This window comes from Dryobates pubescens, chromosome 24 (genome assembly GCF_014839835.1).
Source record: "Dryobates pubescens isolate bDryPub1 chromosome 24, bDryPub1.pri, whole genome shotgun sequence".
In the NCBI taxonomy this organism is placed as follows: domain Eukaryota; kingdom Metazoa; phylum Chordata; class Aves; order Piciformes; family Picidae; genus Dryobates; species Dryobates pubescens.
Window position 1 is genome coordinate 5,514,237 of NC_071635.1, and position 144,179 is coordinate 5,658,415.

The window sequence follows — 144,179 nt, forward strand, 5'->3', positions numbered from 1 at the left end:
ATGGCCTCTAACTCCCACAAAGATTGGACAAGAATCAACTGCCTCAGAGGGTATTCATTTCCTGCCTTGGAGTGCTGGTAAAGTTTGCTGGCATAGCTACAAAGCAAAAAGTAGTATTTAGGGAAGAAAAAATATGTGAATGAAAGAGTGATGCTATTATTTGCCAAGGAGAGACACTCCTGCCTGAAAGCCAAGATCCTGATTTCTTGTGTAGGTTGTTCCCTATTAGGTAGAACCACTTTCCCTGAAATTCATTAAAAATAAATTATTATAAAATATTCTATGATCCACAAGTGGTTAAGTTCTCTGCAAGTTATGCATCACAAAAGCGAATACACTTCATAAAGCTGAGCAGGGCTGCTTTCTTTACATAAGCCTTATGGCTAGTTCAAGCCTCCGAATTTTTCAGTATCTGCATACTGTGAGGCTCCTCTGCTCGCTCTCACCGATTGTTGCTATTTTGGTTTTCTAATTAAATCAACATTCTGGCAACTCGATCTGGAACATTTACTGGAGACAGATACGGTGTTCTGAGAAATCCTCTGTGATGTTTCAGTTGGGGAATTTCAATTATCTTTTAAAATTAATTTAGTACTGTCTGAGATGCATGAGAGTTGAAGATTGCATTACCAGTTCTTATAGAAAAGAACCCTGGACTTGATTACCCTGCCATAATTGCTACATAACAAACTGTAACACAAAAACACAGATGAGAACTCATTACAGACTGATGAATAATGTATAATATATAAAGTACTGGGAACAAACATGAAATCATCAGTCTGAGAAAGGACAGCAGAAAGTTACACAATCCTATCCATACTTGCTTGCTGAATGCATGAAATTTCTCATACTTAGATATATTTCGCTTTTACATTCTAAAGCATCTGAAGTAGCTTTAGAGTCATTAGCTTTTGTTTTATGTTTCCTGCCTGCATATAAAATTTCTGATGCATTAGCAGAGTCTTGCTGAACTAAAGTACTCAAATATGCTTCCCAGCATTTTAAAGAAGTAACTGCTTGAGAGAACTCTTCATAACAAACCAGCTACTTGACTGACTTACTCAGTTTTCTCATTGGAAGTCAGAGGATGAATTTACAGTGTTTTTTCCATTTGTCTATGTCTGCATTTAGCTAATACCCAAGGCCAAACTTCAGCAGTTGCTCTGTCACCCAGCAACCCCTCCCCAGCAGAGAAAGGAAATCAGGAAAAGGAGCCAAACTAATACCAATGCCAATATAAACATACAAAGTTATACTCAGCCCAACAAGTGTACAGCGACCACACAATATAGGAAAGCAGTTTGCAAGAGAAGAGGAAGAGCAAAAGCCCGAGCAAAAGACACCAACATCCATCCCCACCGAATGTGATGTTCATGGTCTGGGACATACCTGTAGCCAGCTCCTGTCAGCTGCAGTCCTGAAGAGCAGAAGGAAGAAGAAGAGCAGAAGCTCAAGCAAATGACACCCACACCCCAAGTGTGATATTCATAGTCTGGGACACACCTGTAGCCAACACCTGTCAGTTGCCCTAGCTGACTCCAAACTGCTAATGGCCTGCAGAATATGACTGGCCTAGGATTCTGTCCTAGTGAAGCCAGGACAGCCCTGTTAATGATGCAGTTGTATTTCAGCCAGTGCTAGTGATTATTCAGCATACTGTGAGTATAATCCTACTATTAATAAGTCCATATAATTCATTGTTCTGTATAATTGTTTACTACAACTCTTATAGTACTATTTCCTTTCTCTGATCAGTTGATATCACAAACAGGGTAAGTTGGTTTCAATTTGTTACTACTGACAAATACTCATAACATTTGAATTAATTTGTGGCATAAGAAAAACAGCTCTTACAAGTAGTTGCATCTTAAGTAGCTTCAGAGTGACTTTGAAGTTCATTTGCACTCACACTCACTGTGCTGCTGCTTTACACACTGAAGTAAAATATCTTCTACCTGAGCATGGAAAAATAATAGAGGCACTATGGTTTTGTGGCACCATCATCAACAAAAATATACACCAGAACTAAACAAAGTAAACCCAGTATTACATTAAAAAAATATCCATCACATTATTTGTATAAGTACAGAAGATGCAGCTGGCATGAAAATAACAGGAGCAAAATTCTACATCACGCTCAGTGTCACAGCACTCATACTACATTTGTTCTGCAGAGGCATGAAACCTACTTGTTCAGGATCTGCAGACACTAGCAGTTGTCTGGAAATCTAGCAGATCCATGCCAGCACCATCTAAACAGTGGATCACCACCAGCAGCAGAAGCCTGTACCAGAGACAGAAGGAGCTGAGAAGGCTGGAAACTGGCAGGAAGATGCAGCACAACAGGAGAGGATGTAGGGTCAGCAGGGGTTAAACATCAAGGTGTTTTTGGAGGGCAGGCTTTTCTAATATAATCTGTTCCATTTGGAAAAGAATTAATTATTAAAGCAGGGAGTTGGAATTCCTGTTTCTATAGTCAGGAATGAAGATAACTGAATTGCTTCTTAATTTATTGCAGTTATTTGCATGTGGGAGTAAGATTTCAGGCAGGGAGGTCCTTGTATCTTCTTTGTTGTTACTCTTTCTCTGGTTAAAATCTAAACAGAAACATCCAGATACAAAGAGCAAGCAACTCCTTTAGCTTTTTGCATACGTAACTTGATGCCATAGCAACTTTTTATGCACTGCCCTTTTGGTAGATGCTATAGTTCAAACCACCAACATCAGACTTGCTGGGGCAGACGCTGAACAAAATGCTTTACTGTGTTTGTGAAGTGAATGTTAGAAACTGCTTTACAAATCTTGAGGCTTTTGCAGGGCAGAGGGAAGACCGGGGTACTACACAAGGATTCAAACTATCAAATTACAATCAGATTTTTCAGTTCAAGCAGATTTGCCTAGGTTACACTGTGTAGTGGCTGCTTTCCCCATTTCACAGGCCCAGATCAAAAATTAAATGTGAATTTGCAAGTGTAAAAATGGAAGGCAAACTACCCAGGACGTACTGTATTATAAGTTACCCTGCTTCTCCCATTCTTGTTTTCAGGTATTAATAAATACAATCTCATGAGCCTTCCAAGTGACAAACAATACCTGCTTTAAACTGCAAAGCAAAAATTGGTGTTTTTTATGTTGGACTGCTGCCATGCATGTAATCAGTCACCGAGCTCTTTAAAAGCAACCAGTCGAAGGGAGTTAATCACTTTTATGGTAGTTAACAGGAAACAACATTTAAAAGATGAAACCTGATGCAGATCATAAGGCTAGAGTTAAAACTTCAAGATCTCTACAATCTTCAGTTCTGCATTAAACCACTATTTCCAATAATGCTAGTTAACAGGAAACCATTATTTCCAAATTTAGTAGACAGTTTGGGCCTAATTCATAGTTCAGCTATGATAAAAGAACGTTTTCTAACTGAATACGATATGGTTACTCTTGACTCATTTCACTGTGGTATGACAGAGAAGAGTCTTTCATGGTGTATTTGTCTAGCCCAATAAGAGGAGATGAAATGTTTGCACTAGGTTCTTTCACTAGGAATAGGGAAGATCATAAAAACGGACTAAGGTGAACAGGTAGACAAAAAGGGTGCTGTGCTACTTAACCATCACTCTAAACTGACAATTCAAAGAGCACAGTGAGGAACACAGAACTACTTACATGCACATTCCATTCAAGTAAACACAGGAGTGCTGTGACACCTGGCAACATGAACTCTATCCCAAACCCTTACTTCAAGATTAAAAAGAAAACAAGTAGTTTTTCCAGGGTCACAAACATTTCTCCATGTTCACAAATTTTACAGTGAATGTGGTTTACTTTTTCCTCACAACAAAATTTTAGGGGTCCCTTGGTAGCTATTTTGCATATTGATTCTTGGGCACATTCTGAAATCCTTGTCATTTCATATATGGCTGGCCCCTTTTCCAGGACCCCTTGGGTGCTTTCAGACTACTTGCACTTCCAAAGCACTTGGCCCATACAAAGGAGTGGGAGAAAGAAAGGTGCTCTTGTAGACCGCATCTGGGACGTGGTGGGGTCATGTAGGCACATCTGGAATCTCAAAAGACTTTGAGAGTCCAAGAAGCAAAAAAGTCTACTTATCTTCAGCCAGTAGTTCAGAAAGGTCTTTTCTGAGTATTTGGGATTGGCTGTGGTAGAAACAAGTAGGATAAACACCAAGGAAATATCTGAGTTCCCCAAACCCTTGGCTCCTTGCTTGAGTTCTCCATACATTTTTACTCTCTGCATTTAATGGTGACAGGTCTTTAGATACAGAGGGCTGGGAACATGTTTCCTTCTAGGCACATGTTTAGAGAGCAGATCTTCATTAACCTGCATCCTGACATCGTGAATTGTAGAGTTACAGGGGAACTTGCACCACATCAATTTCTGTTTATTGTGTTATCAGTTAGTAATGCTCAAGAATATAAACTTTCTTTCTATGTTTTGGAGGAAAGTGGTTTCTTTCACCTATTGGGATTTTTCCCCCCGCCATAGACCCTAAACCATAACAATAAAGCCATTACAAGCATCTAGGATGACACCCACTAACATAAGTGCTGAGAAATAGGTAAGTGACATGGCAAACTTTACCTTTTCAGCTGACTTAAGATTGTTGTCTTAGTGAACCACGTAAGTGCTGTGTGATCCGACTAACGCTCTTGTCAAGCAACAATGCCTGTTTGTAAACTGCATATGCAATCAGTGCAGGACTCACAGAAAGTCTTTCACTTTGTAACAAAAGGTATGATTGTGACCATTGCTAAGTCTGCCATTAAAGTACCATTTTCAGTACCTTTAACACTCCATGTCTGTATTTCCAGTCAGCAGACCCTCTTTAGCTGGCAGTGCATAGCAAAGTTCCCCCTGCAATCAAAACATCTGGATTCTATTAATTTCTCTTGTCCTACAAGAGAAATTAGATGGGAAAATATGAAGAGCAATCAGCTTTAATGAATGTTAGCTGGAGCCATGCATTTGGAACTCCCATCAATATACTTCATTAATTTTGTCTGTCATTTTATACCTTTTTTGAAAATTAAATCCATTCCATGTGGCTCTGTTCCTTTTTGCTCCTAAAGTCAGAATAAAAAAATTCAAGAGTATGGAATTAAGCAGAAATGTATTTTTCTACTTCTGTAAGGTTTGGGAGAAAATATGTTTGGCTTTGCCATCAAAATTTTCTTTTACCTTATACAACTACTGAGTTCTACTACTACAAATCAAGGAATGTTATTAGGGAATGATTTTGGACAATAACATGTGCAATGTTGCCTTACATTACCCAGCTTGCAAAAGCCACTTAAAAAAAAAATCAATCTAATTTGAAGGGATATATTAGAAGAGGTAATTTTCACTTCATTTGGAAGAGATTGTATGTCATGTTTCCTTAAGTGGTATGACTGTGATTTTATCTTCTTTCCCATTAAACTATCTATGTATTTACAAGTAGGTTTTTTTTCCATGTTATTAATAAACAAACAAAAAAGCACTGCCAATTTTTTTCCCTTTTTTCCCTCCCACTTCTGATTCACCCATTTGGCTAAAATCACATCCTACAATAAATTGGGTAGTTTATTAAATTGTTTACAGATGATACTGTTAGAATCTACCAGGAAGCTGTTAAACCAGGCATTTTAAGAGAACTAGACTATGTTGACTTCATGTGAACAAAAATCAGATAGGAAAAGAAAATGCAATGCATAAAAAGGAGGAAATCAGACCATACAGGTATTTACAGCAGTAGAATGCTGCCCATAAATTAGAGATCATGATATCCCCTTTCCCTCTCTCTCTTCCTCATTACTAAGGAATGGGTGGAAAGGTTTGCATTTTTAAAGAATCCACAGACCTAGGATACTACTGTAGAAAACTGTAGGTGAAATAACAGCTTTGCTTTAATTGCTGGGTGAAAGACAAACATATGTCTAACTTCTTCTCACAGTTGTAGAACGTCTTCCGTGCTCACATGATATAAATTAGATTTTAGATAAACACCCTTATAGTAAAACTGTGCAGAATCATGAATGATTATTACAATAAGAAAAGAAAATATATGGACAAGTGACAGTAGATGAGGCAAATTATTTTAAGTATTCACCAAGACCCCACAGATCTTTAAAGGAATTCAAGGCTGGAGTAGCTGACTCTCACCTACAACTGTTACCTGAGATTACAGAGTGCCATTTTTTAACAGAAGTATGCCAAGAGAGGTTCAGAAACAACAAGCCAGTCAGCCTAGTATATACAAAAAACAAATAGAGGGAAACTATAATAAGGAGCAGTGGACATCTGGATAAATATGACTTCTCTGGGAAGAGTTAAAAAGGTTTTCATAAAAGGAAGTTCTGCCTCACAAACATAAGGCAGGCCTCTGAGGGGATCAAAAAACACATGGATACGGGTGATCTGATTGATCTTGGATTTAGAAAAGGCTTTCAACAAATTCCTTCACCAGAGGCTTTTAAAAATAACTAAGCAGCCATACCATAACATGGCTTAGAAGTATAAGGTGATACACATTAGGGAAAACCCCATTAATTCACCTATAAAACAATGAGCTTTGAAGTGACTTTTGTCAGACAAGATTTTAAGATTTTAAAAGATAATTCCATGAAAACATCAGCTCAGCCGTGCCTGATAAAGCAAATCAGGTGTTAGCAATGCTTGGATTAGCAACTAGAAAACACAACAGATGATATCATGTTATTGTACAAATCCCAACTTTATCTGCAATCTATTTAGCCAGCTGCTTGAGGACTGTGCAGTGCTCTCTCTAGTCCTCCAGGTTAGAAAAGTTGTAGAACTATAGAGGTAACAAGGATACTGAAAGGCACGAGACAGCTTCTGTAGAAAATGTGACTAATGATTGTGTTCTTCTTCCCTTGAAAAAAGATGACTAAGATGACTGCCTGGAAATTGTGGTTGAGAATCACATGGTCACAGTTCCTTCTGATCCAAGAAGCAGGGGACATGAAATAAGTCTGTAAGATCCAGATTCAAAGAAGAAAACATGATTCTTTGTGTCACAGTGTAGCTAGGAGTGACTTCCTATGGTAAGTTATAGATACCAAAAGGAACGTGAGATCAAGAGAAAACCACATGGAAAGTTCATGGAAGAGGAGTTCATAACTCTTACTAAGTCTAAGAGAACTGCATCCAGCTTAGGAATTTTTTGAATGGAAGTCACTGAAGGCTGCCTGAGGAAAGTAGTATGCATTTTCTATTATTATTTCTTATTCTTATCTTCTATTTCTTATTCTTTCTCCTAAGCAACCACTTCCCACCTACTACCACAGACAACATTTTAGGGCAGATATCCTCACTTTGGTCCAAGTATGGCTGCTCTTAGTTTATGACAGCTCATCAAAGCTCATGTGTTGGATTTTTTGACTGGCAGTTCTTGAAAGCAAATGAGCAGGTAGGGGTTTGACCTGGCATTTTTTTCATACATGTCTCAACACAAAGATCAGGTTCAAGCCACAGTTTTACCTGCATTTGGGCACAGCTAGATGCTGGGTGAGTTCTGGCATTTGTCAGTTGCTGAGTGTATAATGTTATTTTTTGTGACACAGCATTTTTATCAGTTGCTGCCTAGAACAGGATCCTTAGGTTTTAGTGAAATGATGGAGATGGTGGCAGTGGTTAAGTGGCTGTGGCTGCCATTATCTTTAAGTTGTTCAGTGGATTAAAAAAAAATTATCTCAGAATTTATGCCATTTATTTACGCTAAGGAGACCGCAGAGACCAAAATCTCATAAACTCTGTGGATGACTCCACTTTTATCATGATAACCAGTTTCTGGCCATCATTTAGAAATCCCAAAGGATGCATAGAATGTACAACAAGATAAGACTAGTACTAAAAAGCAAGATATGCTGTAGCATAAGCATTAAAGGAAGCTATATAAAGCAAATGGGAGTTGTTAATGTCCATAGAGTATTATTTGTTAGATTAGGACATAGGAAGCTTTGGGTCTCTGCATGATGGAAATAGTTTAGTTGCAGACTTAAATGTTTTTCTTACTACAGAGCAAGCAAGAAATTATCTTTCAAAATTAAAAAAACAGTAATTGGTTTTTGAATTGTTGTTATAAATCCCCCTCAACACAGGGACTAGAAAAAGAGTTGGGTTTCCTACTTTCATTCTCCTGTCAGGACCACAATTCAAACAGAGGCTCAAACAGAGTACTACATGAGTTGAAAGGTACCAGCTTTAAATGTCCCCAAAGCTTTGAGCTTTGCTGTTATACTGGGCTACTCAAAGGTTTGGGATTTGGAGGGGGATGGGGTATTGTTGTTTCACCACTTGTTCTGGAGTAATTAGTACTAAACATAGATATATACAAACACAGAAGAAAATAAAAATATTTTTTTCCTTTGGAGAGCATAGATCGTACAGCACCAACCATGTTATCTGTTACTACCATTACTTCCATGTGATGATTTAACTTCTAGAGAACCATGTAACTTCCACAGATTAGAGGCCTGTAGAATATTAAAAGCCTGTTTACTTTTTCTAGCCATAATATTTCAGTTTAACAGAAGACCCTGTCTCTACCTTGATAGTTTCCCTAATGGTCTTTAAAAAACATTGTAGTGTAAGGAAGTTTCCCTCCAGGGACACTTAATTGACAGACATGTGGGCTTCAGTTTAAAGCCTCACTGGTTACCAACTACATAGATACAAAGTTTTAAATTCAATGCTGAGAGTCGGCTGTTGACCTGACATCTCTGAAGACCTAGAACCAGCCACCCAAAACCACTTCATACAGGAACCTCAGTGGAATTTAGGCTGATCTGACATCAACCCCCAGCAACCTGGATCTCAAAGCAAGAGGTGTTTGTTTCCGAAACTAGTCTGTTTGTTAAAGATATTTCTGCCCACCTGCTGAACACTCTCCTTTAGAACAGTTTAGTTCAAAATGCAATGTGATTTATGCCAAGCAGACTGACTTTGGGCTGAGGTGAGTAGGAACACTTACAGTGTCAGTTGCTAATGCTCATCTATGGGAATATTCAACCCTTGATGAATAGTCTTAAACCACTCCAACTAGACACGAAGGAGCTCAGCTGTTTACAGTCTGCATTAACACTAGTCAGCAAAGGGGAACAGAACTGAACCCAGGTCTTAGAAGGCACTGGTAAAATAACTTCCTAATGAATCTTTTTTACATGCTTATAGAAAGGTTCCCCTTTAATGACAAAATGCAAATCATCCATTGATAGCATCAGTAGAGAGATCCGATACTTCATTCCACTAATTCCTTCCTCTTTTCTGAGAGGATAGGCAACAAGCTGCATAAGAACAGGTATTATTAGAGTCCAATAATAATTCAGGTCATTGATAAATAGCAGTGCACATTAAGCTATACTGTGGTCAGAGAGAAACAAAAAAAGAAGCAATTCCATGATGTGAAAACTGCAAAACTTTCCTTTTTTTTAGATTTTTTTTTTTTCATACCTGCAGTGCTGCAGAAAATGCATGTGGGGTAGAGATGAAAATCATAACCCTAGATTAGTCAAAGTGTATCAGTTACCCAGAAGATGTACATGATGTTTCACTCAAGATTATGCTTTCTTCTTTGTTTGGAGTAGGAAGGCAAAAAAAAAAAAAGGGTAAATTAGAGTTTAAAACGTCTGGCACCATTTACTAAAGTAAACTTACATGCTAAATTGTCACTGGGAAATGTACACTTCTTTTTGCTGTTGTTTTGACTTAGCTGTCATGAGAGCCATGTTTAAATACAGCCTTTTCTGCCTCATGGTGAAGGCTCTTTGTGAGCATTTCCTCAACGTTACTTACTCTACTTTGAAGGTGGGCTGAGCGTAGAAATCTGACGAAAGAGTGGGCTGTGCCCTTGGAGGGAGTGCTTCTGAATGACTACATTTGCTAGTGCAGTACACAGCAGCAGCAACAGTGTGGTGCTCTGGGTCTCCAGCTCTGCCTGGCAGACAAATCTTCAGCTCGCTGAACATCTGCAAGACAAAGTGTTACATGTTCTTCTGTAAATGAATGCTGCCTAACTGCACCAGGAAAATGGGCACGGGGGATTATCTCTGCATTGCTATGAGCGGAGGGGCACCTTGGGGCTTTAGATTGCAAGGTGGCAAGGAGCAAAAGCAGCCTTTGCAAATCGCCAAGGTAGGATCATGAGAGAAAGATGTTATTGATGTTTTGTGGACATGAGAGAAGACAACAGTTTGTTTAAACATATACTGCTTCCAGGGAAATGCTTAGAGTGGGTCTTACTGTGATGCCTCTTTGAATTTGCTAAGAATCTCTGGTTTTGCTAAAAATCTCTGATTTGCAGAAATTCTCCAAGTGTTGATTAGGTCTGTTTCAGTAAAAAGGAATGATTTTTTTTTTGGTAGCTTGTGAGTATTGCATACATTGTCTTAAATGTTAGAGGTTTGGAGTTGTGAGATGGTGTTTGTCTTTCTGCTCCTCTTTTATTCACTGTATGTTTTTGAATGCAGTCAGCATATTGCAAAACTGAATCTCATATTAGGAAATGCTGTTTCAGTCACTTAGTTATGATACTTTTTCTGCTCTAGGCATAGAATAAATACAGATTTATCATGAGAAAATGTTCTTACTATTTTGAGAATTCTGGAAAGCATTACACTGAGTTATCTTTGGTTTTGGAAAGTTATCCAGCCTTAGAAGCAACATTAATAGATGCCAAAAATTCCCTCTTATATTTAATAAGCAACACTAAAAATTACTGTGAGGGCAAAACAAATAGTATGAATTCAGAATTAAAAAAAAAAAAAAGGAGAGAGAGAGGGAAAAGAATTGCCATCCTCAAATTGCAAAAACAATACTTAAAAGTAGTTTTGTTAGAAATCCATTCTCACCCTTTTGCAGCAGCTTCTCCACTGCTACAACAATGAAGATTTGTCAGAGTTGTTGAGGCTTATGTAACTGTATGGAGATGCATTCTGTTCCCATAGACAAGAGGGACAAATTTTGTCCAGCACCCTGAGGTCAGCAAAATAGCACTGGCTGAAATGATACTGGGACTGATCATCATACAAGGATTTCTGCCTTGTTAAGTTGAGACAGAGAGGTTAAAATATATCTTATTGCCTTTTAGCATCTTGGTAATGCAGCACATTGAGTGTTACATTTTTTGTACTTTGATACAGTATTTTAGATCAGTAGTTTAGTTATTTAAGTTCTAACTTTCCTAAGCAATGCATTTGTTAATTAGTTAAACTTAATTTACTGTGTCAGGTAACTTTTCCATGACTACCAGAAGCAGAAAGTCTACCTCATTTTATAAAAGAAGTTTTTTTTAGTTCTTCTGTCAGAACATCTTTCACTGTTACTTTTAGTGATTTCCAGCCAATAATATTAATCTTATTCAGTAACAGAGCTATGATTTACTGAGTGCCTGTATAATTTTTTTTCTCATCACTGTTAATTTTTTGTTTGTTTTTTGTACTTTGCAAAACATGAACATGCTTACGTTTTTTTCCTACCGATGTGCAACTGTTGCTTTGGAAGTTAAGCCCCTGATGATAGCTGCCAGTGGAATCCTGCCATCTAGTGAAAACTCCTAGCTAGAACTGAAAATATTATTAGTAAAGATAAAAGGCAAATGGCCTTGATTAGGTAAAGCCAAAAGTTAAAAAGCACAGTAGCTTGAACACAAGATTCTGGTTAAGCTTTAGCCTTCCTCATGACAATAGGCTATACCTTTATTTATTTATTTATTTTCATATTCACACTATAGGCTGTGACACTCAAGTCTGGTTCTGGTTCACCACTACAATTTGAGACATGAAAACTAGACACATGTTAACAGTTGTACCTTACTGTTAATGGGAAAATCCACTAGTGAAATATATTTAAGTTTAGAAAAATAACAATACATATTTTTAGGAAAAAAAATCAAAGAAGTGTGAGTTTGTTTTCTGGCAAATGAACCCAAGCAAATGGCCATGTAATACAATACTTCAGAACACCCTTTGTAAGGGTATATGTATATCAGTGTATATGTCTTTGAAACGTGGTGGGTTGGATGCTTTATGACTTCCAGATCATTCCTTTCTCCACACTTAAGAGCTGGTAAAGATCAGCGGGATTTGAAAATTGACAGGAATATCTGGCTGAAAACCTGAAGCTCAGACTTGACAGGCCACAGCTTGCTTTGAGACTCACACTGTCAGCAGGCTTCACTGTCCTCCCTGGGGGTCTCAGCTCTGGCAGAGATGTGCAGATGTGGGTCTCTAGGTCAGGCACCACCAGCAGGTCAAGGCGTGGCGAGGTGGGGGGTCTGCAGCTACACTGTGTGTGACCTTTTTGGGGGGAAAGGAAATGTTTTCATCTTTTAGTCTGTTATCTGTGAAAAATGAATCTAATAACTCCCAGAAGAAAAGGAATCACCATAATAATTTAAGTTTAGTGATTTTAGTTTTAATAATGCATAGTAATTCTCCTACTGGCTCCAAAATCCAAAGGTTGTTTCAAAAATACAATAAAATTGGTTTGGAATTTCCAGGGTTTTGTTTGTTTGGGTTTTTTGTTTGCTTGTTTTGTTTTTGTTGTTGTTTCCCAAATACATGGTTCAGCTTCTCCACTGGTGCATACCAACATATCTCCATGAGGTCATTGCCAATACACAACACCCACAATTTTGTCAGAGATGTCTTTTTCTGGGAAAGCTGCAGAGGTTTTGCTCACCTGGTTGCTGACACAACCTGAGCACAATATACCCCTGGACTGGTGCAGTGCACTCTAGCCATGGTGATGAGCAGAGCAGAAATTGTAACACAGATCTAAAGGGAGAGAGGTGGAAAATGGTGGGAAATGAGATAATCCAAGAAAATATGGCAGGATACAAAAATCCCAAATTCCTTTTGATAAAGGAAACACACTGTTTTTAAAGCTAATGAAATATGTCACTGCAGCTCACTACCAGAAGCAAGTTTTACTAGTTCATTTTATGCTTTTAAAATACTGTTTTATTACATCATTGGGGTTTTATTAAACCTTCTCATTGTTCCTTGCCTAGCTCTAAAACCATATATGCAAGCAGCGTTTCCACTAAAATCAACGAGAGTTTTGCCTGTAGCATGAACTATTGTTTTCCATCTTCATGCAAAGTATTAACAGAGAGATAGAGAGAGATTTGCTGCCTTCCTAAGAAATATCTCTGTAATTTTTCTCACCAGCACAAAATACAGGAATTTTTCATCAGCACATAATTTTACAACCGTTGAATTAGATTCAAGGCACTTCATTAATTTGTTAGATGTGAGACTGCAACAAAAGGATTGGTGGTTTTTTTAGATGTATATCAAAGTATCATTTTGTTTGTCTATATTTTACTCTTATTCAGTAAGTAAATTTTGAAAATATTTGACTTGTTTTCTGCAGTCATTTAACTGCTTAACACTATTCCTCCTTCCAACCCGGGCTCCGTACCTCAATTTACTTTATGATGTCTACTAATATTGTAAATACTCCATAGAAATTTATTTTCAGTTGAAATACATCTGCATATGCTGTATTCTGTCCACACACATTGTACTGACTTTAAAAAAGATCTGTTTTAAATATCATTCAAATGATATGTGGTGCTAAGAAGGATGTATAATAAATGAATGTAACTGGCAAAAAAAAAATATATATTCAGGAGTATAAAGCTAAGGAAAATGAGTGTGCTGTAAGAAAATTAGTTGTGCTGTGTTTGCACCAAGACACTAAACCATGTCACTATTGTGCTGTAGGATAGTTTCCCAAAGCTGGAGATGGTCAGGAAATCACAACAGTGACCCTAGATGGCTAAGAATTCAAGGTATATAAGAACAAAGTGATATGTGATGTCCTTTCTGTTTCCACTGTGAGATGTATGAAAGAATGGGGTTTTTACAACTATCACAGATATTTTTTTACTTGTAAAAGTCTTTGCTGGTTTTAATTTAAAAAAACATTAAACCTGTAAGTACAAAATAACAGATGGGTTTCTGGAGTAGCATTTGAAAGAAAGTCCTATGAGTTTTTCTACTAACATTTAACACTACCAGCTATGTTATATACATTAAGAAGCATTTCTTATGCAAAAGATAATTTAATGGAGCAGTCCTATAGAGGATTTACATTAATAATTCAACCATGATGTAAGTACATTAAATTATCTGGTTGCAGTGGAGGTTTGTTATTCACAGCATATTCGTTACCTAAACCAAACAGTAATTTGATGAACTCATTGTTTGTATCTGTCAAAGTCCTGTTAATTTGAGAACTTAACAAATAGTTCTAGTATTCAAGGATTGTAAGTTCCATGACTCAGACCTCTAAGCATTTCAAACGAAATTCAGTCCTCTCTTTCTGATCAGTAAAAATGAAGAGATGTTTAAGAATCCATCCTTAAGAATCTATCTGAGCTTTTGTGCTGGAGGTTTCCGTATTTGAGACACTGGGCAAATGAATGTTATTGCAACAGGGTGCCTTAGTTGTTACTGAATTCAGATCACACCAGTTCTGGAAGTACTCTGGTCTGTATGTAGTATACACAAAGAAATTTCTACACACATACCCCTCAGCAAGAAAGGTATCTTCAAAGGGAATCATGTTGTCTTACTTTATACCTACAAGAGCATTCATCCTGATCTCCCCCTGATTCAGCAGCAGCAGCAGAACAGTATGTAGATGTATGAGGAGAAACACAGAGGATATTTTTCTAAGTGCTGACAGATCTTCTGTACTTTTTCAATTAATTTTTTTTTCAAGTCAATTTTTAGAAAAATGAAAGGGCAACATTTGCCTTCCTTTAATTTCTACCATGCCAGTTTTCTAGTGCACAGCTACAGGTATAATGCCTATGCTCTCACATGTTAAGTTACTTACAAGGACTTAATGGATATTTTAAAACTCTTACCAACGTGATTTTGCAGCCTGAAATTTTTCGCTATGCTATGAACATTGTCTTACATCCAAACATGCCAAATATCATGCAGTTTTCTATTGTCTAGTAAATGTTAACTATAGTCCTAACTAATCCTACAAAGTATTTCAATAATTCAGGATTCAAAGCTAACAACCTCGAGGAGGCTTCATGCAAAACTTCTACAGTTTGTGACCATTTTGCCAGTTTCTGCAATACATTTCTGCTGCTGCTGTGCAAACAGTACTTCTACCTTTGGCTCAGTAATGACATGTGCCAACTGACTGCCTGGTCATTTTAGACTTGTGCAGTTGTCCATCAAAATGCTCAGATTTCAGTTTAAGTCTCAGTTTCATCATTTTGGATTCATTGGAACCTGAAACTGAAAGTGAAACTCAAAGACTTGGTAACAATATGAACCAACAGCATAAAAAGTTGATGTCTGAACAAGATTACTTAATGCTGGATGCACACAGATGTGGGCTCTGTTGTGGTTTGGCTTTCTCCCTGCATTTGTCTGAAATACTGGACATGTGCAGAGCAAACCTAAGTGGCTTCCACCAAGTTGACCTTTACACTTTGTGTAGTAGGGAAAAAATGGGGGGGTAGGATGTGTTGGCACAGTTATAGCATTGATCCTCAGGTAAGGCAAAGCATGTTATTGTCACATACATGGGAGGTACGTGGAGCAGACAGTTGACCTATCTACCAAGTACATCAAAGCTGCTGGATTTAAGGAGTATTTTCCAAGTTCCTGTTTTTCTCTTACATTGTCACTACTGGCAAATGCTCACATTTTCAGGCATAAACCTAGGTTAGTAAAAGCTGCAATTCTAGTCACCACATTCTTGTTCAGACCTGACCAGTACAGCTATGTTATACTCATGGTCTTGGCTCACTTCACTTGCAAAGTCACACAGAGGAGCATAACCCATGGTTGCTAAAGCAGTGGGGTTTTTCTCCCCTGCTTGCTTCTGCACTGATGGCATAGGAATCATCCTTGTAGTAAGATGAAGCGACTGGTGTTTCAGATAATTTCCAGATGACATTAGAAGTCATCCTGGAGTTGAGTTGATGCATTCTTGTCATCTGCTTCTGAAAATATGTTTGTTAATGCATAGTCAAGTAGGATCCTACTATCGGTCACTGTATTTGAAATTAAGATGCTCAGCATGCTGAGTAAAGGCTCAGTACTGAGCTAACATGACCCTGCTGATATTTCCTTATTTGTATCAATTAACATTTTAAACAGAATTTGAATACAACTTCATGCATAACAGTAGACAGAACAAGCCATGTTTAAAACATGCTGGTTGAACTCTGGCAGCACAAGGAGAGGAGTTTAGAGTTCACCTACATGATTTTAAACACAACTTGCCTTACTTGGACTGTATTTAAAACTGTTTGTTTAAATTTGCTGGCTAATACATTTCCAAACATAGTTTGTTTTTGCAGCCCGGACAAACTCTTATTCTCAAATTCACTCTTCAGGCTGTCTGACACAGCTGGTATTTGCTGATATTCAGAAAACCCTGTAAGGCATATTTACATATTTTTTCACATAAGGAGTTATGCAGAAAACTGGGGGCTTATCTATTCTATTTTTTTTTCCTGGAGGGGATTTTTACTGCATTATGAGCTTTGACCTGTTTTAAAACCAATACATTTTTGCACATGTTTAGATGACTTAGTGAAGTTTCCACATAAGCAAATGATAAAACTTTCATTGACAAACTGGGAAGAGGTTGAGCTTTATGGATGTCAGGTTAATTTATTTTGCAAAACAAAGGAACATACTGAAGTTTCTGAAACCTAAAGAAAATGTTCTATTTATACTGAAAATCTGCCATTGCTAGTTAGGAAAATAAGGGGGGAAAATATTCATACACCTTTAGCAGCAAAGGTTTATATGTACTTCCACAGGCTGGTTTCAAATTTTGCATTCCAGCTATTGTGCCAGTGGAAATGCTTAGTATTGAAGTCCCATCTAGTTGTTTAGAAACTGCAGGCTGAATTAGTACATGATTGTATATCCTGTTTTGGATATACAGAACTACTTACCAAGCTGGTTTTGGCACGCTTTGCACAGTATTTAGGCAAATACAAGCAAGCTTTGGATACATGGTAGCATTCATTTGTACTTGTTTCCAACAGATACCTTTCCAGCTCTCATGGCAGGAGAATTTTCAATGAAATAGAATGAACAACAGAATTCACACTGATTGAAACTAAACAAATGAAAAATCCCCAGTGTATTCCTACTAAATTATATTGGCTGCTTTGTATACAGCTTTGCTGCTGCTTCTTTTTTTTTTTTTTTTTTTTTTTTTTAATTTCTTGGCTGAGAACATTTAAAATACACTGCATGGCATTATTCTGTTTAATTGTTCTGTGTTTTCTGCCGTTGCATTCTTATTGTGAATGTGAATGTAACAGCAAGACTTTTGGCCTAGTCGACATTAAAATATCACAACAGGAAATGTTGTTTACAAAGCCCTTTAGGCTTGTGTCAGATTGTTTGAGAGAAGACAGAGATTTTTGCATATCATGGAAGGGCTTTCTTGCAACTACAGAACTCAGTGTTCTTCATATGTACAGCAGAAATATTTAGCACAGAAAATACTTTAAGGGGCCATATTTCATGCTTAGCACTCTATAAAACAAGACTGATTTGCGGAGATAGCTTTAAGTTTGAAAGGAACAATTCTCTGCATGGAATTAACCCTGGACAAAAATGATAACATTTAGATTGCAACCAGCACTTATGAGCACTGTTCACTGTCTGGAATGAAATTGGCAGTAAAAAAAACAACCTTGGATATCAGCTTGAAGGTTTTAAATTTCAGACCTAATGTACACAAGTTACACAGTGGATTTCTTTTTCCTTTTCTGTAATTTTTCCCATCTGTCCCATTTCATTAGAATCTATAGTCCCTACTCAGTGTGGGTGTTAGGATGAGTCTAATGCATGTTTAGACTGAAACACTTCAGTGTGCACCAAAATCAAAGTGCTCTTTTTTGGTTACCTGCCAATAAACATGGTGTTGAGCATGAAAGCAAAAAAAAAATCTTCAAAACACCTCAGCACCTTGCTCTCAGTGGGGTGCTAAGAACAGTGAAGAAGTGGCTGCTTTATTTATTGCTTATGTGGAAAGTAAATTATAATGAAAACCTGGCTCTAAGCTCAGGGCCAATGGGCTTGTTCCCTGAGCTCCCTATCATGTGCAGCAGCCCTGGGCACAGCACAGAATATTCTTTTCTTGTTTAGCAGGGAAACACAGCCTACAAGCCCTCTTTCTACTTCCACAGAAATGTATTTTGAATCCTTTGAGTCTTTGATATCTCCTCCTGCATCTGGGATGGGACATCAAATGCGCCAAAAGAGTTAGGTCATCTTGGACTACATAGCTGTAGAATCATTATTTTATAAACTTGCCTTTTTGTAAGTGTATTTTAGAAATATGGTCCCAGTTAAGAAGCTGGGTGCTTTGGGTTTTGTAAACATGTTTTAAATTACAATTCATTAGCAGATGAACTGGTGATGGGTCAAAACTATGAAGAAAGTAGGTAAGCTATAGTTTTCTATACTGCTGTTTTCATTTTGTCTGTTCTCTATAGAATAAACATGCCATGTATGGTATAAATTGCTACAAGATTGAATGTCAAGAAAGTTTCTAAAATAAAGATAATGTAACACAATTGCATGTCCATTGTTGCCCATTACAGTAACAGAAAGAAAAACAAATGGCATGACAGGGGAACATAATTTAGTAAGACCGAATTTCCCCTTTGTAGTACTCTCTGCCTAATACAAGGAGCATCAGAAACTGCTTGCTGTCTCAATATTTGTTTTAAAAACCGAAGAGCTGAAATTACTATAAGGGAAATCTTAACAAAGGAGTTCTCACATTTTTTCCCATGAACTCAATGGGAGCTTTGCCATTGGCTTTAAAGGGGAAAGGACTGGGTCTTAGTATGCATAATATAGTGGAGTTATTTAATTAGAAGCAGATATCATGAATAAAAATCCTCACTGGGAAGGGTGTAGCAGTTTTTGCTAGGGATCTACTTACTACAATTTCAGTGTCTAACAGAAGTCATTCCCCTCAAAAGAATAAAATCCCCTCAGACTTCAGGGTATGCTGATAACACTATTGTGCAATGTAACTTTTTTCCAAGTTATTTGGTAACTGTACATTTAATTTCCAACCTCTCTTGGAAATTTTTGCAAGAACAAAGATATTCAATTGAGTTTAAGGCATTTCAGTTTGCATATAAGAGAGTGAAATGATTGCTAACAATAGGTACTAGAGTGACATTGCTAGGAACTAGATACCATTTATTAAAAGACTGATAACATATAAGCTGAGGAGAAAATTTAGACTGTGGACGTATCTCCCAGCTGTTCACTGGTTGAGGGGACTAGTTGTAACTGCCCTCTTGCTTTCTTCAACTCTGCAAATAGACAGGTTTGTATTGTTGCAATGTGCAGGTTATTTCTTAAACAATAGAAACCTCTAGGTCAGGATAGGGAGAAGGAAAGAAAGTGTAGAACAGCTGTGGGTGGTGACACCTTCAGCAGGCACAGGTGTGGCCTGACAAGTCAGACAGTAACTCCTCATGTTGGCACATTCATCATGTTGTAGATGTATCTTAACAGCTTAACTGACATCACATTGGAAAGGCTCTAAGGGTCCTGCAAGAAAAGCCAGCAGAAGAAAAGCATCCACGTGGAGATTTGTGCAATGTATTATGGTTGCCTACACCTGTGTAATGTGAAGTGTTTCTAAGACCAAGGGACCGATGTCATGAGTTTTGTTAGCTTTACTAAACCACTACCACTAATGCTCCAGAAGAGACCATCTCTCTGTTTTCTTCTCTAAATCCCTGTCTTCTCTGACAGAAATTCTTAATCTGCTTCCTCTTACCATTCTCTTGGTAGTACTTATTTAAATACACAAGTACAGATACTTGCTTACATATCACTTTCAGTGAAATCCACTGGAAAGTGTGGGCAAACAATGCCTCAGACATCAAACCTTGTTACTTGCTTAGAATACTGCCCATCACCCCCAGTGAACTTCCTTTGTACTGAAAGAAATGTAGGAAACTTTCTGCTTTACGTGAAATTTCATGACAGAAATCTCTGAACTACTAGAGCTTAGCAGATGTGGCTGATGAGCATTCTGTTCCACAAACTGCATTTTCCTATTTTGCAGAGATCACTACAAAGACTAGCTGCCATAAGCCACTGATTTAATTACAGAGGATGCATATTAAAATAATCTGAATGGAAAAAATAACTTAATATATTATCACATATGCATAAGAATCTTCCTGCACATGGAAATAATGCTTGCAGAATGGGTAGTGTAAGACCTGCTTATGAAATTCTTAGAATTAGAAAAACAACTATCACTACACATGGAGGCTTTAAGAAAATTCCAACATCTAATACTACTCAGTGCTTAAGGTTCTTACAGAGGAGCAGCTGTTTGACATATTTACTGAAAGATTCCCAAGTTTCAGAATTATTTGCTTTCCAAAAAACTTGGTACCTTGGAAATTAGAATGGTTTTACCTAATTTCTCAGTCAGTGGAGTAAGTCTGATAATGCTGATCAATATAAAATAAGCCACTCACAAAGGTGGAGGAATTTGTTACAATAATATATAACAAAATTACATCATTGGTTTATGCAGCAAAATGTTAACGTGTTATCATGTGGTATCCATACTCTCAGCCAAAGTCAGTTTTAAGACGTGTTGTGCATGTTTAGGAGTGTCTAGGGGAAGATAGTAGCCATTAAACTGAAGTGGAAATCACAACTAGAACACTGTTTCCTTTCAAGCCCCCAAATCCCCTTGTTAAGTGAATTAGCAGTGTGTTTTTTATGTCCAGACTGAATAATCACCTTTTAATGACACAGGCATATTATTTCTTATTCACGCTCCCCAAAAATCAGAGGTAACTGAATGGAAAGACAGATACATTTTGGAGAATTTGGTCTGCTAGTTTTAACATTTTCTTACTGAAGCTGCTAAGTATTGCTGAGCTTAGTACCTCCTGGATCAGACAAATGTCTTATATGCAAATCCTCCTGGATTTCAAGACAAATTACAGAATCACAAAACATTAGGGGTGCGAGGGGACCTCAAAAGACCACCTAGTCCAAAGCCCTGCCAGAGCAGGATCTCCTAGAGTAGGTCACATGGGAAAAAAGTATCTAAACCACATTGGGAATCAACGAATGAATAAAATCATATTATTAATCATTCCATATCTTTCTTTCACTTCTACTTGTTATTCTCTGCATATGAATAGAATGTGATCCCCTTAAGGAAGGCTCCATACATTTGTATCAGGGTTTGATTGTAGTTTCACAACATTATAATTAGGACATATTTTTGATCTTTTAAAATCTAACTAAAAGGGAGTATTTCAGAAGGTCTTCAGAATGAGACAGTCACAGTCCTTTAAAGAGGAAACAAAAAAAATATTTCTGCACCTATTTTACACATTATTATGAACATTCAGTAGTAATATCACACCTGGCTATTGAATAGACTGTCAGGCATATCTTCAGTCTGTAATATTAGCTTTTTGAAAATAAGGTTATTTTGCTAGTCTGATGAAGAATAAACTCCTACAAAGTACACCAAAACCAAATCCAAGAATGCATCCTTGAACATCTAAGGTGTTGGAAATATACCCATGTTTTGCAGCTTAAACCCATTTTTAGACAATGGCTTTGAATTAACAGATCAGTACAGGTGTTATCCAACTCACTTTTCCATAACCAAATCTGTACTTGAAAGTCCCTGATTCTGCTCCAAGTGTGCTACATTTTAAAGCCATTTTCCAGATCACCAGGATAATGTTCCCAAGATTTCTGATTTCGTAACACAATTTGTGACTACAAAAGGAATTTGACTTTAAAACCTCATCAATCAACAAAAGCAGAATTTTTTTTAACTCTTAGGGTTACACTTTTCTTTCTCTGTATTCACAGAAACAAAGAAAAACAATCCAGTGAATCTAAATGTAGTGAGAGGACCATGAATGCCTCTCTCTCTGGCAAACAGCACTAGCAACAACTGTATGAAGGGTGCAATAATTAAGCCTGAGGAGATAGTTATCTTTGTGGCCTGTCATTTTTATTTGAGGGTTACTACATGAACAAATGGATCACTGAAATGCACAGCCTGAGAACAATGGTTCCCAGCCTTGGACCAGCCTTCTGGGTCATTTGCTTGTTGTTTGCTTCCAGGCCTGATTTGCATAAGAGGCCTAGAAAAGTTGCAGAGACTGGGAATTAGCCCAAATACATATTGGGTGCTAACTGAGTCAAGCAATAACTAAAGATGCATTGGCCTGTTCAAATCAGGCTTGAATTCAGGCCTTCTGGATTCCTGCATCATCTGGCTCTCAAGAATTAAACCCTGGCATGATTCATCAGCTGCTGAATCCTGGGATAAAAATAGAGAAGCATAAATGGGATAATGTTTTAGGACAGTCTTAGATGAAATTGAAAAGGGTGGGAAAGAACCCTTCCTCTAACAAAGAATATTTTCTTTCCAGGCAACAGCATGGCAAATCTTTCTCTAAAACCCTTTACTGTTCTGAAACCAACCTTGGTGGTTTGGTGGTTTTAGTTTTTTTGGGTGTTTTGTGGGTTTTTTTGGTTTGCTGGTTGTTTTTTGGGGGTTTTTTTTGGTTGTTTGGTGGGGGTTTTTTTGTGACTGTAGTTTCACTTAAAAACTTCCTTGAACTTTTTTGATTTCTTTGGTTTTATATTTGTAAGACACTCTCAGGCAAGATGATACTTATGTGTGCTCAAATTTCATTCTGGCTATTTCACTTGGCTCCCTTGTGTACCTCTAATTCCTCCATCATTTCAATATATCAAGTCACAACCTGAAGCAGTAACTCAACTGCAGATCCTACCACAACTGTGCTTTACTGGTCAGAAATGTATCTTTGCTGTAGCTTTGGACCGAGCACACAGCTAAGGAGTCTTTAAGGCAAAATCCTCTTAGCATCCTTCAGGTAGTACTGTGAAGCAAGTATGTGTCTGTCAAACCTGCTGAGGTTGTGTGGAATATGGGGTGGGGTGCAAGAGGTGAGGTTGAATTCATTCTTCTCTTTCTTCTCACAAACTGCAGTAATCTCTGGCATCAAGGCTTCTTTCTTCAGTCACAGAGGATGAGATAAAGTCTACTTCAGTGTACGTATTTCTGGTTTCTTCCATGCAGAAAAAGAACTGGAAAGCAATCCCTGTTGATATGCAGCTCTTGGTGCATGTTTTCTTTAAATTAATAAGAAAAAGTTAAGTTTCAGGGCAAAATAATAAAATGAAAAGGAAACTGGACACTGATGCTGACGCTGAATTTAATTTATGAAGGTGCTGACCTGTGACAGATGTTTAAAGACTACGCAATGTTTAAAAAGCGTGTTTCCCAGAGAAACTTGAGAAGATGCTAGGAGTCCATGTAACAGCACCTTTCCCTCAAAATTATCTTAGTAAGAGAAGTATCAGAAAAGTTCTATCTTCTGAGGCAATCCAAGGCAGATTATCTTCTTCCAGGTGAAAAAGAGCACTGTACATTTCTACATTCCTATTCAGTTGCTTAAAATGTCACTCTTGATCTTCGGCTGATTTTTAAATGACTTCTTACATCACCAGTATGCTGAAATTTGTATCTGACTGTAAAGGGCTTTTAAACAGACAGGTATAAACAGTGCCAGGAGCTAAGGAGTGTACATCACCCATCAATTTCCAATGAATATAGTGATGTGAATCATAAGGAAGTACTTGCTCAGGAAACAAGTACAAAATTACACAACGGACCCTTACAAATTGCCTTTTCTGTTTCTAACTGCTCTTTCACAAGTCCCTTCTAGCCTCTACTTCCTTTATTCAGTGTTTGGCATTCAGAAGAGTGCCACAGATCAGGGCTGCCTTTTGATTTTGCCTTTACCACAGGTTTCAATCACTCATGAATATCATGCTGTCATATTGTCAGATATTCCTTCAGATTATATTTCCTTTCAAGCATAAACTCTGAAAGCAGCATCATGCATACCATTTTTTATTTTCTTTTTCTGTTTTAGTCCCATACCATTTTGCAACTTTCTTAATCCTTATTTGTATTTATAGTTTTGGAAGAAGAGACAAAAGAACGGAAACTTAGCATGATTTCTGCTTCTAACATTGATTTCATTAACACTGTATAGAGTGACATAACTCTCCAGAAACTGATGGGGCTATGTTAGAAGGACTGCAGTGCATTTTCAACAAAGCTCAGGGGTAATAAAAATGGTTCCATGGGAAAATATAACTCAAATTTGAGACAACACAGTATTCTTCAGAACTATCAAACTCTTGTACCATGTTTCAGATCTTTAAGTTTTCAAAATATGAATGTTTGATAGCAGTAAAATCATAGAATCATAGAAAGGCTTAGGTAGGAAGGGATCTTAGAGATCATCTACTCCAACCTCCTTGCCATGGGCAGGGATGCCTCCCAACTAGACTTGGCTGCTCAAGGTGTCATCCATCCTGGCCCTGAACACCCCCAGGGAGCAGGCATCCACAGCCTCCCTGGGTTGGACTTTACTTAAACTAATTATCCAGGACTTTATTTAAACTAATTAAGCAAGTAGGTTTTTCTCTTAGGTTTTGTCCCCACTAATTGACTTTAATATGTACCTGGAAGTTTAGTGAAGTTATAAGGCACAGGAAATATGATGGATTTCAAAACCACAAAGCTTTTTATATGTGCTCCTCTATTATTAAAAAATCTAAGCTACTGACAATTTCACACTTCAGTTCCCTGTCTTCAGGAAATGGAGCCATACCCATGTACCTCCTATGTGTGACTAAATCAGTGCTCGGCCACAGCTGACTGATATGCCACACTTGTGTGTCAAGCAGGACAGTGAGCTACACATCACTTAATGGAATTAGCAACAGTGGTGATAGCTGTTTGTCATATTTAGTAGCATGAATTTATAAAAACTCTGCCTATGCTAAAAGTGTGCATCAAATATAAAATAATGCTGCTTAAAATTGTGATTTTGTTTATCAAGGCCCACCCTTCTTGTCATAAGCAGAGTGTTGCAGAAAGTTAATGCTGTGCATTAAGTATGTGGCTGTGGCACTGCTGAGTAATTTCCTGAGTGATCCTAGCAAGAAATGTGTACCTGTGGTTCTGACCACTGGCAGTGATTTCAGTTTACAGGAGAGAGACTACTTTCCAGCTTGTGCCCATGCTTTGATTACATTATTTACTCTTATCCCTTTCCTCTTTGCAATTTTTGTCAGGAAAAAATTACTTTACCTCCTACAAGAGAGAGACAGTAGTCCTCTTGCTATAGCATTTCTGTATTTGATGACTCTGTGGGCTGCAGCCTTCTATGTATAGAACTGCATCCTTGACTTAGCCAACATGTCTTAAGACTGGCACACATTTGGGCCAAAGGTCATTAAAATACTCCAGAATCTGTTTAGGACAAGAGATGCCATATTATGCTTGGGTTAATACATAATAATAAATAAAATAATTGAAAATACATGCCAAAGATATGTTTGAAACAATACCCAGTTTCTTATATTAAGAATTGTTAAAAATGGCAGCATTAAAAACCAACTGGCTCTTTCCCAAGCTACATGTCTTCTGAATTTCCTTAAAAATTGAGTCTTTACAGTTTCTGAATAATGCAACCATTGTAATTCAAGGACGCTTCCCTGCTGGTTTTGATTAATTTATTTTAACAACACAGAAGAAGTCTGCTGTAGCTCCTCTGGTAATATAAATCTGTGCTACAAAGAATTCTGTTGTCTCCATCTCTCTAATAAACGATGGTGTCAGGGGTTCAGGGCTAAATGGATGGCAGTACAACTTAGACAATTCATCTCTGCTTTTGCATCTGCATTTAATATCAGGGCTTTTTCCCCTTCAATCCTTAGCTAGTTTATAACTCTATTCTTATTTCATATCTAAGTAACACATCCAGTGAAATATTTTTAGTTGTATGCAGTAACACTCATTTAAAATTAATATATTGAAAAATTTTAACCTGTAGTCCAGCATCTTAGAAAAGATAAATAAAGTAACTGTGGCTAGCTGGCCAACTTTTAAAAATTTATTGGGAGTCTCTTGACATGTGCTATTTTCCTTACAGTACCAGATATTGAAATCTGGTTCTTACCTAAGTTCACTAAAATCAGAATACATTTCTGGACATTCTGAGTTGCAAAATGATCCCACCCACAAAAGGAAAAACCCTGAAACAAACAAAAAACCCAACCCAACCAGCCAACCACCACCACCACCAACCATACACCCCCCCCCCCCCCCCCCCCCCCCCCCCCAAATAAAACCCAACAAGTAATCCCAAGTTTTTAATGTTTAAACTTTTTTTTTTTTTTCATGTGGTACTATTATTATTACACTATTTACTAGTGCAGGGCTAATGGAAGAAGCTTGGAAGGACCTCAGCCTGAGAGGGAAATGCACAATGAGGTACCTAAGTACCTATTAGAGTTTCTGTGGGCAGAAATTGAGTGGATATATAACATAGCTGTTATAATTACAGTGGCTCTCAGAGGTTACAGAAGTTGTTACAGCCATGTGTGAGACACAGATCTTTCTCCCATTTGTAAGAATATGTGAATAGTATTCAAGCAGTATGCTAAGTTGTGGGACTCATGCAACACTTCAGTAGAAATTGCTAGCTTACTTATACAATTACACACTCTTGGGTTGTTTTCATCCCACATCAATATTAGGTAATTTTGTTTAAACTCATTTATTTAAAATATTAAATAATTTGAAATTAAACAACTTCCAAGATGTTTCTTGTAGATTTCTGGTAAACTAGCTGCTCGTTTGACAAGTCCCATGTGTAATTTCAACAGTACTCCAATGTGTGGCTGTATATACAGATGCTTTAGGCTAACATTAAACAATGTTCTATAGCTATGAATGTTTTTGTAATCCAAATAAAGTAGTTAGTGTTTTTACAGCTATCAGTTCTTGGGTTATGGAGAATGTCTTCAAATAGAAATGGAAAGAGGTTTATCATTACAAACAGGTCTCATTCCCTTAAAAGGAAGTTGTTTCTTTTTTCATCTGCTTCTTTGGAGAACTGGCTACAAACTAGGAATGGTTATTGTATGACTCATTTGAGAAGAATAGCTACAGTGTAAAAAGTTCAGAAAGGATTTTAATAAAACCAAACCAAATTATCTTCTGCTTTGGGCATGGTAAAGATAGTTTTCAAAAGTAAATATAAAAATTTTCATAATGCTGTCAATTAACCTAATACTGTAGTATTTTAAAGGGAAGGGGGGAAAGGTCAGGAAAGAATAAAACATTTACCCTCAGTTTCAGTTCTGTAGATAAGACAGAAATAACTTTTCATAAGCAAACTTTACATTTACTGTATTCTGGTCTGGCCTAGAATCAAGCTCCTGCACTCACCAGTGCAAAGCACTGACTGCCAAAAACACAACCCCAAACTTGGGAATCATCACTCACTTAGCTATGCACAGATAACATTACCTTTCTAATGCACCCCACGTACTTCAGCTACTTGGAAATTACTTAAAACACTAGTCAGACTGTTCATAATAATACTTTTTTTTTTTTTCAAATAAACCAACATCAATGACATAAGCAACTATGCTGTAAGCATTAGATCTGCAAATGCTGTAAGTAAATATTATTCCTTTGTTGATCTCCCCTCAATGGCTTAAAGAGTACAGTAATAAAGTTAGGACAGAAAAGGGCTCTTTAAATCTTAAACTTCTCTTCTTGTTTAAGATTCAGCATTTGAAACTTTTGTCATGGGACAAAATGGGTAGGCCCATATATTTGAGCTTTTGCTCACTGTGCCATTCATAGGCAGTGGTGATCAGAAAGCAGGAAGCAGTATTCAAATAATCCTTGTATCCTTTTGATACAACACCTGTCTTAGCTAGTTACGTCTCCCACATGCCACTTAAAATTCTGCGTTTCTGTGTGCTGCAACACTCAATTATCCAATCTTTCATCTACAAAAGGGAAACAGGTCTCCAAAGCTAGGTTTTAGTAGAGCCCAGGATTGTTAATGTCAGAAATATGCATAGAAAAAGTGCACACTAGCTGGTGTATGTATATTCAAGATGCGGAGTGAGAGAGATGCTGTCTCTTTAACAAATGTAAGATAGCACTGGCTGTTTACATACTGCTACTCTAGCAAGAGTATGAACCATATAACCCTCTCTTTAAATAGCTATGTGCTTAGAGGATTTTATCTAACCCCCAAGCAATAAGGTCAGGATATTCTATTTATTGTGATAATCAAAGACAGTTTGATAGTCAAAGATCTGCTGAATGGTCTGTGATAGTTTGGGAAGAATATGTTTTGTCTGTGTAAAGTGTGTGAGATTAAAAGGGCAACCATACTAATCATTGCATGTTGTTGCCAAAATTCTGTAGAAACCATCTGGAGGGAAATAAAATTTACTCAAAAACATTATTTTGCTTTACAGTTATAGGCCACCCTAAAGGAATAAAACTACAGTCAAGACATGTCTTACTGTGCAGTCCAAAGAATACCATGAATAAATAATTTACAATAATTCACTTGAACTCGTCAGTCACAACACAAAGGTGTTAGTATTTTGCAAGATTTTTATTTTTGACCTTATTTTAAAGGAATTGGCTGCATGCATCACTTGTAGCCAAGGCATATTCTGTGTCTCCTTAAATATCAAACCACCATTGTGTGGCTTCATTTTAAGGTGAAAATATTTGTCCAGTATTGGCCATTTATATAAATTAAAGTTTCCAAATGTGCTAGTAGAATTCCATTTATTATTTTTAAACTTTCTCTTGCCTGTAGCACTATGGAACTTTACCCTGAGTGTTCCTCTTAAAATTGCTCCAACTGAGGCTGAAGTTAATAGAAAGTGACCAAGTGATTTCAGTGGGAGTTTCACATTTAGAAAACAAAACCAGGGCAGTACTTTGCCAAGACTGCATGTATCGGAATTCCCGTTCCTAGGAAGTTTGCAGGAAAACCCTGAACATTTAAAATTGTCATGAGACTGACTGCATTTGAATCTTCTGAATATATGTAGAATAACCTGCAGTCTTCAAAGGCAAATTTTAAAAGAAGAAATTCTTCAAAGCCCTCTCCATTCCCCTTCCACCTGTCTAATCTTTCATCAGTTGAGAATGTTCTCGCCAGACAAGGTTCATGAACGTACCACAAGCACTCAGGTTTTTGCAAACCCAAGTATCTTGCGTAATTTCAGATGACTCTATGCCTTAGAGTATGGCTTAAGCTATACTACGCTCTGTGAGTTACTTTTGATGCTGAGAGATCTACAGTTGCAGCCACAATTAACCATTGCAGTAGATTGTGGATAGAAAAAGAAATAGAATTTGGATATTTTTAATGCATTTAAAAATACATGTATGAGTGAAAATCTTGCTGCTACTGCCACACAGCACTGCTCAGTATGGGGACCTGCAAGGGAGGCCAGGTGGAACAAGATCTTCTTTGCTTATCTAGTGCTCTGCCTGCTAGCAAGGGAACTGACACTGCACAAGAATGCAGAAGATGTTCTGTGCTTCTTTTAAAGGCTTTTCCTGGATATGGTTGCCAGAAAGCTGTAGGAGGGAGAAGGCTAGCAGCAGACAGGGAAATAATTCAGTTGAATTCAATTAGAATGCATCAGTAGAACTAAGGGAACTATTAAAATAAACAGGCCCCCTAAATCACAACTGGATATGATTGCAGACATCAGAGTCTTCACAGACTTGCTTTGTGGTATATTGACAAGTCAGACAGTTATTAGTGCTGTCTAGCGTGAGACAGTGCATAGCACAGTCGCAAATGTGCTCAGGATGTGATTATGTTCAGCATTGCAAACGTGGCATTGGCCCATCCTGGCCCTGCTGACATTGGTCATTTTTCAGGATCCATAGCAATAGCCCACATTCTGAGGACCTGCTGCCTTAGTTTGTGGATGAAAGGAAAACGGAAGCAACAGCATCAGAGAGCAGGACTGAGAGCAAACTCTTCCTTCCCTCTTCTGCTGAGGGCTCCTGCTGAACACCTGCAGAGACGGCTCTAGAAAAACAACTCCAGATTTAAAAAATATCCTGACCAAAGCACTAACCCCAATCCAGTAAAAATCACCCAACAATACACTAATACCTTCAGATACAATACCCAGCAATATACTAATACCTTCAGATAACCCGAGTTAAATGAAGGGAACTGAAGGAAACAAGCGTCTCAAAAAGGTTTGTGCAGGAAGGAGTATGTATTTTGTATCTGGAGAAAAATACTTCAAAGAAAGTGTGGTGATAGTCTATTAAAAAATGTTACCTGAGACTGTTCTTGCATTTGTGGTTAAGTTCCCCTTTCCTTCCAAGGTTCAAAATGGCAAGTTTTTGCAAAATAGATTTCTCAAAGTTTGCAAAAAGGCAATGGTTTCATTTATATTTTCCCCAGTGCAAAGCAAATGACTGACAGAGGTCAAACATACAATTTGAAAGTTAAGCCCTATTCCCTAGTCCCTTTCCTGTTGCTGTCTCCTCTTAGTGAGCCATTCCACAGCTTTCTGAGTTCCCTTACACATTACTTAGCAGCTCATAGCAATATAAAATTACACACAGCACCAGCAGAAATCCAACTTGGTGGATTTTGGAGGCCTAAACACTTCAATCTAGAAGAGCAATAAAACTGGTCCCAGGCTTTCAGTGTGTATTTCAGTATGTGTGAGAACAGGTGAGAATAGTTCTGTTAGTTCAAATTAATGAGTATAAATGTGCTCTTAAACAGGTTCCATTACATAATGTGAATTTCTATATAAAGGTTAACTTTTCAAGCACTGGGATTTAAACCAATTATTACGAAAAACTAACAGCTTATTTTACTGGAGGAAAATTTCCATGCTCACAATTTAAAATGTTCTTTTGCTCTCTTTATTTTTGCAATCATCAGCAGAAACCGAAAATGGTTCAAAGATTTTTTTTTTTCCCCTCCGAGTAATACCTTTTTTGGTTATGCACCAATGGTGCTGACAAATGCCTAATTGTTGCCAGGAGCTACACGGCAATCTAGTCTGGTTTTGACAGTACACAAGCAAGATATAACTACATCTGTAAACCACCACTCTTTTAGCATGCTCCAAGAGAAAGCATGGCTAATTTCGAACCTTCTGCACTCTGGGTGAGAAGGTTGTAAAATTTTGCACTTAAAAATTCTGAGATATTTGGATGCCAGGACCAAATTTTTAGCTTGGGCCCAGGACTGTTCCAGCAGACTCTTTTTATAAAGACGCTTAGCACTTGCATGGATGTGATCAGCAGGACATGACAATGGAATAATGCTGAACAGCTCCAGTAGAAGAGCTGGTTCCAGTGATTATTGCAGCAGACAGAAAGAGCTGATGAGGGATAGGGATGAGTTAAGAGTCTACATAGAATAGTCTCATTAGAACAGAATAGAATTAACCACGTTGGAAAAGACCTTTGAGATCATCGAGTCCAACCTATCACCCAACACTATCTAATCAACTAAACCATGGCCAGATACAGCTTTTTCTGGGACTATTTAAGACTTCTGATTTCCAACTACTGCTCTTTATCTGCAAATCTGCCTTTCATCACATTTGAACACATCTTACAGTCAGAGCCTCAAGCAGTCTCTCACTTTTTCCTCATCCCTTCTCAGGCTCTAACACCTGTACTGTGCTGCTCTTGTTTCCTTCTGACACAGAGACATAAGCATACAACCTCTGTCCTCACATAACCCACTTCTAAATAAAATTTGTCTAAAAATATGTCTTCAAACGTCTTACATTGCTTAGTGCCAGCTACATCCTAAAATGGGTCTTCCTCTACTTTTTTCTACTCTCCCCTTGTCTTTTCAGTCCTTTTCCTCTATTCTTCCTCATATATCTCATGACACTGTGGTGTTAGGGTCCTTTTTTTGGAAATTTCTACCATGTGAAACAGCTTTATTGTGCTTCCCTCCTGTTCACTGGCACATATACATCTCTCCTTACATTTCTTATTCCAGTCTCTCAGGCTTTTAAAGAAAGGAATTAGAAAAGCATATTTGAAAGAAAATGCTCTGGGTAGAGCTACTGGGAAACCATGTTGGGCAATGAAGATTACAGAGGTGCCTGGGACTGTGAGTGCTATAAAATATGGAAGACCAGCGATTTAAATGCATTAGCTGCTTTGCTACAAATACTGTGCACAAGAAGATATAAATGATAATGACAGTAGATTAAACTTGGTTCACAAGCCTTCAAGCATACTCAGTATGACATTCTTTTTCATTTATGCAGCTGAGCAAGTTTACTTCAGCCAGCGAGTGGGGGGTCTAAGAAAACTATTTGGACTGCATAACAAGAACACATCTGTACAGTTGAGACAGCTTTGAAGATGTGCCAAATTTGTTTGGGGATTTTTGTGGTTCGTTGGTCTTTTTTAATAAGCTTAAGGCTTTTCTAAAAGAATCCTAATATCACTTCTACCCCTGACACCAAAAATAAACCCCAAATGTGAACAGCATTGGGAATAGTCACATAAGCATTTTTATGGCCCAATACACAAACTGCTTAACTATTTCAGTCACAAAATAGCACAGTACACACACACAAAAATGGATTACTTTATGTATTATACATCCAAACAACCATCCATCAAACACACCTTTGAAAGCATTGATAGGAAATACAGAAGTTGCCAATTCCCAGCAAAAATCACCTATAGATGTTTGCAAACAGCAATGTCCAATTACAGCATGCATCAGTATTTAAGTAGGCTTGGAAGGGAGAAGTAAAACAAAAATATACTAATATCCTGACAAACTACAGCATGCTGAATCCTACAGCATTAACTGATATAAGCCTCTTGTCCTATTTAGGACATTTTTTTGCCTAGATGACTTTGTTTGGGTTCAATAACGTAACTGCAAATCGGCAGCTACCTTTCAGACATAATTTGCTAGCATTACTGGTTTACTACATCTGTACACAAAATTGTAATGTACATAAATTTCAAGACAATGGAACAAATTCTCATACAACACAAATGTTCTAAGCATTCAGTTTGGAAGGGCTGGATAATATCCAATGCACTGGAAAATAATATATTAAAACATTACAGTTCCTCCTGTGCAGCTAACTTTGGAAAGCAAGAGACCTCATGTGTGCTCTGCAGTGTTTTATGTGCATGTATCAAGATCATTACACTACTCAGTAGAAGTCAGGTCAATGCTGTCCCATGGCATAAGACACTGGCTTTCATATGCCCAGGGCATTCATGGTGCTTGCTGAAGTGACCACAGTTTGAACAAGTTGCCTGACACTAGCACTGGTGTCATCATTCCTTGCCAAGAACATCCAGACACGGCTGGGGCTTCCTCAGCAGTCTGCATGAGAGCTCCCTTACAGTGCTTAGTAAGTGGAGACACTTGGAAAATAGTTGTTAGTTTCATTCTATCTTCTCTGTTTCACACATAATTGTAAATTTTGATGTTTGATTTTAAATTGTTAGATATTCATATTTCCATATGAAGCCTGCCTTACTGGTAGCTGTGCTGTTAGTTTTCCTGTGGCCACTGTGAGGAAGATTGCTCCCATCCTCACAGAAAAATCCAACAACCCTCTTCCACAAGTAAATGGGCACTGCAGAGTTTGGTGGAAAAGTTACACAGAGGTCTGTCATATGTTATTGCAGTCTTATCTTTAAGCTTTTTCCCTTGGATGGGTTCATTTTTTTAATGCTAACATAATTTTGATATAAATTTTGGCCACAACCCAAGGCTAGTTCTATGCCAGAACAGCCCAGTATAATGTGTCAGAACCTATTTTCATCTGCTTATTTAAGTCTTCCAGAACAAGATTTTAGCTCTTCCCACCACAGAGAATTATTCCTACCTTGGATGGTTTGTTTATTTGCACTCAGGATAGCTAGGCAACAAATGGGCAACAATTACTCACGACCCAATAAAACTGCACTGTATGAAGCTGTACATGTCCAGCATTCATTTATTTCAGAAGATGAAAGCAAAATCTAGAACAAACCTATGAATTTTGTGATTCTGATGTTATCTTCACCTCTTTATCCAGCACCACTGACAGAAACAATGGTAACTTGAACTTTTGATCCAAATCCTGCAGACCCTAACTCATACCTGTCTCACCTAACTCCCCTATGCTTCTTTTATCATCAACTGAAGATCCAATTTTTTTGTCAACCTTTATCTACTCCTCATTAGAATACACGGAGAGCAATGCACCATGACCTATTAGCCACCTAAAATGAGCCCTTGCCAGAGGAAGTTTGTGGTACCTGATGAGCTGTGGCTCTGCACAGAGCGTCTAGCATCATCAGGCACACCATGGAGATGTCATGTCATTCACTTCATAAGGTTGATTCAGCTGTCCTTGTATCACAGTCCTGAAAAAGGGAGAACTGGGGAGCACAATGAATGGATACAGGAGCCACTCCTTCACGGTCAGTCAGGTGTAACCAGATTTATTAGCCCAAGCTCAGTGCTATTGCTGCACTCAGCAGAGGCAAGGAGGATACTACAGCCAACTTTGGGAGCAGGGTGAAGTAGATATAATAGAGAACACATCCTGCCAGGTTTTTCTTTTCAAGTATGGCTTGGCTACAGAACTGTTGAGAATCATTACTGTATAATATATTAGATGTGCTTGAACAAGTCACATTTATTGTTTTCTTGGACAATGAAACCATCTTCCTTCTTTAATGTACTGTAAATTATTGTCAAATACAAATTGAGATATTCTGTTGATATGTGGGTTTTCTCCCTGGTTTGTTTGGTTTGGTTGTTATGCCTGGTTTCTAACAAAGCATAACTTTCAGTCCACATTCATGTCAGCAATGGCCTTATTTGAAACAGCAATTCTTCTCAAGGTGCCTTGCAGGGTGGTGACCCTTAATTCCAAACATCCCAGATTTGATTAAAACCACATGAAACAAGTTCATCTTTGTAACCCTGCACTAGTGTATTGGCTGCTCTCCTGAAATACACAAAAAGCCTTTACTAAGACTACATTAACATCTTTATGTCAGTCATATTTTTGTAAAGTTTGTCTATCACAATTCAGTCCCCAAACCAGTTACAGAACTGTGAAGTACACTAGCAGCTAGATCGTAGAATCGCAGAATCAGCAAGGCTGGAAAAGACCTTGGAGATCATCAAGTCCAACCTATCACCCAACATCTCATGACTAACTAAACCCTGGCTTCTAGTGCCACGTCCAATCCCTTTTTGAACACCTCCAGGGATGGTGACTCCACCACCTCCCTGAACAGTCCATTCCAATGACAAATAACTTTCTCCTCACCTCGAGCCTAAACTTCCCCTGGTGCAGCTTGAGACTGTGTCCTCTTGTTCTGGTGCTGGTTGTCTGGGAGAAGAGACCAACCTCCACCTGGCTACAACCTCTTCCTGTCTTTTCCCTGTGGGTGATTGTTACCTTCATCACTGATACTTTTTTGTTTAGAGGTCCCCTCTGCAAAAGCTGTCAGACACGGAGGCTTTTTGTTTATGAAAAAGGTACAGACAGAAGATTCAACTGATAGAACTTAAGCAAAATGGGTTTTCTGATTTCTCTTCTGTCCAGAAGCATGTGTATGTTTTCTCAACATGTGAAGTGCTAATTAGCCCCCAGGCTAAAACCAAATTCTTCGTATAATAAATCCTTAGCATTATGTGCCCACTACAGTTACAACACAGTGCATAAATTCAGTTGATCTCTAACAGTTCAGATTCTAGCTGAAAAAATAGTTCTGCTTGTTGAATTATGAGACAGGAACCCATTACAAGCCCTGGAAAGCAATTCAATCTTACTAATTTTCCATCAGTGGAGAGCTTGTAACCTTGCCTGAAGATACATTTTAAAAAGTAAAAAACACTTCAAAAACAGAAAAGTAATTTAATATCAGTTTTTAAACTGTGGTTTCTCTTTTTGTAGGAAGCAAATTTTCCTGTGGGGATCCCCTGAAGGAATGCCAAACAACCCAAGTAGACTTGAGTACAAACCCTTCCACAAATAAGCAAGCTAGGAGAACCTTAGCTCAGTTTCAAATGTGCCTGAAAATGCTTTGTTGTTTCTTCAGTTTTCATGTGGAACCAAGTGAAACAGAGCAATTTTAATTGAGTTTTACAGGGAGATTTGGTTTAGTTAATTCAAATTCAACGTGACTTTCTAAACATATAAGCCAATGTCTGTGTCCAAACATGGACATATACACAGGAGGCAAAACTCAAGTTTTCACAGCCATGCCTGTGACTTTGAAATGTGAAACTATAAAAGCTACATACTTAATAGTTCATATTTAAATGAAGTTCATAATTAAATTTCCACGGTCATATACACAGGAGGCAAAACTCAAGTTTTTGCAGTTGTGTTTATGACTTTGAAACATGAAGGTGTAAAATGTGCATACTTAAGAGTTCATAATTAAATGAAGGACAAGTAGCCTATCTGCCTTCCTCTTCTAAACTTCCACAAAATATAAAGCTACTAGTATCAGTTTAACACAATACTTGTTTTCTTAAACATTAGCATTAGTTATGTTTCTAGAACAAGCATCTTTGCACAGGCTACATGACAGTGATTGTAGAATATCCATACAACAATACATGTGCAGCTAACCAACAAAGCATACAGTGTTACCTCTTGTATATGCATTTGAGAGCCCAGCTTTCTTACTAAATGGTTGGAGTTTTGGTTTTCATATCTTTTGGGGATCAGTCTACAACTCATAAAGACTGATTCCTATCTATCTTCTCAGCCAGAAGTAGCCTATGACAGGCCTTAATAGTCATAGCCCAGCAGAGTGCTCAAGCACATAATTTGTATAAACATACTAGCATTAATTAAGACAAAGGCTATCTGTTTATAATTAGATTCCTACTGCGATAGTTGGCTAAACCACAGCACATATAACTGTCAGCCAGTACACATTCACATTCCTGTGAACATAATGAAATATAAAATAGAGCCAACAGAAGTAAAAATGTCTTAATATGGGTTCTATTGCCACAAAACTGAATGATTTCATATGATCATATGAGATGCTCAACTTAATGGTTGTGATATTTGTTATACCAGTTCAAAAAGCACATCCTCTCAGCACCAAAAACACTCAGACCTTTTTTTTACCTTCTGCAAGAGAATCATAAATCAAGTTCTAAATTGAATCTGCTAAAACGATTCAAGTGTCTAACTTCTATACAAATTAGAGAAAGAATAGGACAGAATAAAAGGTACACAGACCACTAGGGAAATGCTGAGACCCACTGCCAACAGCAACAGGAGAGGTAGGTTTCTGCAGCTAAGATCTGGAGCCAGCCAGGTACATGTGCTGTGTTACCAGTGCCATGAATTTAGGTTTCCAGTCACAGGATTTAGAAATGGAGATGTGGAAAAAAATAAACTGTAAAGAATGACAACAGTCATTTCACATAGACTGCTCATCAGAACAGTAATAGGAAGGTTGTATCATCTCTCTTTAATGTTCAGAGATGGAATCATGTACAGAGCTCTATGCCATGTATCAATATATTTCTTTATCAGAATGTAAAACTTAAAAGAACCTTAAGGTACCCACATAAAAGATAAGCATGGAAAAGTGGAAAATAGAGCTGAGTGAAGCAGGAGACTCTAGTAAGTAAAATTATATAATGGTGCTAAAATAGTAAGAGTTAATAACCTTAGCCTTGCACAAGGAACACTGGTTCATGATCAGAGAAAAAGAGAGATAAAAACTCTGAGTCTTGTTAAACTTTAGAAGTGTAATGTAGATGTAAAGCATTAAAAATTATTGCCTTAATCTTATGCATGTATCACTTTGCACAGAGTTCATCTGGTGAGTTTTACATCAAAGAGAACTAGAATCAGGCCTGGTGTCTGGCAGCCTTCTGTGTGGCTGAGCCTTGGTTCCTTGTGGATTTACATGAGTGCTGCATCCCAGATCTGGGCTGGCATGATCTGGCTGCCAATCATAAGTTGATCTTTTACAGTAATGGTGATGGGAGCTCAAAGGCCTGGAGCTTGAGCTGAATTGAAGCTCAGAATTCCTGTGCACACACAAACCATTGAGCAATGCTGAGGATATAACTCAGGGTACTCCTTTCAGAGGATGTTACAGCAATGCTGTTTCTAATGCTGAGTACCAAAAGGGCAGTGACATATGAAAACACAGGCAACATGGTCTGTTAACTGCAGTTGGTCTAGCACTGACAATTATCAGAGTGGAAGCTTATACAAAAGTTTGGAAAGAAGAGTTTACAGTCTCTGAACAGAATGTGAAACAGCTGTATACAGCATGGTTTCTGTTCTCATGGTAGCCACTGCAAGCTTGATCCCATATTGCACATTTATTTATATCTGATTGATCTAGAGAGAAAAGAAAAAAGAAAAAAAAAACAATAAAAAAGCACAACAAAAACTCACTAGTGAGCTAATGAGGACTTCTGTACACTGTGACTTTACAGTTTTCCAACTTTACTTCTTGGCATGATTTACAGATTGGCATGCTTTACTCCTTGGCATGCTGTACAGATTCACCTCCTGTTGTTTAGCTTTAGTGCACCCATCATGAACAAGGCTTCCAAACAAACTGAATACTACTTGTTTGCAACATATTTAGACAACAGTTTTCTGGGGGTCTTCTTTCTTTTGTTCAAGTTCCCATTTCACTAAACGTTGTTCAAGGGCTACTGAGATGCATTGAGTGCAATTTTCCTACTGAAAGAGATATTTCTTTAATCAATTTGCACAGCTGTTTTCACCTTTTTGTGGAGAGTATTATGGATAATAAACTAAGTTCCACTCTCTCACAGTAGAATATGAGCAATTCTGACTCCCATTGGTATCTTTTTTCCCCTTCCTTCCTTCCTTCCTTCCTCCCTTCCTTCCTTCCTTCCTAGTATCCTTTGGAGGACTCAGCAGTGAGTCAGGTCCAATTATCAGTAGCTGGAGGCATTTTCTTTTCAGCAACCATTGTAGTCATCTGAAAATGTGTGTGGGTGTCTACACATAGATTTTTTTTCCCCCTATCCTTCAGAGAGGAACTCTCCCTGACGGCTTCAAGCAGTGATAAATAGGCCAAAAATATCAATAAATATCTTGATCATCAGGGTAAGTCACATATTTGAGCCTAGAGAGATCCAAGTGTGTTCCCTGATAACAGAATTACAAAGGACAGCCATCACTGCTAGGACCATGCTCTGTAATTATAGAATATTAAAGCATGTATTCAATACCTCATCTATTTACCTGAAGAACACATTAAAAAAAAAGGTATTAAATGGCAAAATACAGTGTAGGACTAGTCTAATATCACCATTAAATAAAAACAACAATCTAACCTGTTTAAAACAGCCCACATAGGTTCACCTCAAAGTTGGTATCTCCATTCTTTGTGGAAAAAGGAAGAATTAGAAAAACAATCTCTTAAGTGTGTTTCATTTGGAGATTCCAGGAAATGAAGAAATTTGTATTAGTAACATGTTTTGTGAAAAAAAAAAGAAAAAAGACAAGCCATGAGTCACATGGGATTGAAGTGGCTGGAAGTTTACATGCTAGGCTAATGCTCTCCAAAGACTTTCTGAATACTTCCTTGCTTGGCTTTTGTACAGTAAGTAGGCTGTGAGATTTCAGGATGACCTTTAGCATTTGGAAATGCTGGAGTCTGTGCTTGCAGAAGAAGCCTGCACATTTGGCTAAACAGAAGAAGGAAAACCAGTGAGGAATGTTTTGTTATGGGGTTGACTAATTTCTTTTAAACAAAGCAAATACTGCTGATTCAACAAACTAGAGCTAGAGATGTCTTAAGTGGAAAGTAGGGCAGATGTTTGATCTGGCAAGCAAAATCTATGTAAAGGGACATTTTCCTACAGATGGTTGACAGTGATGGCCATTACCTAGATGCTAAGTGAAAAGAGATTTCTTTTGCCTAGCCTTTTTGTGGGTATCTGCATTACATTTAGCTTCTACAGCCAATGCCTCTTCCAACTGCATGGAAAATCCAGATTACTATCCTTTACATTCTAACACTCTAACATAAATTCCTGATGATGGAATGGAGTAGGAGGGCTCATGTACTTATTGGGTGCAATCTGTTGTGGAGGAGCACATAACATGCAAAGAAACTGCCTGTAGCATCATCATTATGGTTGTCAAACTCCCTGCTAGAACTGCACTTGCAGCTGCTCTCACTTAGGCCATACTGAGGACTAGAAGGAATGATACCTGCCTTTTGCAGACCGCCTTTGGTCATTTCCTTATCTGCTGATATGATAGTGGGGTATGTATCAATGTCAATATCCATTGAATCTAAGGGAAAAAATCAACTAACGATCACTTCCATATGAGTAAGCAAGCTCAATCCTCCTTTGAGTTCTCACAAGTCTACTTAAAACTCTACTAAAATTAGAATGTTACCCTTTTTAATTCACCACAACCCCAAAAGGTTAGGCTGAGAAAACGCCAGTGGTTTTCAGACCCACTTTTCCCAGTAGACTGCTTTAAGGGACTTTCATACTGGGAAATACAACTAATGTCTTGTTTGTTCTCATATCTGGCTTGGGACAGCAGAGTTCCAAAAGAAATACAAGAGTTATTTGTTTATGTTAAGATATAGCCTTGCTCTAAGATGTCATCTCATTTATGATTTCCCTCATAAATTTACTTCACTCAGAACCAGATGCTTCTTATTCAGTGATTAATTGCAAGAAAACACATTAATATGTGTGTTTAAGATTGTATGTAGCAAGTTCTCCCTGTCTCTTGCTGTTATATAATATACTTTTGAATACATAGAATCATAGAATCAACCAGGTTGGAAAATACCTCAGAGATCATCAAGTCCAACCTATTACCTAACACCTCCTGACAACTAAACCATGGATTCTGTCACCTTTCCTTAACAGGAGTTTAAGCAAAACCTGGAGAGCATGTTCAGCTTCTCATCCACCTGAACTTCCAAGTCCTTTTTCACAGGGCTGCCTTCTGTCACTTCATCCCCCAGCCTGTATTGATAAAGAGCATTGTTCCAACCCAGGTGCAGGTCTGGAGTGTAGGGAGCATTAGAAAGGAATGCATTTATCTTCTTTGATGTTATTTTCTCAGACACAGAGGTAAAGTGGTCCTGCTTTGGCTATCATTTTCAAGGACTTGTGTTAAAGGCACTCTTTCCCTCAAAAATATGTTTGAGATGAAACAAGGCTGTGTTTAGAGTACAATTCAAGACATGTTTGTATGGGCCTTTTCAGTCACTGTGGCAACTGCAGCTTTGGTTGTGGCTTCCCTTTTCCCATAAGGTCATGCAGACAGTTGCGAGCACTGATCGTAGATGTGTGGGCCTGCTTGCACCTTGAGAGATTACACACTCCACTGACTTGAGCCATACTGACCCCACATCTAAAAATTCACTTGAGAACCACTGAAAAGCAGCTTCTAGCCCTGAGGTTTAAGTAAGCCTATATAATTCCTGACCGAAATGTGCTTAAACTCTTCTAAAATCCTCCAGTGAAGGAGTTTCCAGGAGCCTTAATTTAGCAAAGACTATCATGATTCTCAGAAATATTGAGTAAGTAAGCTAAAATTTTCTTTGCTGTAAAGTTGACTTCTTGCTGGTTTTAACCTAAATAAATAAATAATTGTACTGCCTTCTTATAACCGTTTCCTGTGGTGAAGAGGTTAAATTCTCCCTAGAGTTGTGTTTTAATTTGTTATTTTATTTTTAACAAAAGAAAAGTAGTGGATACACTAAATTCTTCTACAGCTTCATTATAGGTCATGCTTTCTAACTCTTCTACTACACGTGCTGATCTATTTTGGACCCTTTTCAATTTGCACACATCTTTCTGAACTTGACAAGTACTCACAGTGCCAAATAGAGATGAATAATTACCTCCCATGTTCTACAGATTGTGCTGCCCCATTAATATGGTCCAGTATCATGTTTCCCCTTTTTCTTAAGAAAAAAGCCCAAGGAACAACAAAACCCCTACCACCTACCTCCTGCTCCAGTCTTTCCTTATTTAGTTTAGAAACACTCTAAGCATTGTCCAAAAGCTTAGTAGCTGAACTGGTGTCAGCAAGACACGTTCTGTTTTCTAAAGGATCTAACCTTGCTAAGTTCAGCCAGATAATAATGATAAATGCCTTGAAAGGCTTGTAAGAAAAATCCTTCCCTGGTGTCTATGAGCACAACATTAATAGTTTTCTAATCAAAGATGGAATCTTGTGGCAATAAAGTATGGTATGCTTTGTGTAAGGAAATACAGAAGCTCATGGGAGATCTGTTATTAATGATAATATCCAATTTTCAGTCCCATGGGGATTTTATTCCTGCCTAGAGAGGTTTGGTGAATATCCTTATGTCCCCACATCAAAAAACATGTGAGAAGACAGTGAAGGACAAAAAATGCTGTATCAAAATGGACTTTGTGAGGACAAAAAAGAGAAAAGATGCAATATCCCTCTCTTAGTTAGACCAAACTTCTGATTCTTGCTATTAAAGAGACTGTATAAACCATAGTAAGAGATGTGAGAATGGTACTGAGTAAGTAGCAATACATTTAATGCGTAATGTGAATGTGCTATACCTTCAGCACAAATTATTTTAGGATGCTTCTCAATATAGCTACTTGGATATTCCACATCTAAATATTCCTCTTTGAAAAAATGAGTTTTAAATTCCGCACTTTTGGGGAGAATGTCTGTCTTGATGAGGGAAAGTCCCAAGCTTTCCCTTTTTTTCTTTTTTCTTAGATTGATTGCTTTTTAATTTTGCTTTATTTTTTCCTTTAACTCCCCTTTGCAGTAACTGAGCAGCTCATAGTTCACTTCTGTCAAAAAATATTCAGATAAGGAAAATGACAAAAAAGCAACCCAGAACTGTAGCTGCAGATACTATATTATTTGTGTTCTCAGTACTATATTCCCTGAGTTTTAATTTTAGCCTTATCTCCCATTTTTTTTCCATCTGTCTTGTTCCTCTACTCCTTTTTGTAATATATCAAGACAAAACCTCAAGCTTCACAGGGCAGTTTTAAACTATATATGCAGGGCAGCAAACAGTTACTTTAAAAAAGAAGTTTCTCTTATTGTGCCTGCATTGGTTCCATTAAATGAAAGAAACACATCATCATCATCATGCCTCACAGGTTTGTAATTCACTTTGTGTGTACCCTGCCATTCCTGATCGGGACTGACTAGGAAGTGGGATTGTAAGGAAAGAATAATGATTTTCCTAGGTCGGACAGCTTTATTTTTCTGTGCAGTGGATTCACTGCCCTCTACTGCTTGAGAGGAGAACAAAGCCGTTAGGGAACAACTTCTCTCAACAAGCCATCTCTAATATAATCTGACTTGAAAAACCTCTAATAAGAAAATGGTAGTCTCCTCTGCTTCCTAAGGAGAATTAAACTTTGTACTAGCAGTAAAGCTTTCCATTAGAACAGCATGCAATTAGAGTGAAGTCTGTGCTATTACCTGATTTAAGAGTCTGAACAACATTATCCTGCCTTGTACAAAGGGCACTGTATGTGTGTGCACCCAAGCAACAGGAATACAAAAACTTCATAATTATCAATAAATGGAGAGTCTTGGGTCTTCAGTATTGTTTAATGTTTAAAAGTCCACAGTGATTTCTGATCTAACAGTAAATGAAAAACTGGTCAATACATTAATTTGATAGAATAGAATAGAATAGAATAGAATAGAATAGAATAGAATAGAATAGAATAGAATAGAATAGAATAGAATAGAATAGAATAAACCAGGTTGGAAGAGACCTTTGAGATCACTGAGACCAACCTATCATCTAACACTATCTGATCAATTAAACCATGTCACCAAGCACCCCATCCAGTCTCTTCCTAAACACCTCCAGTGATAGTGACTCCACCACCTCCCTGGGCAGCACATTCCAATGGCAAATCACTCCCAAAAGTGCAAGGGGGTCCTGAGAAGTCTCTGTGTTTTTTTTATACAAGAGCTTTCACAAAGTCACACTTACCTAACACAGTTATTCCTCCTACATACTATGTATTAACTTACATGCTAATTGAAGAAAAAATGCAAAACCAACATGTTCAAGAAACAGTCTTATTCTACAGCTTGAACTTTCTAGATATTCCAAAACAGGTAGTGAGCTCATGGGAAACAAAACCTTATTTTTGAAATGAGAGGCTGAAGCTTTCTGACATGTGAGGTTGAGAAATGCAAGTTCAGAGTGATAAAATAGGATTAAGGCTCGACTTTTAGGGTGACAATCACATATTCACAACTGAAACCAAGACTTTGTGTTTGTCTATATAGTCCATTCCCAATGGAATGCCCATGTTCCAGCTCTGGACATGCCCTTTAAAATCCACTACAACTGTGTAATATCTCACCTTACATATGGCTCTATCCTGCTTTTAATACATAAGCTAGATAGTTGAAAAAATCTTGTAGAATATCACAAAATTAGTAGGGTTGGGTTTGTGGTGGTGTGGGGTGTTTTTTGTGGTTTGGTTTTGTTTTGTTTTAATAAAAGGGGCAAAGATAAGGTTCTCTGCCAGCCGAATGCATCACCAACAAAAGTCAGAATTAACATCTAGAATCTCAAGCAGTTACTTGTTTGGGAAACAGTGCAGAGATTTGTTTAATCCCAGAAGGAAACTGTTCAGGAACTGGGGAGAGGCAGCCTGGGATTCCTGCCTGAGACAGCTGCAAAGTAGATCAAGTTAGAAACATGTCTGTGCTGCAGAGTAAGCCAGCAGCACATGATGACATTTAAGAAGAAAGAAGGGCAGCCATGGGTAAGATTTCTTGGGTGATTTCTCAGGGAGCCGAGAGAAAGTGTGGAGGTACTTCACAGAAAAGTGGGAAAAGAAAGTTCCAGCTCGAAGCAGAGTTAATTGCTTTGACACAGACTGGGAAGGATGAGGAGCTGTTTTCTTTGGCACTGCACCAAGAATGAATATGACATTGTAAAAGACCTGTAGCAGAACCATATTGTGGAATTATGACTAAGTTCCTTCAGTTTATAGTGATTCATTCCTGAAACTACCTCAAATTTTTGTTGCAGCTGGCGCTGGGCTCCCCTTCTCACTTCAGCGCTGCAGTTCTCGGCCGTTGCCGCCTCGAGGCGGTGTTGCTCTGGTAAAAGCGCGGGAAGCTGGTACAGCTCACCTGCCCCTGCAGCTCTCCCATCTCTTCCCAATCTATTTCCTCGGGAAGCCGGGACAGCTCACCTGCCCCTCCAGTTACCTCTTTCTTTAGGTGCAGACACAGTACTATAACAACGCTCACAACGCCAGCAGTGCTATCTAATTGGCCTGTTTCTGCCCTATATTTAAAACCAGCACAGTTAGGAATTAAAGATAATTTCACCAATAAATCTGCAAATGTACCTGTGTACACAACAGTTTGGCTAAAGCAGTAGTTCCCCAAAATACCTGCTTCTCATACTTTTAGTACTAAGACAGTGCAAGTATGTCAACATATTCAAAAGCATTCTAAAAGCACATTTCAATCTCAGAAATTCTATTTATTCTGAATAACAAATGTTAAAGTAGAAAGTGCTATTTCTCCTGCTATTCCTGCTTCAATGCAGTGAGTGGATGAAGGAATTTCCCAACTTCAAACTATTCAGCAATTGCTGCCTGTGCTTCTGCTCTGCCACTGACTAGTCTGCCCTGTCTTACCTTCTGTACACCACCAGACAGCTCTTTATGTTACTGCAAAACAGACATTGCTTCCAATTGCTCTGTTTTTTTCACCCCTTATTTAGATAGTTGAGTTGTTCATAATTTTATTCACCTGAAGTTAAACAGATTGTGTCACAGCTAGCTAGACAATATAAAACCAGATGCAGAAACCCAAGAGAAGTTAAGATCAGCATCACTTCAGTCCTTCCTACAGCTAGAGTTCATCACAGGAGACGTGTCAGACTACAGCAGAAATGGATCCACTGTCCTTAATTTAGCTCTGTTACTTCATCTAGTCCTTACACAAGCAAAACCATATTTGCCCCAGCTGCTGTGCTAACACTGACAACAGCTCCTAAAGCTAGTGTTACCTGGGTTGCCTCTGAAAGTTCAGCCAGACCTGAAAGTTTCACATGCTACATAGACAAATTATTCCCTGGAAGCCAAACAGTTCATTTAAAAACTGCAGTAGAAATAACATGGAGAAAGTTAATCGAGAACAAAGATTTAACCAATTCTGCTCAGACCTTTTCCCTATATATTCATATGAAATAGGGCTGAAAGATAACAGTTATGTGTTTGCTTGATGATTCTACGTGAGAAACAGAATAGGCTTCAGAAGAAAGCTCCCTTGCAACCCAGCATTTCAGACACTGCTCCACTCTGTCACTGACTACTATTCTTAGCTCCCCGACCATGCTATCTGATTGTTTTTCTGCAGCGCCCAGTCACTTTAGATGCACTCTGTACTCAGGATAACTACAAAAACTGTCATTGGAAAACCTGAATCTGTAACATCAAGTTTTACCTAGATTCTCATGAAGGACCTGACAGTAATTTGTTGGGTGTTCCCAGTGTTGTCACCTGTTAGCATAGGACATCCTTTGGCACCAAACTATGCTCGGAACTCTCTTCCCTCTTGCATCATCACTCATGCCTTCTCTGACATTTTTATTGGCTTAAAGCACTTGTTTCAAGAACTTGAGGGAAATGAGAATATTAAAAACCAAATAGTAAGTCTTTAGTCCTCATCTCAGTTCCCTTTCCCCAAAAAAGAAATCCAAGTCAGAAATTCTTTCTGGCTTTCAGTTTTACATAGAATTTTTCTCCCTCACTGAGTAACATGTATTCTCATATATTACAAAAAAGTAATGGTCTCCCCAGCACAGCCTTATATAGCTCTTTGAGTAGAATCTCTCTCTAAAAATAGAAATCTCTTTGACATTGAAGCTCCAGGCAGCATGGAAACTGTTGCATTTCAAGCTGAAGCTTTTGGAAAGTGCACTCTGGATTTCCTTTACAAGTGTCCTGCAAATGTGCAAAATGCACCACCTGTCCTGTCATGAACCTTGAGTAAATGAGAGTTTGTTTGCAGCCAGTGCTGTTGCAGCAATAGCTTCTTAGAAACAAGCCATAAAAAAAGAATGCATCGCTGGCAAAAGGTGCTGGATTTACAGCTCTGTAAAAATAACTCTTTCTTCTCCCCACCCCCACCCTCATACACAACTGCCAGCCTTTCCCAGACTGGCTGGGCAAGATACCCTGAGTTAAGCCCAACACTGGCACTGAGGACAGGAGAACTGATGAAAACAAAGAGAAATCTCGCACATCAGTGTAGCAGTTTTTCCGGTTCTCAGGCACACATTGCTCTTGGGAACACACAGAAAGGAAAGGACAGGAGGAACACAAACCCTCTTCCTCCAGCTTTTGAAGATGCTGACATCTTGCTCTCATTAAAGTCAACTCTGCCAGCATGACTGAACTGGAGACTGTAAGAATAGAAGGTCTAATTCTTCAGAGCACTAAGTCCAGGAGTATTAAACAGAGCTCAGCACCTCTGTGTCAGGCTTGCTCAGACACAACTGTACAAGGGCAACAGCCACAGACAGACTACTGACATGGAGGACAGAAATCTGGCTCAGCTTCCACAATTGCAGTCTGAGTAAAACAATATTTCCTCAATGTTCTGACCACAACTACCCATTCTACATCTATTTGCCACACCAAAAAGAGTTATTCTTCCATCACTGTAATATTCCCTGGCAGCATATTTAACATGAAAGAGAAAGTGCTGTTATTTCCAAATTTACAAATACAACTGAGTACTGATCTAAATACCTACATGAGGAGATGGATATCCTGAGAGAGAATCTCTCAGCTTTCAGTGCCAGGCCAAATCTCATGCTCTTCTTGCATGATAGTTAGCTCTACTCTGGCTTTCCCCACACTGAAATTCTGTTACACAGCCTTACACAGTATTTTATTTGAGAGCTGAGAGGCAGTTCATGAATACCAACCCCCATTCCAATTTTATGAAACATGCACGAATTGACAAAGGGTTCAGGAACTGCCTACACAAGGAAAGACTGAGAGGGCAACAAAGTAAATCTTTGCAGTAGCCATGCTTATTCCTATTTATTTTGCAATAAATAGGACCACAACACTAAAAAAGTCAGAATTTTATGTGACTGTGTTGATCAACTTAATTATGACCATTTCAAAGCTTGATTAAATTAAACTAAGATACATTCTGAATATATTCTAATTTTTGTCCTCTAGTTCCCTGAAGGCTTGCAAAATTATTTCTTGAGAGTTTCCAGCCCCTCATTAGGGGCTCTAGCACATCTATTTTCCTCTGTTGGGAGACCAAACCAGAAGAAGCCACTGAATTCCTGTGGTAGGCATGGATATACTTGGTGTATATCTGCCCTCTAAGCCACCACTGCTGCTTTCCTGGCCAGCCTTATTTGGGCCACCAGGGAGAGGTGAGGCTGCTGAACAGCCGAGTTCTCTGATGAGTCATAGAAAAGGAGCTGTCCAGGACAGCAGCCAGGCAACACTGGAGGTCCTCTACATGAACCTGTGTATTTGTGTTTACAAAATATTCACTGGATTTGGCAGAGCTTTCCTGCCTAAGCACAAAGATGGGCTGGACTGATACTGCCCTTGCTTTTAAAAGGTTGTTTCAAAACATCACACCATATAAGTGTGAAGTAAATGCTAAGTAAATCAGAAGACTGAAACTGAGCTTGCATGCTTTTTTATTTGTTTAAATAGTGAGTCCTGGGAATTTTCTCTGAAGCTCTATCTCATAGCTAATGACCTTAGCCAATATAAATATGTCCATAAACTAAAATATGAGGAGCCAGGTAAGTAGAGAAATGGCAGGGAATAGTGAAATTGGGTGAAACAAACAATTCTAAAATTTGGTCAGTAGAGAACTTTCCAGGGAAGAGGAGTTGACATATTTTGACAAGTGAAAGAAATATTAAACAGTTCAAGAGAGAAGAATGTGGCAGAGTTAATGGGAAATCCTGGTACATAATACTACCAGCTTCCACAGAGGACCATTTTCTTTAGTCTAACTGCAAATTTTATTCATCTGAACAGATGACTGCAAGCAATAGGACCTGGAACTCAGTGCTTATTGAGCTCTCTTCTGAATTTGGGCCACTGTTTGATTCCTACCTCTCCAATGACTTGGAGATTTGTGCTTTCCTTTGAAGATCAGGCATTGGCATTTTATTTGTGCACAACACAATAACTGTTTAATGTACATCAGCTACATGCTGCATTTACCAGCTGCTTGTGTTATTTGGTTTCTTTGAACAATCTGACTCATTTGTGCTAATGCAGTCCCCAAAGCCCCCCTGCCCTGTAATTTGCAAACTTGGCCCAATTGTGCTGAGTCTTGTATGTGCAGAAAGCTCTCACAATAAACACAGTGCCACTACTTTCTCCAATGGACGTGAGGCAATGCTTCTAGTTACCTCTTCGTGATCCTTCTCATGTTGACTGTATTGCTGCCTTGGCAGTGAGGCAAGTAGCAAGAAATACATCATCGGGCACACATTTGGGTATAACCTTGACATCACCGACAGTGATAGCTGCAGCCCTGGCTGAAACAGAAACCTGCAAGGCGGCATTTGTTCCTTCATGCTGCCTTTGCTATTTCTTTGGGGAGAATGATCATATGCCATGCTTGTGTATTTGCAAACTCATGACATCATGTTAGGGGACTGTCATAAACAATACCATTTCAGGGAATGGACTGAGGAGACTGAATAACTACTTTATTTTAACTGTCACTGGAGTAGTTCTGCTCTATGGATTTAAAAGTGTCATCTCATACCTTGATTTGTAATGAGAACCTTCCCTCCCTCCTTTCCCTCTCTGCCTGTTCTCTATCCTCCCACATCAAGAGAATTTGGGCAGATGACCAACAGAGTGAAAATGAGACAGGGGAGCCACACAGGACAGAGTAATTGATACAGGATATGAAACTAGGAATGAGTGGGTTTGACAAAGTGCACACTAGTAGCTGAGTGGCTCATTTGCCTGCTAGTAGGATGGATTTATGGTCTGTATGTCACTAATTAAGAAGCCAGACATTCCTCCAGCCCTGTCATACACCCCCCTTCCTCCCCGCCCCATACCCCTCATGTGTCCCCCTCCCAAATATTGCCTAGTCTGAAAGGCAGATCACAGGCTAAATCATCAAATTACACAAGAGTGTTTTGGACTAAACTGAGGAAAGCACAAAGGTCTCCAGCAATCTGTATCCCTCAAAGCTCACCATTTGCCCACCAAGGCAGATTTTTCACACCTTAGCACTGTTCTTATCACAGCACTGGGCAACTTTCCAGCTGGTGATAGTGTTATTCAAATAGGCTCCTCCTTGCTACTTTTGACCTACAGGAAGGAAGGTGCTGAAAGTGGTCTGAAGGTCTCAGTGATGTTCCTGGGATGATGTACCCTTTACTATTCCTCTGGCCTCTGCCAAAGGGCAGCCAAAAGTTGTCCTAGCAGATAACTGCATATTATCAGATTCCATTTGCATCCAAGCACCTGAAACTCCTCCTCCAAGAGGATGGCAGGTGCTGGCATGGTTCAGGCATATCTGTTCAGTATCTTCCTCATTCAGTTATTCCACTTTCCAGTTCTCTAACTAGCCCTTACATCTTTGTTTTACAGCACTGCATGATGTGATACAAGCTCCACAGAATGGACTAAAATATACATCATATCCATTTATCTCACTGTTAAAAAAGAAGAATACAGGCACTTTCCCCCCTTCCCTCTCACTTACGTGAAGGAACAGAAAAAGAATCCACTCTTTTTTTTCAAGACACAGAGTTGCAGGTCTGAAAGCATTTCAGTTTTTAGCTACTTCTCACATACCTTTGCTGCTTTCTATTAGCAAGCTTGAACCAGTTAGAAAGTCTAGGCTGGAAATGCTGTTCTCTCCGTAACTGCATACACCCTATTATTATCTAAGTACCATTAGAGGACAAGTACTTTCACCTGTCTTTTGATTGATGTTTGGTATAAGAATTGTGCACTTTTCTATGGGAAACACCTAGTGCATGGTCTAAGGACCACACTAATAGTGCAAGTATGTAGCAGGTCCAGTGCTGCATCAGTGACAAGAGTTCAACCCAAGACCAAGCAGTGCATATGCTTACCGCAAGGACCATCTAATGTAATACTTCCAATGTTGCTTCACAGTGTTCAGTAGCAGACAATAGAGATACTTTTATTCTCTATTTATTCTCCCTTAAACTTATCATCCCAGAAATTCTTTTCTCCAGGGCATAAGCTAACCTGCAGCTAAAAGACTTTTGATGCTGTGTACTAAAGCACTCAGTAAAGGTGCATTATTTTCTCAGTCCCAAAGTAATATTGACAATTCTGTTCTCTCTTTGCACAGGGCATGGTGGGAAAGAAGAAATGAAACATAGCTACAATGTTCATGGAGAAATCAGAGTTGGTTAGGATTTAAAAAATAAGTCAGGAAGCACATAGCCAGTTACTGTTCAAGCAGGGCAAGAAGGAAAGGGGAATGGAAGCAGAGCAGACAATACATGACTACACTGTGAGAGTCACAAGGTCACCTATTCAGCAGCAGCACTGGTAAAGAAAGAAAATCAGTACATTTTAGTTTTGACACATCAGCTACAAGTATGCAGTTGCACACTCAAAAAAATATAATCCATAGTCAAGCTATACACCAGATGTGTTGTGCAAAATTAATTAACAGTGCTGTACCCAGGTTCACTACTGAGAAATCTGCTGCGTCGCCAGCATACCAGATCAATATTTCAGAGGTCATTATCTCATCCCTTCTTCAGCTGCTAACTCTGGATTTCTGCCAGAGCAAGGCAACCACTAGCAAGATGATACTAGTACATTAGGCAAAGCTTGGGGGAATTTGAGCAGGCTTTTCTTTTCACTGAGATCAGTCTGCTCTCTGGTTCCAAATGGCACAAGTGCTCTGTTAATATATAAATCCTCAAATGTGTTCTTTCACCCTCCCACAACAGTATGTGCAAGAAGTTGGACCAAACTGCATTTGCTGAATATACTATGAAGAGAACTGAACCTTTATGGAAGTTGTTCTCATGTTATGGGGAGAAGACAACAGTTACCAAACCAGTGCACTCAAGAAGTGTGATTTAACATGTACAGTGTAACAGGTGGACTAACTGGAGACAGAGTTAAACAATAAGTAAATCAATAACTAGATGGTACCACCATCTCTCTGTAAGAATGGCCCTGGAATGGGTTGTCCAGGGAGGTGGTTGAGGCCCTGTCCCTGGAGGTGTTTAAGACCTCCTGGCTGGATGAGGCTCTGGCCAGGCTGATGTAGTGTGGAGTGTCCCTGCCCATGGCAAGGGGGATGGAACTAGATGATCCTTGTGGTCCCTTCCAACCCTGACTGATACTATGATACTATGTCCCATGAAGTTTTACAGGAGTAAAACATGAGCAGAGTTTTGCTTTAGCTGTGGATCAATGGGGTTTAAATTTAAAACCCAGTCACTTCACTAAAAACCCTGTTATAACAGCAATTTCATTCACAACATACTTCTGTATCCAGAAATGTTTTGTAGCACAAAGAGACAAAACTTACACTTGTTCTTCAAATGTGCTGACAACAAGTGAGAAGCTGTAACTGTGCTCTCCACCTGCACATTCCCACCTCAAATTTAGTGTAAGGATCACATGCCATAACCTGGAGAAATGAGAAAAAAGGCATTAGAAAGCCCCTTGTATTAAAAATCCACTAATGATTACTTGGGTATCTGCCAACCAATCTATGAAGAGAAACAGTAAAATCTTAGCTCTGCATGCAGAAAATCGTGTGAAGCTGCGATGAGACAGAACATGCTTGTATAAAAAACCAAAGCACACAATTTCTGTATTATGGAAGGCTTTCTAATAGGGAAGCTGATAATGCTTTACTAAACAGAAAATAGCCCACTACTTTTGTGAGGAAAAAATGTAAAATACCTCACCACTACGCACATTTAAACATGGTGATTTGTTTATCAGTGAGACTGAAGTGACTGTACACACTGAGGGTTGTAAACCCAGGATTGAAGTTAATGACTATTTCATTTAGAAAGCCCTATTTAGCAGATGTTTCTTAAACACATTTCTGCATTACTGAGGATGGTAAGATGTCTAAAGGCAGTTTGCTGCAGTGGTAAAAAATACTGCTTTAAAAGCTGGCTAGTTTGGGGGTCTGAGAAGGTAAATTTAATTAGGAAATCATTCAGCAGGGGGGTAATGGCAGTCAAAGGACATAGGTTTTCACCCTTTGTTATTGATGTTTAATCACTAGTCTAAAAGAAAACATGCTGTGACTGCTAGTAAAGTTTGCAACTGACATAAGTAAAGTAGTAAACAACAATGAAGATGGACAACTGAAGTCCTGTTTGCCTGGTCATCTGTGCTATTTGGGGCAACACATTTCATCATAACAAAATATAAGGCCAGCTATCAAAGGCTCAGGACTAACACTGAGGAAACAGATGTGTAAGTAAGGTAAACTGAAACCAGCTTCAAGCCCTGATGGCTATACAACAGTTCAGAAGAGGCTTTAGGAATCAGATAGGATATTCAGCTGTAGAGGGTCTTCCAATGAGTCCTCAATGAAAGAAACTACTCTGTATATGCAAGGGACCTTAAATGGCAGGGAAATTTATTTTCCCTGCATCCAATGAAGTACTTCCTGTTCTGTTATCTAAAAGCTGTTGGGAAACTGCAAAACAATCAGCAAGTAGTTGTGAGAATAACTCATGGTTTACAAAGCTTCCTTTCAATTGAGAATATCTCTGTGCAAGTATATGTGTACTTTAAAGGCACAGAAGTCTTACTTCAGTAGATAAAGGTTTAGTCTGCATGGATCCTGTTTATGCTCAAATTGCTCATTTTCTCAGGTTAGTTGCTTAGTCTCAGCTATCATTGAGCCAGATTGCTCAGTCCACTACACCTGAAGCATACCACTTAGACCCACATCCCATATACAGCTGTGTACTCCTAGCAGCACACCACAATGACATAAAGATCTATTAGGTGCTTCCCAAAAGTCACTGGTAAAAGCAAGACTGTGAAATATCAGTAGTTTTGTAGTTGTACAAAAGCAGGACTGCAGAGTGTCCTCAAGTTCATTTGCCTCACTTGTAAACCACAACTCACTGACCTTGTTATCAGGTTCAACATACCTCAGCTCTCTGATCTGCTTATTATAGGGCTCACACACACAACCAAGATCATCAGCTGGTAAACTGAGCCCCAGTTGCTGTCTGTGCAGCCACTTGCAGCCACAACAAGTAACAGGTGCAGTTACTTTGGCTTTGTAGCTTCATCAGGATGCCATTTTTTGAAACAAGTTTTCCTATTCCCTGATATACTGGATGTTGTTTCATAGCACAAAACACTTTCAGGTTGTACAAGCTAAACTGCTTTCATATTAAACCAAAGGAGCAGATCTAACACCTGCTACCTGACAAGGAATCTTCAGGTAACTGGAGACTAGAGCCAACTTAAAGAAAGAACACTACAGCATACACAGCATGAAGGCTGGGCACTCAGCACTAGCTTGCTCTACAAGTCCCTCCTTTGCCCCATGCTAGCATGAGCACAGCCACTGTGTACCTCTCAGTTTATTTATCTTTCACTGGTTAAGAAGCTGACCAAACCTACCACGTGGTACAGGTACCCATGATTACTCCAGCCTCAGCAGCATCCCACAGCTACCACCAACCACAGTGAGTTACTGCCCCACATTTTCCCTCCTATATACCTGTGCATCACAGCACCCAGATGTTCCTCACTGTTTCCAGCCTGTCTTTACAAGCTCAGCTGAAGAGCTTCTGGCCAGGCCCCAGTGCCTTGCTGCAGCAGCTGCTTGTGAGTAGATGCCAGGCAAGGGGCTGAGGAGCCCTCCACTAGTCCCTGTGGCCTTCTGTTCTAGGGAGCAATGCTGCTATTGCTTGTGTGGTCTCACAGTGGGGTCCTGGTTTCTCCACAGTGCTTAGATAACACTGAGCATCCTTCACAAAGGAAGTTTCCCATAAAATTAACATCTCTGTGGACATCATAGAATAGTTTATGTTGGGAGGGACCTTTGAAGATTGTCTAATTCCAATCCCTCTGCCATGGGCAGGGACACCTTCCGTTAGACCCAAAGCCCCATCCAACCTGGTCTTGAACACTTCCAGGGAGGTGGCATCCACAGCCTGTTTCAGCATCTCACCATCCTCACAGTGAAGAATTTCTTCCTTACATCTACCCTCTTTCAGTTTAAAAACACTACCCCTCATCTTATCACCGCATTCCCTGATAAAGAGACTCTCCCTGTCTTTCCTGTGGGTGCCCTTTAAGTACTAGAATGAGGAATTGCTCAGCACTTGACATTTTAAGCAGCAAGGGGCACTCCCAGTAGCAGGAAATTCTGGATACAGGAGTAATTTGGAAACAAAAAGAAATTACATACTTCAGGTAAATTACCCAAGTGATCCAGCACCGCTCTTCACACCCTCTAGCAACAGCAATCTAAACACCTGAAATTAGAGAACATTATAACAAATGGCTTAAAATTACCTGAAGATTTTATTTGCCTATAACACTTTAATACTGTTAAAAAACCAGAAATCTGGAACTCCTTCTGGACAGAGCATGCACAGGATTGACTAAGGTCAGTACTGCTGCAAGGCTGATACACCTTGTACAAAGATTTCCTTAAACCTTATGGAATCCAGAGTAAATATCTCCATTGCCACTTCATTGGAAATTTAGTGATTTGAAGCAAACTGAAGCATTCTAACAAGCATGTGATATAGAACTTGAATAATAAAAAGTAAGAGCCCTGACCAAGGGGACCAGAAAAGCCCCACAGGCACACGCCCCAGAAGCAGCTGGTGTCTTGACAGGATCAGCACTAATGGTGGGAGGTTCAGCTGTGCTGTGTCATACCAATATTGCAAGCACTCAAAAACTAGAAAAATCTTTCTATATGTATTTTCTTTTTAGTAGTGAGCTCTCATTCACAAGTTTTAAGGAAAATCCACTTTTCCTTCCTAAAGAAAACTCTGGCTCAAGGCAGATAGGAGAAACAAGTAACCAAGGAACTGGGTTGCACTGTAAGGCAAGAGTTACCACTACTTCTGGAAGAATCTCTTCTGCTTTACAACCAAATCTGCCTTTCTTTAAATTCCCAAGAATAGGATAAAGGTTTCTTACTGTACCCTGTGTGATCAGGTTGTATTCCTGCTAACACTAACAATTTTTGTTTCCCAGTGGGCTTTCTGCCAAAATTTCTTTTGAGAGAAAACTATCCTCCAAACACTTAATTTACCAGGAAGATTCTGCTTTCCACAAGTCTTCTTGGGGGATTTTTTAATTATTTTTTTTTCCCCCCAGGAATATGAAAAGATTTGGTTTACAGGAGTAAATTATTTATTCATTTTATGGGTTTATAGCGAAGACAAATAAACAAAACCAGAAAATACAGCTTGCCTGGTAAGGCAGTTTACATGTTGCTGAGTAACCTGGTGATATCCTGAGGCCAAAATGGCACAAACAGTGATGGTGCATTTTTACCCTAGCAGCAGCCTGCTCTAATTTACTGTACAGTCTAGGTATCACACTATGCTACTTCAGAGTTCATATGGTTTTGAGAAAGAGACACTCATTTTTTCTTAGCATCAACATGAAATATTTACATCCAGGCCTAAGGTGTCTTCTAAAATTTTAATAGCATACTCTCCAATGTAAAAAACCAACCAGCTCTCAACCCAAATCCTAGCACATATATGAAACAAAACATTCTAAACACTGTTTAATCTGTCATTTCTTCCTGAAGTACAAGGATGTTTATGCTCTTGCCTAAGGGGAGATAAACAGAGCAGCATACCACTCCATATTTGTCAATGTTAACTGCAAGGTAGAAACTGGCTTCTGTAGGCACCAGGCTTCTGTTTCTTCACTGCTCCAAAAGCCATAATATGACATGAGTATGTGTAAATTGAAACAAAGACAGGTGGCCCCACCAAAGAGAAATGTGCAGTCTCACTCTTTGTTCCACCTATTATCCTGACCTCAAGAAACTCTTCAGAACTGCCCCCAGAGATGCATCTTAGGTACCAACCCAGTGTCCTACTACTATATTGGGGATAATTCCATGAGTCTGTGGGACAGACACATGCTCCGACCTGGAGTCTATCAGAAGCAGCTTTCCTGGAGTCAGTAGGGGTGACTCTGCCGCTGTGCGGTAGAACTACACAACTTCTTTAAACATTTTCAAGGCAATGCTATAAGAATTAATAAGGCTAAAGTATTAACTCAACAACTGAATATAGTATAAGGGCAAAGTACTAAGAAGTATAAGCAAAGAACCTAAGGACAGCCCTTTTATGTGTTTTTTGTTCTAAAACAGACTCCTGCAAACATCCTGGTTAATATAACATACTGTTTGCCAAACATGTACTTTAAAAATAGCAGTCAACTGTATGGCATACCTTGAGTGGTGTTAAAGCTGTCTAGGCTTTGTTATACAGAGGCTATGATAAGTTATAACATGCTGACAGTGGAAAAAGAAGTGAAACAGCAAAAACCGAGCTGCAGAAAATTCTTGAATGAGCACTTCACAGGGCAGAGTAAACCAAAAGAGGTGTGACTTTAATGAATCAAGGTGCTTAGTCAGCTGACTAAACATGGATTTAGGATTTCCAGTGTTTCAGATGTTTATAGTTTGGCAACTATACCTACAGTTGGGCATCTAAGGAGAAGTGTCCAGCATAGCAGAGGTCTGTGTCCCTACAGCTCTAAAGGCATGTAGATACTGACATTCTGCCCAGAGGAGCCTGAAGTTAGACAGCCTTATTCTAAAATCTTGGCATAGATTACAGCCCTGGTAGTCTTTTATTTTGGGAGAATCTAATGAGAACTTTTGCACTTCTGCTAAAATCTCTCCAATAGATCATTGGAGACTTCTGTGTCTTCCTTTCAAAAACCCAAAACATTCCAGCCTGTTTGACACCTAGCTCACAAGCTCAGTAAAGAAGGTGGTTTTGTGTTTGTTAATACTAGCCAGAACAGTATTAAGCTCTAATGGGACAGGTTATTAATCTGTATTTATGATGAATTACTGATCCTTTTTCCTTTGTACAGACAAAAGTAAGTTGGTGGCTGCTGTTTTCAACAGAATACTAATTGTGCAATTTGGCATTTGTACTTGACTCTTTGTAGGTCCGCAGCAAGAGCAAAGCAGCTAAGGCTGGACTCTGTGAGGGAGATGAGGTGGTATCTATCAATGGCAAGCCTTGTGGAGACTTATCCTATGCTGAAGTTATTGTCCTAATGGAAAGCCTGACCGACGTCCTGCAGATGCTTATCAAGAGGTACAGGAATGCTCAGAATGCTTTGGTGCAATTCTTTTCAGTGAACCATGTGGAAAATGCTGGGTTTGAATGCACTCATTTTGAAGACTTTCACTTTGAGCTCCTGATAGTCCTTTTATTAATGTCTGTAACGCTGCTTGTCTGTATTGAAAAGGGAGGGAAGTCAGAGTATTTGAGCTGAGGGAATTAATGTATGTAAATTGAACAGAATTAAGAATAGTCTCCAAACACATACAATGTGTCCACTACCATTCTGCATACTGCAGAGTCTTCAGTTCAATTTTTCTTTCCACCCCTTTGAAGTAGTGAAGTGCTGTTATTCCCCATAGATAGGGAAGTGAGGCTTACAGAAAGCAAAGGCTGCCTAGACAGAGAAAGTGTGTTACACAGATATGCCTTGATGATGACATGGCAAATGGTCTTCTTGGGTGGCAAAATGTGTTAGTGGTCAGGAGGGGGAGAGGGTCTGGAAGTTATGAATTCTATTTCTGTAGCTGTTATCACTACACTAGATGAGGTGGGGGAAGTCACAGCTCTCTGGGTCTCAGCTTCTCCATTCATAAAATAATGATAGTGCATTTTAGTTTTTATTAAAAATGCTTCAAGCTTCTTAGAGAACCTTCATTTAAATTTGCCAGGAAACCAGCACTCCTGCTCACTGCATATCAGTCTGTTCCAATGACTGTTCTCTAATTGTCATCAGTGTAATCTCTGCTATCTTGAGTTCAGAATCACCTACAGTAAGCACATCCCCCCAGACCCTGTGAATTCAACAAGGCAAACTCTGAATTGCCTTCAGTGTGGGTAAGAAGAGGAAGAAAAATACTGAGACTTCCACACTCCTGTAAGGAATTATGACACCCCTTGGGCTGCTGCAGTTCCCTGTGTCTGCTCTCCCACAGGCAGGGCCAGGAGGATAGGAGGGATCAGGATTCATCACAACAGCTATCAGAGCAGTGTCACTAGAAAGGCTGAAAGGACCCTGGTGCAAAAAACCAACCAACCAACCAATCAAAAAACCCCACAAAACAAACAAACAAGAAACCACCACCACCAAACCAAACCAATGAATTGTCTCTGATTACCAGGGATGTCTAAAGAGCACATGAAATTCCTCTGTGGTTTCTGCAACCTGTGCAAAGCAACTTTTCTGGAGTGTCTAGTAGTACACAGGTACAATCTGCCTTCAAACTAAGATGCTTTCAGGGAGTATTAATTTTATTTATAACAGATATTTTGCATGTCCTGACTGTGTATGTTGTTTTGGGCTGAGTAATGGATCAATGTGATGAGCTCAGGGAAACAGTGATAGCTGAGGATTACATCTTGCCTATCCAGAGTGCATAGCTCTTGATTGTAATTCAGCATTGTACCATTTGAATGCTCCTCATGTGATATCTGCATTCTTATGTGTTTAATTTGCAGCATGACTACTGGAACTGCACTTGTAAAAATGGTATTTCTGGCTGACCAGCTGTCTTCTTTGCAGCCATGGAAACAGCTCCATGTGCTTTGACTCCTGCCTGTTGCTGCTCTTTGATTGGTATTTCAGTGGGTCCGAAGGCTACAGTATGCTCTAACTGAAAGTGACAGCACATCTTTCATTCACTCCATTGGCCTTGCTTGAATGGATGATGAGCAGCATGACCTGTCCTGAAAATCAGAACCAAACCAGGGTGCTTAGCTTGCATCATCTGGAGTCTCTCAGAATGAAAGTGTGTCTGTTAGAAATGTTAAGAAAATTATACTTGCTCAACACTCAGAAAGTGACTAACATGTTTTTCAGAGATTCACCACGAGAATCTTTGAATTTCTTCTCATCAGTTCATCTTACCCAGCTCCCAGCACCTCCTGTCAGTATGGTTCAGGGTACAAGAGAATAAAATAGAACATTTGTGTTCCCCTACCACCTCCTTTGCAGGTAGTATCCCCCCTCAGTGCTACTACCACAAGGATTTTTTCAGGAAGTGTCTTAGCACCCTCAGAGAGCAATGAGAAGCAAATTCTTCCTTTTCTGATTAGCCATTTGTTAGCAGCCATCTCAAGAAAATGCTGGGAATCATGTGGAAAGAATAATGCCTAACTAAATTGGTGTCCAATGGTGATCTTTGTATCCAAGCATCCTTCAGTGGCAAGAAAAAATATTTCTCCTCAGGAAGCTTCTAACTGTTCCTAAACTATTTTCATGAAGGATGAGATTTTCACAGGCATTTGTTGTCACCCTAATTCTGCTCTTACTAAGCTTACTGAGAGGAAAATCTGGCTTGTAAAGTAGTTTTAAAAATGATAGCTGGCCTTTGAAGTCTACAAAATGTCTTTTCAATCCCCTGCAAAGCACAGTCAGTTACTGACCAGCAGAGCCTACAAAATCTTTGGTCTAGAGGATCAGAGGAAAGAGACATCCTGCAGGGCGGGGACTCTTCAAATGCCATGTAAGGGAGCATCCTACTGCCCTTCCCAGCAAATGCTGTGCAGATGTATTCATGAAACATAGGGAGCAGAGACAGAAACAGAAACACAAACACTGGCCTGCCCTTTTTGCATCAGTGTTAGCAACTCTGGGGCTACTGCTGAGTCTAGAAACAAAATGTCTAGGGGGAAGTAGTGAGTGTGTTCAGTGCATACCAAAACGAAATGCACCATGTAGGGAGTAAAACATGACTCTCAGACAAACCCTGCCGCGCTGACTGCATGAGTTCTGCTTCCTTCCTGGAATTACACCAGGGGTGTTGTTCCTGCAGTGAGCTGGAAAGACCTGAAATAAAAATATTAATTTGACAAAACAGAATCTTAAATGACAAAATAGAGGTCAGACCCAGTATTTTGCCTCCTGCCACGCAGATAGGCATTTATGTCTATATAGAGTAGAAGTATATCCATAAGTAACAAGGGCCTTTTAAGGTGGAAATCTTTCTCTCACACATACACACAATCACTCAGCTACCAATAAAGGCTAACATTTAGCTGGCCCAGCCCCCAGTCTCATATCTTACAAGGAAATGTTTACAGATTTCTGTAATTTATCTGTACTTCAGAGCAGTGCAATTGATCATCCAAACAGCATAATATGATGGAATCCAGCAGCACTCACAAGGAGCTTCGTAAATTAAAATCTGTCTGACCTTTAGGTAGCTCCCTATGTGGTTTAATGGATGTTGCACATTTTGTGCTATCTGAGGCAGACTCAGACTGTGACAAACAATATGCTGCATGACTAGAAAAGCAAGCAATATTGAAGTTTCTTTAGTGCACTGGCAGATTTATTTCTTCTGTTGCATCTCCCAGCCTTTCTTTGTAGGGGGTTCCAAAGTCTCAAAATACCCAGGAACTGCTTTTGATTTCAAAAATCTCCACATTTCTTGAAAAAGTGCTTTGCTGCCTTCTAGTCAGCAGAAAGCCTTCAAACATGCTGCAATCTTACTGGACAAAAAAAGGTTTCTTGTCAAATTAATAATTATCAGTATGTCCCAGAGTACTGAAAGAAGAAGCTAGAGAGCACACTAGGAGTCCTAACACCAGTAAAACAGCTTAACTGGGTCACAGGAATGAACAGTTTAAAAGAGCTACACTGAGGTCTATAGTATGCTTCAGGAAGACAGAGTAACATTTTCCAGTTGGAAACAGATACTTTTTTATAGGTTCACTGCCTTTTTGGATTGGACCATTGGAATAGGCCCAGAATGTTTTAATTATTCTGTGATATATAAGGGTGATGATCCTCACAAAAATTCTTTGAATGTGTATTTTAAGTACTTTTTCCCCTCCCTCTGATCCTTATCCAGTACTTAGCTATTCCTCAGAGATTAAACTATCTGGGAGAGAACCTGTATGTGAGGATGGTGCCTAAAACAGTTGCAGTAGTAGCCAAGAATAAACCACTCTTCTGGTGTCGTGCAAAGTTAATTTTCTCATACACATAAAAAATATGAAGAAGTATTGTTCTAGAAGTCTCAGCAGCACTTGTCAGGAAACACTGTAATAGAAAAGTGTCTGTGAGAACATACTGATGTTAGGAATGACGTCATTCAACACTTTAGAAGGATGGCAATAGGAGCATAGTTCTAGTGTAGTAGTGTAATAGCCCTCTTACTGAACTGCAAGATACAAAGATGCTTCAATTTAAGATCTCTACATTGTGGGAAAATTCTTCAATGGACCTGCTAGCATGTACCACAATTAATACAGAAAAAAAAATACTATTCAGAAGTTGGTTTTGTAACTATATTTATAATTGCTGTGTTTACAGCAGCTTATTTTCTTGAATTATTTGTTTATATATATGCAGATCCTCCAGTGGAATAAATGAGAACTTGAGTGCTGAAAATGGAAAGCACAAGAACATAAAAAATGAGGAGGACTATAGAGAGAGCACCACACTGCAAATTAACACAGCGAAAGAGATCCCCCATGGAGATTTATGCATCACAGAGATCTGCAGTGAGACTCACCAGGGAGCAAGAGAAAGCAACATTCACTTTTCTGAAATGAAACAAGAGACCACACAAAGCCACAGAATTACTCCTAAAGTGATAGGCACCTCCAAAGTACTCATGACAGATGAGGCTGCTCCCAGAGGGAAGACAGAAGAAAGAAGGCCAGGTACTATGGTTGAGCTGCAGCTGTCCCTCACAAATGATGTGCATAAGGGCACCAATGCTCCTGCTGTGACTCTGTTAGGGGCAGAAAAATGCATCCCTTCCGGAAGAGGACCCAGTGTACAAGATGGGACTAGCCCTGTAATCTCAGTTCCCCTGGGTGTGAAAGAGGGCAACATCCAGTGGTCGAACAAAGTAGTCCAGTTTTCTAGTAGCAAAGAGGTCAAGAAGATCCAAGGTGCAGCTCCATCTATCCCCAGGGTGGAGGTGATCCTAGACTGTTCAGACAGGGAAAAGGAAGCACCCAGGTCTCTAGCTGAGAGGGGGTGTGTTGATTCTCAAGTGGAAGGAGGGCAGTCAGAAGCACCTCCTTCCCTCCCCTCCTTTGCAATCTCATCAGAAGGCACAGAGCAGGGAGAAGACAACCGGCACTCGGAAAAGGATCACAGACCTCTCAAGCACAGAGCAAGGCACGCAAGTAAGTATGTCCCATCTAATCATTTGCACTGCCTGAAGGTATCTTTTGTAACTTGAAACAGAATTTCAGAATTCAGAATACATTAGAAAAAATAGGGGGGGGGTGTGTTTTGTTTTTTCCCTGCAGTTTTCTAACTTTCTCTCTTTTTCTTTTAAAAGTAGTTTCTCTTCTTGCTTTATATATTTTTTCAGGGTAATACAATGCTCCTGGTGTTGAGCCAAGAGTATACCCATACCTTAACTGTGCTTAATTACTTTGCTTAGTAGAATTCCACTTTGAAATAAACTCATGAATTTGTCCAAATAAAAATACTTACATCTCCAGAAAGAGCTGAATTCTGCTGGTCTTCTAATTTTGAGGCTATCTGTAAAATATTAACAAAACAACCAAGCTGCTTGCACGTGTCTGAAGTGAATCCTATGGATTTCTCCTTTACAGAAAAAACTTTATGCTGCCATTTGCATCATCTAAAATCAAAGCCATGCAACTGCTTTTAAAAGCTAATTTAAAAAGCTAGTATAAAAGTTTGATGTTGCCTGCAGAAGGGATTTTGACAGACACTAGCATATGCTTAACTGTTACATGATCCTTTCAGTTTTGTCAGTCTTCTCCAGACTGTAAAGTGAACGTGCTATTTCTTCTGACTTCCATAACCAGAGGTCAGCTCCAAAACGTGTCCGTGAAGTTTACATGAAAGTAAACTTGCAATTGGAACCAGTATTAACTAACTGAGTGTAAATATGGATTATTTATTTTTTTACCTGTTTATCTATTCATTATTTTATTCATTTGGGACCTCTCTGTCATCTGCTTGCTCTTTCCCAACAATGTTAAGAATCCTGTCTGGGGATTTAGTAGCAGTATGTCAAAGGTGCTTGAATGTGTGCAGTGATATACTGTAGCAACAAACTATTTCATATGCAGTGTTGGAATTAGTCTGCTAACCCACCGATAATTCTTCTGTAAGCATATTTTTAGCATGATAACCATTTGCATCTTATTGACAAGCAGGCTAAGCAGTTTACTTGTGCCTGAGTGTCTGTATGTAATCCACATATTTTTGGCATATTAAATGAAGCGTAAATGAAAAGTTATATTTTGGCTGTGAAGTTAGAACCAGCTGTGGGGCTGTGCCTGTCTTTTCAGAGAATTACTTGCAATGTCTGTCTGATAAGGCAAACATACAAAGAATGAACTGTAGGATAGATTCTGTCCTTTTCCTGTCTTATCTCTGGCAATCTCAGTTCCTTCTAATCTAGTGGCAGGTCACTTAGCAGCCAGTGATTTCACCTATAACAATGTTTGCTTTCAAAATTTATTTACAAAATTCTATCTATACATTGGAAGAAACAAATTGCCAAGACCAGGGGAATCCGTGTGCAGCAGATACTATGCATATTTTTATGAAAATTAGAAGTTATAATGCAGCATTTAAGTCTACAAGGGAAGAAATTTATTATAGATGTTTGACCTCTTTAGCAGAAACTTTCTCTGCAACTAGCCATCAGATTACATTGACCTGAATAGGTAACATCTCTTCTGCCTTCTTTTGAAACTAATGACTAACTAACTGCAGATGAATTGAGAAAAAATATGCTGGCAAAATGAAAATTCAATTTTTGCTTTCCCCAGAACTGTATGGGTACCACCAGAACCCTCTTCCCAGAAAAACACTGCTGATGCAAATAGCCTGTTTGAAAGCATAGCATTTACATGCTTTCTGTTTGCAGAGGCACTCTAACACTGAACCCCATACTTTCGGAAAATCTCTTCAGCAACTGATGCAAATGTTTGGATTGTGAAAGGACTGAGCCCAGGATTTCAGTATTTGACCCTCTCACAATAGAATACTACAGATTGCTGGCTTGGATGCCACACTCTTTTCTCTTTTATAGATTCTTGTGAGAACCATGAGCCCAGTCATGCTGTCATCTGGCATAATGGCAAAACTCCAATTGTCTTTAATAGGAGAAGTATCAGACTTCACCTACTGACATAGCTAAAAGGATTGTTAATAGAAAACACAACACATGGCTTTCACTAAAGAGGTTGCTTTATGCTAGCAAAAGATACCTCATCATTCTCTCTTCTATCTTCATGTATCAGAGGCACGCTTCTTCCTTTTTCAAATTAAGTGGAAGGAGACCATTTATTTAGGCAGTAACAGCTTTAAATTTTAGCTTTTTTTTAAAAGGGAGAAGCTATTGAGGCTGTTATTCATGAGATGCAGTGTAGAATATAATGAAAGGAAAAAACAGGGACACCACCTGACCAGCATTGCCCCATGGGGCACATTCTGTGTGTCACACAACAAGGAAGCAGTCATGCTGATGTGTGCAGTGCACCTTTCAGCTTTACAGCTGCATCTAGTTCTGTTCCACATGACCTGATGAAAAACAGTAATTTAGGCTTCAAGAAATATGTATTATTTACATATGCTCACCAGATTGCCAGATTTTCCTATACAATTATCCACACTGCCCTACACAAATGCTGAATTATGTTTTGGGTTGTTACACGATCTAAGCTCACTTTCATTGAGTACCATGGCCAAAATCCTGTCTTCCAAGGGTTGAAAGTTAATGCTAACAGCTTCTGTGTATGCCTTTGTGGAAATATACTTGCTTTTAAATAGCTAGTACAAAGAAGCATACTGACTTTCAGCAGCTACTCACATTTTGTAATTCATATGAGTAAAATAAACACAGAAATGTCAGAAACCATTACTACTGTCAGGAAGAGTACATCCAGTTTCACTTGGCCTTAGATGTTAGTCATGGGCCTGGCTGGCTGGGAGCATATGCTGTGAGCCTAGGAACTGTGGTCAAACACTCGGTAAATACTAGACCACAGAAATTGAATAAATGAGAACATATCATCTGCCTGTTGCTACTGAGATTACTTACAGGAATAAAAATCAGGAGTGACATAAATAAAGACACACATAATGCTCCTGGTGTCCTAATGACAGTGATGTAGCCTTTGAATTTGCATGGGAGTGACTCTAAGGAATGCTGGGTATGGAATTTACAACGAAGTTTATATTGTGGGAAAAGCTTAAGTATAATGAGCTCTCCATAAAGAGAAAATAAATATTTTAAGGTGGAAGAATAGGACACTGGTAAATTTCAGTACAGACGAATGCAGAACTATTTGTTATTAGTCTCCTTGTAGTTCCCTGGGCTCCATGCAATTAACTGTGTGCTTTGATTCTTGCCACAGGGCTCCGGCGAAGTGAGAGTCTGTCAGAGAAGCAGGTCAAAGAAGCCAAATCTAAATGTAAAAGTATTGCATTGCTGCTGACAGCAGCCCCCAACCCCCACTCCAAGGGGGTGTTGATGTTCAAGAAGCGTCGTCAAAGGGCTCGGAAATACACTTTAGTCAGCTACGGTACTGGGGAGCTAGAGCGTTACGAAGACGAAGGTGAAGAAGGAGAAGGTGAAGAGGGAGACAAAGAAAACGCCTTTGAAGTGAGTTTGCTTGCAACAAGTGAGTCAGAAATAGATGAAGATTTCTTCTCTGACATTGACAAGGACGGTAAGATTGTGACTTTTGACTGGGATAGTGGTTTACTTGAGGTTGAAAAGAAAACAAAAAGTGGAGAGGAGATGCAGACGCTTCCAGAGAGCACAGGTAAAGGGGCCCTCATGTTTGCCAAGAGGAGGCAGAGGATGGATCAGATTACAGCTGAGCAGGAGGAGGTAAAGGCACACACAGTTCACACAGAGGAACGAAGGGAAGCCACCATGTCAGAAAACTTCCAGAAAGTAAGCTCTTCAGTCTATCAAACAAAAGAGGAAGAAATGACAAGACAGCAGACCTGTGTGAGCAAAAGCTACACAGAAGTGAGCCAGAATCATAACAAAATGATACAACAAAATGGCTTTGGCTTAGCACCAGAAACAAACCTCTCTTTTCAGCCCTCTGAAGCTCAAAAATCAGCATCTTTGAATAAAACAGCTAAGCCCTTCTCTTCCGGGGTTCAAAACCGAGCAGCTGCACCATTTTCACCTGTAAGAAATGTCACTAGTCCTCTTTCAGATATACCAGCACCACCTCCTTACTGCTCTGTTAGCCCACCCCCTGAGGCTCTGTACAGACCTGTTTCAGCCCCTGTGGCCAGCACTGCCTCCTCTGTGTGGTCACACACTGAGCCCACAGAGCGCATAGCCTCCAGGGATGAAAGGATCTCAGTGCCAGCCAAGAGAACAGGGATACTACAAGAGGCAAAGAGAAGAAGCACTTCAAAACCTATGTTCTCTTTCAAAGAAGCACCTAAAGTAAGTCCTAATCCTGCCCTGTTGTCCCTTGTGCACAATGCAGAAGGCAAAAAAGGTACTGGAGCTGGTTTTGAGTCAGGACCTGAAGAAGACTACCTTAGTCTGGGAGCAGAAGCTTGCAATTTCATGCAGACTCAAGCATCTAAACAAAAGGCACCTCCTCCTGTTGCTCCAAAGCCTTCACTCAAGATTCCTCCTGCTGCTGGTACTCCAGTTTCACCAGTTTGGTCACCTTCGGCTGTGGCTCCTAACAAGGCTCCTTCTTTCCCAGCACCAGCCTCACCTCAGGCAGCGTATCCTGCACCGCTCAAATCTCCACAGTATCCTCATTCTCCTGTCCATCCCCCAAATACTCTAGACTTAGCTGGTCCTTTCAAAGGGCCTCAAGCAATGCTAGCGAGTCCAAACCACACCTCCAAGACCCCAGTCACACCAGCTGCTGAAGAAACAAAGCCACCCTTTGAGATGCCACCAGCCATGAGTGGAAAAGGAGCACAGTTATTTGCCAGAAGGCACTCCCGAATGGAGAAGTATGTGGTAGATTCAGAGACTGTGCAAGCAAACACGGCACGAGCCTCATCTCCAACTCCATCTTTACCAGCCTCTTGGAAATACTCACCTAATGTCCGAGCACCTCCACCTGTCGCTTATAATCCCATCTACAGCCCATCTTATCCTCCTGGTGCTATGAAGCCTTCTTCTAAGTCCGTTGCTGCTACCAAAAATACAAAAAGAAAACCTAAGAAAGGTCTCAATACTTTGGATATTATGAAACATCAACCTTATCAACTTGATGCATCTTTATTTACTTTTCAACCTCCTAGTACTAAGGAAAGCTTTGCTATTAAGCAGACACCGAAGTTGTCCATTTCAAAGCAACCTCTACCTTTTAGACCACCTGCTGCTGGCTCTCCTCCTCATGCTCGGGCATCTTCAGTGTACTCCGTGCCAGCCTACAGCACACAACCTTCGTTCCAGTCAAATGCCTCTCTCCCAGTCAATGAATCCTATTCACCTACAGGCTACTCTGCATTTTCTAAGCCAGAAACCACCACGTCGTCCTCTTTGTTTACTGCTCCGAGGCCAAAATTTTCAGCAAAGAAAGCTGGTGTCACTGCACAGGTGTGGAAGCCATCAACTATTGAAGAGTAAACCTTATAGCTGAAACTTAGTGTCCATTTTGCTTGCAATCAACTGCAGTGGTAAAACCTAGCACACAACCAGTGCCAAAGGTATTAGATATATCACCTCCAATCTGGGTCCAAAATATTTGAACTTTTTTAAGGAATCAAAATAGATAAAAATTTTATTATCTGATGTTTTATACACAGAACATCCTGAAATGAATAGATACCATTGCATTAAGTAAGCAGGACACTAGGTTTTTGCTTCAGGACTCCAACAACAGTAAGCCATACTCCTGTTATGTTGAATTAATAGAGAAGAGCTTTCTTTCTGCCCCCCTCTCCATCTGTGTTCTAATGACCTAGGGATTTGAGGACTTTTTTTAAAAAGAAAAATGCTAAAAAAAGTGCCTTATTAAATTATATTAATAGATAGTAATATGTATTACTAGCATAGCATAAAATACATTCATAGAGAAAATAGATACTCTGACTGATCATTAGCAGAATACATCTGGATAGACTTTTGGCCTGCGTAAGCCTCACAGAACTCAATCAGAATCTGTCCTGGCTCAAAGGTCCTTCCACAGGAATCTGATTGATCAGCCAGGGATTTAGTTTGTAAGCTATGTGGATCAGCTGTGATCCAAAATCATTAATTGCCTCTGTGATTTCACAGAGAATGTGCTATAAGACATGCTGGAGTGTTTTGAAGTCTAAAAGAGGTGGAAAGACAGCTGGAAAAATTGCTAAAGATTTCCCATTTTGGGGAAATTTGATATCCCAAGTGCAGACATGTTTAGCCAAAGTGGGCCTTGAATCCGGTAAGTAAGGCAGAAGCCAGTAACTATTGAAGTCAGAGAGGTGAGCTGTGTTTTGCAGCTGCAATGTAATGCAATAGTTTCTTGTGAAAGCGCAGCGATTGAGACCTGAAGGGATGCATACATTGGAGAGTACTGATTCTTGCAACCAGAGTAGTATATGCCACAGAAGGTAGCACTTAACAGTAAATCATAGATACAACAATGTCTTCCTTTTGGTCTGTCATACATATTTTATTCTTTTCACTTGGGGCTTTATGGTGCTTCTTCCCTCTTTAAATCTTTTTACTCTGGTCTCATACTTTCACCTTTTACTTGTATTGGGGACTAAGGATTGAAATACTGCTATTGTAGAAAATTCTTTTGTCTGTGCTCTTGAAACCTGCTGTATGATACCACATTGAATACACAGTCTTGCTGAAATCAAGAAATAGCTCAGCATGTTTTTCAGTAAGCAGTCCTGTTAACATCAGTGATGATATGTCTAAAAAAAAGGTCGTTTCACACAACTAAGAGTACCAAAATCCATCCCAAGTGTGAAACTAAAGAGAAAAACATCACTCTGTGAGTAAAGATGGCAGAATGTGGTGATGTACTAATTTAAACTATCATTCAGTTAGCTACAGACCAGATATGGATCTTTTATATCACAGGAGTTTTAACAGAACTGTCTATCTTGATGAAGAAAACATTCCCCATGTATGAACAGAATCACCTCAGCTTGGTCCCAGGGTGGTAACTTAAAACTGCACTTAAAGTGGAGAAGAATGCATTTGGCTGTACATGAAGAAAGCAGACTTGGAATCAAAGTCTAATCAAGCTAATACAAATCACTCTGAATTTTGGGCCTCCAAAATCCTACTTTCTCCTTTAAATTTTGGATTAGGATACTGACTGTATTTGAAGAAAGACCAAGTGCTCTATCCCATTAAAATTCAGGAGAATGATGGGAAATTTGGTGGGTGTGGGGTGTGTGTGTGCAGGGAACCAATCTGTGAATCTGTAAAAAGAAAAGTTTGGAAAACTCAAGAAAGAATTACACTGTATTTACCTGGAAATAGAAGGTAGCAATATTTTAATCCTTTGGAGATCTCCCTTCTACCTGTTTTCCACTGTCAATATCTGTATTTTTCTTCTATCATTAAACGTGTCCCTTTCCTCTATACCTGCTTGATTTTTTAATTTTTTTTTCCCTTTGGCTTGGTTGCTATTTTTGCTTCATTTATATGCACAGTATATTTTAGGGGAAACCTATTTTCTATGCTACCCTGGTAATAAGAAATCTCCTCCCTCCTGTCCCTTTCTCTGCCCTCCCCTTCTCCTTCCTCTTCCCCTTCCTTTCTCTTTCCTCCCTCTGCCCCTCTGGTAAAAGTTTTATTTGAAGGTATATACACTATTTTAGGTAGAGGTTTAAGATACTAGTATCTACATGGAACAAAGAACCCTGCCAAAGATAAGTAGTGCTGCTAGAGAGAGACACAGAAATCCAATCTCATACTTCTTTACACATTTTCACTCATAGTCTCCTCCTGTAAAACACATCTGTGAATGATAATCACACTTCTGTACTTGTTCACCCAACTGCCTCATGAATATTTCCTTAATGAGGAGATTTTAAGCAAGAAGCTATGGCCTAAACCAGAACATTTCAGTTCCTGGAGTCACCTGTCTAGAACTAAATTCACCTGAAAGTCAGAAATACGTAATTGTCATCTTTAAAATAATTTTGCCATTTCTTTCACTTTCAGCACAACCCAAAATTTCACTTAGGAAGTCTATTAAATCATAAACATGTTTACAGTGATAAGCAAAAGGTCAGCTGCTGTTATAGCAAGATAAAATATATCTATTAGCCTTTCTTCTCATGACTTTGTGCAGAAGAAAAGGAAGCATACCTGGGCTGAAAATCTGGGGTTTGGATTTTTTTCTGTTACAAATACAAGTATTTCATGTGGCCTATAGCATGACAGAAGGATTTTGTAAAGTACTGATAAGAATTAAGAGCAAAAGCCCCAGTGAACTGGTCCTCTTAACTTGGCTCAGATCCCATTCAAAGTCCAACTGGGAATCCAATTCCATGTATACACATACCATTCTACATGCACAGTGCTTGGATCCAGCTTGGCTTGAAGACTATTTACCAATCAGGTAAGTCTGTAACTCTTACTAATATTTCAGAAGAGCAGTCTACTTAAAGTAACAGCTTTATCCAACATGGAATCTCTTGTGAAGCAGGTATTTAGAGAAAAGTTGAGCTGTTCATTGTCCTGGGTCCAAATTAAAAGCTAATGATGATGTCAAATATAGCTGAAATGTCAAGAAAATGAATGGTTTGGGTACAGAGACAGTATCTGAAATTTCACTTTGAAAGGACAGTGAGCTTTTGTAAATGGTTTCCTAACAAAGCTATTAGAGTACTTTTAATACATTATGACAAGTCTACCAAGACACATTTGTTATTTTGACCCGTAACCATATTTAACGGTTAATTTTAGTCCACCCCGAATAATAGTATTTCCAATATGTTCACATTAAAAGAGGAATTCAAGTGTTTTATGTTTGGTTTTAGCACATTTAATTATAGCACACACTGGAGGTATTATACTGCACCAGTTTGCATATCACTTCCTTTTCATGAAAACAGCTTTGTTTTCAGTTATTGTTCACACTAAACCAAATATTCATAATTTACACAAATTTGTATTTGAAGTAAAGAAATACTAGGAATTTGAGGAATCAGCAGGCTCCAAAAAGTACAAGGTGAGGGGTTGGTGAGTGGTTTGGATAGGAAGGTCTGAACTAAGCACTAAGCGGCAAAGCAGCAATTTTGAGAGGAAAAAGTACCAAGACTAAAGAGAGCCAAGGAGTGGGAAGGAAACTTCAGAAAAAAGCAAAGACTGCACAGGATCAAATACCTATCAGGGAATCATTAAATGCTGAAGGTACAGGGGAAGAAAGCAGTGAGCAAGAAGGGTTTAATTATTCTGCACAGAGATGGCTGAGTATTTCTAACCTTTCGTTGAAATTTTCTAGACTGCTCTTAGATAACAGAGTTCTTGCATCACTGGCCATGATTTTTTTCCTCTACTATTTACAAAATGATGCTGTGAAAGAACCAAAATGCTGCTACCCAGCAAATAGCAAAATGCTAATACCCAGCAAAAAGAGTGAGCTTTAAAAAATCAGGCCCTATTAATAGATCATTGCTCCGAGAGACAACAGTGTTATTATCCTAGATAGCTCCATGGAAGTACTAAGGTGAACTCTGCTGAAAGATTATTAGCAATTACAAAGAGAACTTGGCAGCATGTGATATGATGTAGGAGGAGCACTGTTTATCAAGTATCCAGGAGGATACCTCAAGAAAGGACCAGCCCTGCCATCACTCTCTGCTGTTCCAGCATCTCTGCTGTGAATCCTCTGTACACCATGAGGTAGGGAAATAACCAGTGAAACAAGAGCACTCTTCACAACTAACAGTCTGCAAAATCTCTCTCCTCTCTTTTTCCAGGATATTTTTACCAATTTTGTAGGATTTAGAATAAGAAACTATTGGTTCTAAAAAGACCCACTCTTCTGGTCTTGCCTTTTTAACAAAACATGATTCAACTTACTTTGCCTGAATTCAAATGCCCAGTATTCCACTGATTGCTTTGGCGGTTCAGCATGGCAAGTGCAACTCTTAACTACAAGGCTTGACATAATGATATTCTGTAATGACTCTACTCAGCTGAAACATAAATGTTATACAAGGAAGAAACATGGTAAGATCTTCAGAACGATGTGGATTCAGCAGCTCTGACTGACTCCCTGCTGGCAGATTTCTTGGGAAAATGTGAGCCTGACAATTTCATATCACAGCATCACAACTTCCTAGTACCCATGACAATGACTGCTCTTACTCTATAGGAAATGTTACCTTTGCATGTGATTACACAAGGGAGGAGCTGGAATCACTCATAAGCTCCTTGACAAGTGCTTTCCAGGCTGGTTGCATTCTGCAGGAGGCACTTTAGGGGTTTTATCTAATTATTTTAAAATTAGGACAAAGTCCTGAAGCTCAGTGAAATATTTTCTTGGAAACATCTCTACAGAAACAGACTTGAACTCTTCCATTATCAGCTAAAAATAACCATATGATGATATTTCCATGGTTTTAACATTTGCTTCCTTGAGTAAGGCAGGCAAAGACTTTGTCTTTATATAGCATGCTAATCAAGTCTCCTGTTATCCTCTGCAGTTTTTAAAGGAAAAAGAATCTATTCCTGTTTGTAATGATCTTGAGAAATTGCTTTTCATTTGTGTCTGTGTGAAACCTGCACAAACATATGTGGTAGTATGTTATAATATCTGAACTCACACTCCATTAGGCTGAGGAAACTCAGCTATGAGGAAAATAACCTCCTGAACCATGCTTACAGCTTGACTATCTGGATAAAGGCTTCCTGTGTGGGATAATAAATATAACAACAGTGTTTTCACCAAGAATCCTTTTTTTTTTTTAATGTCTTTAAGACAGACATCTTAGGTCAGGGAGTCCCTTTATAATTTCAGGCAATTAAAGAAAAGCTGCCATGAAAGTAACCAGGTAATTTCTAAATAGGTGTTAAGACTGAACTCTTGAACAGAGGGTGTGTTTCTCTTGATGTTTCCATCTGTATCTGAAACAACAGATTTTAACTGATCTAAGAATTGCACAACAAACAGAAGGAAAAACATTACAGAGATTAAATGCACTCCCAATCACTGTAACACATGTTGCATTGCAAAGGCTGACAGGCAGCACAATGCTCTTTGATTTCAGTATGAGCTTTAACTGATTGCAAAGCAAGGAATACCATACACTCATATTAGAAGAAAAATTTTCCTTACAGTAGCCACCTATGGACAAATATTGTCAATTTATTAAAGAATGATTTAGCAAAAAAATGTACCCTTCCCCCCCCCAAGCATCAATAATGGCTATTGATTTTTTCTTTTGATCTGAGGGGAGGCCACTTGTAGTCTCAATGTGCAGGTTGCTGTTGTTATGCAGCTTTACACTGTGAGCAGAAAAAAAGTGTGGGAATCTGTGTACACTTATTCTCCTTCCTAGAGTCTTGGTAATTTTCCTTTATTGGGCCTGTAACTTAGAGGTGGAACCTAAACAGGTGACAAGAAAACCTTAAAATCTGTCTGAAGTTTAAATGTCTTTGGTTAAGTAACAGTTGAAGATATGTAAAGGTATTTCTGCCACTCCAAGCCATGTCACCTGAATGTCCTTTATGAACTAAACTGAACTCTGTCTTCAGAAAAGTCTTTCACACAGTTCCTTGCAGCTTGCTTGGCTGATGCCAGAAAGTGCAGAGGTGTGACAAATAAGAAAAAAAATAAATATCATGATGATATTCCATTAAAAATTCAAAAGATTACACAAAAAGAGAGGCAGCAATGTGACTTTCTATGCTGATGTGAATGAACACCTGCACTGTACTTCCATGAGCATTTCAGATGTACAAGATCACAAATGTTTCTCATGGAAGATTGCTTCCAGGGAGGTGTTTTGGTAGAGAAACTGGTAGCAGACCTGGTACTGCTACAGGAACAGTATTGAAGCACACACCTGACACTATTTGAATATAATTATGAAAGAACTACATTAAACACTACTGTCTGGATTGCAAATAGCGACACTTGGAATTTATGTTGTCTATATCAGCTTAATCCAATCCCCCCTGGGTGGCTGTCTGGCCAAAACATCTGCAATCTGCCACTTTCTTTCTGCAGACTCAGTTCAAGGCACAGAATGGTACTTGCCCATCTGACAAATAGCTCTTTACTGTTCTGTGCTTCTGTTTCATGCTTAGCACCATTCCCTTCTTAATGTACACTCTTCAAAGTGTGCTCTTCATGCAGAATTACTGCCTCATAGATTTTTTCTATTAGCATCCAAGTAATTTCTACACTATAGTTCATTTTTACAGTATGAGTAAACAATGCAAGAAGTGTGTGGCACAGATGCTAAGACAGTCAGTAACTTTGGGTGTCCAGTTCAGGACACTTAGCATCTTCAGAGTCCAGTAGCATATGAAATAATTACTGTAGCAAAGGAAGTGACCCTTAACATCAGACTGTGAGGACTAAAAGACCATATATGCCCAGCTGGAATTCTAGTAAGAGAATCTTCAGTGACCAGCTATGAAATCCAGCCAGTGAAAGCACCTTTTGCACAATATACTCCTTCACTTTATAATCCTAGTATGTCCTGAATGAATCCCTGAAATGGCACTGGATGGGGCAGAAGTCCCAAAATTCCACCCTTCTGGGGAAGAAAATGTTACAGTAGTAGGCACAGGTTCTTTTCCCCAAATGTATCTTCCTTGCCCCATTTCTTCATCTTTTTCTTTTCCTGGTCTCATTGTAACCTCATTGTGAGCTACGCAGGTCAATTTTCCACTGCTTCAGTTTCTCACTGAAGCTCAGAAACCTTGACCATCAGGTGCTAGGCCTAGTGCCCAAAGACATCACAGCCTACAGCAGCTTAGGCCTGTAATAGGAAAAAAAAAGAAAAAGTCCTCCATCCTGACAGGATGTTACTGCTGCTAAAAGAGGTCTCAAGAACTAGCTGCAAACAGAAAAATTCTCCTATAGAGCCTATATAAAGCTCCCACTTTCAATCTATATAGGCAAGTTTCCATGGAAATATGAGAAACTTTGGATACAAAGATCAGTCTCAAGCCAGTTCTTAAATATGCAGTGGTACCACTTTTCTATGGAAAAGATACTAGAAATGTTTGTCATTGATAAATATTTTCCTTACTTGCACTCTTTGATATAGTTGAACTATACAGATTCATTTGGTTGAGATAAATCTGAAATGGTTGCATCATTTGGGATGAAGTGAACAAGAAAGAAACCAAACAGCTAAGACTGAAAATTTCAGTTAGAAAGATTTTATACAAAAATATACCCTTTACTTTATATCAACTTAAAACCCTTTCACTGTTCATACAGAACAGCAAGGACAGAACTTAGGACCAACTTTGCACTTGCTTTTCAAATGTTCGTTCACGAGATTTTGTAGCTGATCTTCCTCTAAACTGTGCAATAGAAAGTCCAGGAGGTGGCAGCAAATGTTCTTCCTTACAAGAAATTAACTATTCCAAAGAATGCTAAGATGCCTGTGACTGAAAAAGTTTCAGCCATGTGCTTTTTAGCAGGCATAGTTGTATTGTGCTTTGAAAACCATGTACGGTTGAAGATTAAATGCTCATGGAAAGCACTGCGTTCCTTTCATTTACAGAGGGGTAAACTGAGCCGAGGAATTAGTTTATGCCAGGGTTGGCAGCACCCTTCTCTTTCCTTTCCACACAGGCATTTTGATTGCAATGGACTGAACTGTCTTTCCTGTGCTTGTCATCCAAAACTCATTTTTCCTTCAATAAGTATTGTAGAAAAGACTTTTCCCTCCAAATATGTTCACACAAGGCAATGACAAACAAGTTAATCACTCTGCAGTGTTCTGGTTTGTTCTGCAGTGTACTTCAAGTTCTGGTACATCATTATATTGGCTGTTTTACAACAAGATTACAGTAACATAATACAGGATAATGTAATAATACTGGTAGCATATCCTTCTTCTTTCCCTTCTACTTTGATTTCTGGAAGAAAAACGGAAAATCTTTACTCCTCACTTTATGATTGTCTTGTTATAGCTTAAGGGAGAGGGAGAATAGAACAATTTTTCTCTATTTCATAGAATCATAGAAGGGACCTTAAAGATCATATAGTTTCAAACACCCTGCCATGGGCAGGGACACCTCCTACCTCGCACTAGACCAGGTTGCTCAAGGTCCCATCCAACCCGGCCATGAACACCTTCACAGAGGGGGCATTCACAATCTCCCTGGACAACCTGTTCCAGTGTCTCACCACTGTTACTTGCACTTTGTATTTCCTACTGTCTCATTTATGAGCTGAAGTTTGTGCATTCTTTCTAGTACTATTTTCACATCTTGTCAAAAGATGTATCTCTAAGAATTAAATATGAAGAGAAAATAACATAAGGAGTCACAACACCTGACTGCTGTAATCCAGTAAATGAATGATGAATTCCAGTGACTGTTGCCTGAATTCCAAATACTATGTTCTTATTTTTAAAGGTGCTGAGCATCAAAGTAGTGACAGAAATCAGTATATGAATAACAACCAGAGATCTGATTTGAATTTAGAAATGTTCAGACCTAGACTTTCAGCCTAGGAAAACCACTACCCTCCATAAAAATAAGCTGCAACAAAACCAAGGCAATATTTATCATCTCTCAGTTCCTGCATCTGAGATACACTCATATTTTAGAAAAATCATACTTTTCTGCAAGCGCTTAAAACCTATTTACCATGGAGTGTCAAAGAAATGTGTGATATTATATATTCTGAATCAATTTCAGAACAAAATTGGAGGAGATAATGGCTTTTATCTCAATAAACTATTGCAAAAGTAAGTTGCTATGTAATATACAAAAATCTGCTGTGTAGTGTACTGTTGGATTGCTTTTATTTTGACAGGTACTGCCACAACAGTCTTAGCAGTCAGCAAGTTTACAGACAAAATTTGTCCTCCTTGAGGTAAACACTGAAGCACGATGGCATACTGGACGATACTGATGCAGTCACTTCATTTCTTCCATGGGTGATGAAAGAAATCCAACAATTATCTGTGAATTGACATGAAAATTAGAAAAATATTCCCCCTAATCCAAAGGGTTAATAACTGTTTCAACTTGCAGCCACTTTACAGAATGTAGTGGAATTGTTTCAATCCAAAACCAGTCTTTAATTTTCCTAGATTTATTGGAAATAAAAATGATACAAATTTTTGTTTCCTTCTCTTGGAGCTCATAGGAAAGTATATCATGATGATGACAACCACTATGAATTTTAGGAAGAATGTAATTCAAAATAACTGCATCTCCCTTTGATAAGGACCAATTGAAAAGATATTATCACATTCTCCAGATTATCAATATTTGAGATTTTGCTTTTCCTATAACAATTCTTACATACTGAATTTCTGATTTCAAAGAATAGCCCTGTTATAAAGTTGTCAAAAACTCTCATTACATAATCTCTGCGTGTCACTATGCTATTTTTAAAAGAGTCAGACCAAGAACCACCAAACTGACTGAAAATAATGAAATCAGTAGTTTCCATCTCTCATATCCAAGGCTCATATTAAAAAAGAACTTAAAAGGCTGTGTGAAGCAGAGATCTTTGATGTTTCTCAAATGCATCAAGATCCTGTGACAGAAAAGCCTTCACAACATTTCTATGTGTCTCTTTCCTAAAACAGCTCTACCTTATATGATCAGATATGTATTGGCTGCTATCTAGATCATGCTCATGGTATTTTAAGTTTTGGAAGCTAATTAAGAAGTGTAACACAGGCCAATGTTGTTAGAATTAAATTCTAGCAAAGCCTCTGGTGAAAAAGCCTGGAATTTCACACCAGATTTCAGAATTAACAGCACTTATACCTCAGGACATGAATCAATGGATGGAAATCAAAGAGTTCAGGAACCACATGCATAGAGACTACTTGGAGAGAACAATGTCATTTGTCTGTGCCACACAGAGATTGTCTCTGGCTTGAGGAAAAGGCTGTACCTGTTTTATATGCTGCCAAATGACTGTTGCAGCAGAACCTTCTCATGAACACAGTTTTTGTTTCGAAGTGCTGCATTACTAAGAAGATTAGGATTTGCCAAATATGAATGGATTGCTCCTATAAATGGGTCGGAATGTACTGAAATTTTGAGGGCATTGCCTTTAAAAGAAGCCAGGTTAAGTAGCATCATGTAAGGGTATTAAGTGAATGATTGCATTAACGTCTTTAATACTTTTTGTTCATTTTTGTGCCCCAAAAGGTGAAAACCAGCATAAGTCTAAAATTATTAGAGTAAGAAATGCCACTGCTGTGTTCTCAGACAGATGTCTTAAGGTCTGTTATCAAATAAATTAGGCTGTGCTTGCATGTTTGAAAGAATCTTATAAACACACACAAAACTCACAAGATGACTTCCTTTTTCATTATTGAGAATGGTTTTGTCTTTTCAGAACAAGGCACACTAGCTGAGCAGAGGAAAAGCTACACAGTTCCTAACATAATTGTACCTTTTCAATAAAAGCCTATCTTTAATCTATTTACTTTCCTCAAAAATTCAGTTTGCTCTGTATTTGTTCCTGTTTCTTTCTCTGCCTCCTCTTTAATACCTCCTCTTTTTCCACTAAATTACACTATTAAAAAGTACCCACAGACATGCAAAGAGATTGCCAGCATGTCACGTGCTTTCAGGGTCTGTTGTTCCAGTTTGAAAGTGAAGAGAATGGACTACGTTCTTTGTTGAGTGATAATTTTAACTGTATTTGGTATTTTGTTTTCCTAGGGAAGAAGCAGTGGACGCTCATTATCACTTCCTGGGGGACCACCTTCATTCATTTCTCGAGCCACGTCTCCTACTTCTCCTCTTGTATTTCAGCCTGCCCCTGATTACTTCAGCAAGCCTGACACAGGGGCCGACAAGCCCGGCAAGAGACTGACTCCCTGGGAAGCAGCAGCAAGATCCCCTCTCGGCCTAGTGGATGAAGCTTTTGGGCCCCAAAGTATGCAGGAATCCATTGCTGCTAATGTAGTATCAGCTGCTCGTAGGAAAACACTTCCTGAGCCACCAGATGAATGGAAACAAAAAGTTTCTTATGAGCCTCCAGCCCCAAGTCCTAGTCTAGCTTTGTTAGGAGGGAAGCAAGCAGGTATTGTATCACCCCGCAAAAGCTCTCTGTCTGCCCCGAGTGCCACTACGCAGGCTGGCTCTCAGCTACAGTATGCTTACTCCCCTCAACAGTCCAGAACAGATCCTGATATAATGTTCATGGATTCCAGGTCTGACTATTGCTTGTCAACAGCTGATTCAAACTACAATCCACAGCCAAGGGGATGGAGGCGTCCAACATGAGCAGCTGAGGGGCCTGGTGCATTTTCCCTTCTTTCAACTCTAAAATCCTTGGATTTGAGTTGAAGAGGGAAAGTTTCTTGCTGGCCTGATGATCTCTAAGCTAAAGAGATAAGGAGGCAAAATTGAATGGAGCAGTTATCACATGACTGCAGGGCTCACAGCCTCTAGAATAGACTCAGTTTTACACCTAACCTAAGATTGTTCTGTTTGTCAAAAGTCAAAAATACTCATTCTTGGGGTGAGGGGTGGGATGAAAGTGGGGCAAGTAATGCTCAATACAAAAACCTAGAAAGGATGTAGATGGAGACAGTACAAGTGTTTGCAGTTAAGTTAATGTGGAAAAAAAAACAGTAAAAAAAAAAAAAAGGTAAAATAAGGGCATTTAAAGCAAGAAGTATTTTACAGGCTCTTGTTGGTTTTGTGGGCGTTTGACATCTGAGTTCCAAGGTACTAAATATAACCAGACTTGGGAAAGTTCCAGTGGAAGTGGAATAGTTGGAAGCACTAGCTTATTTGCCATATGTTTTTTACTGCATTTTAAAAATGAGCTAAGAAAGTACTGTGGCAAAAGTTAGAGCATGTCTGTGGGCATGGTACCTGATTCTCTAGAAGGTGCTAGATGCACACCATCTAAGCAGTCATCCATCCCAGATGGATTTCAAGACAGTTTTGATGATGCTTTATACATTACAATTAATCAAATAATCTGAACACAACAGGAAGAATGCTGTTGTTAACAGAGATCAGTACCGTGATACTTGGACAACAAAAAGGATGAGGGAAGTATTTAGAGCATATTTAAACTGGAATGCAAGTTAATTTTGTAATAAACTATCAAACAAGTCTGAGGCTGAACGGCCTTCATTTCTCTGTGAAGTGCACTACTTGCTGAGCAGTGCTGCAGTGTGGTAATCTGACTGGCTGGGCAGTTACTCTTAGTATCTAGGTAGCTCAAAGTACAGTGTTGCATTCTCAGTTGGGAAGACAAAGCTAAGTTGTTTTTCAAGAACAATACCTGTTCTATGTAGATGCTGGTATGTGACAGAGGGTTTATGACATGTGTTACCTGGTATGAGTCTAGTATGAGTAGCAATCTTTGGGTAGTTGTTACAAATAAACTGTCTTGAGGGATCTGAAGAGATGGGAAATAATTTTAGCTGGTGATACATATCTTGCATTTATAGCTTATTTAAACAATATAAATATGTGGCTAAAAAATTATGTATTCCAAGCTTATTGGGTAGTTTAGATGTTGTTGAAGCATTAAATGAAAATCCCAAGTTTTACAAAGTGCTCTGCATCCTCATTTTATGGAGCATTTGTCAAAGATCCGTTACGCAGAGACAACTAAAATCACTGCAGAAGCATTGTAAACTGTGCTTAGTTTCAGTAAGGTTGTCTTCTGTGAGTAAAATGATTAGATTAGAAAGAACTAAAGCATGAATGCATTAAGAAAGAATATGCTACAAAACATTTCCCTCTGCAAGGACATTTCCATTAGAGCAATTATAAAACATAATTGGTATAAAGGAAAGAGGAAAAGTAAACCCAAGGTCAGTTGAGCTAGAACTTGCCATGAGAATAAATAATTAGATGAAAAATACACCCCTAATGAGTTTAAGTTGGCAATAATTCTCTAGTCAAACAGAAGCCTCCCTGAAATCGAGTGATCCTATTGACCAAGCAGGAAATGAAGACATGGGAACTGTAAACCTTTAAACTGGGATCATATTGCTGCAGCACCTTACAAACCAATTTCACAAAATATGAAATTACAGAGAAAAGATTATTTAGAAAAATGACATGAACAAGGCAGCCAGGATATGCCTGAAAATGAGCTTTGCACCTCAGAGCCACACATGCATATAATTGGAGTAAATTTGCCTGCCACACAGGCAAAAATACCTTTTCCTCTGCAGAGTCCCATAATGTCTCCTTTTCATCATGACTGGGAACATTCCCACCAAAACCATGGGGCTGTGGTAGTCTCATTAGCCTTAAGTCCTTGTCTTTGTATCCTGACCTATCTCCCTGGAAATACATGTCGAGTTTTCACGTAATTTCAATGAAATTATTATTCAAAATGAAATTCAGTGGAATTTATAACTCAAAGTCACCACTGCCTTAACTCCTCCAGAAATCTTGGTGCATGTGTACCACAGAAGGCCTGAAATGGACACCATGATTATGTACTTTGCTGAACTGTGGCCCATATTACCATAATTAAATGTTTCCCTGTATCCAGGTCAACTTCAGGTTTCTGTTTTGAATTTTTCCTTCACTTTGTTAAACAGGAAAGCAGACAAATGTGTTTGCATTAAGGCATATTTTGACCCAACATAATTGTTTTACTCTCAAAAGCAGATCTCGAAGTTCTGAATTCTCATTGAAACTCATGCTGTAAATTCTAAGGCTGTACATCTACCAGAAGGAAATGTTGCTTCATTCTAACCAAAAATTGCTAAAAATATTTTTACATTTTTATATAAGAAAAAAAATTATGATACAAAATGAAATGACAAAGGATTTAATGCTGTGATAACACAGAGCAATACAGAAAAGCATACTCTAGGATCAATCTCTAACTCCTTCCCTTCAAATATGCAACCAACATGTAAGAAGGGCAGAATCAAGTTTCAGACAGAATCATTGCCCTTCTGCCAGTGTCCCAAGAGAAACAAAGCCTTAGTATTTTCTTCAATTTACAAGAAGAAACTAATCATTAAATACTTCTGTGAACAAGAAAATGATCATTGTTGAGTTTCATGTGGCTTTGTATCCTATCATAGGTTAACTTGGATGTTTAACATGATCTCCAGAGTTTTTGTTCCTCCTGCTGAGGATTTACTAGCCCTCTTTCCCATATGGATTCCCCCCTATTTAATAAGGAATGAATTCACACTGCAGCATTTCCCTCAATAGCAACACTGGTAAGTGTATCTGCCCTCCACCCAGCAGGCTATTTTTACAAAGTCTGTGGGCAATGGTTTGTCTTTGAGATCTATTCCACTGACACATAGAAATTAAACAAATGAACATTTTCAAAGTTCTTATGGGAGGACAGACACAAAGAGGCATGCAGGCAGAGTACATCTTCGATCACAAAGGAAATCAGGCTAAAATCAGATTGAGACTGTGCACTGAGTTCAATGGCAGCAGCAGGCCCCCACTACTAAACAAAACACCAAGGCCTTTGGCAGAGTTTCAGCAAGAGCCACACAGCATTGTTCACTTTCTGCTCTTCACCATGTTTCTCCACTAGCAGGACATGTTTCTGTCATAGAGTTGTGACTATTGTGTGTGAGTTCTGAATATATTAATGCAAGTATTTCTTACATTTCTTTTTGAACGCACAGATATGCTCAGTAAATATGAAGAAAAAATCTCCTGGTATTGTAGCTATGTTGTTTTTGTGTTCACCCTCAGAGGTGCCTCTGCTGATATACAGAGTATTTGGATACACAATATAACTGAAAATTTAGTTTCTTTAGTTATGTTAGCTGACGATACTCACAATTCTTGTTCATAATTTGTTTTCCTTTTGGTTTGCTTTTAATACATCCAAATATCTACTCACATTGTGTTTCTGCCTAGTAGCAAAAAACTGTATTCTCTTTATAAAAGGCTTTTCACGTCTAAAGACTTTTTGCTCACTGCAAAGGACACTTTATTTAAGAGTGCATGCCAGAGATGTAAATTGTATCATTTAATAAAGTGATTTGACCGATCAGATGAGAAACACAATTTTGTTTTCCCTAAATTCTTGTCTGTTTGTTTAAATAATCTGAATCCAAGTAAAGCCTAATCTTTTTTTTTTTTCTGCACCATTTTTAGATTCACTGACTTTGCCTGACGGTGACCTCGTGCTGATATGAGCTTCTAGAAGCTTAAATCAACAGCAGGTCAAATGTCAACTTCTCAAATTCAGTAGAATTTTGGTTTAATACTGACTAAGCAGAGGAAAGAAATGCAGTGAAGCACAATCCACCCAGGTAAAAGAATATGGTCAGAGCAGTTTTTATTGTTCAGACATTGTTATCCCCACTGTGAAAAGCTGCAACTAACATCTACCTACTATAAAGCCTTGTCTACCTTATGTGCATCTAAACCTCTGTTTAGTTCCTGTAGGTTGGTCCTGTGTTGCTGTATTCTCTTGCTGTTTATTCTTAACTGAAACATATTATTTAAAGAATAAATAAATATTGAGAATGAATTGTGAACTCAGTCTTTACACTATTGAGGCCGTTTGGGTCTATAGCTTTTAAGGACATAAAGATAGCATGTACAAACTATCCACGAAAAGCCAGATCCATCTTTCACTACTTATGTGAAATGAATCACAAAGCAGCTTTTGCATTTGTAAAGCAAGCAGGATTTTGCTCCCAATACAAAGAAAATGACTGATGCATGTAAAATTTGGGGGACTGATAAAGCTTGACAATACAATTGAATAGCTTCGCTCCAAGAAGGGTTTACAAGATTAGGAGATTCAGTATAATTCCTTTTCATGGCTGCATTTTTATTCTTCTTTGGTAAATTCTTAAATACATCCTAAAGAAAGTAAGCATAAGCCAGATTCACAGTTTAATAACTCCCTTGACTTCAGTTATTTTCAATAGCTTGAAAATCTCACTTCAGGGCAGTCATGGGGTTTTTGTGATGATTCACCCTCCAGGGAATGTACTTCGGGTTTCTTGAAACACCCTATATTTTCTGGTGTATTCATCCACACTTAAAGAGCATTTGTAAATGACTACAGTGTGGCAAACTACCTGATTACTGATTGTGAGTGTAGTGGAATGAATTTTTGGTGTAATGAATAATTTTAAGTTCAGAAAGAAAGGTGGATGCTTCCAGGCCAGTATTCAGTTTGCCCCAAATTGGACATTGGTGCTTCTCCATTATTCACTGAATGAATTAGTGGATTTCAAAGAGAAGTTTTGTGTTGCTGCTGAGTCAGAAGCAGCCTCAATAAGCTGTAAAATGTTTGCTGGTTGTTCACACATTTTCAGTCCAAAAAGAAAAAAAAAAAACCAGAAAAAAGGACTCAAGTATTTTATATTCAAACCAAAATGCCCTCAGGAGTGTTTGTGTGCACTCACACCTAAGTTGCTTGAAGTTTTGGTTGGTTGGTTGGTTGGTTTGTGGAGGTTTTTGTTGGGTTGGTTTGTTTGTTTTCCTGGAGAAAGAAGGGTAATGGAGAAACCTAAGGATATGCTAATGGCTGGGAAAATAATTCTGTATGTTGTAAACAATAATTTTAAGTAGTTTGTAGACAAGCAGGCTTTGCCCAAGGCAAAAATAGAAAACAAGTTTCTTTACAGCACTCAGAATCAGAATTTCAGGTACACTGGTATCTTTGCTCAGCATTGATGGCCTCACAGGACTATGGCAGTTATAAAACAATTGCCAATTTTCAGTATTGTTACAATTTGCTAAACCATCCTACTTTTAACAATTTACCTCCTTCTATTAATGGATGCATAGGAGTTTAATCTCAGAAAATGACTATTTCTGGAAAATAAGAGTCAGCATAAAGTGAGTATATGCTCAACTAATATTTTTTTTCTAACAGAAAAGCTTATAAGCATATACAGCACAAAGTATTTTTAATCAGGTGCTCACCAGCTACTTTGATTTTCAGGTCTGTTCAAAACAGTTAATATTTACAGCTAAATGTGATTCTCTTGCCTACTAAGTTGTTTGTGTATTGGAAGTCTGAGCTTAAATAGAAGCCTTTTTTTCAGAAGACAAGAAAGAAATAGATAACTTTTCTAGTTCCCAAGAAACTCCCCACCATGGACTCACATAATTTTATGGTATTATGTGAAAGTTTGATGTTATTCTCCACTATTTTTCTGGGGTTTTCTTCCATTCTTTGCTTCCTCTGGCAGTTTAAAACTCCATGAAATTTTCTATGTGGCAGTAAAAAAAATACAAAGATCAGTGTAGAAATGCCTCTGTGTCTGGACCTAAGGTGTTTTTAATGTTATTAGTATATAACAACCTGATCTAGTGTGAGGTGTCCCTGCCCAGGGCAGGGGGGTTTGAACTGGATGATCTTTGAGGTCCCCTCCAACCCTAACAATTCTGTGGTTCTGTGATAATGTGGTACAATGAATTCTGAGAGGACTTAACAGCTCTGAACCATGCTGCCTGGATATGCAAAGCTCAGTCTCAGAAGCCATATAATCCAGTTAATGCAGTGCCACACTTGAATTTGCTCCTCATCCAGACTTGATCTGGTATGAGAAACCAAGTTGCAGAACCCCAGACATATGCTTATGCCACTCCAAACTCATCTAGTTTGCAGAGGTCAGACTGGATAGTTCTGTACTTCTGACACAGTTGATCAACAAATCAGATCATCCACTGAAGGGTAATGAAGAGATGATTGATGTTATTTCAGTAGCCATAAAGACCTTGAACTTTAGGAAGATACTTTTCCAAAATTGACATGGAGGTTTCCCAAAGGAACAGTTCATTAGTCATCCCTTCCTGTGTTTTAATGAGCTGTTATTTACCCTGGCAGAATTAGATAGAGAGCACTGTGTTTTGGATGTGCATTACTGGAGTTAGAGGTGAGTCCTCTGTATTTACCCTCAGATGAATAGCAGTATAAATACAGGTTTGGATGGCAGCTGGTAGATGTTTAGATGGACACATTCAGGGAGTAGCAATAGTAGCTTCATTCTTCCTTGTGACCTTTGTAATAGTTTCAACTCCTTTGAATGCTCTGCCACAAACTGTACCAGAAAGCAGTGAACACAAAGTGCTTTAGGATGAAGTTCACAACTGCTATGAGAACTGAGGGCATTTCAAAGGCATGTTGTACCCCTTTCCCCAGATATTAATTTTACTCTGTCTTATTTTGATATTTATTATTTTCCCCTACTTAATGTTTTTCTGTTATTCATGATCTCCCTTTCAGACCCTGGAGTGTGAATGAGATGAATTATAATTTTTCACAAAGCATATATAGCACCTGAAAAAGCAGAGCATTTTAATGAGCACTCACCTACACATACACAGAATGTTCACAGACCACAGAAGACATGAGACAGGCAGAGTGAGTGGGAGTAAAGTCCAAGGAATCATGTGTTAACAGTGAAGCAAAAAGACACTATTAGATTAGACTTCAGGACATGGTAGGTTTCCATGCTCCTGTTTTCTCTCTGTATTTTAGGTGCTGGTGCAATCTTTGAAACACTTGACCCTGGTTCCTGTCACCCAGTGCCTAGCCTAGAGAGAAAGACAGCTGAGAAGTACAAAAAAACAGAGCTAAGAGAAGTTAGTAGGCAGTAGTGCTAAGCAGTACGCTGAACAGACTTGCCATTCCACAGTATCTTTCTGCTACTGGAGACTTCAGGCCGTGACCAAGTCATACTGGCATATCACAGAAGGAAAAAATAAAGAGACAACACTAATTTTTGATTCTCTGTTATGAAGAAGCTAAGCAGACTAGCATGTTTTGGACACTCAGCAATGTGAAGAGCCTATGCAGTCCTCTACTTAGCTGTAATAATTACACTGGCTAGTGAATTTAATTTGTTTCTGCTAAAAGATGGCAATTTTGTCACTAAAACCTTCAAACTTACTTAGAGAACATGTATTTTTCCAAAACTTGAGTTCTGTTTTGTTGGACTAGGCTGTAGGTCTTGGAAGCTCTTCTTTCCTTAGGTGAAAAAAATACACAAAATTCAGGCTTGCTGAAATGCTAAGTCAATATCCATGAACAATGGAATCTAAAGTTTTTTGCAAACCTTTGTTACTGGTAAGATCTCATCTTTGTTAATGGTTGAGGAAGTGGAAGGTGCTGAAGAGCACAGCTACTGAAGAAATGTTTAGTGTAGTCTTCCAGTGTTCAACCCACAGGCCCAAACCAAGATAAATACTTAAACTAAGCCTAGTGCTGTCCAACAGAGGGCAATGGCACACAAGCCCTATATGCTAATACTCTGCATGCTCTCCCTGACAGGGTCTCTATTTCAATAGAGAAGATACAGTACAGTTAAAGGAGATCAGTCTGCCCAGCAGAGGCCAAATGAAGTAATTATCAGCCAGTTAAATATATATTGCAGCAGAAAAACAACTCAGATGCCATATAACTTTACAGTTTGGGATGAACAGAATTATATATGAAATATATATAGCACTATTTAATAAGATACTAGCTAATTATTCCTGACCTCTACACCATGGGGTGGACAGATGTCATTATCAAATAGAAGAAAATATGAGAATGAAAGAACATGTGAATTGCTCAAGGCTGTTGAGACAGTGGTAACAATGGACTTCAATGCAGGCATTCCTGGCTCTTCACCTATAATCCACTACCTATTTATAGCAGTAGTGCAAACTTAACAACCAGTGCAATTACATTCTTACAGCTCAGAAAAGAAACAGCAAGGAAGTTCCAAATCCTTTGAAGAAACAATCTAGTAATTTAAGAAACTGCTCCAGTTATGGCCTGGTGCTGCCAGACATAAATCAACAAACTCTATGAGAGAGAACGTAAGTTGTTTACTGATAGTAACCATAGCAGAGTGAATAGGGATTGACCTCAAAGGGCAGTAGAAGGATTACTTCAAAAAATTGGAAGAAATAAAATATGAGTCTGCATTTGTCCCATCATAATGGATGCACCTGTCCTCTCTCATGTCCCCACTCTGGTCTCAGCTGAAGTCTACAATAAAGTAAACAAACCCCATCCAAATTAACAGAATCTTTGAGTTTCCTCATGAGCCACTGACAAATCATCACTGGCAATGTCTTTAGCCTTAAATTAATGAATTAAGACTTAAATGGTCATGATGATATCTGTTACTAAGAGGCACATGTTTTTATGTATCTAGCCTAAGAGTGATGTAAAATAGATACTCAACTGCTGCCAAGGTACTCAGCTGTGTCACCAAAGGGAAAAGAATAGCACAGCCATATATAAAGGCATCAAATGAAGGCATGTTTATGTCAGGAGTCTCTTTCATTAACCTGAGGAGGTGGTGACATACATGAAAAATTATGTCACAGAAGGTGGTGTAAGAGTTTCTTTTGTGACTCCTTGCAAACTGCTTTAATAAGAAGCTGCATGATTAGTTTAAAAATTAGTGAGTAAAACTTGTCAAAGTTGCCATTTCTTTCTCAACAAAGCTAACAAAGGAGTTAACAGTTAACTTCTGCTTCTAAACAGGTGACAGATTAAAAAAAGTTTGCTGGCACCAGTATTTTTATAAACAAGAAGCTTAAAAAAAAAATAAAAATCTGTTGTAATGCATTAGCAATTTGATAATTCCTGGAAACCGCCTAGAAAAAAAGAGCCGAAATCCATGAAAAGTAAACAACACAGCCATTGCTCATGAAGCTTCCATCAAAGCAAAGGAATGAGGAACAGCCTTAGGATAACTAACACAACTATAAGTATGTCCACGTGAACACACCAGCCATTTCTATGCAAGATACTAAGAGTATGTGGCACAACATAGACTGGAGAAAGAGAAGGAAGTTGGCATAATTAAAATGCTCTACATGGAGTGTCAAAAATCATGCAGTGTTTCCAGCCTACTTGCTCTGCATGCTCAGGTTATCTTCCACTTCCAAATAGTATAATGACAACATCATATAGCTCTTTATTTTAATTTAATTTCTAACAGTAAATCCAATGCAGGGGAAAAAACTAAACTGTGTCTGTTCTCCCTAAGATATCACTTGCCCATACTTCTTTACTATGGCTACAGATCATGGCCATCTGTTCTAAATCAAACATCACAGCATCAAGGTAAATACTTCCATGGGCAAAAAACTTTCAGCCTTTGTATTTATGCATGTACTCTCTATATTGTAAATATTCTTTTTTCCTTGTGAAATCACATTGAAGAACAGCATCTGCCATAGTTCAGGTGAATGGAAGTCCACATTTCTGGGGAAATAAGCTTTGCATTCCTACTTCTCCACTAACAAAGCCCTAAGTCCTGCACCAATGACTTTTATTCAACTGCATTTTTTGAGGGGTGCGGAACTATAAAGGTAACTTGAAGTTCCAGAACTCTGCATTTAATAGATTCTTGTTCCTTTTATTGTGTTCACTATCCTAAGCAAAAGAAGAATTTGAAAAAGTAAATAATCTTCAAACTCTGGCAGTTTCTATTTGATTTGACAGATAAGCTTTATCTGAATGAAGGCGTAGAAAAGTGCTGGTACAGCACATGTTATGCCAATGGGCACAATGCCCATAAAGAAATGGAGAAATGACTCAGTGCAGTTAAACACACATGTACAATTCCACACTGCATTCCCATATAGTGTAAGGACTTTTAGTTCCACATCTGCAGTGTATCAAGACTGAGAATGGAAAATATCTATGGCATGGTTGGACTCTTGGAAAGTGGAAAATATGAGATGGTTGGAGTTTTGTTTTCTGTTAATCATCTAACAAGAGACCAGTTGTGGAATGTTTCTAAAGTAAGAGAATCTGTGAAGAAAGAAATCAGAGCAACATTAAGAAGGCGTTAAAGATATTTCACGAGTGAGATATTCTTCATTCTCACAGCCTTTATGCAAAGACAGAACTATGGATCAACATTTGGTCTTTGGTTCTCCATATTTAAGAGTTATATACTTCAATTTGTAGTTATTTGGATATAGTAAATTATTTTTATTTTAAAAATTAAAGGGATAGACTGATCATGGTGTAATCTGGGTAAAGTAATCAAGCACAGATTACTACCAATGCTGTTGCTCATACTTGGTAGAAAAATAGTATCCAACCTATTTTACATCTTCCAAAAATACTGTACAATACATACTTACTATGACAATCTGCTCCCTGGGGGAGGTTCTGTGCAGGACTCTAATAAGAGCTAAAGGGAAAAAAATAAAAGAAATGCCAAGAATTAATCACAAACTTAGACCCCAAAACATCTGCACAAGTAGCGCAGTAGATGTGCTCTACTCAATGAAAACTGCTGCAATATTTTGTGTTTTATGGGGGTGACATTCAAAGATATGTTATTAATAATAACACTTCAGTTGTGATGTGTTACAGTTTTAAAGTTTATACTTACTTAAGTTAATGATATAGGATTCAGGAACAATGTAAAAGCTTTCAAAAGATAAAGGTCATGACACAGCAAGGAAGAAATGGTATTCTAATTAACACCAACTTTACAAAAGGAACAGCTGCTCAACTACAGGGTTTCTACATTTCAGTCATGAAGTGTTGCACTGAGCTCAGAAATTAATGGGTTCAACAGGAAATACTCAAACACTGAAAACATCACAAGGTACAACAGCAACATCAACAGGACCATGCAGTGAAAAATCACTAAAGATGGGTGCTAATGAGGTGCACCACTAAGTGCAGAAATCAGTTCCCTACATGTGAGATAATGAAGAAAAAAAAAAACAAATATGAAATTTGATGGATTTTTTCTTTTTTTAAGGTGGCAACAATAGTGTTCAATCTTTTTTGGGCTAGGCTTTGTTTTCTGAAAGAAGAATCACCATTTTCAGATGGAGGCTACTTTGGCGGTGGGCAAAGGCATACCTTTTTCCTCAGCAAAATTAACTGTGATATGACAGAAAATCGAGCTTCTTTGATAATGAAAATCCCAAATGGAAAACAAGTTCAGCCAGACTATAACTTCAAAAACAGGGTCTACATCTCATTTTTCATTCTAGAAAAAACATAGAACAAACAGCCACTGCATTTTCTCTAGGACTGAGTCTGCCTATACAAAGACACCTTGGAAATAACCTTCACATGCCAGAGGTACTCTTATAGCTTTAGAGGTGTTTCCTTACCAGTAATTCTTCTGCTACTTTATTTTAAAAAAATAGTCTCTGAAACCTAGGTGCCCCTGCTTCATAAGCCTGGATGTTAACTGACACATAATACCTATAACGTCATGGTTGCAAAAGGAACATCACTTGTTTGGGTCACATGATTGTCAGCTGAAAATCACCAGAAAATTTCGTTAGATGACTTCTGAATTTCTGCTACCTCCACTATGTGAGGATTTCATTTCTCATCACAAAACTGAAGAGTTCAGCAGGGAAGCTTGATCCCTAAGTATTTCATTATCTGATTGAAATTAACCTATTTTGCCCTAAAACTTTCAGGCTTTTCTGTATTTATTTTCCAAAATACAACATGTGCTTTTCCACAAGACCATTACATAAATTCATTTCTTTTCAGAGTCCAAATAAGAAACTCATTTTCCATGTACAAATAATCCTGAATTAATTTCTTAAATATACTTGAAAAAGAAGTATAATCTGTCCTGAGGATGAACCTTTCTCAGATCTCTTCACTGGAGAAAACTGATCTCCAGATACAGGACCTGTTCCCTGAGGATCATCTGCAACCAACTTTTAACTTGCTATCTCAGTCTTCTCAAATAATGTCCTGAATAAAAAGAAATAGGTACTGAAAAATGCTGGTACAAGTTTGCGGGTTTCTAAGCATTGTTTCAAAAGTCCTTTTGCCCAGTATGAGACTGTGAAGCCTAAAAATAACCTAGCCTCTATATTTACTGTGTGAGATAAGTCACTAAATCCATGATCAAAGCATGTAAATACAAATGAGTCGCTTTTCAGAAGCACCAAGACCTGAAAATAATAACATGCATAAGTGCCCACCATGTCTTAGAATCAGCCCACTGGTTTGCAGCCTGACTATGGTGCTGCATACATAATTTTAGACATCTATATTTTAATTACTTTCTAAAAACAGTCTCAATAAAGTTGCTGACAACCTTAAAAAGGAATTTTGATGCCTGCTGGGTTTTCCCAGTTGTATAGGTGCTTTCTAGAGAGTACTGCTTTTCCAGCCAAAGTGTTTTGGCTGTAGATAGGACATAATAGGCTGCAGCATTCACTATTACACTTAAGACTCAATTGCAGGTCTCCCTGCAATGAATGCACACCGTTTCCAAAGCATTCAAAGAAGCAACTCATGTGCTAAAGGAGAAATCTTATTTGGCAAGTGACGCTACCACACAGCATTGCAATCCACTGAGTACAGGGGCAAATCCTGGTTTCGTACTTTTGAAGTATGAAACACTCCCTTCTCTGAGCCAATCCTGCCTATAGATGTGGCTTGATTTAAATATGTTCCTGTGCAGGAAGAGCAACAGAGGGGAACTTATTTTCACAGAAAAAGATGAGCAGCTAGAATGACTAATGGGAATGTAATTTCTGTAACACTGGAATACTAAAAAGAGAAAGAAATGTGGGGCAAGTTATGTAATATGTGCTCGCTGAAATATGCTGTATGTCTCTGAAAGGAGGCACAATCCTGCTCTCTCTGAATAGGAGCTCTGCCACTGATGCCTCAGTGTCTTTAAACCACAAAGTAATTTCCCCTGATTTATTCTAATTTGCAGTAAAATATTCTCATATTGCCTCAGGGATATGTTAAGGAAGAAGAATTAAAAACTACCGCACCAAATACCAGATTATCCGCTGCATGACCTATTCCTACCTGATAAAAGTACCATCCCTGTGACACTTAGGCCTGAAGCTCAGCGACACCAACAATTCTAAGAGCTGCCTTGACCAAAACAGCCCAGGCTAAAGCAAGGTTAACACATTCCCTGTGTCAGGACCGACAGTTCCTCCAGACGTTGAGCCTTTAGTCTGAACCACTTACAAATAGCAGCTGTACCAGAGAAACAAGTGTCATGGAAAGAAATCACTGTTACCCAGGATGACAACTCTTTTGGAACAGTGCTAAAGTTTCCAGTACAGACTCAGTTCAAGGGATTGCAAGACATCTTCACAGCATTTTTTCCTCAGGGCAGTAAGAATATTTTCTCCATTTTTCTTCTAAAATAGGACTAGGAACCTGGTCAAAGGTGCTTATCCAAGTTTGAATTAAGAAACAGAATTTTCACCTCACCGGGGTCACCTTTCAAACCTGTATTACAGCCTAAGCAGTGACATAAGAAAGGGATGCAAAATTACCTATTTACTTTCTACTACAGGCTGCAACTCAGCAAGAACTGCTTGTAGAGGGGTGTTCTTCATCCTTCCTCTGTCATGCCAATGTGAAAAGAGAAGCATTGAGACTGTGGCGCCAGCAAGGGGCTGTGGGAGCACAGGCAGGCTGATACAGAGAAGGCTGGTCTCTCATTGACAAGGCAGTTGCAGATTGTGTCACTGCTACAAGAAGGAGGGAATTGGAGATGCTGTGCTTGTCAGTAACACAGCTCTTTTGTCCCTGAAGTCTGTTGCAAGATTACAGCCTAAACCCCATTTAGGGGACGCAGACAATGTTATGTGCATGGACAGAAGTTGGGTACCGCCAGTGAAATGCCACCATGGCAGATGTATTGGATGCTCCATTTCCTCACCACACACAAACGACCTCCTATGCCAGAGGAGGCAGAACTTGAACTTACAGCTTAACCTTCTGCATCTCACAAGTTTAGCCTCTACATCACTGGCAATAAGCATCAATAATATAAAAACATTTGCTTTACTAGCTAAGAAGGAAATTTAAGTTATATGGCACAGTCTGAATTTCTACAAGTAAATCTGTTAGTGCTTTTAATATCATACACTTCTGTTACAATCCACAACTCAGAATGCCCATAAACCCCACAGATACACAAGGCTTACAACACAGTGCATCCCTTTGGTAAGGTATCTAGCTGACCCTTAAATAGTACAATGGAAGAAAACACTTCTAAAATATTCTTAGAAAATACATCTGGAAAGTATGTAATTTGATTTACTTACTGCATTTATGAAAATAATTTGACCTACTTTTTCCTAATTTGCTTGGACATATTGTAAGAGAAAACAGAAAATATTGGATTAAAAAAATTACAAAAGCTTCAAGTAGCTGCTACATTAGTTATCATCAGCTCTTCTGGTGGAATGTTTGCCAATATAAATCACATTTATATTTAAGCTGTGTACTTATGATATGGCATACCAGGTGGTTATGAAGCTGCAAGACTGTATTATGATCTGGTTTCTGTATTTCTAGTCCTGGGAAGAATTCAGTCGAGGAGTATCATAAAACAGATGGAAGAGACATTTTTTAATTAGCAATAAAAGGATTTGTTACTTTCCTCAAGGGAAAATAGCAAAATCTTTTTCAGTTAATGGTTATAATAAAGTGGATACTGGTACACTCTAAGGGCTCATGAAAGTAGTAATCAGAAGTTGTGTTAGATTATATTCTTCATATAGACAAAAGAATCTGCCTGGAAGATGAATAAACCAATGTGTCTTGCTTCTTTTATTTGTGTCATCTCTATTACTCTGTTTATTTTCTATCTTACAGAAAACATGCTTACTTTGAAAAAGTGGTTAAAATAATTGAAACACATCAGCAATAAACTAGTTACTGTATTAACCTCCTGTAAAGTGCTTCTTGCCAGATGGTAATGGTTACCAAAAAGTATTAGTATCAGTCACAGAAATGTTTTCTCAGCAAAGCTACCCGTGGCCGCCAGCCAGACCGCCTGGTTTTGAAGTGAGTCAAAATATTGATAACTCCTCTTTCTCCAGGGTGGAAAAAAGGAAGCACTACAGTAAGCTTTTCCACCTTATTTGTACTGGGGTTTTTTTATACAATGGTCTTTTCTTGACATTTTTTTTTCTTAAGAAACCACTTGGCCACCTGATTCTTTTTTTATTTTTTTAATTTTTATTGACTATTTCCTGCCAACAGAGTTCTTGCAAATGCATTCCACATTGCTCTTCCTTAGCCACAACTTCATCTCAGCTTCTCTGCCTTTACACTCAGATGACACTCTCATCTTGGCAGCTTTTATGTTTAGTTCAGAATTCTTTCTGCATGAAAAGCTATATAAGCCACACTTAATAAACACGGGCTTGATATTGCTCATGCTTGGAGGTAAGAAAGATAGTTCAAGTAATCTTTCTGTTCAAATCTGTTTGTAGCTCTGGAAGCCCCTTTTTTTGTCCTGGAGACCATATTTCTTCTGAAATGTTCTTGAACTTGTGCATCAATTAGTCCAGTCTTGCTTTGGAACTCTAACCCCCCTAGCAATTGGCAGACCAAGAGCACATAAAACTGAATTGGTGTTTACTCCTAGGATGAGGAGTTTCTTTTTCTATACACACAAATTATTTTCCTTACTGACTATTTTTACCAATGTTCACCATTTAAAAGATGATTTTTTACTTGGCTTTTCAACTGAATTTTACTCCCTTCTTTGTTTAAGAGTTCACACTGTCTTGACTTAAACATACAAATACATTTTCCCTGCTCATTAAGTCTTTTTGTCTTTTCTGAGATACGTTCAAACCACAAAATTTATAGAAGTTAGAGCAACATTTTATGTCTGGTGACCAAGTTTAGAGTTGCCAAGAGAAGATTTTACACTTTTCAGATCATCAGAATATGCACTAAGTGAATTAAAGAGCTTCATCCCAGCTGCCAGCTCTGACAGTACAGACCTGTGCTTGTGGCCATAGCTCTTGGGATTAAATCCAGCTCTGTTTTGTGTTTTCTTAAAATTACAGTCTTTCAGCCCTCAAAGACTGGAAATAAGGCACAAAAGTGTGAGCCAACTGTAAGCGACAAATATTGAGAAGTCACCCTTAATCTGCCATTCTTGTCAAGCAGACTACAGCCACCCCTGCAATATACCACCGCATCCTTGGGGCTGCTGAGGCAATTGTACCCTTCTCAGTAAAGAGAAGGGGTAATTTTGCTTCCAGAAGAAAATTAAGCTCTGCTCCATCACCACCTCTGCAAAGAAAATGTTTTTAATATGCCTGCCCTAAATTCAGGGCTGTTGAAAAATTGCTCCTTGTTCTTGCACCTGCTATTATGGGTTATTTAACTTCCACCAAATATAGACCACAACCTCCAGTACCTATCAAGCCATGCACTTCAATGAGGGGAAGTATTATTTAACAAGAGAAGAGAAGAGAGGAGAAGAGAGGAGGAGCAAAGCAAAGCAAATGACAGAAAATGAAAGAAAATGAGGGAGAATTGAGTTACAGAACTGGGTGACTGTATGTAGTTTAGGCTTTTTCCACTTGCCAGCCTGGGCCTCCTCTCTGGTCAGTTATGCAATTCAGAGGAAGCAGAGTGATGGGAAACATCCCACAAGGTGCTGAAAAACACAAGACCAAAAGGAAAATCTCACTTGGTTAAACAAAAATGACCTAAAGGAAGAAGACAGACAAATATTGTCCTTGTTCACAGGCTGACTTAATCATCCTAGTCTGTCACTTGTTAGACAGTATTTCTCACTGAAGTGCAAGATTTGATTTTGTTATGATGTCACATAGTATTATAATTCTTTCACCTTTATTCATTATAATGGAATTGTACTAATCACAGGTATAATTGAATGATGTTTTAATAGCTTGGTATATTTTATTGAGCCCTGGATTTCTTTGAGCATTATAAAGGAAAGTAGCATTCAACAACATCAGTTCTAGTTGTACAGCTTTGACAGTTAAATATTCTTTAGCTCAACTGCAATGACATAGACTTATATCCAGTTAGTGGCAAAATTTTGACACAGTAATTAGTAGTAAATTAAATTCTACCAAGTTTTTTAAAGTTCAACTTCTAAATGATAACATTTACGGAAAAAAATATCTGTCACTGAAGTTTCAGTTTGTGTCACCTGTAAGTTGCTGTCACAGCTTTTTGTTTGGGATAAAATGTACTTCCAGTGCTCATCAATGGAGTAAGTGACAACAGATGACACAGAAAATTGTTTCAAAATTAAAAAGGACCAAAAAACATTTCTAAAACTCTGTAATCAGAAGAACTTTGCTGAACCACAGATACTGTTGTAAATATTTGGGCCTGCACACAAATAACACAAATAAGTAGGCTGGATCGAAAAAACTTCTGCACATCTCAGTGTTTGTGTTCAATGGTGACTAATATTTAATTTCTGATTTAAAACAGTTGCGGGTTTGGCAATTATCCCTCAGCTTCTTTCCCTGTAATTGATGTTGCCACTTTCTGTGCAACTACTTTGCACTTTATTTTTTAAAAACGTTATTAATTTCTTATTATGATGATAATTTCTCAATGTAATTTTGAATAGTAATTCTACCACTCTCAAGTGCCATCCAGAAATAACAGCTGGCTGTGCAAAAACACAATTTAGCTTACTAGTGTATTTTTATTTTATCAAGTAGTTAGTTAATGGAGACTGGAATAGACTAAACTCAGGACTATCCCATTTGGGAGGCCTCTTGATATTCCCTCCTGGATTTAAGTTAAAGAACAAGTTTGATGTCAGTCATTGAATGTCCACTGTACTATTTAAATTGGATGTGGCTTTAATTAATTGTTTGGGGTTGGTTTTTTTTACTAGTTTGTCAAATGAATTTAACATTCCAATTCTTCCCTGCAGGTCACTTCTAATTTTCCTAGCTTGGTATTTAATGAACATTCTCTGCTTCCTCACTGCAGTTAGTAATGAAAATACTAAGTAGCATGAACCCTTGACAGACCCTGCTGCAATCCCACTTGACGGCTTGGTGGTGAACCACTGAGGAGAATTTTGGCCTTCAGCTGAAAAGGTAAGATTTAGCCACGACTGGTACTGTCGAAAGAGAGTGATTCAAGCACACAACCTAGAAAAGAATTTCCAGTGAGTAACAGCAGCTGGCAAATTGTGATAGTGAGGATTAAAATGAACAGCTCTTTGTGGCAGAGATATCTAGGATCTCAGAAAAAGATGTTTTGCAAAGCTAAGCTTAGGAACAGAAAGCTTGAGGCAAAAATAATGCAGCATTTTGGTTGGACAAGCAGACTTCAGGACATTGCACCAGCTAGTTCCACTGAGACTGGAGGGTAAGGGGAGAATGTTCCCTTCAGCCAGTGTTTCTTTCTGTCCAAAATTGGTTGCTGTTATAAAATACCCATGCTCTACATATCACAGATTTCTTTTATAAACTGATCCAAGTCTTCTGGAATGCCAAATATTACCAAGCTTCAAATTACTGCAGCCTTCTGTTCCAAATGCATAAAGAAAATCAAGAGATTTTGAATAAAGTTAGCAAAGCATGTGCTTGTTGAGCAAATACTCCCTACCACATATAACACTGAAAAATTACTCATTCCTTTTCAAGTACAGACTTTGCATATCAACCATCTGCCATCAACTTTAGGCATCAGCTCCCATTGAAGCACGGTTTCATCTTTCACTAAAGGATTAGCCCATGCCATTCTCATCTGATATAGTCTCATCCATCCATATATTTAACACCTTATTTTAAAATGTCTCTTTCCTAGTTATAATATTATTATTATTATTCTCAGAGGTGATGAGGAGATGATCTGTATGAATATGAGAGCAGCATTCCATTAAATCTTCCAATACTCTCTGAAGGGGATATAAACCCTCTTTGTTGTGGGTACAGTTGAATCTCTTCTGTTCTCTTCTTTCGCCAGGAAGATATGAGTGGCTGGAGTGTTTGATTCTATATATAACTAGTTGATGTCAGCTGGATGCCAATTCCTTTGAAGAGGATCAGCCCCCAGTTTGCCTCAGCATTAGGTACCATGCAGATCCAAGCACAAGGGTAGAAACCATCCTGGACCAGGCAGGTCATCCCCATACATAACTAACTCCTGAAGCTTCAACTAAGGAGTTGAGATCGCTTTTTTCTGCACACCAAAACAGTAGGGTAAGTGTATTGTTTCCTGAAATATTTTGACATTGTCTGTCCTTCAAACTGTCATATGAAGGACATTTATGTAACCTCTTGACTCTGCAACTAAAACATTGTTTATTTGTTTACTTAGGCAGAAATGCACTTTCTTTCTTTCAAGATGCCAGAGCATCTCCTTTAGTTCCTCAAAATCTTTATTTGAGATATGTCAAAATGTAACATTTCTGAAATCATAAACCAAGATGTAATTAAAATACTAGTTATGAATTTACATCTTTCAATATAATGTGTAGACGTGAGAAGGCTTAGACCACTGACACTAATTTTGATACAGAATTTATGCAGCCAATTCAAAGCCCTTTCCTTCAAATCTTCTGCCCATCAAATGTCCTAACATCTGCCTGCAAGAAGAACTGCCAGTGCATTTTTGCACCATGAGAAATGCAGCGTTTCTAAATCAGAGATAACTTCACTATTCAGCCATTCTAAGATGAAATGAATGAAAGTTGGCTGGATTGTGCAAGCTGGCTCTGCAATGTAAAAATGTGTTGTTTTTTTTCAGCAAGGAAAAATCGTATCAGAAAATCACAATGTTATCACATTCTGCCCTGGTCAAAGAGAGGAAACAAGCAGCATCAGCCATTATGGATGAAATACACAGAAATGGTATAGCGCTGAACCCAGCTTACTGTATATGCAATGTCCTCTAGTCCTCCCTAATGTACTTCTTTAATCATAGAGTTTAACTCTGTTACAGCTTTGTCTCTGGGTGTTTTGCCATAAATAATCTTGTGGGAGTATCATGCTGCCTATGGTAACTAATCCTTTTGTAGTTGCCTCTTTTCATTTGAAAGCTATTTTCAGATGAACAACTGCTGTGGAGGAATGAAGTAATCTAGCAGCTGATGTACATTCTGCTAGGATAGCCTTTCAGAATTTTACTTGGGGTTAATAACATGACTTCATTCCATCTTAAAAGGCTATCATCTGAGAAACACGCTGATCTGTATCCTCTTTTTTTGCTCTGTTTCACTCTGGGTTTTTTTCTATGAATGATAAAAAAATTGAAACAAATGTTCTATCTCTCTTCTTTCCTGTCTTTGCAACTAACAAATTTTACTAGCATTTGGCAATTCTCTCTAATGTGCAGCCACTGATTAATCTAATCTGATGAAATTTTACTTTTCTGTTGTACTGCTGAGAATGCAGACACTTAGGAGAAGGCAGTCTGATTTTCTAAAACAGGTTCTTAAAATTACACTTCTGGCGTGACAGCTTAAGGAGCAATTAACTCAGTTGGGAATGCAAATCCACTTGGCTTTCATTAGGTATGTGCTGGATGCTTCTGGAGATCCTTCCAATTCTTCCCATGAAGACTTTTTTACCACCTATGTAAAAGATACTTTTTTTATAAGTGATAAGTACCTCACAAATCTGACTTGAAAAAACAGGGAGCTCAGTTAATATTTAGAATTTATTAAAACTCTAACACTCACATAGGATAACTCTCTGAACATTAAATTCCAGTATTGGAAGTCTTTCTTGTGTTTTTTTGCTCCAAAGAATTTGGGGATTTTTTCTTCATTCTCTCACTGATCACTGTGATTGCATGAAGAGTAGGACAAAAGTCATAAGGTTTTTAGATAAAGAAGCTACAAGTTTCAGCACCAGGTCCCAGTCCTTCTGGTATTTCCATAGTGTTTTATCCTGTAACTTCTGTTCCTTAGCAAATCCCTCTTTTCTCTTTCCATTCTCCACTGCACACACAGTTAAGTCTGAAAGCCAGTCTGCCCTTACAGATTTCATAGAACTCCACTATTTTTTGGTGTTGTAAACCCATATATGACTGAAATAGCCTGTAAGAAACTCAGGGCTAAAGAACCCCAGTTGTCTTTCATATGGGTTTTGGAACCAGGTATTTCACATGGTAAATGTCCCTGAAATCATTGTAATGATTGGATAATCTGTGCTGATGTTTGGCATTTGCCTCACATAATCTGCCCTTTTTATTAGGATCAGATTATTATGATATTCATACCCATAGGCATAACAACACTTTCTACAAGTTATGTTGTGGTATGTGGCCACTGAAGGCAGTATTACCTCTTTAAGGGTACATCTACTTTTGCATCTTCTTTGGATGCCTGGGATTTTTAAATATTAAAAAAATACGAAATTCCATGAACTAGGTTTGAAAAGAGTAAACTCACAGCTGTACAAGCTCAGTGAAATGAGTTAAGAAACAGAAGGATAACCAAAGATGTAACCACAAAAATATATGCTGCTTCTCTGGGACCAAATCTGAACCAAGGAGAAATCTGGTTATAAATGGCTAATTTCTGCTCTATTATTTTTTTACAGTTTATTTTTTCCCTAATTCTTAATTCAACAAGCTTAACCTGAGATCTGGAAAGGCAACTGCTGCCTTTTCAGGTTTTGCATTGCTTTTAGTTGTGATGGTCCTGCACCTGGCAGCCATGTAGAACAAAAGTACTGTTCCAACCAGTTTCATGGACCCACAAAACTCTCAACTGTTAACAGAGGTAGACAATAACAGAAGATGGGTGTGCCTCACAGAAAGCAAGACTACCTCGCTACTATTTTAGCCCTATCTTATTATAATGCATTCAGGTAAACAATCTCACAATCATTGTTTAAATGCTATTCATAGCAGAAACAGGTGTTGATAAGATACAAAATCAGCCATGTTTTCACCATTGTCTCAAAGATTACCAGTCATACGGTAAGACTGATAATGACTGGAAGTTTTTAAGGCAGGCTGGATGTGACTCTGGGCAACCTGATCTAGTGGAAAGTGTCACTGCCCAAGCAGAAGGGTTGGAACTAGATAATCCTTGAGGTCCCTTCCAACCCTGACAATTCTGTGATTCTGTGACTGAAAGCCCCATCTCCTGCTGGCTTGTGGGACATAACTGGGTTTGAGAGAAGTTCAACATGTCATAAAATGCTGCAGAAACAAGTACTAGCTATAAACACTCCTATGGTTTCAAAGCAGAAGCTTAAGTCCGTGTACAGATATTGTGGCCTCCTCGATCCCTTGGTTTTTCACTGGCAGACTTGGATTAATCATAACATTTCTAAGGTTACTTGGCAGAGGTAAACATATGTAAATATTTATGTATAAGGAAAATCTTGGAGTTCATCAGGTTAGCCTTCAATTACACTCAAATCTCATGTCCAGTTCTATCCTAGTTCTTAAATGCATTCTTCACTAGCTACATGATTAACTTTCACTTTATATTTAGAAAAGTCTTATTTCTGATGCTACAACAAACATATTATCTGATACTCATTATTAAAATTTATAATCCAGATTAAGGTATTTAGAAGACTGTAAACTGGGAGATTAAAGAAGGATTAGCCACTGAATGCAGAAGGAACTAGATCAATCATTTGAACCACAGTCCTTTATGATTTTAAACAAAAGACAGGAAATACTTGGCAAGAACAAATTAAGAAACAAAGCTAAAAGGTTAACACTAGGGTTAAACTATGAGTTAAACTTCCAGTATTCCTTTACAGTGTCTCTTTCTATCATCCTCTAAATGTCCTCCTTTTCTCATCCCTCTTCACCTTTTTCCGAGCTGACACTGAAACAATCCTTAGACACATCATAAAACTAGACAGATGATTAGATGTTAGTTGGCAAGGGATTCAGATGAACTTCACACTTACATTTTTGGGATGCTGCCTGGATACACAGTAGTACACAACTGTGGGTTACAAAGTACCTTGGAGCCTTCAGTTAACATTAACAAGAACAGTATGTATGTAAGGGAACAGCAAGGCCCAAAATAGATAACATCCAGCATGTTCCAGATGAACAGAGTTGTTTGGACAGAGATCTGCAGCCATCTTGGCACCCCAGCCTCTAAGGATGTACATACTGCCCACTCTGTATACAAAGAAGAAAAGCTTTTTCGACATGACAATGTTGCTGATTTAAGGGACAGATTTCTTACTAACATAAACCCATCCAACAGTCTGTACCCCTCCAGCAATGTGGCAAAATGATACAATCAAGATATGACTTGGCCAAATTTCAGGCCACAGGCCAATAACTAGTGCACTTATCTCAACCAGAGAGCCAAAACCCCGCCACTATCTCTCACTGATATGGCTACAGTGGGCAAGCTGAGTCATTTTCTTCCATTTTAAGAACTCCCTGTTTTGTTGTGTTCCCTCTTAAATAACAGGAGGTTGTTAGGATTCTTTGCACACTATTTTTAAAGCAGAAGTGCATGCCCCAGCTCACTACAGTTAGCTTGCTCCAGTTAAATCTATTGCAAACATTCAGTTGAAGTCAACACGAACACAAGTGGACCAACAGTGATGCACTCCAGGGCCCACAGACTTCTTTGATTTACTACACAGAAAACTCTTGTCTATACAGGTTCAACTAAATATTTAATATACCTGTTTCAATTAAGCTTTCCTATATGTCAGCAAATCTCATTGCTTTTCCAACACAGAGTTACTAGGAGACATATGCCATGTTGAACATACCATTTACTCAAAAAGAAGTTCTGCATATGCAGTATTAACACTTAATATCACATACATTCTACACTTAATGCACGTGCAATGTTTATTTTGAACTGGGTTTCCTACATGTATATTTTTATTTCAATGCATTAAAATAGATGCCAACATTCAGAATTTTAGACTATAAGAATACATGAGGAATAGAATGTCTTATTATTAAAGAAATAACAGAAAGTGACTTTGAACAAGTGGATCAAAGAAACGTACTAGACCAAAGCATCTTCCTATTTTTCCTCCTGAGGTTTATGAACAACTGATGAAAACAACTCTAATAAAATGATAAATATTATAGTAACTGCAATAGGAATTATTACCTTTAAAATTCTGGGTTTACTACATGACCCAATTATTGTTAGTTTTGTTAAACTGTACAACCTAAGAAGAAGAAATGAACTGGTAGAAAATGGTTTGTTCAATGTTGAAGCTACTGTATTCTGAGGCATAAGCTTTATCTGTAGGTTGAGGATGTCTAGTGAGCAATGAACAGCTTGGTCCTTGACACCAGCATCCCAGCATTCCAGAAGATTACCACAAAGATGACCAGAAGGTTTTCTGGCATTCAGAGCTCTCCCTTTGAAGTCCAAATTGATCTCCCCTTTCCCTTCTTAAGCATCTTCATTTTCAAAATCCCCAAGGTCACTAAAGACAAAGATGAAATTTTCCCCAAGTAGTGAATAAAGTAATATTGCAGCTAATAATTCCATTTTTCTTGGAGAAAATTAAAGCCAAAACGTTTTAAACTTATCAGTTCCTGGAAGCATGTTGTAATTCTTTATTTGGGCTCTCATTTTCAACACCTTGAGCTTTACTTTGAAACCTTCTTTAAAAATAGTTTTAAAATACCATGTAACAGAGACTTTCTATTGCAAACTTGTCTTAAATTACAAAACATGCCCTGGAGTTCAAAAGCAAGTAGAATATTAAAGAATAATTGGAAATAAAATATTTAGAAGCAATAAGAAACTGCTTTAAAAGGGTTTACCTGCTCATCTCTCCAATGCAGGACATAGAAAGTTAACTGGAGGTTTGATGTGTGAACCCTGGAGCGTTCCTGGTTTCAGCAGAAGCCAGTTTTAACCAGTCTGCTATGATTGGTGTTGTGTAGGATATTATTTTGATAAGCTGAACGCCATTCAACTGAAATAACTTTGGAGCTTGAATTGTTAAGCATCTGCATAGAGACAGGTCTGTCATGCTCAATACTCTGCTCCAAAACTTTGGAAGAATGATTAATTACTCTAACACAATGTGAAGATATGCTGCGTTAGATAAGTGTGCATTAGCCTGCTGTTGGATGTCAGGTACAGGGTATGCAACATCAGGCAATTAAGAAAAACAGAGGTATGTATTTATCCATTGTATTGCAGTTTCGCCCAGCTTAGACCTTGGGAAAAAAGTCAGCACCCCCAGAGACATCATGGTAGAGGAACTGTCAACACTCAGCAACAGGGGAGCAAGACTCTTCAAGAGACGTCAGCGGAGATCTGACAAATACACATATGAAAATTCTCATTATATAGCAAACAAGCCAAGAATTGTGAGTATTTCATTTCCAGTCTCCAAAATATTTTTGTTCCCTTCTCGAAGAAGGAATTCTCTGTGTTTGACGGTTGTAAAGGTAAACACATCTGTAATTATGTGGCTTTTAGATTTCCCAGAGACAAAATCAACTTTACTCAGGAAGAAAAGTATATCTTCACATCTTGTGTCAGAAGAAAAGCGTGAGGGGGTTGTTTTGTTTTGGTTTGGTTTGGTTTTTTAATGGTGCTGATATTTCAAATTTCTTTGGCCACTTACTCAACAGAAAATAAATTACAAGGAATCAGTTGGGATCAAGTCAGAGTTTGATAAATCTGCACAAAAGAAATCCCATATAGAAAAGCTGAATAACTCTACCAAACACCCAAAACTATTATTAGAGCACTATTATTTAGAAGCCTATATATGAATACTGTTCTCCTGCGCCCATATTCAGAAGCCTATACATGAGTACTGTTCTCCCTCTTGACCATTAGAAGCTGCAGAGATAAACTGTGAGCACAACGCTACCAATCTTGTCAGATTTTCTGTTTCCAGTACCACGCTTTTGCTGTGAAGTCTGACAGATCAGTTCCCTTCTAGTCTGCTTCCCACAAGCAGACATAGAGCACACATGCTGGCAGTCAGTATGACATTCTGACATGCGAATGCATGATGCCTCTTTGCTTTCTGTTCCACTCCCATAAATGCTTATTTAGCCACCCCTGACATTGTCTTCATCATCTTTATGGTTCTGCCTGCCAAAAGTCCTTCTGACATACTTCAGGACGGGTAGAAAATATTTTGACTTGATCTTTTGTTCTTTCAAGTTTAAAGAAGTATTATTTGTTTGTTCTCCTACTTTAAGAAACCAGTCTATATTTAAATTGCTTTTAGCCTATGTGTCATAGCTAAAATAAGATTCTGACTTCTTATGAGACTAATTCTATATTTATGTAACAATGATTAAGCCTTTGGATGTTTCCTTAGAACTGTTGACCTGATAGGAGGGTGGAAAATAACAGAATATCATGAGTCTCCAGAACGTGACCTGCACTGAAGTTGTTATTTCTATTACAAATAAAGGAAAAGAAAATCCCAAACAAAAGTAGTTCAATAAATGCAGGGAATTTTCAACAGATACAGGAAGAGACGCTTTGAAGAATCAGTGCTTTGAAACTCAAAGAGCTCAAACTTGCCATGTTTCTGGAATCTTTGGGTAGCAAGCGTGCTCTGTCCGGTATATAACAGCTTCTAGCACCCAGTGATCCAAGGGACACGTTTCATAGGCCCTGCTGCCAAAGCGCCCAGATCTACTCTTTGCTGTAAACCACACAGCCCAGGAGCCCAGGTGCCCAGGTAGATTTTGTGATGACTAGTGTAAGCAGCAGATGGGATGAACCCCCTTCATAGACTGCATGTCAATATTGAAATACCCCCACCCTTAGGAAAAGGTCAGATAACTTAGCAGGATAGTTATAAGGCTTCAGGAGTCATCTATAGATCCCAACACCTCCAATCCACTCAATAAAGCATTCACACCCTGTAATGAAGATGCACAATTGTGCTGGGCTATCATTTGTAACACCAAAAAATAAGTTGTTTTTCCTTACACAGCCACTGTAAGAGAGCTGTGGCTAGCAGCCAGAGAATCCTGGGGCTGCTATCTGGCACTCGGAGCACCAGACCGCAGGACAGGATGTCTTCAGATAGGGTATCCTGGGTCTCAGATCTGGGCTGTAAAGCAGAATATCACTACAACTCTCAGAGGGAATCACAGAGCCTTTTTTTGTTGTGCTGTCAATATTTCTCTATTTGGATGCAGCGTGGAGAAACCATGCAGAGTGTTAAAATGGATGGCCTCAGCGTGGACGGAATTCCCCAGCATGCCCCAATGACACCTCCTAATACACCTGATCCCCGGAGCCCACCACACCCTGACAACATTGCCCCAGGTAATACATGAGTTTAGACATATTAAATGTATTTAGTTCTCATTTCACATCAGAGGAAGGGTCTCTTTATAGAACAACAATTTGAGTAGAAACAATAAATTTGAGTCAGATAACAGAATCTCCCACAGAAATGTAAAGTGGTTTCTCTTCATTTTTAATGATTTGATATGCCTTTGTACTAATTCTCCCCAAACTGAAAACATAGACTAGTATGAGAATAGACTACTCCTGTATCTATTGGTTTTATAAACATGGAGAAACAGATCCTCAGATTTAAAACCAAATTAGCATACTGATTTTAGTTTGTTTCTAATATGCAACACACTGCTCAAGATTCTGAATGTTATCTATTGTAGTTTAATTAATTAGCCATAAATGCAAGCCTGAAGTCTCTGTGAGTTTTGCTAAAAAACCATCGCAGAAGAGTAACTTGAAAAGGGATTTGCCTCTGGCTACATAAACTGTTCTTTTTTAAGTCCTTAACTGTGAGGGCACTGTTGTCTTTATTTAAAGCAGTCAGCTACAAGAAGGCCTTAGTTTGTATTCTTTAAAGCCAAGAGAAAGCTAATTTGTTTTAACTAATTTATTCAGTGATATAGCCCTTCTTCCTGTTTATGAATTATCCATGAGCAGGCTGGGGGTTTTCACAAATTCATTCTTTGTTCAGAATTACTCAATGCATGTTTTGTGCAGACCTTTTCTTGTCTATGTAAACTAGGTCAATGCTACTCCGTTAGTGACTGCTAAGACTCTCTGCCTCCATTGGTCACATACAATGCAAACAGAGGTAATTTCCATTGCTGGGACATGATAGAAATCTTCAAGCCTTTCTTTAGGCAAAATGGTCTGGTAAAAGGAGTAGATATTAAACCACAGTGGGGTTGAAGCATATAGAAGGAAATGGTATTAATTTAAAGAGCTAGATATAGTTGAAGGGCAAAAGAGTAGTGTAGATTACCCTTGGATTTCAAATATTCATGTAACTCATATAACTGGTTAATCACTTCCTGGTTTAACACAATATTTATTCCTGCCATATTGCACTTGGCTGTAAAAGAAATCACACTGAGCATGGAATTTAATTAATAAAATTCTGAACAGAGGCTGATCCCCATATGATTAGGGAGAGAAAACAACTGATTCTTCACTTTTTCAGATGATGAAAAAGACCACAGAACCAAGTAGGTAGGATATATTAAAATATCTAAGGCAGAGGCAAAGACAAAAACTCCACTGTACTGAATGTGATCCTAACTCCTTTTAATACTTTTTTGAAAATTTCACCCATAGACTATAGAATTATCTTAGTCTTTAACCAAGAGGATGGTTTTAAAATATTTTTATTAATTCAGCCCAGAGTGTGTAGATCTAGTTTCAAACAAATGCTCATAATGATAGAAACAAATTTATATAAAACTAGAATAAACTTAGCCTCAAAATAGGGTGGAATACTTTGAGGCAATTATATAAAAGGCCACGAATTCTCCCTGCCAGCTTTCTGTTTCTGGGTAGCTTTGGCCAGGTGACTTGATCCAATTGTTCATTTTGCCTTACTATGAAATGACGGTGTGTTACTCCCTAGTTACACAGGGCAGTGGTGAGGAAGCAGAAACAGCAAAGTAAAATTAAAATGGTTTTGTCTTGACCACCCTGCAGGATATTCTGGACCACTGAAGGAAATTCCTCCTGAAAAGTTCAACACTACTTCCGTGCCAAAGTATTATCAGTCTCCCTGGATAGAAGCCATTAGGGATGACCCAGAGCTACTGGAAGCTTTATATCCTAAACTTTTTAAACCTGAAGCAAAGCCAGAACTGCCTGACTACAGGAGCTTTAACAGGTAATTCTGAATGGTCACGGAATTTTACAGTGTAGAGAAAAATTACTATGAAATGAAACCTTTCTACCAGCTGTAAAAAAAACTACCACCTGTGTTTGCAAGTCTATGCATAAACATGAACATGCACCTAGATCACAAGTGGCAAACAGGAGCATCAAGGAGGAAATTAGTCTCTTGCTAAGGTATGGAACCAAAATTAAACTGTAGAAACAGGAATGTAAGATGAACTGTTGAAAACATTCAAAGAAGGAAAGAAACAAATTATCAGAATCCAGCACACTCAATAAATGGGAAACATGGACTATGGCAATGCTTCCTTCTTTTTGTTTAAATACAACCCACATGGCTTGGCATTCAGGTAATGACAGTCCAATGAACTTTATCCCTCAACCTATCCCTCACACCAAATAGTTAGCAGCTTGAATATTTTTTTGCATTCACTATTTTTCTATCTTCAATGACCTTTGGTAAAAGTTTTAATGGAGAAAACACTACAAGCAGACTTAAACCCCATTTAAAGTAGAATGGGATTTGAGAGTGACTTAGTCACATATTATTTACATATTAATTTACATATATGAAGATTTTCAGCAGAACCTCCAGATATATTAGGACAATATTAGGGTATGAACTATTTTGGAAGTTTTGAAACACTTTCTTACTGATGTGTTTTGCTTTCAGTAATACCATTCACATTATCTTTATTTATTGAAGTATTAGCCAATTTTCCTCTAAATAACTCCTGCTGAGTGCCAGAGAGTTAAGCCTGACCAAAACCCTTCCTCAAAACCAGAGAGAACTCTGTTAAAAAAGAAAATGGCTCATGACAATATAAACTTAGCGAGACACACCTCAAACATCACTTCTGTTCCTACCCTTGAGGTGGGCCTCAACTATGAGTGTAAGGACTAACAAATTACACAATTCTACATCAAAAGTGGCACTGCAGACATTACTCTTAGTTCCTACAGCACTGTACATTGCCATGTTAATAATTAAGTCTGTGTGGCACAGCCTTCTCAGCAGACAAAATAGCAAATACAAGTCAGAGAGTTGTGCCACAGCTGCTAACACTGGAACAGTAGCAGCACAGTTTATGTACTATGGTTATTGTTACCAAAAAACCCACCCCAAACCCAAACAACAAAACCCATCAAAGATATATATACATGGAACAGAGACAGAATCAGTTCTACCTCTCACAAGAGAGATTCTGAGTCCAGCATATGAGCTGTTACTGTGAAAGACAATATCAGAGATGACACAGAGGCTCCATTAACAGGGAAATAGTATCTGATGTATCTTGAGATGATATCTGGTGGCTTCTTCATGGATTTTTAGCTGCTCTATTGTCCCATATTCTGTTAGTTGTACTATTTACAACAATAACTGCTTTGATTTATTTCTATGTATATTTTCTCTTTGTATGACATGGCAAAACTGTAGCTCAGCACAGTCCAAATTTCTTGCAGATGAGGGCATGCATAAAGGAGAGGTTAATATTCTCCCTGACATAAAAATCTACATCAGGCACATACACCCAGATCTAGACTGTGAAATTGGTAAATTCAAAACACAAAGCATACAAGTACAATCCACCACAACTCTCATTCTCACCGAAAAAATTCACATCCAGAAGAAAATTAATGGATGCTTAGTGGATCCAGAAAAGCTGTTACATGCAATACACCCAGATTTATGGTTTCTAGCACGAGGAAAGATCCAAAAAGATATTGAGAATGTGCAATATTGAACTTTAAGATACTAGCCTCTTGGAGAGAATTTTACATCCATGACTTATGTGTTTACACTCCTAAAAATGCATGAGAGTGCAGCGTGAGATAATGGGATTCAGAACAGACAGCACACCTCATGCCAAACTAACCAACAGAAATCATTACAGAGAAGACTAAACGTAACTTAGATTTCTCTTTGCTAACGCCATCAGCACCTAATTCTGTCTATACATGAGCAGTAATGTCCACTCTTACCAAGAGATGCTCTCAGACTGTTGAGAATCCAAATCATTTACAGAACATCTCTGGTCACAGACATACTGTTATTTAACACAGAGATTCAACAGCCACGAATTTTGAGTGCCTTGATATGCTATTTTGCTTAAAACTTGCTGCAATAGCATATTATCTATGTTTTCAAGCATCAAAGTTTAGGCAAAAGATCATTAATTAGAGAATCACAAATGGAACTGCTGTGAGATAGGTGCAGCTAAGATAAGGCAGATCTGAGCATTTGAATAGAGAAGTCATTAGGTGTCTCAGGAGTTTAGCAGCCTATGGGCTTTGCACATAAGGTGAGATATCTCTTTGGACTTCTGTGTCTAGATTCTACTAAGTTATTCTGTGCATCTAGGTCACAGCATCCTTGACTTCTTTAATTGCAGCTTTGAGAAAGAAAGCAAATGCTACTGTATTAAACAAAGTGTGATATAATGGCACCCCTTTGTTATCACTGAGGGTTTCAATCAAGGCTTTCTATCATGCTTCACCATTCACTAAAGTGCCATTATGTTTGTTCTCCTGCAAAACACTGGTACAGTCATTATTAGTCAGGAAGGGGTGTGATTAACAGTAAGTGTGATGCACAGGACTCCCAAAGGAAATGGGCCTGAGATTCTTCCCAGTTCACAGTGGTATCTGTTAAAACAGCACTCAGACTTTACAGGCCATATTCAAGTTCCTTCCAGCTTCCCCTGTTACACAACAAACTAAAAACATCACAACTTCAGTAGCTAGGGTTGTCTGAGGTGTTGGAACAGATGCACATATGCATGGCTTAAAAGTATATTCAAAGTATATTCAGCACTAAACTGCATCAGACTTTTGCAGCTGCCAGCAATGAAGTGGCTCCTCTGAACTCTGCAGCAGTGTTGTTTTTATAACAGTAGCAGAATCAGAACTAGGGAATTCATAGAGGTTTTAGTTGGTGTCTAGCAGGCATTTTATGCTGCAGTAATCTTGCGATGCTGGCAGGTCAGTGAGGGAAAAACAAGTGCAACAAATGTCAGACACATTTGCCTTCTGAGGCAGGGCTTTGTGACACAGCCAGCAATAGTTTAACAGCACTAGACAGAGTGCATGATCAGAGAAACTGAGTATGGAGTATCTCTTAACAGTCTGTTCAGGCCAGGCTATCCTTCCTCCTTCTGGGACAGAGCCATGCCATTTGATTTTTTTCTTGGAGATTAATTCCTACTGGGATTAAAGAGCTAGTTACTGGTGAAAAATTTCTTGCCTCCTTTGCCAGTATGGAAGAACCTAGTAATCATCTGTGGGCAAGAGAGCGTGAATCTACATTTGTTGAGCAGTTTGTAATATTAATTAAATGAGTACCTTTATTTCATCTGCTTTCTTGGAGCTGGACAAAATGTCAAACGTAGGATTATGAGTAACATACAAAGCACTACATCTTACTCACACAAGACAAGCAAGTCTGACAAGTTCTTCCTCTCCTACCAGATAAATTCTTGCTTAACTTTCTCAATTCCCAAAGACTACTGTTTCAAAAGCACTACAGGAATCCAGTCCATCTGGACTGGGCTCTGGTTTTATTGATTAATTGGAAAAATGCTGCGATCTGGATCCTCAAAGGACCTTTGGGTGCTAACTTGAAGTGATGTGAGGTTAGTGCAAACTGGGTGCTTAGCCAGTTCCTTAGCACCTAAATACCTCTGAGCATTTTTCAGGGTCAGGTTCTTTGCTTCTATGTCTCCTTTTTGCATGTAATTAGCAATAAGCAGAATGTTTGAAGAATGAAATGTGAAACTCACTTTTGGTTTTTTTGTAATTATGTTATTGAAGGTGATAATCTTATACAGTTAAAACATATTTTCAGACATATCAGCAACAAGTAGTCTCCTGTGTTGTGACAAGATAATGTTCAATAAGTAAGACTGCAAGGAAAAAAAGAAAGAAAAAAAAAAAAAAGAAGAGAAGCCCTGCTAAAACAACAGCTAAAAATGAATGTGATTGAGCCTGCTATCGTTAAATTATGCAGCTACTTTTTAGGAATATGCAAAGTGAATATTAAACAATCTCTTACACTTCCTGTTGCCACTTCCTATGACTCTGAACCAGCGTTTCCACCCTTGTTATGAGCAATGACTACTGGAATTTGTTACACATGAGTTTCAGGCTTCCATACAATGAGTCAGACCTCAAGTGATACAGTTGATGTGTGCATAACACGGGCCATTACAACACCATGTTGTCAGACAAGTTGCTGCTCACAAAAATACACTGCGGCCCTAAAAGAAAATGAACATCTATTACCCAATTACTGTACTCTCCTTTATATCATCCTGTGCTCTGCCTAGCATGCAGGAATGCATCATTCTCTGAGGTCAGGCATTGTATAGGAACTACATGGGTTTTTTTCCCAGATAGATATTTGAATATCCATGAAATGCCCTCCTGTTTGTGTTACCTACACAAACTTACTGTATTTCAAATCCAAAAATACTACAAAGAGGAAGTTTTACACTAGAACTGGTTAGCATTTTATCATCAATGTCCTGCTCAATTATCCCTTGAACTTACATATTGATGAGAATTAAATATTACAGCAATGTGAGAATGTGTATCTTAATTAGAGCAGCAATTAAAACAATCTTTATTATCCTGTAAGATGTAGATCACTACATTCACTTTGTGGCAATTACCAAGCAATTATTTTTAATCAGTATCATACAGTATCCAATTTGACATTGTGACCTAGAAGACAATTTCACAAGAAAAGCTTGACACCACAGGCATGTTGTATAAAGAATTTCCTTTGACCTCAAGAGAGTTTAATGCCTGGACTGTCTGCTGCTGCAAAATCTTGTCTCATCTTCATTTGAGAAACAGTTTCAGAGCTTAATCCAAAACAGTGCTCTTCTCTCAGTAAACATGCATGCCCAGAAGCCTCATGATTTTTGTATCTTACAGGATTGACCCTTTGGAGTCAGCACCAACTCTCCTTCAGTAAATGCTGCTCATAGTGAAGTTCAATGAATTATCTTTGTAATGACACAGCAGTTTCATTTCTTTTAGGTCAGGGATGCATTTTCCTGAATTAATCTCTTCTTTTGTGTGTGTGTGTGTGTGTATTTAATTCTCCTGAGGTTTTGTATTATCTATAGCTATCTTGCTGAAAATCCTAACCAGATCTTCAAATTATGTCTCTTACTTTCTGTTGGTATTAATTTCTCTAGGCCTCTGCTGTAATATCTGGAGCCACTGGAAATACCTACCAGCAGAGCTCTCATTTTTTATCACACACACAAAACCTGGTGAAATTCTATTTCACTTTCTCTTGGCAATATGTATCTAGCTTTGCAGAAACCTGGTGCTCAGGTAGCCTAAAAATCTGACACTTTAAACAGGCAAAGTTATGCAGCTGATCAAAATGCAGAGCACATACAATGTGCTGTTTGTTCACATTTGCTTATACAAAGGAGTCTGGAAAAATGACTAAAAAAACCTGAGGTTGTTTATTTTTTCAGCCCAGAAACATGTAAATACAGAAGAATCATGGGAGGTATCTAGAAATACTGTTGTTTTAAAATATTTGCCAATGTATGAAAGAGTTTTTTAGTTTCTGGGGCTTATTGCCTGAGGGGACATTTACATTTAAGTAACATGAAAAATACTAGCCAAAGACTAGGCCAGTACCAGCCAGTGTTTCAAGGTTTCCTTACATAAACATTTTCTTCAGAAACAAAACTGGAGTACAAAGTCCTCACCCATTTTCCTTTCCTTTCCTTTCCAGAGCCTGTTGTGTTTGGCTGTTCCTTTCTGCTTCACACTAGGCTTTACTGCCTCCTCACTTGTATTGCTACAGTTGTTTGAACACAGTGATATAAACCAGATTGCTGAAATAATGTGGATTTTAAAATGCTCCTTTGTTTTGAAGGGTCTTTGTTTAACCCAGATCACATAAGTGATCCAAGTTTATAGCACAACCCACATACATTCTAACTGGTACAATATGGTGCTGAAATACAGTGCAGTGGGAGGAACAAGCAACTAGGGACAGGAGAAAATGGGGTGAGAACTTCCTAAACTAATTACTTGTTAGAGTAAATGTGCTGAACTGAGTTTTCAGACTTAGCACCAACAAAATAAGTTTAGTAACTATGACTCACCAATGACAAAGTTTTCCTGCAACACCTTTTCCCCTTGGCTTTTCTGATCATTTGAATTGACAAAGTCTGAAGGCTTTACCTATGGGAAAATAAATATGATTTTAAAGAGAATTTCCTAGAAAAATAGAATATTTTCCCAAAAGCTTGAAAATGTATACAAGAAACTGTACCAAATCTGTGTTATTAAAATATTTTCTATTCTTTTCAGCTCCTGGAAGGAAAACAGGCATTTTTAATATCGCATTTTACTTTTATTTCTCTAATATCTACAGAGTTGCCACTCCCTTTGGTGGTTTTGAGAAAGCATCAAAGCTGGTTAAATTCAAGGTACCAGACTTTAATCTACTGATGCTAAATGATCCCAGATTCATGATCCTTGCAAACCCTCTTGCTACCAGAAGATCCTTCAATAGGACTCCTAAAGGATGGACATCAGAGAATATTCCTGTAGTGTTCATTCAGCCTTCAGATTCCGTTCAGCCCTCAGATTCCAACAATGTTCCAGAAACAGAGGATCTGTGAGAGAAGCTGCACTCTGCATCATACAAAATACTGAATGCTGCACATCCATGTATTTTTGGTCCAAATATTACTAAAGGCTACTGACAATGCTTTTCCTTGGCAGCTGGGGTACAAATAATAATGCCTGATGCAGTGTCTCTTTTCTGGCACACAGTTTCACCTGTAAACACACTATAAATAAAGCAATTTGGCAGATGTAGCTGATCTATTTTCTGTTTGTGTTTGTATGTCTCATTTTCCTGCTTTTATTTCCTAAAATTGTTGCTTGTCATTTAAAAGCAAGTGTATCAAGGAAAAGAAAAAAGAGACACTACTATCAAAATACTACTATTTGATTTCCTAGGTATACTGATTATGGTAAAACAACCAAGAAACAGCACAACAGTCCACTCAGCACACTCCAAGTACTGCTTGCTCGAGATAAGTTCTGACAAATCAACCTTTTTTTCCCAACCCTGCTTTCAGCCAAAGCTAAGAATTAAGTGATTACTTTAGTGACAGCAAGTTTAGAGCCTTTTCCTCCTTTGTGACACTTACTCAGCTTTAATTATGGACATCAATACCCATGTCACCTGGAGCTGTATACAGAAAAGACAGTACATTAGCAATGACAAAGAATATGTACTGGTATGAAAATGTGCAGAGGTATTTCCTGGGTAAGTCTAGAATGTTTGTTTTAATCACAACTGAAAACTCACCAATGACTGGTTATGTTAAACATACCAAATTAGTACCACTGAGTTACGTTACCACAAATGCTTTTGTTATTAGAAAGACATTTCATAGACTATTCCCCTACAACCCTAGTATACACTCAAAAGCATGTGAGTTTTCTTGCTCTTGATATACTGTCAAGCTATTATGTTTTAAAAATAGAAATATCAGAATCTTATTAAGCATCTGTAATGACACAGGGAAAGGCAAAACTCTGTCAGGACATGCTGGTTTTCAGTGTCACTTCACATGACATTCTAGAAAAGAAGAGAAGGGCAACGAAGTCCAGAGAAGGGCAACAAAGTTGGTGAGGGGTTTGGAACACAAGCCCTATGAGGAGAGGCTGAGGGAGCTGGGGTTGCTTAGCCTGGAGAGGAGGAGACTGAGGGGTGACCTTATTGCTCTCTACAACTACCTGAAGGGAGGTTGTAGACAGGCGGATGTTGGTCTCTTCTCCCAGGCAGCCAGCACCAGAACAAGAGGACGCAGTCTCAGGCTGCGCCAGGGGAGGTTTAGGCTGGATGTTAGGAAGAAGGTCTATACAGAGAGAGTGATTGCCCATTGGAATGGGCTGCCTGGGGAGGTGGTGGAGTCACCATCATTGGAGGTGTTCAGGAGGAGACTTGATGGGGTGCTTGATGCCATGGTTTAGTTGTTTAGGTGGGTTGGATTGGTTGATGGGTTGGACGCGATGATCTTGAAGGTCTCTTCCAACCTGGTCTATTCTATTCTATTCTATTCTATTCTATTCTATTCTATTCTATTCTATTCTATTCTATTCTATTCTATTCTATTCTAAAAAGGCAAGCTTCTGTTCAATCCCTGCTTGTTTTGAAATGCCTTCTTGATTGAGAAGAATCCAACATCTGCAGTCTGGATACTTCCTAACTTCAACCAGTAGGCCACTCTCATACACCCTAGATGCTTCTCCAGGGTATTATGATCTCTAAGTGTGCATGCAACATCCAAGAGGCTTCTGAGTATCTCAGATACTAATTTGTTCTTTCAATCAGAATATCCATAAATTTTGCAAGCTCTATGTCAACATGCTTATCTGAAAATGAAACCCACAGAAAAGAATTATGGTAAGCAAACATAATAAAGTTTTTCTGGATACTTTCCTTATTAATGGTTTTGGTGGTGTTGAGCTATAACAGGATTTCAGAAAGAATCTTAATATCTGAAGACAAGAATGGTAGGGTGAGATTTAAAGTAGGAAGATTAACAAAAAGTTTTATCTGTATTTCTGTGGCAGTAATTTGTGTCTGTAAAAGTGGTTTCCATGTTCCAAACCTGATTTCAAGGCAGGTAGCCGGCAAAGGAAATTCTGTCACCTACTTTAATTTACTTTGTCACACAAACAAATATGCATGTCCTGAACAAATCTATAAAAGAGAAAAAAATCAATGTCATTGACTGGGAACACTTTCCTAGCAAAGATTAGTTTGGGGACCTTAACTGCACATGTGGCACAACAACTATATGGATAATGACATAAATGTTACTTCTTCAAGGCTAAAAATGCAATGGCTAAAGAAAAAAAAATATAGTGAGGAGCAATGCATAAGCATTCCTAAGCCTATTAGCACAGAAATACGAGGAAGCTGGTGCACAGCATATAGCAGTGAGGACTGTGAGGAAGGGACACATCATTTTTATGCTATCCTTTGTAAATACAACCTATACATGCAAAGCATGCCACCTTCCTTCTTAAACAACAGACACAATTGGAACTGTAGTTTCCTGTACATAAATGGATCCACTGGCATAGAATGGGCTCAGCAGGCTTAAGATGTTTGCAAAGTCCTGAGCTTGCTATGCACGTGTTCAACTGATGGCCCAAATAACAGCATTAGATTGGCTGGAAATTACTAGCAGCTCTTAAGTCCCCTAATTCTGCCTGAGATGCCTGAAATGAACTGTGGCACAGCAAAACTGGTAGCTCTGATTCAACACTCAGATGCAGTTACCAACTGCTGCAGCAGAGTAAGAACTCTGTGCCTGCTGCTTTTCTAGCTCTGCTACCACAGAGCTATTAATACACTATAAAGCAGATGTGCCCACATGGCTCTGAGGCCAGCTGTCAGAGAGGAGTCAGCAGCCATACTCTTTAAACTTCCCGTACCGGGTAGCTTTTGCGAAACTCTCTATTGGGAGCAGGCCCTTCACTGTGCTAAACTCTTGAACCATGCTCAGAAACTGCTTGGGAGAGTGTTAATTGGCAGTGGCTGGGACTGTGCAATGTACTAAGCATTCAGCAGCACCAAGGATCAAGTGCCAGTGTCCAGGAATGTTCCCTGGCTACATCAGCCTTGATGTAGCCTTATTGTGTAAGTCTCACTGCAATAAACAAATCTCTCTGCCAAAAAAACAATTCCTTTGCCACAAAGAAAGATCTCTTGTTAAGGTTGAGAATCCAGAGACTCTCTGTTAGCTTCAATGCGTTTTAGCACCTGCATTTATTTTGTGAGATATTTAACATGGCACTTGAAACCAAATGTATAACCAGAGGAAAGACTAGTTTTGGGTAGCTAATGGCAAACAACTTTAAAGGTCAAGATTTGTATCAATTTTTGCAGACAGAGATGGGTCTGAAGTGAGAGAATAAAGGTTTCTTCAGATATAGATCTGGAGCAATCAACAAATACATATTCATAAATTCTCATTGGTGCTTCTAAAAGCTTCCTTTAGCCATAAGGAATATAACTAAAAGCATAGATAAAATGGAAACACACATGGAAACAGCAGCTTTACACAAACATAAACACAGATGTATAAATATTTCAGCAAATGTGCATATAACATCACATACATCTGATTGCAAGACATTCACATTTGCTTCCAAAAGAGAAAGGGACTGTAGGGTATGATAAAAAGGCAGGAATGTGGTGAAAGTCAATATAGTTTTAAATAGCTAAAGTCTTTGTTCCCAAAGTTTTATTTGGCCTCATTTTCACTTATATTAAGGTATTCATTGCAGCAGTATAAAGGGAACTTCAAAATTCAGTTAAATATTCACACTAAAATTGTGGGGAATTGAGGAAATACAGCATCTATTTCCTAATTGACACAACATACTCTGTGGTGACAGTATGTAAAAAAGAAATGAGATGTACGCTGCTGAGTGCCTCTCAATATAAGAGGGGGTTAAAATATAAGCTCCTTAAACCTCTTTTGACATGAAAGGCCAGAGTTCATGGCCTGTATTGTCTGCACTGTTGAGGATAAATTGATGTCAGCAATCAGAAGCAGTCATCAGAAGGAGTTTTTATTTTAACCCTGTACAGTGACGGCCTGAACTATGCTTTCTGGTGTGACTTATGACATTATGACTTATGACATTTCACATAGTTTGTCCAGATTCATAAAAACTGTACATACATATTTCACTTTTTAGGTAAGCTAACATGCCAAATTACCCTAATAAGCAAGTCCTTCACTGGCAGCATTGAAATCATTTCAGAAGTAGAATAGATGGTCTGAAATTTATTCTTGAATCCAGCAGGCCACATTCTCTGATGTTGCTTTCTGATAATGTACTATTTGCTTATGTCTGGTACAAGGTATGTTTGCATGAATGGGGTAATAAAAACCCATATGTTCTCTCTCCCAGTTTCAACAAAAAACCTGCAGCTGATTTGTTTTCTGGTTGTTGTGTAACAGAGATTATGTGCCAGCCCCAAGTCATGTTGCTACTTTATTACTGGCCAGAAACATTTTGTTCATGCCTAATCTTGTACTTCAGATGTACATTTTTTGTAACTGCGTACTCCTTTCTTAGATGTCTTAAATATATCAGCATGTCTGGGCTGCTTTCCCTCCTGCATAATTCATACAACCCACAAATGTGGAGAGAAATTATTATTCTATTGTCTCAAAGTATGTCTGTGTTGTAATTAATTTAATACACTTTTTCTCCATCAAAAGCAGAAAAACCACAATGGAGATGGAATTCTGACCCTGGTGAAATCAAACAAGGGGTTTGACACTGACCTCTGTGCAGGCGGAATTTCACTATTCATGGCATATACTGCATCTCAAATGTGTATTTGCAATTGAAATTGATGTCACTACCAAAGCTCCTATGCTTCCAGCATCAGAATAGATGTTTTGGATTATAGAACTGGGCCTAACCACATGTGTAGCTCATTTTGCATTACACATATGATGAAATGTGAATAACTCTAGATGCTTCAGAAATACTCTGGGAAACCATATGGAACTGTAAGAAATGAACACATATCTACCATGAATTTTAAACACTATTTTCAGACCAGCCATGCAAAACATTTTCAGACCTGCACTCTGCTCCAGTTCTTAAATGGCCTAAGTAACCAGCACAAAATATTCTGGGCCACACCTAAGACAAAATAATTAAAATGTAGTTCCTTAAATATAGTAAGACTGTGAAACACAAAATCCCATGCATGTCAGGTAACAATTTCTCAATAGTTGGACCATATAAACTATTAGCAGAAATAGCAGAAGATCCCCACAGGGCTGACAAGCCCCATTGTGCTGGCCCCTTCATTACTCTCAGAAGCTACATACTGTTCAAACCAAACATGATGCTCTAAATTATTTCAGTGAAAGAATATATTATTTTAAACAGCCTGCAGGCTAAGTGTTCAGAGTAAGTAAAAATTACTACAGAGCTATAGCCTTTCCCTCCAAAAGAGCTGGCATGGCTTAAGAGTAGAATAGAAGAGACTCCGGGGGAGGGTGGAAAAAAAGGACAAAGCAAACTTCTCTGCAAGGAAACAATTAGGCTATCTAAACACAAACCAAGGAAGTTACGACAGAGGTCTCCACAAATGGTATGGGGAAGATCAGGAGGGAACAATAACACAGGAACAAACTGATTCTTAATAAAATGATAAGGAACCAAGTTTAAAATCTGGTTTGGAATCTGCTGCTATAGGATGTTATGGGTCAAAAACTATTAATAGCTTCGTAACAGGATTAAACAGATTGATACGGATAATGGCTGCTATGGGATCTGAATCTGGGGGTTACCACTGGGAAATAGAAAGTTGTGTGAGAATGATCAGCCCATATTTAGCCGATGTCTGTCTATAAATACGTCCTACTGGTCACTGTCAAAGATCAGAAGGATCTATTGGTCCTGTGAATACTTTCTGGCTGCCTTCCAAAATCATGTGTTAAAGTATCATGGCAACTCTAGCAAGCGCCCTTAATGCAGATGTTAGATTAGAATAGGATCAACCAGGTTGGAAGAGACCTTTGAGATCATTGAGTCCAGCCTATCATCCAACACTAATCAACTAAACCATGGCACCAAGCACCCCATCAAGTCTCTTCCTAAACACCTCCAGTGATGGTGACTCCACCACCTCCCTGGGCAGCACATTCCAATGGCTTCCAGTCATCTGAGACCTCTCCAGTGAGCCAGGACTGTTGAAAAATGACGGAGAGTGGCTTGGCCAGCTCATCTGCCAGCTCTCTTAGCACCCTAGGATGGATCCCATCTGGTCCCATGGACTTGTGGGGATCCAAGCGGCTTAGGTGGTCTCTAACTACTTCCTCATGGATCACAGGGGACCTATACTGCTCCCTGACTCCATCTGCCAGCTCAGGAGTCCAGTTGTCCAGAAGACAACCTGTCCTGCTATTAAAATTTGAGGCAAAGAAGGTGTTAGGTACCTCTGCCTTTTCCTCATCTTTTGTTAGTATGTTCCCCTCCGTGTCCAAGGAGTGGAGGTTGTCCTTGCCCCACCTCTTGCTATTAATATATTTATAGAAGGATTTTTTGTTGTATTTCACAGCAGTGGCTAGTCTAAGCTCCAAATGTGCTTTTGCCTCTCTAATTTTTCTCCTGCATGACCTAGCAACATCCTTAAACATTCCATGGGTTACCTCACCTTCCTTCTAAAGATGATACACCCTCTTTTTTTCCCTTAATTCCTTTAGAAGTTCATTGCCCAGCCAGGCTGGCCGTCTACCCCTGCAGCTCATCTTCCAGCACATTGGCACAGCCTGTTCCTGCGCCTTCAAAATTCTTTCTTGAAGTAGGTCCAGCCCTCTTGGGCCCCTTTAAGGGCTGCTTCCCAAGGTACCTTCTGAGTTAGTTCCCTGAGTAACCTGAAGTCCACCCTCCGAAAGTCCAGAGTGGAGGTTTTGTTGCTGCCCCTCTTAGCTTGACTGCATATTGAAAATCCAATTATTTCATGGTCACTGGACCCCAGCCAGCCTCCAACCATCACATCACCCACCAGCCCTTCTCTATTTGTGAAATGGAGGTCAAGCAGAGCCTTACCCCTGGTAGGCTCACACAGCTACTGGGATAAGAAGCTATCCTCCACACACTCTAAGAACCTTCTAGACTGCCTCCTCTCTGCTGTGTTAAGTTACCAGCAGTATCAGGCAGGTTAAAATCGCCCTTAAGAACAAGGTCTGGTGATCTTCAGACAGTCCCTAGATGCCTATAGAATAATTCATCAAATTCTTCATCCTGGTTGGGTGGTCTGTAACAGACTCCAACCAGGATGTCTGCCTTGTTGGTCTTCCCTCTAATGGTCTTCCCTCTAATTTTCACCCACAGGCACTCAACCTGATCATCCTTGATCTCTGGTTCCATGGCATTTAGTGCCTCCCTGATGTACAGGGCCACCCCTCCACCCCTTCTCCCTCGCCTGTCTCTCCTGAAGAGCCTGTAGCCATCAATTACAGTGCTCCAGTCATGTAAGTCGTCCCACCACATTTCTGTGATGGCAGCTACATCATAACTTTCCTGCTGTAACAAGGCTTCCAGCCCCTCTTGTTTGTTACCCATGCTTCGTGCATTAGTGTACATGCACTTCAGCTGGGCTGCTGGTTTCACCCCTGGCTCTAGCTTACCACCCCCAGACTCCTGTCTGGGGGGACTGGTTTCAGCTCCCTTCCCCTTTGAATCTAGTTTAAAGCCCTGACAATGAGACCTGCCAACTCCCTTCCTAGAACCTTTTTCCCTTTGGGGGACAGGCCATTCTCATGTGCTAAGGTCTTTCTCCTCCTCTGGGCCAGATGTACTCCATCTGTTGCTAGCTGACCTGGTGCCACAGAAAGTTCCCCAACAAAACCCCCAAATTCTTTTGGTAGCACCAGCCTCTGAGCTGGTTTATTAGCTTACATCAAAATACTCATTTTGGGAGCAGTTAGAGGAAAGTCAATTTCCACATGTGAATGAGAACATTTACTTAAGTTAGAAATACAGAGAGTCTTGGTTAACTGAAAACCTCACTCAGAGCATGGGTACTGCAGGGAACACAAAAGCCTGACCTCAGCTATGCCTTTGGCAAGACTCCTGATCCTATGCAGTGAGACCCCACCCTCCTGCATCCACACTCACCATGTTCCACATGTTTAGTATGTACCAGCTCGCAGCATATGAGAGGAATTTTTCAGTAAGTTATGATTATACAAAGTTTAAGGAAAATGGATAAAATAAAGTTTCTTTTTACTGATTAGAACACAAGAAGAGCCTTAAGTAAAAATGTCTGAAAACTCCAAGCTTTGTACCTAGGTCTATCACAAGTAGGTTTCATATACAACATACAAAATCTAGTTCTCAGTTTCTTCATTAATAGAATAGAAATACTAATGAAGGCTGTATAAGTTTGGGGGGGTTGCTTTGGTTTGTTTGTTTTATGGGAGTTTGTTGGGGATTTTGTCTGTGTTTGGTTGGGATTTGGGGGGTGTTTGTTTGTTTTTCCTCTTTTGTTTGTCTTTTTCTTAAACCAAGAAATTTCATGGTAAAAATAAAGTAAAACATGAGTACTTGCTTAATAATCCAGGCTATGGCCTATAATGAATACAAGAACTGTTACTAGTAGAGTAACATTCTACTTTCATTTCACTTGAAACAAGGTATTTAATTCTACAGTGGGCATATTTTAAGAGGTAAAAATATTAACAAATTAGTATTTGATGCTTTTAAATAGAAAGATTTAGCACTGGTTTTTAAAAAAGTCCAAACCAAAACTATAAACTAAAGTCAGGACAAATTCACAAATATTTTGTTTTCAGATGGAAACTGCATTTCCTGTGAACAAACTATTCATTTGAAACACCTGGCCCAACATTTGCAATGCTTCCCTACTCCAAAGAGACATTGTAAGAAAAGTTAAATGATACTTGCAAGAGGCAGAGAATTAAAAAAAATCTGTAAAACTAAGCTTGAATATCATGAGCCAACCATTCTTTCAAAGCAAATGGAGATTAAAATATTCAATGGAGTTTGTACAAAGAACAGCCTGAACTTTGCCAGTTCAGAGCTGGCTGTACTGATTAATGCAGGAATGTCCTCAGGCTGCTTTGCATGGAAGGTATAACTTAGAAATGGATTTCTCTGGAGTTCAGAAGGACATTCAAATCTTCTTATGACAGGACCCTTCTGGAAGAAAACATATCTAGTTCCTTTTACATAGGAGTGGGAAAAGAAAGGAGGAGGATTTAAAAGGACAATATAAGGAATGAGATCTTGGGTAGCATCTAGAGCAGCAGGCTAAGAATGCTTCTGGTGGAAAAGCAAGCAGCCATGCAGCAGTCTAGACAGTATCACTCTACTTCCTTTCCCTTTGTAGTTTCTCTGCAGAGCCAAGTCATTCAGGCCAGGCAAAATACTAACTTTAAACAGTAGTTAATGTAGTCATTACACTCAAGATTACTGAAAGATGACTATGCAAGATAACTACAAATGATTATAAACAAACATTTGCGGCATGACAGGCTCTTCCTAGGCTGGTCTACTGTACGTCAAGAAGCCAAGTAAGGCTTAATTCTGTCGGCTGAATTCTAGCAATATGTCATTCCTGAAGTTCTTAATGAGAACACTTTGACTATTTGCTGGCAAGGGAAAAACAAGAACATGCTGTTCAAATAGGAAGAATAAAAGCAAGCCAAGCAGTTACAGCAAACGTTACTGAACTTAAATGTGCTTATTTTCTAGCACGGTTTCACTGTGATACAAATACATTTCATCAATGTACTGCTGCTGAATACTGATAATACATCCAATTCAAACTAAAAAGAAAAAAGGCTCCATATATTTGGTGACACTATTATTCATTTAGATATGGCTTATAGAGCAGGAAAAGAGAACAGAAAATGTGGGAATCAGAAGCATCAGTGGGAAGGAAGAAATAAAGCAGAGCTGAAGCTCTACAGTTCTATGAGATGATGACTGCAGGCATTTGCCCCAGCCCTTCTTAGATGTAGATTTCCAGATCTGTTCTCAGTTGTAGAGTTTCACCAGCCACATGTACCATAAATGGCATTAGTACTTTATTTGTACAAGAAATACAGGGCTTAATTTACCTAGGAGTGAATTTACATTTTCCATAGTAAGATCAAATTAGTCTGTCACTCTGACTTAAACATTCAGATCTTCTAAATTCCCTCATCTTCCATACAACAAGCTCTGACCTTTTATCAGAGGTAAGTTCCCATTACTCCCCATGTACATGACCTTGTACTTTGTAGAATTCTATTTTATGCCATTTTATTTCTCTGCTCCTCAAGGTCATCCAATTACTCCAGCATGACAACAGCCTGCCTTGCTTCCCAACTTTGTGATGCCAACAAATTTCATTAGCAAGTTCTAGTTTTTGTGCCAAGATCACTAATGAAAATATTAAACAATACCAGTTTCAATATCAGTTTTTGGACAGAGCCCTAACACATTCCCCCTGCCATTATGCATAACATATTGCCACCTGTTCCTCTCAGGTATTTCTTTGCCCATCTGACAATTAAAGTACTAATTGACCTCTTCTTCAGTTTACCAATTTTGTTTGTCTAGAAAAGCATTTACTGTATCACAGAAAGAAAGCAGGAAAGCTGGGTACATTCTGTCTATGGAAAAATATGCTTTATCCTATTTACTTCCATGTCCTTACTTTTCCTTCCTCCTCCAGAATATACTGGGGTGGGCTGTTTGTGGGTTAAGTTTGTTTGCTTATGGTTTTGTTGTTTTGTTTTTAAATCTCCACAATGAGAAGTTAAAAAGTACCTTTCCTCTACAAAAAGCTTGTTTCTAATATTTTCAATTTTTAATAAGACAGAGTATATATTATGTGATGTTAACCACTGTATTAGTCCTAATTTTAGATTCACTGAACCCTGCTCTTTTGTCTTCATCTCACTTTATGTTGGGTTTCACCCAAAAAGCTCAATTTAACCACTGAAATTGCCTATGTGAATCCAAGGAAAGAGCTTTTTAAGGGAACCTCTTCTTACTCTTTTCTTTTTTTATTGTAGAGATCCAGAGAAAGCAATAAAGCAGAACTGCAAATCTGAAAGGATAGTGCAAGACCGATTCAATGCAAACAAAGATGATCATTAAAACTTTGTTTTCAAGAATACCCAGAGGAGGACACAGGTTCAAAAAGGTGCCTCATATATACAGCACACACAGAACTTTCTCATTCTTCTACTGTTCCAGAAACTAACTTTTAAAACAGAACAGCCAAAAATAGGAAAGGATTTCAGTTGCATTGTTGTTACACAGAAGTAGATTATGGGACTGGAAAGTGGATTATCGAAGAGGAAAAACACTCATCTGCAAGACTGACACAACCCCCACCCTTTCCCTGGCTCCTAGAGAATGAACACAATCATGTGCACAAAGATCTTGTTCCAGGCCTATTATCATCAAAAAGTCTGGAGAAGAATGAAAATCAATGTTTCTTTTTCTCAGGGTGAAATTCTAGATGACTTCAATGAAATTGCTTTTGCCACCCCACCGAACATTTTAGCACTTGAAAAACTACTGGGGAAAAAAATTGTAGTCAGGATAACACACAATGGAAAGTAAAAACAAACTATATTGTGTTTATTCCTGCACCCAAGGGAAGGACACTCAAAAAATAGTGGCTATTCTCTGTGAAAGTGTTTCTACAGTTGATTGGGAGGAGAAGGAAAGAGAAGAAACTTGAACAGAAATTGCAAGAAGTTTAGAATCTCAGACCATGGGAGCTATCTTGCAGCAGGTTCCTCCCTCTAAGTCTGTAATGCAACTTTATTTAAACTCTCTTGTGATCTCCTGTGTTTTGTATTACTTTTTTAAACGTAGCTAAAACAAACCAACACTTCCTAACACTGTCATTGCTTCTGAACCTTAACTTAGAGCTTTTAAGGTCAAAAAAGTTACGCTTTTTCAGACAGGCTCAATTTTCTCCTTTTATTCATATCTTATGTCCTCAATTTCTTTTTCCTTCCTTCTAGTTCCTGCTGATACTAATCCTTGTTTCATTAATTTATTCTGATTTTTTCACCCTTTTGTCACCATTATTCCATATCCTACTCTAACTTCTATTTCTGCTCTCAACTATCTCTGTTTCACTCTTGCTGACCCCTTTCTCAAGACCCAGTGTACATGGAGCAGGCTCGCAGCAGCACAGCCAGAAAGCACAAAATTCTTTTAAATGTAGTGCCCCAGATAGGATGAAAAAAGCAGCAGAAAACTAGCTGACTGAACATGTCTGCCTGAATGAGTTGTTGAAGAAATGCTCCACTAACCTATTTTGAAAAAGAAATTGGATGTGGATGTGTGTATACATTTTAGACTACAGGATGTGGCAATGACAGCAATCAGATGACTAAGCTTCATGTGATTGCTTGCTACAGGCTACGTAGGGAAACTTTGCTAGTATGTTTAAAAGGAAATAGGTACTCATGGCAGGGGAGACTGGAATATGGGTAAGTGAAGTTACCCAGGAAAAGAATGTGTCCTAACTTTGCTTACTGCAAGCTGAAGAGATATTTTTCACTTATTCTGCTCTCGTTTTGGATATCTTTTTGTTAATACAGCTGAGCACACAACCCAGAGAAATTGGACTAAAATGTTCTTAGGGCTTCCTTTCAGTCTCCCTAGCAAATGTAAATTATTATTATTTTATGTTGAAAACACTGTTTACTTTTTCTCAGGTTCCTTTACTCCTTTGTGGCCTGCCTCCCAACCAATCTGTTTTCCTTATTATGGGTAACTGCTGCAGAGAAGATTGAGCCAACTTGCTCAGTAAAAAAATAACACTGCTCCTGAAGAAAATCACAAGAGTGTCTTGGAATTTGAAAGATTTTTCTCCTCTCCAGGCAGAAAAGTTTAAATATATGGCCTGGTGATACCCCAAAGGCTTAGAAACAAGGAAAGTCACGTATTCTTCAGTAGTGTAGCAATACGCTCTTAGGTAACCCTTATCTTACTTAAACTTTATCCTGCTATGCAGAATAGGGCCCAGGTCCTTGGTATCTTTCAAATTGCAGGTTCTTGCAGAAGAATGATTTTCTTCATTCTGTTTCATCTGAGTAGAGTAGTACAGCCTCAGACACTCTCTTCAGAGCACAGTAGTTACCTCACAAAACCATGACGGCAGTTCCCAGATATTGAAATTAAACACACTTTCCAATTAGAATGTCTCACAACTGTCTTGAGGTCAGTGAAAATTTGTACTTCACCATGTAACATTCTGTGTGATAGGCTAGTAAAACACACTGGACCATACCAGGCAGTATAATGTGCAGTGCTGAATTGCATTCGATGAAAATAGTTTAAAACAAAACAAAACAAAGCAAACAAACAAAAAACCCAAACAAAACAGCACACCCCAAAAAAACTTCCAACCACCTTAATAAAAAAATCACTTTAAATTCTGCATTGGCCTGAGGAATGTTCAGTCAAAATTTGCTAATTGATTTTTTGTAGAATCCTCCAGTAAGTACAGACACAGATCATACTAAGTATGGAAGTTAGTTTCACATTATTATTATCTCATATGGAGGAAAAAATATTGGGGCAGAAGAACAAGAGGAACAACGACACAATCAATTAGCTACTCAATTAAATATTACTTAACTGATCTATTTAAAAAAATCACAAAATTTAGTCCTCTACCTCCCCAATCTGAAAAGATTTGAACCAAACATAATTTCTTTATGAATCACTTTAATATGAAGAGGATAATGACTGTTTGAAGAGGCTGTTGTAAGCATTCTAAGCGTTAAGAAGAAAAATGAAATAAAATACAGATAAGGTGCTCCACAACAGCTATGGGTATGAAAATGTTCATAGTAATGCTGTGTATACAAAATACATGATGAATAAAATAATTTCAGAGGAATGAAAAAGTTATTTACAGATTAGTCTGTGGCAACAATGGTATAGATGACAGTGGAACAGAAAAACTCTGACACAAAAATCAACTCTTTTGGGTCCAGCTGTGAAACACAGATTTGCAACTCATTTATCAATGAAAATTATGTCTACAGTTTCAAGAAAAAAAAATGTTTAACGAAATTACTTTTAAACCTTTTGATGTCTTACTTGTGTTAAGATTTTTCTTTTGCCACATAACTTTCTATAAACATGTTTTAACCTGGATTGGGCACGTGCAAACCCACAGCACCTTAGATATGCTTAAGGACCTAGATATTGCTTCCCTCCATTCTCTTCTAGCTCTGTGTTTTGCATCACTCCCCAACTGCCCCTCCCCAACCACTCTGCCACATTGTTCTTTCTTCCTTCTGAAAATCTTAATATTGGCCTCTTAGCCTGGAACCCAGCAGAACTGTAGAAGTCTATTTTACTTTACTCTGGATCCCTCTCCTCCAAGTTTAACACCTATTCACACTCCAGTTTAACGATGTGTTACTAATACTACCAAAATTTACAGAAACATCAGTACTAAAATCATGTAAACATTCCTCTGCATCCCTTCATCATGCATAACACATATCCTGCACTGACAATAATTGCAACAGGAAACCATTTGCCCTGGTAGCATTGTTTTGTACTTGCACCATTTATTCTAATTTTAAAATTCTTCTTTTAGCTCATCCAGGGCTTCCTGTGCCGCACCTGTGTCATTCTCTTCAGAACTGTGTGGAAGACTCTGTTAAGATTCACTGGAAGAGAATCTTAAAATATACCATAATTAAAGCTCATCATAGACTACACTTACTCTGAGGAAAAAAGGAATGAAAGAAACTGATATAAATCCCTAAGGGACTTGTAAAAGATTAGCAGTGGAAAACAAATCTGTGCTGAAGAAAGGCAAACAAGAAAACACAGGCCATGGAGAAGCAAAAATATCGAAACAAGGTCATAATCAGAATGAGGTCATAATCCTGCTTTGGGATTCACAGATGCCTTTGCTTGACTGGCTTTGCAAAGAAGTAATGCAGGGATCAAGGACTAAACTGACACTAACCAAAATTATAACCAGACATGGTTTTTATAAAGACACAAGATGCTCCAGTAAAAATTGGATTTTTAATGGCACAGTTAATGCACCAACTTCCAACATGTTTTTCTCTTCAAGTTCCTAGTGGGAACTGGAAATTCAAATACTAGCAATAATAGGCTAAGAAAGAACTACACTAAAATCCTAAGAACGCTTACTGTGCCAATATACTGTATGAATCTTAGGACAATTAATCAGATATTCAATTCTCTTCAAAAAATCACAAAACCTTGGAAGCTTTTCAGAAAATGAGGCAAACAAATGCAGTATCTGTTAGAAAATTAATAAGTATTTACATGTCTATTGCTTGCCAGAAATTCTGAAAGTCTCAAGAAAAAACACTTTCTACAAATTCTGTATAAAGTGACTCCAACTTGTAAATATGCCTATCCAGATCAAAGTGTGGCCAGGTACACACATATAAAACAAAAGCCTGGAGAATTTAATGAAAATATTCTCAAATAATTTTGGGTTTAAGTAAATAGTTGGCCACTTGAAAAATGTTGGGAGAGGAAAATTGCCTTTGCCAGTGGGCTTCTTACACAAGCAAGATAATGGAAGAAACACTACCAAAGATAATCTGATCCAAATGTATTGACTTTTTAAAGGAAAAGGATACAAGATCAAAAAAAGTGTAGTATTTAAATAAAGCAGTGAACCAATTTGATGCAGTCTCTTATGTTCCACAGTGCTGAAGTGAAACATTCATGCAATCTGGATGCCCTAAAGGAATTCCAGGAAGGGAACTTTGCAGGGAAATTATTTATTTTACTATTGCAGAAAATTTTATTGGAAAACTGAATATGGATTTATACACATAAGCACTTCTTCAGTCCTGGAAAAAAACATTAAAAAACACAACTGGAAGAGAATACAGAAGTTTTATTCAGCAGCTTGTGCCAAGGACTGCTGTTGGCTGAGGTAATACGTCAAACAGCATTACTGATCTAGAAATGTTTATCCAGGATGATAATAATAGTGAAATATTGAGGGTACTTGAGCAACTAGAAATACGAGTATTCAGCAACATCTAATTCATTTTGCCAAGCAAAAGGAAACACTTCTCCCTCCCCAAAATAATAAACCAGATGAAAATAGAGAACACGTCTTAGGGGCGATGACCCCAAGGGAGGGCGACACATAGCACAGGATCTTTCTGGGCAGCATGAACTCACGCAACACAGCTTTGAGATGTGGGGAATGGCTTAAAAGTGGCCTTCACGCCACCAGCCACCTGTGTGCCTGGGCCGCTCACAGGCATCTCAAGCCAATGTGCGTGGAGATATCCTGAAGTGAGCACTGGAAAACAACTGATGGAAAAACAACTGCTGCCTTGTTCATTTTAATGGGTTATTAACTGGATTTGGAAAAGCCCCAACCGAGGCTTCCTGGGGTGTGGGACAACTGTGTGTGCTGCTCCCAGTTACCTGAAGTGCTGCCACAGTACGTTTCACACTTGGGACAACCACGGCCCGTGCCAATGCTGGAACAGGGAGGGAGGAAGCTGGGGGTTGTGGCAGTCCCTTTCCTCACCACAGGCCCTCACAGGCTCAGCCCGGGCGGGCCGCGGGCAGACCCCACTCCCACAGCCGTTAGAGGCCTCGTGCCCTCGCGAGGGCTAGTGGAAAGCCTCCCACGCGGCCCCTGCGCACGCGCAGCCGCCCGCGAGCTGAGGTGACCACGCCCACCCGCCGGGCCCGCTTCGGACACAGCAGGAGGTGGAGGCGCTGTGATTGGCCCGGTCGCTCCAATTCGCTTCTCCTCCTCTGCGGCTGCCCTCCCTCGGCATCTCCTCCCTCTTCCTGGCACCGGGATCGCTCGGGAAGATCCGGGACACACCGCTGCCGCCGCCGCCTCAGCAGGCAGGCGCACTGCCGGGCGGGAGAGGGCGGGGAGGAGCGGGAAGGAGGAGCGCGGGGCTGCCCCCGCCTCCCGACCCGGAGCGCGAGACTGAGGGAAGGGAGCGGAGGTGGGGGGAAGCAAAAGTTGCGGTGAGGGCGGGGCGGCGCCCGGAGTCGCCGCCGGGAGGGGGCGAGAGAGGAGCTGCGGTGTGGGAGTCTACGGCGGTGGGGAGGTGAGTGAGGGGGTGTCGGTGGAGGTCGGGCAAGGGCCGTGTCCCGGGCGGGGCGGCGGGGGAGGCAGAGGTGGTCTCGTGCTGGGTAGAAGGGAGTGGGGTCCTGCTCTTCACCCCTGCGAGATGAGGTGTGCCTGGCGGCAGCGGCCGAAAAGCGAGATCCGCCGCGGGCCATTCACCTGCTGCCGGCTCGTCTGGCGGCGGCCGGGACGGGGGTCCTAACTCCTTTAGCCGGGATCCGCCGTCTAACTCAGGGCTCCGCTCAAAGCCCGCTGAGCGGCCGCTGCTCCGCGGAGCGGCAGCCACTCGCGACGGGGCCCCGCGTGGATGCGGTGCGGCGGTGGGCGGCGCCGGGGTGAAATCCCTCCTGTGGACGCTTGGGTAAGGGTCAGCCAATCGTTTTGTAAGCGGAGGGGTGGGCTGCTTCGGAGCCGGCGGGGACCGTCGTGTCTGGGGGTGCGAGCGCCGGTGTAGAGTTAATATTTAACGTGGGGGCACATGCCCGCCAGCGAGTTCTTCTGGAGTGTTTGCAAAGACTGCTTGGAACAGGAAATGCCAGTACAGGTAGTGTGGAGCTGTTTGAAATTTAATCACTTTACAGCGTTCGGAAGCTGTGAGATTTGCGACTTTCCTACGGAGTTTCAGAGGCACGTAGGTAGATGTATGCAAACTGTCTCCTTAGCGTCTGCTCTAAGTTTATCCTTTACTTTAATTTTCAATGCAAATATCTTAAAATCAGCTTTTCAGAGGAGAGGAAATATATCTTGTTCTCTCGACATGTATTTTTCCCTTCCCAACATAAATATGAGTTTTACGTATGTCTACTTAATACTTTGTTTTGCATATAAAAAAGAAAAATCCTGTCTCGCTTAACTTTGAAACTATTAGGATTATTATAAGAGCAAAAACTTAATCACATGAATAGTGTTATGTCTGGCTGATGATGCAGTATCCCCTTCCCACTCATGGCAATGGAAATTGCCTTGAGTGACTGTTTTTATGCATTCTTGCAAAGTGAAAGGATAATTTTATCACGTTATAATCCAAATGGTAGCCTCATCAAATGATGCATAATCCTTCCCCTAAAAAATAGTTGTAAAGTGAGATGTATTTCTTGGCTTCTTCTTGTTGTTGTTGCTGTTGTTTTGTTAAATATAAAATTACTTGTTTGAAAAGTTACTGTCCTGAATCAGTGGGATGTTGACAGTAAAAACACCTAAAATATGCACTTGACTTTCATATCAGAACTTGATAGTGCAGAATCTTTTCCAGTCATACAGTGTGTGTGATGTACTACTGACAGAACTGTTTGGGTATGAGACCCACAGGACTTCAGGGTCAGGACATTAGTACCATCACATGTTTCAGTTATGTTGCTTTCCAAGATCTTAGTCATTTTTTCCCTTGCTTAATGCCTCTTGATAGAGTAAAACAGTGTAGATGCTTGAGTGATGTAGTGAGGGTCATGAAGCCCATTCAAAGAAATCTTCTGAAACATCCTTATGATTTAAGGAGAAATAAGTTGTAGTTGTTTGGAGCCAGGTTAAATGATGTTGAGTTGAGGCTCTTACAGGGAGATAAGACTGGATTAGAATTTTAGATATCTGGTCTGAGTGAAATGCTCGTAGATAGGTTTATACAGCTTTTTTAGTGAAGAAATAAGTGTAAAAAGTCAGAACATTTTTTTTGTCTAGCCTATAAAATACGTCCGGGCTTAAAGATGATGCATATGTTGCCATTCCTTATAACTCAGTTACGTAGTTATTCCTGGAGCTTTAGGGAATCAGAAAGCTTTTTGGGTAGGACAGAACTTGGAAGGCAAAATGTTACAGTTTGGAGAAGCAGTTAATCCGGGATAAAAAGGCAAGTGTGAGAATGAATCCTTGTAAAGATGTGTTTTATCTTTTTGAGGCTTAAGAAAGAGGATGTGGTAATCTTTGAACAAAGCACTTTGTAAAGGAGTAGGAAGATGGAGAAACAAAAATCTCCTTCTCTGTAGTTTCTCTGTGATGATTCACTGTAAATGCTAGCCCGTGTCATGGGCTCGGAATGTGTATTCTTTAAGATCCTTACTCAGAGTTCCCATTGTACCTAGCCCTGAAGTTGGTTTCTAGTTGTAACAGCTTAGAGATGCTGAGCTGTGAACCTGTTTAGTTTTTGACGCAAACAAGAAAGTTTTTATTGGAACGGCTTAAAGAAAAAATTGTATGCTTGCACAAAAGCCATCTGGGATAGCATCTACAATTCTGGTTCTCCTGTCTTGAAAGGATACAGAGAAATATGACGTGCAGGAGCAGCGGTTTGGCATACGAGGGACATGTAAATGGGAAAGGGCTGGAGAAGAGACAATAGGCAGCTTAAAAATAGTGAAAGACTGGGGTTTAAATCTTCAGGGATCAGTTGGAAGAATTGCTAGAAGACAAACACCCCTGTTGGCTCCTGGTGACTTTTTGAGTCACTGACAGAAGGCAGAAAGAATGTGTCAGACCAATAGCACTGGCTGGTTTACTTGAGATCGACCATAAAAATCAAGGCTAATTGTCACTGCTGGGAATGTGGTTTTGTTGAGTTGTTTTTTTGGTCTTGTCTGAGTGGTGGTGGTGGTGTCTGTTGCAAGTAAGTACTATTAATGCAGGTGGGGTTTTTTCTCCATCTGATGTTTCAATTAGTGAGAATATGAATTCTTGTAAATACATTTCTGTGGTGGCTTTTGAAGTTAATACTAAGACAAAGACTTAAAAAAGCATTAGGAGTATCTTACGGCAAATTAAATCTGTAGACATATGTTCAACACAGTGGTAAAGATGGAAGGGGAAAGGATTTGTGCAGGGACCAAAAAAAACTTGAGTCAGCTTAACTGAGGGGAATGTAAAAGTTTATTAATTTCTACTTTCAATCTGTATGTTAAAAAAGAAATTTCACTGTGGTGTTTTTTGTTTGTTTTGTTTTTTTCCAAAGGCAGGGGGAAATCACTGCAACCTCACATTGTCACAGTACAAATCAGACTTTTGTTCTGTTGACAAAACTTGGCAATTTTAAACTACAGCCTTTTGAGCTGCAGAAAACATTCAGATTCTTACAGTTGCAAGTTGTTGAATTTGTGATAGATTTCATTCTGTTGAGGAGGACAAAGTAACCACACTACTAAAAACAGTGTCTCTAGTGGTTTCCCATCATAAGTCTATTCCCTTGCAATATATTTAATCACTTTTCCTTTCAACTTTTTCTGTCTTGTTATAATTTGGGATTTTAGATACATGTATCAGCTCAGAAATTGATTTGCCAGCCTTGTCAGACCATTGGATAGGTTAGCAGGCTCAGCACAGAGGCATGAACCACCAGCAGAAGCAAAAAGCTGTGCTGCTTAAAAGTAACCTTAGCATTGGGCATGAGAAAGTTTGGGCCTTACAACACACTAAGAGTGGTTGCAAAATGAAGCTGAGAAGAAGTAAAATTCTTCAGCCAGATTTCAGAGACACATATAGTCAACAATTTCTGAGCCCACTGGCAGGTTTCCACCCAATTTGACAGAAGGGATAGAAGTCTTAAAGATGATTATGTACTTACAGAGTGCATGAAAACAGGCAGCTGGCTGGGAAAGAAAGACCTTGTAAGATGATGTAAGGAGCAGAGTTGGCATATGCCCCAACTAGGGAGTAAACTCTTCAAGAACTCAGCCCTGAGACATAAAACTATAGGGAACCAGGCACTGAGAGTTCCAGTATTTGGAGAAACAACTATCTCATAAGTTTTATCTAAATTAATATCAAAGCCTAAAATGTACTTGTAGAAAGTGATTTGTTTTGATAGAACGGCAACTGCCCTGATTTCTAAGCTAATTTACTGACATTATTTCTTGCTTCAAGAAGTCCGTATCAGATGCAGCTACTTGTGTGCTAGGGTGTACCACCAAAAGAGGTGACAACAAGTAGTTTCGCTGATGTGTATTTATTGTTCTGGAGGTATAGAGGCAAGTTCCAAAATTTGTGTCAGGCATGTATTTTGTCCTGTGAGGCTGTACAACTAAAGGGAGCCAGCAGCTTGATGAGATCAGATGACTGAACAAAAGTGACTGAAGCTGGACAAGGTAGAAGAATTTAGGCTGATAAATAGATGTTGGTTTGAAAATTCCTTGCCCTTGTTTAGTATTTTTGGTTGAGAACAGTTATCCAAAATTGATCCCTTTAGTCTCAAGGGCAAGAATATTTCTTTAAGTCTCAGCCGCTAAAAATCTTACACAGCACATCCATAAAGTTGTATGAAATAACTGCTTTTGCTGAACAATTGCACCTGCTGAAGACTGTATGCATCAGCGACTTGGGATCAGTCACCCACACCTTAATCAAACCAAGAATTTACAAAGAACTGGTAAACCCCAGTGGCTAGTAAGTTATTACAGTGCTCTTAGCAATGCTGGCTTACCACAGACTTGTAAGAAAAGTCTTCAGTGCCTAGTTACAATCTTACAGAGTATTGAATTTAGGTTAAGGGAGTCAGTGAGCTGCATCCCAGCTTAACCAAACATGCTGGGAGGTGGCAGGAATCAAGGTTGAGAGGCAACATCACTTCTCTGGTTCATGGAAAAATCTACAGCAAGGGTAGACCTGCCAGCAGAGGAAAAAAGCTCTTGGGACTAGTCCAAATCCAGAAAAATTTGCTCTGACTAAAGAGCATTCATCCTTGTCAGTGTCTTCCACAACACTTTTCTTTGATCTTGGCCTTTTTTTCTTTCTATTTCTTTGAAAGAACCCAAGAATCTGTACAAATATCTCAAAGTTTGGTTTCAAAGTAAATTTCAAAACAAGATGCTGCTATAAACTTTCTCTCCTTAGGGAGAGGCTGTGATGACAAATGTATGAGAGGAGTTAATCCCATTGCGTATGGCACCATTGGAAAGCTCTTCTGCAATGCCCCTCTTACTGTTAGTGAATAAGCAGCTGTGCACCAAAGTATTTGACATAGATTAGTGGAGAAAGGAGAGGTACTGGAACTTTCTACTCCAGGCTAGAGCTTGCTGGTCACCTTGGCCGGAGAACTGTGTGTCAAGATCGTATTCTTTCACAGCTACTGTCTGTCCTTTGGGTTGTCTGTGACTGTTTTGGGGTCTAGTGTTGTATTTAAATTTTCAGGGAAAGGTGTGCTAATGTTGTGGGTAGTTAATAGAGGCCATATATGTATAGTATCACAGTACTTTGGAAAAGGAATATCTGACCCACATATGAAAACTGGACAATAAACGTCTTCTGCAGTTTATTGGAAAAAGATTGTATGCACTTACCAGGTGTGATAGATTCACAGCTTTATGGATGAGAAATTAAACAGCAGGCATCTTAATGTAATGTGCCAGTAACACAGAGCTGCTCCAGAACCACTTTGTATTAAGATTTTGCAGAGAATCACCATAACCCCCCCTGAAACTTGTCCCAACAGCTAAGTGCTTAGTACACGGGATTCTTATTCTGGGGCATCCCTGAAATGCAAGATAAAATTACTTTCTAGAAGCTCTCAGTGAATGACTGCTCTTTGACTTCAGTTGTTCTGGAAGTACTCTGATTTCCAAACCAGCACGTGTATTTCCTAACCATTAAAATACAGACTAGGTAAATTCAGGGATTCTCCCCCACCACATTCACACATAAATCTCTTGTGCAGAAACATGGGGAATATGTGCTTGAAAGTACGGTGAGAAAGAAATACAAAAGTTGATGGAATCTCTTCTACCCTCTTGACTACTTAGAAGTAAGTTCTGAAGCTACAGAAATAAAAATTTTTTGCCTGTTTTGTAACTTTTGTCTGCTGGTCTCAGTGGTCAGTTTCACAGGTGTGAAACTCTCTCTTTCACATTTAAAGAGAGGAAAAAAAAGAACACAAATGGTTCCCAAATGTAATGTGACTTTGGGTCTATCATGACGCTTTTCAGATGAGAAAATAACTTACTTCTGAAGCAAGGACTCACCTTCTCTCTTTCTTTTTTTTTGGCTGAAAATAAGTCCTGCCGTTCTTGTCTATCCTTGGATTTCTTTAAATAACCAATGTTAGTCAAACCTCACAGCTGAGCATGTGAAATCTGTTGCCAGATGAACTTTAAATACCAGAAACATGTCTTTTCCCAGTAACTTCTGTATTTTAGCACTGGCATACAGTCTATCTAACTTTCCATCTATTTCCTTATGGCTACCACAGGCCATCTGCGCTGTTCCAAATCCAGTCTCTTTCCTGTTGTTTTCCTCTTCAGTGTACTGAGTTTAATATTCGTCATTACCAAAAATGGTTCATCTTAACTTCAGGTTTGGCTTCTGGGACAGCAGCAGGAGGGTGGAGAAAACCATACATAATTGTCCATATGGAAAATTATATAAAGAGGATTCAAGAACTCTGTGTTACCAGAAAAATGTGTGCTCAAGAAGTTTCTCTGGTATGTGAAGGAGCACCTTCACCTCTCTCCCTGTTTCCTTAGAGTTTGGTCCATTGTGGAAGAATACCTGTTATGCTTTGGAGCACTTCGAGATTAGTGTGGGAAAAGAAGAAATTGAAGTTGATACTATTTGTAATAAATGTGAGGTTCTAATAGGATCTCGCATTGATGTACCTTTCCAGTTACTTGTTACATTTTTCCTTTTCTTCCCCTTTCTGGGTTTATTGAAGTAAACATAAAGGAAAAAAACCAATATTATCACATGATATTCTGCCAAGGTCAGTTTCTAGTTAGATTTCAGACTCCTTGCTCAATGCTGTCACAAATCACACTTACTATTTCCAGTATTATTAAATCAAATTACTTCCGGGTGAGATGCAGTAACATCAGTAAACAAACAAAACCCATCTCATTATGCATGGGGCAAAAGGGACTTTTGGTTAGCTTCCAGTTATTGATTTTTATTTTTATTTTTTGTACAAGCAGTTACCAATGTTTCTTTCAAATAAAGGAGAATGGTTTTAGGGGTGCAAGACTACCTGCAGCTATTTTTGAAGGTCATGCAATCAGTTTCTGTGGTATTCCAGCTGGACAGCATTGAACAGCTGTAGAACCATTTGATGTGAATGTGTTCCTGGTTGTTCTGAGCTGGGGAAGTTACCTTCCAAGTTATACAGCATTCCAAATACAAGATTTGGTTTATTTTTTTTTCATTTAAAATGCTGCTCACCAGTCTTGAAGGGCTTGCACGCACAGTGGACAAACATTGTCATGAGAAGGCTTCAAGTTTTCAAGTATATTCTCTAGTATTTATGTTCATGTAAAATTTAAGGTCTCTTGGTTGTAGTGTGAGGCCCAAATTTCAGGGATTTTTTTTCTTTCCCAAATATGCAGCCTTAATTGCTTTGGTTTATTTACACTTACTCTGTTCATTCTGTTCTGTGCTATTACTTCAAATGTTGATGCAGATGGTGTAGTAATGCCAAGCTGAATAATTCATTGTTGTTAGATGATTGCTGCATGGGCTTTACATGTGCCTGTGGTGGTGTTCTGGGTGATGAGTCATTTAACCTTAAATATGTGACTTCAACAATGAGAGAAACAACTCTTATTGTTGGAATGTGAAAATCTTGGAGTTGGTTATTGGAGCAGCTACCAGAATGTTTTTGCTATGTTTTTCTGGATGCTTTAAGAATGCAACAAGGTTAATGATGTATTTGTGATCTGCTTACTAGGTAGTACAAAATTTGAAAGCTGAGTACTAGTTGAGAATACATCTTTAACATCTTAGTAATGTTAAGACCTAGAAATACATATTAGTCCATGTGATTTAGTGGGATACTGAAATCAAAACCATCTTAGGCTTTCAAGTGTTACAAAATATTTATTTCTTGTTACTCTTTGTTAGACTTGGAGATCCCAAAATAACTCATATTCTATGGTGTTTTTATAAGATGTTGCATATTTTCAGCAGAACCTTTGGGGTAATTTTATGATGGTTTTTAGAGGTGTATAACAAGTTAAAAGATAATTTATTACGACAGGTAAAATGGTTTTGAGACACAAAAACTTAATTAGCTTCTAGATGGCAATTGTTTCTCCTGCTCTTCTCTGGGTATTGTATCTGCCTTTAGATTAAGAGATTGTTTTTTACAGATTAATAGAGTGGTTTGCATTGGAAGGGAATTTAAAGATACTTAGTTCAAACACATTCTATTAAACCAGATTGCTCAAGGCCTTATCCAGCCTGGCCTTGAGCTCCTCCAAGGTGTTTTGGCCATGATCATTTCTGATAGGAGGTCTTAAACATTTTCAAAAACCCTGGGTTTATATTTTTCTCTTTTTTTCCTATTTCAGATTCACTGAAAAGAGAATGAAATAAGCATGGAGTCTTCTAAACTGGAATATGTTTCCTGGGTCACAGTCAAAAGTAAAAAGAAGGAACGAAGTGAAAGAACAGGAGTATAATGCCCATCAAGAGCTTTTTATTTTTGGGAGATATATATAAACTTGCAATATAACACAGCTAATGATTTGTAGTAATAGATTATTGGTATCCCTGGAAGAAATCAGTTACTGTGCTACTTTTTAAATAAGAACTTTAATAACGTTTAACTGGACGCACTTTTTTTTTTAATGTTTTTAAGCCTGAGAGCTAAAATCTTTGTACAGCTGTATTTTGACTGAGTCTGATCCCGATAGATGGCTGGCAGCTGCTCATGGAAAATGGACTTAAACCCATGAATGGTTACTCTTCTACAGAGTTGGATGGAATGCCATGGCTTTAGAGCAGTTCTCATAGGACCTTCTTTTTTGCCTTGCACCCATCATATCCTTAAATATTTAACTGTAAACAATTGCAATTATAAAGTTTAAAAAATAATGGCATGGGTAAAATTCTTAAGGAAACCTGGAGGTAACCTTGGAAAAGTTTATCAGCCTGGAAGTATACTGTCCCTGGCCCCTACCAAAGGCTTGTTAAATGAACCTGGACAAAACAGCTGCTTTCTTAATAGTGCTGTGCAGGTAAGGAAAAAAAAAAAGAAAAAAATATTTATTACACAGTTCTGGGTTTGTAGCAGCTTAGATGGTCATAGTAGGGAAAGCATTTTCTCAACAATGCATTGTTTTGTTACCACTTGTCTTGTATTTTTCTGTAGAACACATGTATGACCATACTTTTAAATGGTGTTAAATTGTTTTCTCAAGTTCTGAATGATTCCAAGCAGGACAGAGTAGCATGTCTATTTTGGAATGGACCTTCCCAAAAACAAGCAAACAAAAAGAAATGTGGCAGTCACAGAGGAAAAACAAACAACCCCACAACTAGTGGAAGTCATTAGGGAATTGATTAAAATTAAATGTTTAATTTTTTGCAAAAAGTGACAGCATGTTCTTTTGCTTTCACACATTAGAACATCAGGAAAACTTCCCTTTTGTATTTGGAAACTTATGACTCAACTTTAAAACTTGCTGCTTGAATTTTGAAACTAATGGTTCTGCTAAACACCAGTTTTATTTCTTGGCGAAATTCACAGGACACTTCTTAGTGCGGGGAAGCCAGTAGTATAACTTCAATTAAATAGGACACTTTTGACTAAAATACCATTCTCTCAGAGTTAGCACAAGTCTGTAGTACTGAGGCATGTTGGAAGATGCACATATAGTTGAAAGCTTTGATTTTGATCTTGGTAAATACTTGTGGAATTAGAGTAGCAGATATATGTGATACCACAGAAATATAACTTAAGATTTCTTTTTACTCTTTGTTCCTATGCATGTGTATTACCAACCACCTTCTTGTGTGTGTTTGCCTGCGCGCCGTACTGTTTTCACATGAGCTCTACTTGAAAATATCTTGGCTCTTTAGATCTCTCAAGTATAGCTTAACAGTACACTGACATTAGCATGATAAAAAAATTGAGATGTTACAAGCCTCCTTGTGACAGGGAATGTGAGGATCCACTTAATTCTGTGACACAGCAGTGCTAGCCTTTCCACATTGTGTGCAAGTCAGAATACCAGTCACCATTTGGATTTTACTTTTAAATCTAGAAATTAGCATTAAGAGATTTCTAGACAGTGCAAATAAATAGCAGAAAAATATATGTGTTTGTAATGCTTAGATTTTGGACCTGATCATTTTCAAACTGGCAGAGGGCTTCATAGGTGTGTAGACTTCTAAAAATACGTGTCTTAAAAATGGTATAGATATAAACATAGGAGATAGGAAAGAGATACCTACATGGTATGTATTGCATCTAAACACGTTTCGAAATGTACAATAGATTTAGTAGAATGAGTTTGCTGGTTTACATTCAATGGGAACAACATGACCTATATTCTCTTGCAGTTTTTATTATTTTCCCTTAGGCTGCCCTAAAATTAAACCCTAAGTCATTTTTGGTTATAGTTT

The 144,179-nt window shown here is 38.7% G+C and overlaps 3 protein-coding genes across 4 annotated transcripts in view; all 3 read left to right on the forward strand.

The window, feature by feature from the left end:
* Window positions 1-9,821: 9,821 nt before the first annotated feature.
* Window positions 9,822-81,531, forward strand: SYNPO2 (synaptopodin 2). The gene is made up of 5 exons (XM_009911760.2): window positions 9,822-10,152; window positions 58,211-58,362; window positions 62,648-63,435; window positions 66,658-68,837; window positions 80,082-81,531. Exons 1-5 carry the CDS (start codon window positions 10,024-10,026, stop codon window positions 80,646-80,648), a joined length of 3,816 nt encoding a protein of 1,271 aa, XP_009910062.2. The 5' UTR covers window positions 9,822-10,023; the 3' UTR covers window positions 80,649-81,531.
* An 18,643-nt stretch (window positions 81,532-100,174) lies between these two features.
* MYOZ2 (myozenin 2) lies at window positions 100,175-117,010 on the forward strand. 2 transcript variants are annotated; one of them, XM_009911761.2, is made up of 6 exons: window positions 100,175-100,292; window positions 100,840-100,943; window positions 106,211-106,380; window positions 108,187-108,316; window positions 109,973-110,156; window positions 116,574-117,010. In XM_009911761.2, the coding sequence occupies exons 2-6, from the start codon at window positions 100,868-100,870 to the stop codon at window positions 116,821-116,823; spliced, it is 810 nt and encodes a 269-aa protein (XP_009910063.1). In that variant the 5' UTR covers window positions 100,175-100,292; window positions 100,840-100,867; the 3' UTR covers window positions 116,824-117,010. The 2 variants fall into 2 exon arrangements, with proteins under 2 accessions (XP_009910063.1, XP_054028521.1); XM_054172546.1 differs by lacking the exon at window positions 100,840-100,943.
* A 25,387-nt stretch (window positions 117,011-142,397) lies between these two features.
* Window positions 142,398-144,179, forward strand: part of USP53 (ubiquitin specific peptidase 53) — a 22,989-nt gene continuing 21,207 nt past the window's right edge. Inside the window, exon 1 of the mRNA XM_009911763.2 lies at window positions 142,398-142,789. Coding sequence (XP_009910065.2) covers window positions 142,646-142,789 — 144 coding nt within the window. The 5' untranslated portion in view covers window positions 142,398-142,645. The remainder of the gene's footprint in view (window positions 142,790-144,179) is intronic.

What these genes read in the sequence shown, in the direction of transcription:
- SYNPO2 (XM_009911760.2), top strand. Translation starts at nt 10,024, where the DNA reads ATGCTGCCTAACTGCACCAGGAAAATGGGCACGGGGGATTATCTCTGC. An exon ending in CTGCAGATGCTTATCAAGAG is followed by an intron (nt 58,363 to 62,647) that starts GTACAGGAATGC and finishes ATATATATGCAG; the next exon opens with ATCCTCCAGTGGAATAAATG. An exon ending in GCACAGAGCAAGGCACGCAA is followed by an intron (nt 63,436 to 66,657) that starts GTAAGTATGTCC and finishes TTCTTGCCACAG; the next exon opens with GGCTCCGGCGAAGTGAGAGT.
- MYOZ2 (XM_009911761.2), top strand. Translation starts at nt 100,868, where the DNA reads ATGTTATCACATTCTGCCCTGGTCAAAGAGAGGAAACAAGCAGCATCA. An exon ending in GGATGAAATACACAGAAATG is followed by an intron (nt 100,944 to 106,210) that starts GTATAGCGCTGA and finishes ATTGTATTGCAG; the next exon opens with TTTCGCCCAGCTTAGACCTT. An exon ending in TAGCAAACAAGCCAAGAATT is followed by an intron (nt 106,381 to 108,186) that starts GTGAGTATTTCA and finishes ATTTGGATGCAG; the next exon opens with CGTGGAGAAACCATGCAGAG.